This window comes from Neolamprologus multifasciatus, chromosome 15, assembly GCF_963576455.1.
Source record: "Neolamprologus multifasciatus chromosome 15, fNeoMul1.2, whole genome shotgun sequence".
NCBI lineage: Eukaryota > Metazoa > Chordata > Actinopteri > Cichliformes > Cichlidae > Neolamprologus > Neolamprologus multifasciatus.
In genome coordinates, this window is record NC_140453.1 from 26,167,640 (window position 1) to 26,311,257 (window position 143,618).

Sequence of the window (143,618 nt, forward strand, 5' to 3'; positions counted from 1 at the left end):
TAACATGAGATCAATATCTGCTGGTCTCAGGCCCACTCTGCATGATGTAGTAAATAACTGTGAGTTTAATCCACAAGGAAAAACTTGAGACACCTGTAGTCTTTCCAATCTGTCAGGTGATCAAACAGGCTGTTGTTAAGGTGACAGGGTCAGCGATCATGGTACACATCACTGGCCAGTAGCCTTAGTCTTTACTACCTGTTGTAGGTAGGTGGTTAATGCACCTGTTACCAAGATGTATTTGTGCTTGCTCGCCATCCACCTGTGACCAGGTGTCCTTCCTTAATAATACTTGTTAACAATATCTTTACCTTTATCTGGTGACAGGTGATAAACTCATAAGCAACTCAAACTTAACTAACTAAATAACTAACTAGTTATTAATTACTAATAACCAGCAGTTGATACCTCAGATTCCTTATCAGTGGTCAGAGCTGAAGAGCTTCTCTAATCAGCTCCATGAGGTCCTGCACAGGTATCACCTGACACTGTTCATGTTAGCGGTTAGCTTGACTTAACCCCCTTAGCTGTTCTGGAGGTTGAAGTGCTTGTACTCACTGTAAAACCGTCTGTGGTCTGTGGTCCCAGTGTCTTGTCCAGACATTATCTCCAGGATACAAACAAAAAGCTCATAAACTTTATCAAACAGTTGTAGTGTTGAAGGATGAGCCGCAGTATTTCTCATCGTCATCCTACAAAATCCCCTCATGCGTATAAATAACTGTATGAACGAGTAATCAGAGCAGCCCAGGAGGTTATTATTCCACAATTACTCGGTTCACTTTTACTGGTCTGAGGTGTAATAATGATGTTGCTGAGGAGGCAGAGTAAAACAAAGATCAGGAGCACAGTGACTGAACTGAATGGACTCAATGAGAATCATTAACACGTGTAGGGTGCACACGTGTGTCTGAGATAAACTTCAGATCGACTCATGGCAATCGCCAAGCAGTGCAGGTTCAGGTGGAGGCAGAGCGGAGCACTGACGGAGTCAAACACACAACAGTTCAGCATGTCTGCAGAGCAGAAAAAAATGACATCTTCACAGGTTCAACACCAAAACCCGACGGACACACGGGTGACCATGCTCCAAACCAGGGGCGATTCTAGGATCAGAGCTTTGGGGGTGCTGAGCACCCAGAGAGCTGCCCAGCCAGCCAACATACACTTTACTCGTCACAATGAGACTTCTTCCCTGTCTCTGTCAGTCCCTGCATCCTCCCTGTCCTCGTCGTCTGTTGTCTTCGTCTCCGTTATCAGTCATCATAATTTTACCATCTCTGTGCAAGTCTGCAAATTTCTTTATTAAATCATAAGATTCTTAAATTCATCAAGTCTCTCTGTGCCTGGGTCCTCATCACAAAACATAACATCACTGTTTTGTGCATTTTAACACAATTTAATCCGCACATTTGTGAAAGAAAAGCAAAACACTTTTTTGAAAAGTCTGTAACAAAACCATCAAATCTGATAAAGGTTATTTAAATGCTGCTAAAGAAGAATGGATTGGAATAAAAAAAATACATATAGTTCCTTAATTACTGGGGGAAAATTATGAATGATGCTCATAGTGAGTGAAAGGTAAACTGAGTGCATTTTTTGGACAGAGATTCACTTTTAATGTGTATGTATAATATAGATCACATACATAAAAAACCACTCCCAGTTCCATGCTTTCATAGTGGTCCTTAGGAGAGCTTGACATTTTTATCAGGTGGTACACACTGTAAAAAGTTTGAGAAACACTGATAAGTGTATGTGTGCTTTTGGAAAACATTTAAAGCTGCTGTACAAAATCTTTGAAACAAGCTTAAAACATTTTTAGAAACAGAGTATCTGCTTCTCTTTACAGCTCCTCACTCCACCAGGGCTGTTTGGCACTGATAGTGTGCAAATGTGATGTACGTACTGCGGCAGTCATACAGACAACTGGACGGTCCAAAAGTTGGCCTACCTATTACTGGCTGAGGTTTCAGTAGAGTTGTGGCTGAACCACATAAAAATATATCATTAATTTTAATCTCCCCAATCAATGATAATGTTATGTTGGAATGTTGTTAAAGAGGGTCAAAATGTTTCAACCAAGTTTGTTTAGCAGATTCTGTATAGCAGCTTTAATATAGGGAGGGCACAACTTCCAGATTGTTAGAGTAAAATCAGGTTTTTTTCTCTTTGTCAGTTTAACAGTTTCTGTTCTGCCTGTCACTGTTCCCTGTCTGTTTTCTTACCTGGTTCTTCCTGACCTTGTACTTTCTCCTCACGTTCCCCTCTTTGGACTGACAATCATACACAAATAGATTGTATTCAATTAGATGAAAAATTACATTAATATGAAAAAAAATCTATTAAGATCACTAACAAAAAGTCCTCTCAGTGTACTTTCAACCAAAAGGAAAATAACCAAACCACACGAACATCTAATAAAAGATAAATATTGAAACACTCATCCAACATTATTCTTGATTGACGGATCTTTTGATTTTACACTTTTACCTGAATGTGGTTCCTTTTTTTGAAAAAACTTCCTTATATCCATTATGAACCTGGCTGTCTCTCTGTACACAAACACAAACACACACACACACACACACACAACAGGAGTTATAAGGTTAATGGGCATCCAGTCAGTTAGCTAGTTAGTATCCATTTCAAACAGGACAGTGGTAACAACAGTAGGCTGCGGACAATTAAAAGTTTTAGATTTTAAATAGGCTGTATACATTTCAATGGGAGCAACAGGACGGTCAAATGTTGCTGATTTTACTACAGAGCAGGACGGATTGTAGGGTAGCAATGTGTTAAACACGTGTTAAACACGTTTTCAACACTGCAGGTTACCTGGGTGTAATGTTTTCATGGTCTAGCAGCAACGCCGCTAGCAGCAACGCCGCTAGCAGCAACGCCGCTAGCAGCAACGCCGCTAGCAGCAACGCCGCTAGCAGCAACGCCGCTAGCAGCAACGCCGCTAGCAGCAACGCCGCTAGCAGCAGAGTACGGAAGAGGCGAGCTGGAACAAACCATTATGGGAGGGAGGGGTTATCTATATGTAACCAACTTTAAGGTATAAAGGTGAATTACAGCGCAATAATTACTTGGGCTCGTAATAAGACCCTGGCCAGAATCAGAAGACACCAAATTCGTATGGAGCCAAAGTATTGAGCAAAGGTGCTGCTGGTAGAATGACTCAGGAACAGTGGTAACTTGGGAGCCTGAGTCAAGAAGACAGTTGACTTCTTCACTTCTCACTGTCACTTGAGCTGTACTTCTGGCACCAATCAACTGTTTAGGGAGTTGGAAAGATTGTTTCTGCTCCGAATGGTTTAAGCCAGAACATGTTTGTGCTTTGACAATCTTTGCTGGGGTACTTACTTTGTTAACCTCAGCTGTGATTTTGTTGCCACTGTTTACGTCTGAGGGACGTTGTTGACTCTCCTCAGCTCCTGTTTGTCCCACAACAAGAACTGTTAGATGTTTAAAGGTGAAACTGTACAATCTCGTGCTTCCCACTGGCGTTGTTTCTCCTCCAACTGCTTCTTTTTTTCCGCTACTAGGTTGGGGTTAGCAGGGTCAACACAGCATGGAGCGATATGTCCATCTTCACCGCAGTTGAAACAATACCAGGGCTTGGGTCTGCCTGTTTGCCTCTTTGAAGTCTGTCTTTGCATACGTCCATCTACATCATGTGGCTTTGACATCTTACTCTGCGGCTTCCCTGCAGATCCCTTGCTGTTTGCAAACTTTTTTTTTTGTGACATTAATGTAGTTAGTTGACTTTGCAGACTCGCCACCTGCTGTCGCAAATCCTCAATAGCAGCAATGCCACTCTCATGTTTCTCCTCTGGTTCACAAACATGTGCACCCTGGAACTGGAACTGAGTTCTCTGCTTTGTGGTGCCAATGTGTTTTCTCATACGACTAGTTTTTGCTTGCTGTCGATCTTCCTCAGAGCGAATCATTAACAACAGGTCTGAGAATTGGGGTGGGCTGCTCTTCTTTTGTTCAAGTTGCAGAGCGCTGAGTAGGTCATTGTCCCAACATCCCCTGCAGAACTGTTTAAGTAGATGTTTGTCCACTTCTTCACATGCGACTCCCCCCCTCTTTGTGGCTCTGTTTAATGCTAGCTGTAGCCGGTGAAGGTAAGTGGATGATTTCTCACCTGGATCTTGAAGGGTGTTCAGGAATTGAGCGAAAAGTTCCTCGCCATCTTCTACAGTGCCAAAGGCTGAATCTAGAAGCTGCAAATAAGTTGCAGGTGGTGACTCGGGCCGTAAACTCTTAACTATATCAGCTGCTGGTGGGAGTAAGCTCTCATGGATCTTTCTGGATATTTGCAGGGGGGACATGCTGGGATCATTTTGGAGCAGTTCAATTTGTGTGCGCCAAGTGTCATAATCAGTTTCGTTGTTAGGTCTGGGAACCTTACCGGAGAAGGAACGGAGTCTCACCTGGGACTGGATGTGTGGGAACACATCTTGCCTTCGTACGATATGCTCTACCACGACCTTCTGAATGTCAGGTGGGTTCAAGTCACTTACTGAAAGGGACGCTGCTCTCCTTCTATTAGTGAGGGGAATATGATCAGTGGCACCAATATCACTTGGTGTAACATCTGAATGTGAGGTGTGACACTGTCACTCTTTAGGAGCGGGCGGAGATACAACAGTGGTCTCAACATACGTGGGGGAAGGTTCTTCAGGGGTAGGTCGCATGGCTTCAACATCCTCCCCAATCTGACACATCATCTCCTTCAGCACCTCACTGTAGTCTTTGCCACTCAGCTTGGCTAGTTCCTTGAGTTCAGCCAAGTAGGTCTTTGTAACATTACTCCCAACCTTGGTAGTGTACATGCTACTGAGTGTTTTAATTTCATAGACAACGCTGGGATCAACTTGTGCTGTGTACGTGTATGGCAAACGAGGTTCTAAACCTTCTAAGGCTGAACTGCTAGAGTATTCAACGATCAGGTTTTGGTAGAAGTCGGACAGTGAATCATCAACAAAAAGGACTCTTGCGATTTTACCATACTGTTTCAAAAAGTCAATGACCTGTTCATCTTTCTCAGATACCTGTGTTATCCCAGCGACAACAACCGCATTAGGTATTTTGACACCAGACTTTTGTATGAAATCCATGCTGGTCATTGCCTCAATATTGATGCTCAAATCAAATGGCTCCTGGCTGGCTCACCACTTCTGTAACCAACTTTAAGGCATAAAGGTGAATTACAGAGCAATAATTACTTGGGCTCGTAATAAGACCCTGGCCAGAATCAGAAGACACCAAATTCGTATGGAGCCAAAGTATTGAGCAGCAATAATGGCCTGGACACAATGTTAACTTTTGAGTAGCCACTCTTGTATTGTTACAAGGTATAACAGATATTTGTCCAATTTGTACAGATAAAGTAAAAAATAAAATAAATAGTGTGCACACTCAAACAAAATAAAAGTACTCGTTGGGGCCCTTTAAGAATTTAGAGTTAAGCTGGCGATAGCCAACTTCAAAGGTCCTTGTGAGTGTAATTGGAATGTATGAGTGTGTGGTGTGTATCTTCTTTTGGGGTAGCTCGTCCTCAAAGTGGTTGGCTCGCCATCTATCACAACCGGAATGTCGTCCTGGTCCTTGGACTTTTCTGTCCTCTCCAAAAAACCTGACCTATAATCCAGGTCATAAAATGTACATTCTAATCAGTCTGTTTCAGATGCACTGTTTTTAAGGTTAAAATACAAAATCAAAATATTGCATCAACCTCATATTCATTGCATTAACATCTTAAATCTTATCAAATCTCACAGTTCTGCTGTACAACATTCAATTTTCAAGTATATCAAATATGAGAACTAAACATCTAAGTTGCTCATATATGTCTCTATTCATGTAAACATTAATTAAACAATACTTATGGTAAGTAACCATTGACATTCAAAATACAATACACCATAACAAATTCAGAACTATGTGCAAATAAGCAACAAAATATACATGTGAGTTCAGTTCAGAGGTATTAAAGCAGTGTGCTTAATTTCTCCACACTATAGGCCTATTCGTGAGAGAGAAATGCACTAAAAATTACCCTCTAGGTTACTTTAAACTCACAGTGAACTGACAAAAACTAGCTTTAGAGCAGCTAAGAACATGTTGCTCACCGTTGCTCTGTTTCACAAAAGCCCAACACACACTGGTGTTGGAATTGCAGCAGCTCTCCGGATGAAAGGTGAGTGGTTAGCCTGTGAGACACCGAGCTAGCATTAGCATGATCACGACGGTAAGTCTCTACAAGTTTTTTTTTTCTTCGGAATAACACTTGTCTTACCGACGTTGCTTCTCTCCTTCATCCAGCCACTCGACTCCGGATTTCCAGCAGGTAAGTATGCTGGCTTCCTTTCCTCTCAATTCTGAGTTTTTTCCCTCTCTTTTGTCCGTGGATTTCTCAGTTTGAGTATCAGATGCCTCCACTCCTCTTGCTGAGATGAGAAAAAACCCGGGAACTCCATGCACCTTCACCTCACTTCCTGGCTGACAGGGTCAATGCGGCCTGGGTAGGCTCTGATTGGTTGCTGAGCTAGTTGCCCTCACGTGGGGTGAACTGAGAGGTGCATTCAATGGTCATAGGAAATATGACACTTTGTTGGTGGGGACAGTTAAAATAGAGAGAATAAATACTCTTTCTTCTCTATCATTGGTGTAAATGTGTTGTTTTTTTCATCTGGGCTACATATACTTTTGTTGTTAAAATGTTACGTCTCAACCAGGTACTGTATGCTTTTTATATTTTTAGTAGTGTTTCACACAAACAGCAAATATTGTCAAAAAAGTAAGAAATCTTTGGGGGTGCTTTGATTCATTTTGGGGGTGCTGAAGCACCCCCCAAAATGGGCTAAAATCGCCCCTGGTTAAAGGGATAGTTGGCTCAATAGAGCTCTGACTTTGTGTCAGCCTGGCTACAGTGCTGAAGAGAAACCTGGGGTTGTTCTTATTTTCTTCAATCAGTGACGAATAGTAAGATGTTCTGGCTTTGCGGAGGGCTTTCTTATAAAGCAACAAACTATTTCTCCAGGCTAAATGATGATCCTCTAAATTTGTGACACGCCATTTCCTCTCCAGATTACGAGTCATCTGCTTTAGGGTACGTGTTTGAGAATTATACCACGGAGTCAGGTACTTCTGATTAGAGACCTTAGTTTTCACTGGAGCTACAGTACAGAGTCGTACGTAGTGAGGAGGTAAAATTATTAACAAGATGATCGACCTCTGTTGGGGTAGTGTTCAGATAGCTGCTTTGCTCTATGAGCATTGAAGATGATAACAGTGCGTGGATTATATTTTTAGTAGTGTTTCACACAAACAGCAAATATTGTCAAAAAAGTAAGAAATCTTTGGGGGTGCTTTGATTCATTTTGGGGGTGCTGAAGCACCCCCCAAAATGGGCTAAAATCGCCCTTGCTCCAAATTTTAACATGCTCTCAAGCGTCTGAACACGTGTGATGGCAAAACCAAACCACCAAATTGCCACTTCCATAGAGAGTGGTTCCAACTACACCTGCTCCTACAGAAATATGTAAATACATAGCCCAGCCTCCACCCAACACCCATCCATTTACCCATCCAAAAATTCAAAGATTTAGTACCAGTGCTCTCATCTTTGTATAACAGAGGGTGGTGCGGTCGTTAACAAGGATAAGCGGAGAATGGATGGATAGAGCAGCTTGTAAGATATATCCTTCCATCCATCCATTCTAGGCCCTCCACCTCTCCAGCCTCCTCTTGCAGTTCTTCTGAGTTGGACCAAACCAGCCGAGAGACATCATGTCCCCAACGTGTCCTCGGTCTGCTCCGGGATCCTCTCCCCGGTAGTTTTTAATTATAATTGGCATTTATTCTGAGCCGAAATGGGAAATCTTCTTTTACCTGATTACATTTCTTCTTTTTAAACATAAAGTGTGTTCGAGTTTTGTTTCATGAAATGAAATCACACTGGAGGCACTGAAGCTGGATTAAAACACCCAAACTGAAAACTGTTCAAATATACCTGAGGTGCATATCAGGGGGCGCTGTGACGTGTCCGTCACTTACTTTGCGCCAGCACTCCACTCTCACCCAAAAACTGCCACATCCCCCCCCCCCCCCAAAAAGAAAGACTAAAGGGATAAATGTAAAATATGTAAATGAGGAAATCTGTGGAAACGTGAGCGATGTCACCAAAACACCAACTGTAAATAACTGTATATAACTGTAAAATGAAATTAAATGTGGTCATAATGTTGTTTCCTGTGAGCCGCTGCTGAATCGCAGCCTGATGGTCTGAGCTTTGCACTGGAGAGGAACCCCCCTCTCTCTCTCTCCCTGGAACTTTACCATCTGCCACAGCTGTCACTCGCCCCAACCGCCTCTCTAATTGACAATGAACCCACAGGCGTGGCGATAATTACAGCCGGCCGCTTGGCAACTTCTCCGGGTTTCAATTCCTTCTTTTCAGGATTCATCAGGCTCCATCTGCTGGGTCCCAAGTCTGGCATCTGCCACCTCCTCCTCCACCCTCCTCCACTCTCCTCCACCCTCCCCCTCAGCCTGCTGGGGGTTTTGTGTTGGAGCTTATTAGCGAGCTGGCCTGTAACCCTGAGAGGTGCAGTGGCCCGGAGCAGCAAGCCTCACTGTGCCTCGGAAAAAGAAAAGAATCCTTGTGATTTCCTTGTTTGCTCTCTCCCCCCTCCTTTCATGTTTCTGTCACTTTAAAATTAAATGAGAAGAGCTTTATCAGCACACAAAGAGCTCTCAGAAATGAGAGCCATTTAAAGCTGTTAAAAAAAACATCTGTCACATCATTTTCACCTCTGTACAGAAACATCTGGACACTTTAAAGTCTTCAAGAGGTCATCTGATCACCTGATTACATTTCAGGAGCCACCTCAGTCCTGATTCACTTGGTTAAGCTGTCCTGGAATGATCGCAGAGAGGTTGTGAAGGTGTCATCCAATCACAGAGCTTCTCCTGCTCCATGTGTTAGCAGGGAGAGGGTCCCGAGGTTGTTGTTGAAAACAACAGGAAACAGTTATCAGAGGACAAATAGCCTCCCCTTCTTCATACAGATTCTTGGAATCTGTCGGTGGCGCTGTCACTTGGTGTTCGCTCGCTCTGTGGTATAGTATCACTTCCTGTTCCTGCTCAAACACAGTGGTGTTTCTGAGTAGCTTATTTGCTTAGTAGTTTAATTAACAACTTTTAAATACATTCTTTTTTCATAGTATAATCTTCACGTGCTTCATCCGAAGCACACTTTCTGTGTACTCACTACCTAATTTATAGCCAAAGTATTCACTCACTGTCTCTGTACTGTTTCGCTAGCTTAGCTCGTAGCCGACTCGTTAGCACCATGGCTACTTCACCTGTCCCTTCTGCACTTTCTTGCTCATTGTGTCAGATGTTTAGTTACTCCTCGGCCTCCTTTAGCAGTAATGATATCTGTAACAAATGTAGCATATTTGCAGCTCTGGAGGCCAGGATTACTGAACTGGAGACTCGGCTTCGCACCCTTCACTCACCCTTAGCTAGCCAGGCCCCTGTAGCTGGTGCAGCCGAAGATAGCGTAGGCCCCGCTAGCTGTTCCCCGGCAGATCCCAAACAGCTGCGGAAAGAGGGCGGCTGGGTAACGGTGAGGAGGAAGCATAGTCCTAAACAGAAGCCCCAGGTACACCACGTTCATGTGTCTAACCGTTTTTCCCCACTCGGTGACACACCCGCTGGGGGTCAAACTCTGGTAATTGGTGATTCTGTTCTCAGACATGTGAAGCTAGAGACACCGGCAACCATAGTCAATTGTCTTCCAGGGGCCAGAGCAGGCGACATTGAAGGAAATTTAAAACTGCTGGCTAAGGGTAAACGTAAATTCAGTAAAATCATAATTCACGTCGGCAGTAATGACACCCGGTTACGCCAATCGGAGGTCACTAAAATCAATATTGAATCGGTGTGCAACTTTGCCAAAACAATGTCGGACTCTGTAGTTTTCTCTGGTCCCCTCCCCAATCAGACAAGGAGTGACATGTTTAGCCGCATGTTCTCCTTAAATTGCTGGCTGTCTGAGTGGTGTCCCAGAAATGATGTGGGCTTCATAGATAATTGGCAAACCTTCTGGAGGAAACCTGGTCTTGTTAGGAGAGATGGCATCCATCCCACTTTGGATGGAGCAGCTCTCATTTCTAGAAATATCGACAAATTTATTAAACCCCTCAAAATATGACTATCCAGAGTTGGGACCAGGAAGCAGAGTTGCAGTCTTACACGCCTCTCTGCAGCTTCTCTCCTCCTGCTACCCCCCCAAAAACCCATCTCCATAGAGACTGTGTCAGCTTCCAAAAAGACAAAAAACAAACTAAAAACCAGCAACAAACAACTTAAACATTTACAAAGAAAGAACAATACAGTATCCACACCTGAACCAAAGAGTAAAACAGTGAAATGTGGATTATTAAATATTAGGTCTCTCTCCTCCAAGTCTCTGTTAGTACATGACTTAATAATTGATCAACAAATTGATTTACTCTGGCTTACAGAAACCTGGTTGCAGCAGGATGATTATGTTAGTTTAAATGAATCAACACCCCCGAGTCATTCTAACTACCAGAAATCTCGAAGCACAGGTTGAGGGGGCGGTGTGGCAGCAATTTTTCACACCAGTCTATTAATTAATGAAAGACCAAGACAGACTTTTAATTCATTTGAAAGCCTGATGCTTAACATTGTCCACCCCAGCTGTGAAACTCAGAAACCAGTCTTACTTGTTATCATCTATCGTCCACCTGGGCCTTACACAGAGTTTCTGTCTGATTTCTCAGACTTTATATCTAATTTAGTTCTGAGCTCAGATAAAATAATTATTGTGGGTGATTTTAACATCCATGTTGATGCTAAAAATGACAGCCTCAACATGGCATTTAATCTGTTATTAGACTCAATTGGTTTCTCTCAAAATGTAAAAGAACCCACCCACCACTTTAATCACACTCTAGATCTTGTTTTAACATATGGCATAGAAACTGAACATTTAACAGTGTTTCCTGAAAACCCTCTCCTGTCTGATCATTTCTTGATAACATTTACATTTACAATAATTGATTACGCAGCAGTGGAGAGTGGACTTTATCAAAGTAGATGTCTTTCTGAAAGCGCTGTAACTAAGTTTAAGAATATAATCCACCCACTGTTATCATCGTCAATGCCCTGTACCAACACAGAGCAGAGCAGCTATCTGAACGCTACCCCAACAGAGGTCGATTATCTTGTTAATAATTTCACCTCCTCACTACGTACGACTCTGGATACTGTAGCTCCAGTGAAAACTAAGGTCTCTAATCAGAAGTACCTGACCCCGTGGTATAATTCTCAAACACGTACCCTAAAGCAGATGACTCGTAATCTGGAGAGGAAATGGCGTGTCACAAATTTAGAGGATCATCATTTAGCCTGGAGAAATAGTTTGTTGCTTTATAAGAAAGCCCTCCGCAAAGCCAGAACAGCTTACTACTCATCACTGATTGAAGAAAATAAGAACAACCCCAGGTTTCTCTTCATCACTGTAGCCAGGCTGACAAAAAGTCAGAGCTCTTTTGAGCCAACCATCCCTTTAACGTTAACTAGTGATGACTTCATGAACTTCTTCACAAATAAAATTTTTATCATTAGAGAAAAAATTACCAATAATCATCCCACAGATGTAATATTATCTACAGCTACTCTTAGTACCATTGATGTTACGTTAGACTCTTTTTCTCCAATCGATCTTTCTGAGTTAACTTCAATAATTACTTCCTCCAAACCATCAACGTGTCTTTTAGACCCCATTCCTACAAAACTGCTCAAAGAAGTCCTGCCATTGATTAATTCTTCGATCTTATATATGATCAACCTATCTCTAATAATCGGCTATGTACCACAGGCCTTCAAGCTGGCTGCAGTTAAACCTTTACTCAAAAAGCCATCTCTAGACCCAGCAGTCTTAGCTAATTATAGGCCAATCTCCAACCTTCCTTTCATATCAAAAATCCTTGAAAGAGTAGTTGTCAAACAGCTAACAGATCATCTGCAGAGGAATGGTTTATTTGAAGAGTTTCAGTCAGGTTTCAGAGTTCATCACAGCACAGAAACAGCTTTAGTGAAGGTTACAAATGATCTTCTTATGGCCTCTGACAGTGGACTCATCTCTGTGCTTGTCCTGCTAGACCTTAGTGCAGCATTTGATACTGTTGACCATAATATCCTATTAGAGCGATTAGAACATGCTGTAGGTATTACAGGTATTGCACTGCAGTGGTTTGTATCATATCTATCTAATAGACTCCAATTTGTGCATGTAAATGGAGAGTCCTCTTCACACACTGAGGTTAATTATGGAGTTCCACAGGGTTCAGTGCTAGGACCAATTCTGTTTACATTATACATGCTTCCCCTAGGCAGCATCATTAGAAGACATAGCATACATTTTCACTGCTATGCAGATGACACCCAGCTCTATCTGTCCATGAAGCCAGATAACACACACCAATTAGTTAAACTGCAGGAATGTCTTAAAGACATAAAGACTTGGATGGCCACTAACTTTCTGCTTCTTAACTCAGATAAAACTGAGGTCATTGTACTCGGCGCTGAAAAGCTTAGAAATATGGTATCTAAGCAGATTCTTACTCTGGATGGCATTACCTTGGCCTCCAGTAACACTGTGAGGAACCTTGGAGTCATTTTTGACCAGGATATGTCCTTCAACGCACATATTAAACAAATATGTAAGACTGCGTTCTTCCATTTGCGCAGCATCTCTAAAATTAGAAATATCCTGTCTCAGAGTGACGCTGAAAAACTAGTTCATGCATTTATTACTTCCAGGCTGGACTACTGCAATTCATTATTATCAGGATGTCCAAAAAACTCACTGAAAAGCCTTCAGCTAATCCAAAATGCTGCAGCAAGAGTACTGACAGGGACTAGAAAGAGAGAGCATATTTCTCCTGTTTTGGCTTCCCTTCATTGGCTTCCTGTTAAATCCAGAATTGAATTCAAAATCCTGCTCCTCACATACAAGGTCTTAAATAATCAGGCCCCATCTTATCTTAATGACCTTGTAGTACCATATCACCCTATTAGAGCACTTCGCTCCCGCTCTGCAGGCCTACTTGTTGTTCCTAGAGTATTTAAAAGTAGAATGGGAGGGAGAGCCTTCAGTTTTCAGGCCCCTCTTCTGTGGAACCAGCTTCCAGTTTGGATTCGGGAGACAAACACTATCTCTACTTTTAAGATTAGGCTTAAAACTTTCCTTTTTGCTAAAGCATATAGTTAAGGCTGGACCAGGTGACCCTGAATCCTCCCTTAGTTATGCTGCAATAGATGTAGGCTGCCGGGGGATTCCCATGATGCATTGAGTTTTTCCTTTCCAGTCACCTTTCTCGCTCACTATGTATTAACAGACCTCTCTGTATTGAATAATATCTGTTATTAACTTCTGTCTCTCTTCCACAGCATGTCTTTTATCCTGTCTTCCTTCTCTCACCCCAACCGGTCGCAGCAGATGGCCGCCCCTCCCTGAGCCTGGTTCTGCCGGAGGTTTCTTCCTGTTAAAAGGGAGTTTTTCCTTCCCACTGTCGCCAAAGTGCTTGCTCATAGGGGGTCATATGATTGTTGGGTTTTTCTCTGTATCTATGAAGCACCTTGAGGCGACTTTTGTTGTGATTTGGCGCTATATAAATAAAATTGAATTGAATTGAATTGAATTGAATTGAATTGAATTGAATTGAATTGAATTGAATTGAATTGAATTGAATTGAAACTGAATTGAATACCACACTTGGTACATTCCCACAGGAAGTGTCCAGAAAGTTATGGCCTGGTTTGGGAGTTTCTGTGTCCAAATCAGAGGAAGGTCAGGTGTAGCCTAAAGGTCACACGTCCCGTCTCTCTTGTTTGTTTATTGCCCACTTTCCGCCAGAAAGAGGAAACCAGCGGATAAACAACAGCAGTACGTTTAAGCTTGATAAGCTGTTGTTAGAATTTATTTAATATTACTTTCTAAACCAGGATCCTTTTCTACGCAGCTGACAGCTAGTAACTGTGCAGGGGCGGATCTAGCAAAGTTTTGCCAGGGAGGCAGGTAGGGCATTAACAGGGAAAAGGGGGCACAAAGAAATACTTTTCTTTCTTATTGTCATTCAAAATGTCTAGCTTTTAATAAATAATTATCTTAATCTTACAACCAAAGTTTTCATCTGATATAAAATGTATAGAAGTCCATTATTGTATACAGTAACTATTAAGTCTAGTAGAAGTCTAGCTAGAATACTTTTTTATTTGGGAAGGTACCATCTGTGCAGTCTGCAATTCTGTTGAAGAAAGATGTTTAATCTATTTAATTATTGTAGAATAATAATTGATTTCTGTGCATTTGTTTTAATATTTCTGCCAAGTACTCTTTAAAATACTAGAATAGGGAGGATGGTGTAGGTTTAAGCTGATTAGATTGATCAGTATTGCTGAACTATGAAATATTTTGGGTGCAATGTATTTTTTGCATAAAGGTTTAACTTTAGTGTTTTGTTTTTTAAAACTTGAGTATGAACTTATACAAAATGCAGCAAGATATGTAAAAAAAACAGTTTTATTGATTGTAAAATACACTCATTTCAGTGTCAGCAGATATCCAAATTTATGATATCGGTATCGGACATTTAAAAAAGTGGTATTGTGCCATCTCTAGTCACAGCCAGGTACTAAAGTGTCCAATCAGAGAGCTGCTCACTGAGAAACATGAGCTAAGACTAACACCTACTCCACTCTGCTTCAGTACCTGTGTTCTAGCAACGCAGCCTGACAGTCTGTGACATCACCAGTGTGCAACACAAACACAACAATGAATGATTTCAAGGTGTCGGCACGTACCTGCTGCTAAACCCATGTCTGCACCTCATCATTGGACTGCGGCGTTGATTCATGTGTCGCCATTTTCATCGTTGTCCATCAATTCTGATAAAAGAGTCGCTCTCAAAAAGTGACATCACTCCCGGCCAATCAGTGGCATCCAGTCTGTTTACATTACATTTTGGCTCATTCTACCACCTAATGCAGAACCCTGAAAACCGTTGGTACCAGTGGAAAAAAGGCATTAGTGTGCATCACTGCAACTTCTGCTCAGCATGTGTGTGTGTGTGTGTGTGTGTGTGTGTGTGTGTGTGTGTGTGTGTGTAGGCATGTACATGTTTGTGGGGACAGAAAATTGGCATGCCACTATGCTTCTCCTCCATTCTGCTGATTTCAGTAGGCCATATTGTGCACCCCTTTCACTCATGTTGGACCCCCTTAAACTTCATCCGCTTTGTGTTTCAGAACATCTGAAGCTTAGTAGTCATCTGCAGATGTTCCCTCGTGGTCCTCATTTTTTTTGACCATTTCACTTTTCAATGCAAGAGTCCGTCAGAAGGCAGACTGACATAAAGATGGCCTGTCTTCCACCTCAGCGCAGCTCGGACTGCAGAGCGTCCTTTATCCTCGTTTTGTGTGCTGATTGCTGTCACAGAGGCGTCCTTCCTCGGCACTCGCCACTTAATCACAGCAGAATAATGGCACCCTGTACTGCTGCGGGAATGCGTTCAGACAGTTAAATCCATCAGCGGCTCATCTGGAGGCATAGACGCCGCCATGACAATGACAGCTTCTGTTTGGAGCCTGTCAGAGCTCATCGTCCCACCTCAATCAGAGCAACCGCCACCATCCTCGCTCTGATCACTCACACAGACAGGAAGTGAAGGAAAGCCTGGAGTCCTCCACTCTCCTCCAGATGTTCCTGATGGGTGGCTGATCTAACATTTGATACGCGAGTGAGCCAACACGAGCAGGAGGAAAATGTCACATCCACAGATCCTGAGCTCTGAGAACCATGAACACCTTAAAACGTAAACGATCCCCATCAGTGAGACACATCCAGGCTGTAAAGAACCTGCTCTCACCTGTCCCACAGGCTGCTGGAGCCTGAAAGGTTACCCAGAATGCACTTTGTGGAGTTTCCCAGCACTGGTTTCACAGACATGAAGCTGCTAATGAAGGCCTGAGGGTCGTTTTCGTGGTCCTTCGGCTGAGATTGTGTGCATATCATCTTCAATGCATCTGTGCTCTGGATTGGTTATCTTTAGCGTTCTGGTATCTCCTGGTATTCATGGCTCTTTATTTCTTTGTAGCTCACCCTTTGGTATTATTCATGTCTTTAGTTCTGTGCTTGTTATGTTGACCCCCATGGCTGTGTGTTTTTGTATTGTATGACGGTTAGTGCTGCAACACAGACAGCTTCATCTGTAAGCCTCTGACTTTTAAAGAATTAAACCTGCTTCTTTAGCCTGAACATAAATCATATCTGATCCCCGAGGAACATCTTCTTGTCTAGCAAGATGTTAGAGAACAAACTGTTTGAATTCTGCTCTTTATCAATTTTACAGCCTTTGAGCATTAGTGATGAGTTCGTTTTCTATGGGGAAGGGGCTGACTCACTGCTGCCTCTGCTGGACATCAGAGGAACTGCAGGTGTTGGTGGTAGAACCAGTTTGTGCATGTTTCAGTTACAGCCAGAATAAACTCATAGAGATGCTGTCGCTTTATGTTTCGTGTGTTTGGATGTGTTGGAGGATCTCCCAAAAAAATCAGGAAGAGAACACAGGAAAAAAAACAGCTTCCAAAGTAAACAAAGAAGAACAAACAGCATGCCCCAATTTAGCTGGAACACCTGAACAGGTGTGCTGTTTACTTGACAGCTGCATAATTACTCCTAATGAGGCCTGTGGTAATGTGAGATCTAAAGGCATGTCTGGACATGACACTCACCACAGACAGCTGAGGGGTGGACAGAGTTACAGGAACACTCTGAGCCGTGAGCAGTGGAAGGTACAAGTTTGATTTCCACCTGATTTTTGGCACATTTATGAAGGTGACACATGTCCTTGTGAGCTTTTTGAGCAAATGCCAAAACTGAACTGCAGACGGGATAAAACAGGCGATACCTGCAGTTGCAGGGGCACTTCCTGCTGTGTTATGGGAGAAACGATTCATCCAGGTGACGTTTACAGCGATCCGCAGCGCTCTGGGAATGCTGCTGATGACCACTCATTAACTCTCATTATTATAATTTGCATTTGCATTTTAATGACCATGAGACTGAGCATGTGGCCCATTGTTCATCAACAGTGCTGGTTACTGTCATTATGGAAATGTTTCTAAGGGTCAGCTGACACTCAAAGCTGCGTTTCACACTGAGAACACAACATCCAGACAAAGGATCAACTTCCTGGGATTTCCACAGAGAATTTTGCTGATGAGTTTCCATCTCGATAGCATTTCATTGAACACTCTTGAAGTCCAGATCAATAAATCTGGAGTCAAAACTCAAAACTAAAACATGAAACACTAAATGATCAACAAAATTATCTGTAAGTCTCCACCTCCTCCATCTCCTCCACCACCTCCCAGCATCTCACTGGGAGTTCTGGGTTGAAGGTGGGTGGTCTGATGGATGTCATTCCTCCATCAGGAGAGTTTAGAGCTGCCCGGTTTCCATGACTACCAATTACATGTTGAGATAGGAGGGTGGGGGTGTAACCTTGGATTTATGTTGCCATGGAAACAGGGCCCATGGTGCATGATGGCTGGAGTGTCAATGTACATGTATTTGTACATTTGTACATGTACAGGTGTTTGTGTGTGTGTATATGTGTGAATATTGATCAGTCAGTGTTGCATCCAAGCTGATCAATTCGTGTGATCAGTACAGACATGAAACATGCTCACACCTGAAGTGTGCCGCTAAAGCTGCTGTGGACCAGGTGGAATCAAATGTGTATTTCTGGTCATTCTCCAAAGCATCTGCTGTACAGGCTCATGTATTTAAACCTATTTCTTGCATGGGTGGATTATCAGTACTACCAGAACATTTGAAGGTTGCTCTATTCCATGTTGCCACCCTCTTTGAGGTCCAGACCGCCAAACAGGAAATTCCAAGCTTCTATATATTAGGGGGGAAGTGGGATCTTACCAAGTAGTTAGAAACAGAGGGGAGTTTTTCAGTCTTTAGTCTAAATCAGGGGTGTCAAACTCCAGAACTTCTATATATTAGGGGGGAAGTGGGATCTTACCAAGTAGTTAGAAACAGAGGGGAGTTTTTCAGTCTTTAGTCTAAATCAGGGGTGTCAAACTCCAGGCCTCAAGGGCCGGTGTCCTGCAGGTTTTAGATATCACCCTGAGGGTGGAGCTGCTAATCCGAAGGTTAATAGGTTAAGGTTAATAGTGCAGTGCATGATGATGAGATAATAATAATAATAATAATAATAATTATTATTATTATTATTATTATTATAACCACCAGTTTAACCACTACAACCAGTTTATCTCATTATATCATTCATTAATGTTTGATTCATGGTGACTAGAAAGATTTTAAAAGCAGAACCTGCAACATTAGAAAAAACAGAAATTCATCATTGTAAGTATGTGTTTTTAAAACACGATTAAACTTGCAGATATTCTTGTTAAACCCTGAGGGCTGTAAACGTCAGGAACAGCAGCAGGAATAAGGAGCATCATATTGAATCTATAAAACAGGACCAGGTTAGTGATGCAGTGTCACTGAAAGTCTGTGTCTGTCTTTGGGACTTTATATAAGTGCGTTTGATCTTTAATATGTCACGTGGCTTTTATTTGACATATTTTCTGTCTTGTCTTTATGCTCACAGTCCTCTGTACGTTTGGATTTCTTGATTAATTTAATGAGCCATTAACATGCAGGACTGCAGAGGAAAACAAGCCAGTGTGGTTAAACCTGGCTCATGTTCAAGGAACACAAACGTGAAAGACAATTGTGGATGTTTTCTCAGTAACTCATCATCTTTGTTTTTTATCCACATGAATAAAATAAACACGTAGAATCCTTTCTTGCTCCCATCCTGTGTAGATATACATCTTCACTGCAGCTAACAGCCCTCGCATATAACTCAATTCAACTTTATTTATATAGCACTAAATCACAACAACAGTCACCTCAAGGTGTTATACGCTGTAAGGTAAAGGCCCTGCAGTACTACAGAGAACCCCAACAATCAGACGACCCCCGATGAGCAAGCACTTTGGAGACAGTGGGAAGGAAAACTTCTTTTTAACAGGAAGAAACCTCCAGCGGAACCAGGCTCAGGGAGGGGCGGCCATCTGAGAGACCAGGGGTTAGGGAGATTATTTGGTGTTATGCCCATCACAGCATGTGACCAGCAGAACACCAGCTCCTCATTTTAAGACACCAGCAGTGGAAAATATTAGAGCTGTGACTGAAAGCATTATCACCCACCAGCTGATTAACTCTGATCAGATCACTGATCATCTTTCTTTTCAAAAATGATTAAGATTAAAAAGGATTTCATCTGTCTGTTAGATTAGCAGCGCATAATCTCACTGATTACTTTATTTTGTGGTGAGGGGTCATGTGACAGCAGGTCATCAATCACAACAGGCCTGATAGCTCTGAAGCAAAAAGCAGCATCGTCCCTGAAAAAACACAATTAGATCAGATAAAGTTTAAATCGCAGCCTCAGACTCAAAAAGCGTCAACAGCTGGAAGGGTTTCATCCAACAACTAGAAACTTCCTGTTAGACTGACCGATCACACCTGAACCAGAACCGCCTTCAGCAGCTGCACACAGCCTTCAGATGAGGAAACATGGAGCTGCAAGACCTCCCAGCATGCACTGGGCCTGCTGAACAACAGGACCAGCAGACTGAGAGTCGGTCCATCAAAGCACGTTTGTTTCCTCCTGCAGCTGCTCCAGGCTCAGGCAGGCGTTCACTCATTGTCCCGCGTCTCGATCTGTTTCTGCTGCAGACTCGGATCCATCATTCAAATAAAGATACTGAGCTCAAAGTCACCTGACAGGAGGACCTGTCAGGTGACTCTGTCTGTACTGATCACATGAATTGATCAGCTTGGATGCAACACTGACTGATCAATATTCACACATGTGCACACACACAAACACCTGTACATGTACAAATGTACAAATACATGTACATTGACACTCCAGCCATCATGCACCATGGGCCCTGTTTCCATGGCAACATAAATCCAGGGTTACACCCCCACCTGCTGACAGGTTAGAACAGGGCTGCTCAACCTGTAACTCCGGCTGCGATTCCATCCATCCATGTTTAGGGTTATGTTGACATCCACAGGTTTCCAGTTTTAAACCTCAGTTTTATTTTCACAGATCCCACCAATCCACATGATGATGATGATGATCATCATCATCATCATCATCACCACCATTATCCTCATCACCACAGAGAGCTCAGTCCTGATGCATGACCTCACTGCGGGTTGTTGCCTTTGTTTCTCTGTGGTTTAAGAAATCATTGTTGCTGTTGGGTTTCGTGCTGCAGACAAACCTGACCATTTGCCTCACTCATGTTGGTAGGAAAACAACAGGAGATCCATAAGGACGGTTTAGCAAATCTGAATGTGTGACATCATCTCTGTATGAGACAGGAGACGATGAGGATTCTGGCTCATCATCCCTGCTGTGACTTTATGTGTTAAAATGTGTAAAAAGAAAAGAAAAGAAAGAAAGTCTTTGTGATGGAATAAAATATTTTAAAATTGGAGTTATTAAAGTAATTGCTAATTCAGTTTTATCAAATAAAAGCAGAATTTACTCCACACCAGAGAAATATATGTAAATTTAACAAAGTCAACATTTTCTGTTTCAGCAGCCTCGGTGTGAGGCGTGAACACTCAGGTAGCAAGACCAGACGCAGGAGGACGGTTTATTAAATGTTTCAGATCAAACTGGACAAACTGGACCCAGCTGATTTCAGGCCCCCAAAGGTATGGAGGTCTCCCTCTGGCTTCTGCTCCGTGGCTGCTGGGTGACCCCTTGTCTGGGGCTCTCCTCAGCTCTTCCCAGGAGGGTGGCACAGATGCCCCTCCGATGGTCCTCCTTGGGCTCTCAGACTCTGGGGCCTCTGGATGTCTGGGGCCTGGATCTCCTCCATACCTGCTTCATGCCCTGGGGGACAGGGCTAGGTCAGTGCTGACAGGAGCCTGGAGGTGCACCCTGGGGGTGTAAAACTTGAACGTCCATGCAGATTTCTGCTGCACTGATGAACTGCTGACCAAAGATGATCTAAAACACAGGACCTGACCCCTGTGACCTCTCAAAGTGTTCACAGTATGAAGGTTAAACAAATATGCTGAAGTAATTGGATTAAACTAAAAGACATGAAATAAAAGTCAAAATCGTGACTCATTTCTAACAACTATAACAGTTAAAACTAAACATTGTCTTCAAAACCTTAGAAAAGGTTAAAAACTTTAAAGTTCAGATCTTTTCAGTAGAAACTCTGAGCTGCAGACACATACAAACACACAGACAAACACATTGAAACACTCACACACACACACGTGGACCATGTGCTGGTGCAGGATCGGCAGCTCACAGCTGGATTCGGGAATCATTAAATCAGACAGCGCACTAACTGTTTTATCCAGAAGTTCACTTTATTAACATCCACAATCTACCTGCCAACTGTTACAGCAGCTGGCAGGTAGAAGCCCTGACTGTACCTGCATATCAACAAACACCAGGTTAATTATTTCATTCTGAGGGATGAAAGGTCCTAACGGCTCTCTAAAAGCTTTAATTTACATTTTAAAGGGCCTGCATCCCCCAGCAGCAGCTGAGCTGTGCTTACAGAAGCTTCATATGTGCTGCTCCTGGTTTCTTGTCACGTTGTGTGTAAATTCTTTTTTTATTTTATTTTCTGGTTTAGGAACTTTATCCACAGAAGGAGGTTTTTTTATGTGATTTTTCTTTATTGAAATGTAACCTTAAACACATGTTCCCAAGGACTGGACCTGTGTCAGCTGATGTCTGGATGTTTATTTGCTGTACAAGTGGGAATCTCTGCAGGGCGGCCTGGGGGGGGGGGGCGCGTTGTCTACCTGACTGTCCTCACACGCTGCTTACAGATGGAAATTTCCTGTAGGGCAGTTAGAAAGGCTTGGTGCTGGGCGAGGGGGGGCTGAGGGCACTGGGTGAGGACGGTCGTTCAGCTGAGGGGGAGCAGTTTTGGTTTCAGACTTCTTTTACCTGAGAGCATCAAAGCAGTGCAGCAACAACAGTGACCTGTCACCCCTTGAGAGGCAGTGTCTCTGTCGGGCTCCTGTGTGTGTTTGTGGTCGTGCACAGGAAGTCCTTCATACCTGTAGCGTAAGCAAACACGGTTTGCTCAGTTTCTGATGCTGACTGTCTCTCCTGATGAGCTCAATGTTCTCCTGGGGTCCAACTGTGGTTCTGGAGAATATTATCTAAGCAGAATAACTGGAACTCCTTGAAGACTCCAGGAACCTCCCAGCCTTCCTAAAGGATTCCTGGGATGTCCTTAAGGACTCTTCAAGGAGCCTTAGAGGGCTTGCTAACTGAGCACTGAGCTTTTCACTCATTTAATATCAGAAACACATGAGATCCAGCTGTGATTGTTATTAAACAGTGAAATAAACCAGGCTTTATTCAATATGTAAGTGACCACCAGTTTGTTCACACTGAACCGTCTTTCATACACACACACTCACACACACACACAAACACAGTGGGAATATTTCTCTTTTGTCGATAGAGAGCCGCAACCATTGATTACTTTCACTGATTGATCTATTGAGAATGATTTGGAGTAACGTCCTGAGGCGGGTGAGCTAACACGCGGGGGAGGAGCTCTACACTGTGACTCGCTGAGGGCGAAGCGGAGGCGGGAAGGTGTTCTTGCAAAACAACGCTGATTGGTTGAGGGCGGGAACGACTTCTACTTCGGTTAAAAAGACGCCAGTTTGAGAGCTCGCGCACAAAATGCAGTAAGCGTGACTGAGGGGCGCGAGTACAGACAAACTGAGAAACTGAAGGAAACCGCGGGAACATCAGCCGGTCCGGTCCGGTGGCTTTCAGGGATTATTTCGGACGATGGGTCTGCACAAGGAGCCCACTGAGGCGAGGCTCACCGCCGGCTACCGTGAAGCAGCTGCCCCGGAGCGGAGCCGGACGGTGGGGGCCTGTGCCGGCAGCCCCTCGCCGCAGAAACCGGAGCGGTGTAAGACCGCCTCAGGCCACATCAAACGGCCCATGAACGCCTTCATGGTGTGGTCCAAAATCGAGCGGAGGAAGATCATGGAGCAGTCTCCGGACATGCACAACGCCGAGATCTCCAAGCGGCTCGGGAAGCGTTGGAAAATGTTAACCGACACCGAGAAGGTTCCGTTCATCCGGGAGGCGGAGCGCCTCCGGCTGCAGCACATGGCCGACTACCCTGACTACAAGTACCGGCCCAAGAAGAAGCCCCGGACCGAGGGGAGGTCGGCCGGTCAGTACCAGGAGAGAAACGACACACCGTCTCACAAGACCCCTGCTGCGGCGAAGAAGTTCCCCCGAGCCGGCAAGTCGGTGGGCGGGGCCGTCAAAGCGGGCAGTCTCCCCCCGCAAGACCAGAAGACGGACTCCCGCCACCAGCGGAAACCACAGGACCGAGATAACCCGCATCAGCAACTAGACCCCCGGTGCCAGCAACTAAACTCCAGGTACCACCTGAAACACCAGCAGCCGGACCCCCAGTACCAGCAACTGAACCCCCGCTATCAGCTCAGCGCCCGGCAGACCGATCACCGGTTACGGTACGTGCCGAGCACTATTACACCCAGCAAACGGGACTATACGGACAGAGAGGAGGAGGACAATGACGACTCATCCTTATCCTCCTCCTCCTCTGAGGAGGAGGAAGAAGAGCTGCCCTGCTACAGTATCACCAAGCTGCCCCCCCGGGATTCCGCTGTGGAACCTAGCACGCTCCCGTCCTCTGGCCGCCTCTACTTCAGCTTCACACGGCATAGCACGCCGGTCCACCCCGCCTCCCTCTCCCCAGCTTCCCCCTCCCGCTCCGTCTGCACCTCCGCCTCCTCCTGCTGCGGGGAAGACCTGGATGACCTCCCCGTGGAGCCGCTGGATTTCACCTCCAACTTCCTGGGCGGCCTGCAGTCCTGCTCGGACCCGTGGAACTCGTCGTCTAGCTCGGCCTCGGGGAGCCTGAGCCTGTCGCTTGTGGATAAGGACCTGGACACCAGCGGATGCACGGAGGGGGGCAGCCTCGGGTCCCACTTCGAGTTCCCGGACTACTGCACGCCGGAGCTGAGCGAGATGATTGCCGGGGACTGGCTGAAGGCCGACTTCACGGACCTGGTGTTTACCTGCTAGTCTGACCCTTCACCCCCGGTTCGAGCTCCGGTCAGGGAGCGGGGTGTCGCGGCTGCTGCTGCACGGGCTCTGAGCGCTGTGGCCGGCTGCGTTCTGGCGTGGACTTGGTGCTCGTGAGCAGATGAACCAATAGGGTTTTATGGACTCGTTTCTGCCGCTCGGGTCGGACCCGGACGACACTGACTGACTTTTTTTTTTTTTTTCCCGTTCAGGTGTGGATATTTGTGATATTACCGAACCGAGCATACCTCATCTTTTTAAGGAAACCAGATTAATATTTTCAAGCCTATTTTTGTACAGTCAAAGGGAATGTCAGACTCTTCCACTGCTCTCCTATGTGAGGGTTCAAACCCCCGTGGCCTGCCTTGTTTTAATGGTTACACACATTCAGGCCTGTCTGTACCTACCGGTGTGTAAAAAAGGTTTGAGGGAAACAAGAAGTTTGTTGCTTTTTCATGCTGTTGTTTGCTCATTATTTTTGGTGCAATATGAAGGAAAAAAAGGGAAATCCAAAAACCAGTGATTCTGTGCGTTATGATGGAGTGTGTATGTGAAGCTGAATAAATCAGCTGCAAACTGATCAGCGCCTCTGTCTCATTATTGATCCTCCTGGGATCTGATTGGCTCCTTTAAGAGCCCTGCTGCTTTATTAAACCTTCCATCAGTTTGTAATGTTCATGTTTTTGACTGAACATCCACGCTGGGGTAAAAATCTCTTTAAGATTTGTTCAGTTATCCAATCATCCGAAATCTATAATCTATACATTTCTCAGCTGTTTCTAAATATCTATATTTTTATTTATGTGTTAAAGGAAACTGCCAATTAAAATAAGGTATTTTGGAGCTTCTGCTCACCGGACTTGGGCTTCATCGGCACATGAGGTTTGGCTGTTTTTGAAAATGTAATATTTCTATCTGCACCGTTGCACGTGAGCCTTTAGAGGGTTCAGACTGGCCTGTGAGCTCAGGTAGATTTAAACTGATGCTTTCAGTGTCACATGATCTTCATTATGTTATGTAAAGTTCTTTTCACAGATCTTACACATTTTTATCAATTATGTATTTTTTAATTCTGATTTGCCTTTGAAGCAGTTTCCACAGAGTTTTTTGAGTTAAGTCAAAAAGGCTGATGAGCTTTCAGCTGTTCAGCATATTCAAGCGTTCCCAACACAAACGTGAAGTTTGGATCATTTTCTGTGAATTTTTAAAGTAAATAATAAAAATCAAATTCAAGAGAATCAAGTCTTCAGTAACATTTTTGCTCTTCATCGGGTTCCTGATGTTTCCAGATTTTCCACTAAATAATCATTAACTGTTTAACTACCATCCGGTCAACTATATTTTATATCTGTATGGAAGCCTCTTTGTGCCAGTCAGAAAATGCTGATTTTGAAATCGTACTTTTGATTTAAGAGCTCATTTATTTTAGTTTTTATGTAGATTGAGTTTTTTCTTTACTTGGTCTCTTCTGATTTTCAGTCATGTATATGCATCTATATATTACAGTTCAGTCTGTCTGTGAGTGCGATCCTGATTCTGGCACAAACGATCTTCGTATGTTTCAGTCATTGGACAAACTGAGTTATTCAAATTTGGATTTATTCAAATTTGTTCTGGTGTTTTTAGCCAAGAACATAAAAATGTTCATTTTTTTTGCAAATATGGAAGCCTGTTTGTGCCAGAAAAAAAAGACTTAATTTTTGCTTTAAAAATTGGAAAAAGAAACAATCTTTTTTAAGAATTCATGTTTTTGTACTTTTTATTGGCAGTAGTGATTAAAGCTGAAATATATTTGTATCATATTTTTGTCTCTTTATTCCTAAATTTGTGTTTATATTTTTTAGCTTCATTTTTCAGTTTTTTTAAACTGATAGTTTTTAATCTCATTCTGTGTTATTTTGATTGAATAATTTTGAACAGATTTTTATGACAGACTGTTAGGTTGTGCGAAGAAGAATTATTCATTATTTTGAAATGTGGACATTACAGTTGTTTCAGAGCAATCTGTCACGGGTGCTTTTCTCTATGCTAATGTCTGGTGTGTTGGCGAGGTCAGACTCCGTTTTCAGTCCACGTCGGGCAGATTTGTGCAAAATGATCTGCTGCTGTGGACACACGCGAAGTCATCGATGGTTACAGCCTCATACGGTGAACACAATTTGTGTCACAGACACAATGAGAGGCCACAGCAACATTTGGACTTTTTTCTCTAAATGATCAGTAACTTATTTCTAATTCATGCTGTGATCATTTTGAATTTCTTGAGATTTAACTTTTTAATCATATGTTATATATATTTATATATATGATTCTTCCATATGTTTCAGCTGGACAGCATAATTGCACCTGAGACATCTGAAACCTGTCTGTGTAAGTGAAACTCTGGTGTTTCTGAGGCTGTTTGCAGGCATGCATCACATTAAATGAGATTAAGCTTCCACACTTTGATGACCCCGTGATGTCTGACCTCTTCTGGCGTTTCCAGAGTGTGAACTAGTCCTCCCAGTTTATCAGAGCAAGGCAGAGCAGGGCATGATGTTTTCAGTGGTCACATGACTCATGTTAACAATCAGTGGACTTCAAAACTGATCATGAAAGAGTCAAGAAGTTAAGATTGTTAAGGAGTCAGAAAAGAGAAAGTGACATCATCGGAGGCACTGTGAGGGTTTTTCCTCACGCAGCTTTAAAAACAGGACCTTCTCTGACCTACAGTATTCCCAGGACCCTAAAACAGTCCCAAAGATGTTATACAAACATGGCCGCTACAGCACAACTCACTGGCCTGTGGACAGTCTGTTATCAGCCAACTCTTGATTATTGTACAGCCACCTGTATCACCATCCACCTGTCCGTCACAGAGACCACACCCCTAATAACGGAACCTTTAAATTAGCTATAGATACCAAAAGAGTTTTTGTATCAGGTGGAATTATATTTATTTCTACTGACTGACTCACTGCTACCTCTGCTAGACGCTAGAGGAACTGCAGCTTTTGTTCTTTTTCCAACTCCTGTTGATTTTTGGTCTGAACTTTTAAAAAGCTCTGTCTCAAAATGATGACCTTACAGGGACCTTTATCTAACCTTTATTTAAGCAGGAAGTCCCAGAGATCTATATTCAAACCTGTTTTAGAGGACTGGCCTGACCTAAGCAGCAACATGTTCATGCTTTTATTACACACTGTGAAAATGTGTGTTATCAGTAAATATACAGAGGAGGAGGGATGAAGATGGAGTTTGCTTAGATGGCAAATGGAGAGCTCAATACCTGCTAACCAGGTGTGTGTGTCTTGTCACACATTATGGTAATGCCTCTGGACAGTTATTTTAGCTAGTAGCACCCTATAACTTTAAAGCCAACGCTGGAAAGGTCATAAAAACTGCATGCACTGGTCGGTTTGGCCCAGTTTTAAGGTTCTCTGCAGATTACTCTTCCACTCACATCCACAAACACTCAAATGTTAACAGCTTGGTACTTCATTTGTTATATTGTAGAAATTAATAAAGAAAACACTTTTGAGTTTCATACAAATCAAGCCATCGTTTTCTTTTTTCTCCACATCCCAAAACTTGGTCAGCAGTGTTGATCCTGAACCAACATAATGATGATAATGGTGACGACACAAGTATATCAGATACATTATTGTGTAGTGTGCAGTAATGTCTACTCTGAGTGCACACCTCAAACTGTGATTGGCTCACAGGTACAGGGTCAAGAGTACCACAGATTTCAGACACCTTACTGGTGTCTCTTCTGAGAAGGTTGGTTTTGATTGGCTGTTGTTTGCAGAGCATAGTTTGTCTTTGTTCATTTGTTTGTTGGTTGTTAACTCTGACATCAAGGCCTGATAAACAGTCAATCAGAGAGCAGTATACTTTCCTTCAGCTCTAGGTTGTTAGAGAAGATCCTCCTTGGTTTTCACCTGTGCATACATCACAGAGGTCGGGAAACGTCTGGGATTTGGAGTGAGCTGACTTCAGCGCATGTCGCTGCTCATGGTCGAATCAGAGGAAACAGTCAGACTGCTGACCTCTCTATCCCCACTACTCTCTGATCAGACGTTTGGCAGCAGATTAAAGGCAGCCGGATCCCCACTGGCCTGATAAATCAGAAGGTTCTGCTTGGGATAATTGAGGCCAACACAGCGGCATTCTGGGTAATAAGAGGACGAGGTCATTGGGGAAGTAAAAATATATTTAAAAATGTGCTTTTAGCAGCAGAAAGAAGCAAAAGTCAGAGAGGCCGAGCAGTGAATCATATCAATAATAGATCAGTGAAGCAGGTCGGCACCAGAAACACTGTACAGAGAACTCTTCCCAACAAACATGTGAGTAATTAACCACAAAATAAATATTGTATAAGGAGCTTGGAAAGAAAACCCACTGGACTTCTTTATCACCTACGACAACTGAGGAAGTTCAGGGTCTCTCCAAAGATCCTCAGGATTTTCTATACAGGCGCTGTGGAAAGCATCCTCACACAGAACATGACATCGTGGTTTGGGAACAGCTGTGTGAAGGACCAAAAGCTCTCCAGAGAGTGATCCGTATAGCAGAATGCTGCTGCAGGATTGCTCTCCCCCCGCTTCAGGACACCTACACCAGGAGATGCCGGACTAGAGCAGCGCAGATACTGAAGGACCCGTCCCATCCTGGCAACAAACTGTTCCAACTTCTGCAATCTGGTAGAAGGTTCCGCATCATCCGGGCAAGGACAGAGAGACTCAAGAGGAGCTTCTATCCCCAAGCCATCCGGGCCCTAAACACACACACCCGCCCTCTCACATCATCTATAATTGACTGAGACAGGACTCTCTTCCAAACACTCTAAACCCAGACACAATGTACATTCCAAATTCCTTTAATTTTAAATATGTGTATATTGTCTATTCTGTAAAATAGTCAGATGTCTATTCATATTAATGTACAGAATTCACCTGCTTGCTGCTACTACTGCACATTCGCCCAATGTATATACTATATATATAATATAATGTTCTTCCTCTACCCCCCTCCCCCCACCCCCCTCCATTTTTGCACATGTCGAGGAGCGTGTCAGGCTACATTTCACTGTGTGTTATACTTGTATAACTATGCATGTGACAAATAAAGAACCTTGAACCTTGAACCTAGGTTTCTTGAAGACGTGTCGCCTCTCCTGCAAAAATCAGAGCTTCGTAAAATCAAAGGTAAAGCTCGTCTTCCTTGGGCCGACTACACCTCCTCAAAAACTTTAATGAAATTCAGCCTGGAGGTTTTTTATCACTGACGTCTGAAGCAAGAACAGCAGAGACAAACGAAAAGTAACCAGTAAAACATGAAGGGAAACAAACACATAGGAGCCGACGCCGGTACCATCACAGACCACGGTGACTGCAGCGCCCCTGTCAGGCTGGCAGGTGTGGCCCTGTGTTTGGTGAGTTGTGGAGGCGAACATCTGGGCTCTGATCCCGGCTCTGATTGGCTTCCTCTGCTGTGTTTGCATATTTTCACCGGAGCGTGAATCTTATCAACCACTCGCTTTTATCTGAAACATCAGAGCAGCAGATGCATTCACTGACACCCCACAGGGACTGCCATCAAGTTCATCTGCATAGCAATGCATTCACTGACGTGCATTTTTGAGCTTCATGTTTTAAAAGCATCTGGACTTCTTTAAGTTGCTTGAAGACATTTCACCTCTCATCCGAGAAGGTTTTTCAAATAAGAGGTGAAACGTCTTCAAGCAGCTTAAAGAAGTCCAGACACTTTTCTTTCTTCCATCACTGACGACGATGACCTGGATGACTGAGAACCTTCACAGACAAAGTCACCCAGACTTCTTCCTACGTTTCCCATCATGCTTCTCACCTTCTCTGAAGCTGATGGAGGACAGCTAACGGTCAACTGACTGATCAGCTGTGTTTACGTTTGTGATGTTTGATAAATTAACAACAATAACTCAAATAATTAAAAGAATACAAAATAAAACTTAACTAAATAAAACAAATATCTTCAAACAGCTCATCTGTGGCACCTGCTGGACAACAACTCCCATCTTCCACTCTGCTCCTGCAGTTTCAGAAAAGAGCAGCTGAAGAAGAAACTTGACAAGTCGAAAAAATTGTAAATGAAGAAAAAATACATTATTGAACAAAGTCAGCATTTAAAAATAAAAAGTGAAATAAAACTTTATCAAGCAGAGAGAAAATAAATCAGAATGTGGCTCAAAAGCACAGAAATAAAAAGCAAATAATTAATGAACATAATGAATAAACACAACTGCAGTTTACCAGATAAAATACAAAAAGAAAAAATTCAGAAAGAATTCAAATAAAAAACAAGGATATTCACACACACACACACATATATAGGTGTACATATACATATATACATACATACATACACACACACACACACACACACATATATATATATACACACTTACACACACACACATATTAAAAAAATGAATTAAATATGTGAAGAAAATAAAGTCTTTAAAGTCCAACTTTTTAAAATTATCCTAATGGTTTAGATTTGTTTGCCACAAATGTTTGTTTGCTTATTTGTTTGTGAAGTGGACACATCAACAGATTTATTTCCTCACAGGAAGTAATTGATGAACATCAGCAGGCTCATTTGGTTCAGTTCATTCCTACATTTCACATCATACCCTCACTTTTACCTGGTTGGCTCAAACCAGAGTCAATGAAGGGGAGAGTTGTGTCATTCCAGTCACTCCTGTGGACCATTTTTTGCTGTAATGGCAGATCATGGAGCGTCGCCATAGTTACAATAGTTAGCAGTCTATGCTAGTCATGTCCCAGACTCCAGGGCCGTGCAGAGATGTTTGAAAGGGCAGGTGCTCAAAGCTCTTTCACATCCCCCCTCCCCTGCATGTGTCTGACAGACTCTGAGGCATTTATAAAAGGTAAAAACATGTCTGTGTCATCAGCACACAATCCAATGGGCCGCTCAGCACTGTGGGAATTATGTGACGGCAGCAAATTCTGCCCCCTGCTGACACGTCTCTGATTTAACATTTAATCAGCTTCAGACTGTTTGATGAACTGCAGTTTTAAATAAAGCACTGTTAAAAACTTTAATTATCCTTCAGCTCCACAGACAAAGGACGAACAGTCTTCATCATCATCACATCTTCACCATCAACATGTTCACCATGTTTCATTGTTGCTGTTTCCTGCTATAGTCCAGGCGGATCAGAGTCATGTGACTGCAGGAGAGGCAGATGTTTGGCATCTTATCACCGTGATGATCATCCCCATGGTAACAGCATTCCGATCCTGCTGAAACATCCAAACCAGGACACACACACACACACACACACACTCACACTTGTTTTTATATCTTTGTGGGGACATCTAATTGAGATAATACTTCCCCTATGCGCTAACCCTAACAATCAACACAAATGCCCAATTCTAACCCTGAGCTTAAACCTAACCTTAACCTAACTGTAACCCTGACACTAAAACCATATTTTGAGTCTCAGACATGTCTTCAAACTCGTGGGGACAGACATTTTGTCCATTAAGGGCTGAAACTTTTTAAATATTGAAATGTAAATAGTTTATGAAAATATTTTTAAACATTAATTCTAATAAAAATATTTCTCCACTCAAATGAAAAAAGTATAAGAAACCTAGCATAAGTTTTTGGATTTTTCCCTTTAAACTAAGGAAGGCCAAAAGTTAAAAAATCCAAATGAAATACTGAAATAAAAAAATAAACACACAAAAATAAAAAATGTCTTTTAGAAACTGTAAATATTTGTTTTTGCTTCTTTATGTCCAATTTCCTGTAAAAGTTCCTAAAAAAAGTGTTCAGCAGAACAAAATAAAATTTTTAAAATGCTCACTACTGTGTTCACTCGTTCAATAAATGTACTCGGATACTTTCAACATGCAGGTTTTTTATTTTTAGTTCACAGAAACATTTTTTCCATTAACTTCGTCCTGAGACAGGTCACATGATCACTGAGAGCGCGAGACACAAACGACAGCGTTACAGAAACATGCTTTTAGAATCTAACACTAAAAACAGCTATATTATTCATTATTTATTTTGAAGGAAACATTTATTTTTGTTACTTTATTCTGAAATCTTAAGATATCTGGATAATTTTGGTATCTTCATTTTCATTTCCTGTTGTTCATAAACTTCCGACAAAGCTCACGTTCACTGCTGATTGGTCAGAATTTTTTTCCTGATGATTGGAGGACGTTAAACTCATCGATGATTTCAAAGATTTTCAGACCAAACAACATGATCACAGATTCACGTCACTATAAGAGCACCACGTCAGTGTGACACCAAACACAAACAGCCGATTAAATACGCGTTCACAAAGATCATTGCAAAATAGTTAACAAGGTTTTTTCTGATTATAACTGACTGCAGTACACCTCAGCAATGGGTGAATAACCCATTTGTAATGCTGAATATCACCAGGGGCGAAGTGGAAGTCTGCGCTCACCTGTCCAGGTAATTTCTCAGGGTGCTAGTTCACTGTTTGATCAGTTAGAGCAGGTGTTGTTCCAACTCTTTCTCCTGATTGGTCCTTGAAGGATCTTCTACTAAACAATCAGGAAGCTCTGCTGATGTTTCTGGACTCACAGGAAGCTGGTGATTTGTATCACCATGGAAACCTTGCTTTAACTGATGAAACACCAGATCATTCCCATTGGCTGGTTTGACCCTAAATAGGTTAGGTGTCTGTCTCTAATTGGCCAATTAGTTTGTGGTGTTCTGACAGCAGGAAGTCGCCTCTCTCGCTGTTAAACAATTGGATGCGATGTCAGTGGCGATCGGTTTCAGGGGCGTGAACGATAAGCATCAATAATGAACTCTGTCACGATGTAAACAGGCTGGAAGCGCCCAATCACGTCAGAGCGGGACAATAACGACATGCAGCAGCTTCACGTTACGTCTCTACGAAGCTTCATGTTACTTACAGACTACAGGTGAGCATACACAAACATCTACCATTAACACTGAACTTGAGGTCCTCCAGCAGCCACTCTTCTTCTTCAGCTCAGATTTAAAGTCCAAAACTTCTAAACATATTTTTCTTCCTAATTTCAGATTTTTGATAATTTTTCAGTCAAATTGAGCTTTTTTTCTTTTTCACTGATCAAATGGTTTTTTTCTTTGTCAAACTCATCAAACCTTTCTAGGGTCCTGATTGGTTGCAGAAGTTGAAAGGCGACTCTCGGCGGACCCTTGGCGCTCTCCCCCTCCTCGCTGTGAGGTCACAGGATGCTCTCACGCTCCTCGCCGAAGGTGACAGTGTCGGAGGACACAGTGCAGATCTCCGGCGGGTCTCCGGGCTTCAGGCCACGCTTCAGGTGAACTACTCTGACGTTCTCGTTGTTTGGCCCCGGCCGAGTAGAAGTTGAGGTGGTTGTGGTGGTCCCGGAGCTCGGGGGGATGATGACCTCGCTGGTGGAGGAGGTGGAGGAGGAGGGGTTGGAGGAGGTGGAGCCCTCTGGGGGCTGGCGGGTGCGGTTGGCCTGCTGGGCATTGGTGTTGTTGTTGAGGGTGACATTGCTTGGCGTGCGGTTCAGGTTGTAGCTCCTGGACGACGGCCAACTCTCCTCCGGGCTGCTCGCCAGCAGGCTGCATTGATCCTCGGAGCAGATGGACATGCGCGCCACTGCCGGGTCCTGCAGGCCGCTGAGGCTGCTGGGAAGGCCACGCTTCCGGGCTAGGCTCTCTTCATCCAGCTCAATCAGGTTGGCCCTGTCCAGCTGCGACAGGTCCGCCTCCTCGTCCTGCAGCGAGTGGTTGGGCGAGCTCTCATTGGACCTCACGCCAGAGTCAGACGAGTCTTTCTTGTCCAGCATGGCATCAGAGAGGTAGTCCTTCCCTTTCAGCGCCAGTGAACCACCGGGCAATTTGGGGTCCACCACCTTCTTGCCATCTTTCAGCAGGGGGGCGTGATCCGACTCTTCAGACTCCTCGTCATCGCTGGTCAGCTTCTGGTAGCGCAACCCACCACTGGCCTTCAGCTTGAGATCAGCAGCGCCCTGGAACAGCCCGCCTCTTTCAGCTGAGGACTTGCGGGTGAGCACTGACTTGGAAGACCCGTGGTCACCCTTCTCGTCTTCTTCTCTGATGGGATCTAGCGCCTCACCATTGGAAGCAAAGTCAGTGTTGTCCGCTGCCGGTTTGCTGCTGCTCCTCTTGTTGAAGGATTTGCGTCCATCCTGCTCGGTGCCATCCTTGCTCTTATCCTCAGATGATGACGTCATGAACTGTCCCGGTTGTGGTTGGATGGGCTTCTCCCCGGTGATGACGCCCAACTCCAGCTGGGCCATCTGGGCAATGTATTCCTGGTAGGCATCGCGGTACTCTGCCTGCTGCTTGTCCGTCAGCTTGGAGATGTCATTGGAGGACTCCTGCGAGTTCAGACTGGTCATGCTGGCAGTTCTGTGAGCGCCACCCTGAAGACAGACAGAAAACAACATTCTTCAGCATCAGACCCCTCACATCTGACATCACAGATCCCATGTTCTATAGTTACCATCCATGGCATGTTTCCGTGTCGCTGCGGGTCATCCAGTCCCACCGTGCTCAGCTCCTCGAAGCTCAGGTTGAAGCTGTACATTGGTGATGCATCTGTGTTCGGGGCGCCAGCGTGGGGTGGAGCCATCGCTCGCCTTACTGGCTCGATGTGACCGCCAACTACGCTACCTTGCTCGCTGGCAGTTTCCTCATGTAGCACCTGGCTCTCAATGTGACGCATGTCCAAAACCTTCAACAGGAAGGAGGAGGTGGATCTTATTTTAAGTCATTACATCATTAAGCAGTAAACCAAGATGTGTTTTATGTGGAAATGAACCCAAAAGCTGCTGCAGGTCACTGAAAACTGTTTTAATAAACCCAAATTTTTTGGTTTTCCACTGGTACAGGGGTTCTGTTTTAGAAAATTCACCTATATGGAGATAATTTTACGCTATTAGTCAGTAATGCATTCACTGCCTGGACTGACCGTTGCCCTGAAGAGCTGCCAGTCTCCAAAGTTCATGTTCATTTCCTTCTTCAGCTCGTCGATGTTACACTGAGACAGAACTCTGCCGTTAACATTTGCCTGAAAATGAAAAACATTTGTATTTCAGTCTCAGGTCCCAGACTTTCTGCTTTCCTGTGAAGTTGTGTCACTGACCTTCCTGATGGTGGCGGTGTACTGTCCTATCATGCTCTGGTCGATGCCTTCCATATGCCGCACACGCTCACAGACAGCCTCTGTGGTCATGGAGCTTAGGAGGATGGGCGGAGTGGCAGAAGCAACGGAGGCGGAGCCCTGAAGACAGATATATTTCCCAGGGAAAAATATCCAACATTTTTTAGATTTTAATAACAAATGTCATTATTTTCAGATGTGACATCCAGCTGTGAGATGAATGGCTCAACATTTTTCTTCAGTGACTCCACCAGACTAAAAATATAAACGCTAACTCAGGTAAAAGTACACCTGACAGACATGTAAAAGACGGATGTAGCTACTGTGAGATCGCCCACTGATCAGCTTCACCACTGTTAACTTGGTCTTTAGAAATCGGATGTGAGGAAGAGCAGCAGCTCTGAAAATCATCATGCACAATTGGAAAATTTTCTCTCATGCTCAGAATGACCAAAATTTATTGAATAACCTTATTTTGACCCGATATGAGAGACTAAGCAACATAAGGAAGGTATTTTTAAATGTCAGAGGTCATCCCACAGATTTCTATAGAACCAGAAGAAATTTTACAGTGTTGCCTCCTGGGGGCCATAAAAATCCAAAACAGGTTTAAGGCACTTCCGTGACTGCTTTATTTTTTGGACCCAGAAGCTACGTCCATGTTTTGTACTGCCTCCGATGTACAGTTTATCGGAATCTGGATAACCATGTCACGTGACTTAGCACAGCTAGCACAGGACTCATCTGTTTCTTTTAGGCCAATTTTTAATTTTAAGATAACTTTTTGCTGAAACGCGGCCTCAAACACAGAAATGTCCCCAATGACATAAACAACTACTGTCCAACAGATGTTTTAAAGCTTTGTGAGCACCTTTAACTCACAGTCAGGACATTTTTTTCACCGTGCAGAGGTGGGGCTGGGGGAGTTTGGGGTGGTGAGCAGCTGTGTGGGTTAGCAGTGAGGGGTCAAAAGTCAAGTTAAAGTTTCTGAATAGACCAAACAACAAATTTTTGATCTATGCTACTACTACTTTTTGAAGCCACATGCTAGTAGAGGCAAGGTGCATGCTGGGAGGTTGTAGTGGTTGGAACACTTCCTCCTTTGGTCCACAGCATCCGGCTCAAGTCCGGCTGAAGTTCAGATCGGTCACGGCTCAATCACAGGCTCATGTTCATGCTTGGATCTTTTTTTCATTTCGCTGTAACTACAAATCAGAAATTTTGCTCCTTAAATAAAAACAGAGCATGCTCAGTTGTGAAGCGAAATATTTTAATAAAAAGTCACTTGTTATGTTTCAAGTGTTCCTTGTGGGAACCTGTTGTGTCTGAAACATCCTTGAGAACCTCACAGAAACCTTCTGAGGCCGATTTGTCAGCTGGCTGAACGAGAGCAATCAACACCAAAACACGCGGACGTTTGCTGTGGACCCTTCAGGAAGGAAGGAGGGAAAGAGACAAGGAGGGTCATGTTAGGTAAGGTTAAATACCTGCTTCCTTTTCAAAGACGAACTCTTAGACTGCAGACAGACAGACAGTTTGGGGATGAAAACATGAGGAAACACAGATAAATGACAGGACAGCACAATGATTTCTACTGAAGGCACAGTTTTAAGAAACCACCACTGGTTCAGTGTTTCCAGAAATCGAAGAAGAGGAGAATAACAGCAGCAGTAAAAGAGGGGAAAACAGAGGAGCCCTCAAAGACCACAAGCAAAGAAAACTAAAACTCTGACTAAGACTCTTTCTAGATTTCTAGAGGAAAACCTCTGAGCAAACAAACGTCTGGTGGGCGGAGTTTCAAAAAGACTTAAAACCTAAAATATTTTATGTGTTTCTTCTTCACCAGGTAATAAAACGAAACATTTTAAGTTTCAGATTCAAAAACTGAAAACAGACAAGTTTCATTATTTTTTCACATTTTAAGACGAAATATCAGAAAAATAGAAACTTGTTAAAAACGTTCATGTTGAGTCATAGCTTCCAGCTATGGCTGTACTTACAGGAGCGGCGGCAGCAGTGGCATCCCTGCTGGAGGAGCTTTTAGGAGGTGGTCGTGGATGGAGGTGTGGTGGGAAGGAAGCCACGAGTGGGCGTGGCAGCTGGTAAAGGTGGTGGGGAAAATATGGCTGAGGGGGAGGAGGTGAAAAATCAAAATAATGTCGGTGGATGTGATGAAACATAAAAAAAACCCTGTCAAATCAAAGAGCGAATCCCTGCCGCCTGACACCCCGTCAGCGTCAGCCAATGTCAGACAATGACAAGAATAAAACAGGAATGTGAAACTTTGAATTTTTATTTCAATGTGTTTCATGAACATTTATGTGTTTTTTGTCGTTTCTGTTTGTATTTCTGTGCTTTTTTTGTTATGATGTGAAAACTTTTGACGCATTCAAAATAAAAAAATCATCATTAGCTGAAGCTAGCTGAAAGTTGAACTTTATTCAACTCTCTGTGAAGCTTTCTGCCCTGGCTTTCTGTCGACTCCTTTTACTCTACGAAGCTGGATGACAGCCTGTCAGCTGATCGGTGGGCTGTGTGAGACAGCAGGGATTCAGTGAAACAGGAAATGAAATCAAATCAAGCAAAACAACACAAACGATGAAAGGGACTGAGCCGGGACAGTCGTCACGTGAACCGATGACATCGCTACGCTACCTGCCGCTCAGCCACCTACAGGATTCAATGACATCATGAGGTGTGGGCAGGGACGGGGCCTTTACTCACTCTGTTGTAGAAGGGATGTTGTGTGCTGGCCATGCCGCTGTAGTAGCTGCTGTGAGGTGGCGGGGAGACCACGCCCCCCGCCGGTGGGTTGAAAGGCCCGGTGAAGGACGCGGAGGGCGAGCACGTCGACGACACCTGACTGTAGACTGATGTGGGGCGGGGCTGAGCTTCCTGCAGGGGCAGGGGCGGGTACGTGACTCCACCCATGTTCATCTGCTCACGGGCAGCGCGAACATCTGTGGTGAAGAATCTCAAACTGATGATGTCATCAAATCATGCCACGCTCATGAGAGCAACAGGAAGTACAGTCAGCAATACACTGAGCAGTATTTTCAGCAGTACTGAGCAGTACTCGTACCTGCAATGATCTCACGGAGTTTGGGGTCCAGGTTGACGGTGCAAGGCAGGAAGGTGCGAATGTCCCTCGCTGTGAGGACGGGTGTCCGTGATGACAGGAAGACCTCGAAGCTGCGCACATCTCCGTCGATCTCCAGCAGCGGCTCCACGTCCTTTGTGGTTGGGATGTTCTTGGACACTCTGAGGGAGAGAGGACACACTGATCAGCTGACACAGCGTCGTTTTACACCTGTGGAGGGAGGGTGACCTCTGACCTCTCATAGATGGTCTTGAGCGTGGCGTGGTCAGGGACTCCGTCGGTCTCCTCCAGGTACAGGATGAGCCAGGACGTCCTGTAGGGCCACTGCTCCGTCAGGTTGATCCACGACGCCAGGCGGTCCCAGTTAAAGCTGATCTGATTGGCTCGTAGCAGACGGCCTGGACAGGAGCAGGTGGGGTTAAATACTGCATTATTAATATAATAATAATAAAAAAGTTTTTTTAATGTAAAAATACTGGAATGAACCAACAAGATCAGCAGGAAGTGGCAGACGGGCTGACGGCAGTCACACTGTGTCCTGCTAATAATGAAGGTGATGGAGGTCACCTGTGACGGAGACGATGTTCAGCAGCCTCCTCATCGTCTGTGGGCTGATGTCGCTGAACCAATCCTCTGTCACCATCAGCTTCGTCAGGTCGAACGACATCTGACGCGTCACCGAGCGCTGCACCTGGCGGCGCCGGTACGTTTCCTGCAAAGTGCACCACACAGGTCACATGACCACACGCACGAGGGATGGAGTATATTTACACAAGCTGTCAATCAAGAAACAGCAGCTCATTGACACAGCTCTAAGTCAATAAACGGACCTGATCACAACTAATTACACCACACCCTTTTCAAATTAAAATCTGAAAAGCAGCTGGATTTAATTCAATCAGAGGAAACATGAGACCGCCTACAAGTCATTAGATTAACACACACACACACACACACACACACACACACACACACACACACACACTCACCCGGCGGTTGAGCGTCGTCTTGCTACCAAACTTGGTTAATTCTCCCAGACTGTGCTGAGACAGCTTCCTGTCTAGCTCCTCATGCCACCCTGCTGACACACAAACAGATGTAAACATTATGTCGTTCTGTAACCACAGACAGAGGTGAGTATGATGTGTGCAGATATTCTGGGGTTACAGAATAGCCTCTGCACTCCTGCTCCTCTAATTCATACTTTTATCTTAGTAAGAAAAATAAAACCAGTCAATGGTTTATTTTCAGGTCCAGACTGAATCTGAGTGAATCTCTGTGAGACTTCATCGAACATGATTTCAGAGCAGACGCGGTCACGTGACAGCAGAAGGATGTGACAACAGGCTGCTGATGTCACCTGCACGCTTCATTAATCAGCTACGATAAAAAGCGATGTAACTGCAAGTCTCGTATAACGTAGTCATTGTATGTGTGGATACCATCGGCGGTGGTGGCGTCTCCGTTGGTGGGCGCGGCAGTGCACATCTTCCTGGCGCTGGAGAGCCCCCTGCTGTTGAGAAAGACAGGCAGGTGCACGATGTTCCTCATGTAGTCGTGCCCGTTGATGTTGGAGTCGCGCAGAACGCTGTTCAGGTTCTGGTTGATGGCCTTGATGATGATGTGCGGGTCGCTGGCAAAGATGGAGATGAAGGGCCCTTTGGAGAACAGCACACGCACCTGCAGGAGGAACATGCCCACACTGACCATCTGAGGCAACTTCCTGCCCTTTCAAAGTAAATCTGACCCACGTGATGAGAGCTGAGCTGTTCCAACTGATCACATTCATCTAATGAAAACACGAGTCAGCTTGACTAAGTCTGTGATGTCACAGCTAACGTTTGCATTAAAGATGACGATGAGGTCAGACTGTGTCCATGCTTCTGCTCCGCCATCTTTAAAAACACTGACTGAATGAAGCCGTGCGAGCGTCTCACCGTGTCGAGCATCTGCAGCACTTTGTCCTGTTCGCAGGAGTCCAGCCCGTCGATGACCACCGCCAGCCTCGTCTGGTGCTGCGTGAACCCGTCGATCGTCTTCGCCATCCTTGCCATCAGCTCCACCTCGTGCTTCAGGACCTGCAGGAGAAAGTGTGCAGAAGCATCAGAATGCAGCTCAGACAGACACTTCAGTCTCTGAGCTCACACTAACAAACTCAAATGACCACCCCCATGCTCTTATTCTGAAAGTTCACCACAGCACATGAGCTACACATGAAGCTTTTTCCTGTGTGCAGAACCAGCCAATTACGTTCAAGGGCTCATTCAGAACCAGGAAGACTCCTGAGCTACACCCTTGCCCCCACCTCGTTTCCCTCCATCAGAGACGACAGAGGATTAAAAACACTGAAACTAAAGACCCTCAGCTCAAGGAGACCCCCTCGCCGCCCCATAGACTGTGTCCTCTCCTCACCTTCATGAAGCCCTCGCTCTTCAGCTTGTGCATCCTGTTGGCGGCACTGTGGAGCCTCTTCCTCTGCGAGTTCAGCACCGAGTCGGTCACCTGCCACCACGTCCTGCAGTTGAGCAGCAGAGCGAGGCCAACCACGCTGCCGATGGCGATCAGCACCGCGTTCACTGTCCGGTTCTCGCCATCCACCTTGAAGACGGCCAGCAGCGCCATGCCGGTGACGAGGCAGGCCAGCACGACGGTGAAGAGGATGAAGGACGGCACGCAGCATGTCTTCTTCCACTTCCTCTTACCTGAGAGCACCGAAGAAGAAGAGATTGAGCCGAACTGGACTTGGGTCAGGTGAACTCAAGAAGCGCAGGCTGCCAGACAGGACGTGATGCGTTACCTTGCGTCTCCTCGGTCTTAAACACTCTAAAGAGTCGTGTGGCGAGGAAGCCGAACTCTCGCTCGCAGGCGTCCGACAGCGTGGCGATCATCTCGGCCATCGATGTTTCTCCTCCAACGCTGGACAACCGGTTATAGTCTGTGAACAGGAACCTGCAGGAGACAAGTGACATCATCATGACATCAGCGTGACATTACTGTGACATCATGACATCCCTGTGTGGTGGCGTTACCTGACGGGCAGCGCTCGCGTGCTCTGCTCCGGAAGCTCCGGCGGGTTCACGAACATCAGCTTCAACAGCAGCTCCAGGTACCCGATGTGCCGCGCCAGGCGGGTGCTCAGCAGCCACGCCCACGTCCAGTTATCGCCCTCCCTCCGGCCGCCAAAGTACACCACCACTACAGAATGTAAAACGTTATGTGAAGACCAGTGGCAGTACAGGAGGTCATGTGTTAATGTGCGGCATAACATCGAGGCGTTTCTCACCAAAGAAGAGGTAAAGCAGGGCAAGCAGGCTGAGGGAGACCGCCATGGCAAGCTTGGGGTCCACACTGAAGCCGAGGATGATGGCAATGGAGCCACAGAGCAGCAAGGACAAGAAGACGACGAGCCAGGAAAACTGAAACAGCGGCTCAATCTGCTGCCCAGCAAAAGTCTTCATCTCATCTGAAGAGGAAGAGGAGCGTCAGTACGTGTTGGCCAGGTGTACGTACCCTTAGTGTAACGGGCGTGGTGAGCCTGGCGAGCGTGGTGAACACGAACTCACCCTCCAGCTTCTTGAGCAGGAAGGACTTGCCGCTGCCCCACTGAGCGTACAGACCCACACAGATGGGCGGCTGCATGGTGGGCTCGCTCAGGATGTCGGCGAGCGCCGAGCTGTACAGGTCGTAGCCCAGCATGTCGCCGTCTGTCTCCGAAGGCGACAGGTGACCTGCAGGGGGTTGAGACACAGAGTGTCTTTTATTCTTTTGATTTGAGGATCCCTGAGGACAGAACAGATAAAAGTAATCTGCTCTGGCGTTGTAATCAGACTTCTGGAGTCGGAATGATTTTGGCAAGATGAGCTGATCGATTAACACGAGCCTGCGGAGCAGTCCCAGCGTGGCTGATTTCACTCTTTGTATCAATTTACAGCAAACACCAAGTCTGAATGAGCAGAGAGTGCAGAGGGAACTCAAGCCTGCAGCTTCTGAACTTCATTTTCTACTCATGACATTATTTCCTGTGAGTGGGTGTAAATACGTCAATATGCTGATGATACTTTACTGTTCATTCACTCACTCTGCACTCAGTAACCATAAATCAGCTCTTATTGCAGATAAACTACAAGTTTTTCCTTCATCTTTGTTTTTTTTGTTTTTGACTGTCCCGTTTGGTTCTTTAGCCATCAAAATTGTTGTCTGAAGGCCAACAAAGATACCCAACAGATTTACTTTACCAAGTGGATCATCACAGCCTTGCCGTATTGGTCCATTTGATTGACCTTTGGTGTTATTATTTATTTATTTTATTTTATTTTCAGTTGTTACAGATGGGACAGACATGGCTGGGCGATAGGAAAGGGAGAAAGAAAGAGAGGAAAGAAAACAAAAAACAAAAACAAAAAAGAGAACAACATAATAAACACAACACCATCCCATTAATCTAGCTAAGTGTAAATAACAGTAAACACTAAATATTGAATGTTGTGGTGCAGCACGCAGGACAGACAGTGCACAATGTGCTTTGAGGTAGCAGCCAAGAAAGGTGTAGTTTGTGTCAATGAACACTGCACACCGGTGCACATGGGTTAGAAATATGAACATGCTGCAAAAACCCCCCAGAAAATTTAATGAAAATTGTGCTTTTAAGTAAACGCTAAAATAACAACAAATCAAAACAAGGAGGTTTGAGTCAGGCAGCTGTGGCATTGCTTGAGGAATGGAAGGAATAAACTGTGCAGGCCCTTCAGTGTCGTACTTTGCCTTGAATGTCCCAGATTCAGATTGGGATCAGCTCAATCAGATTGCAGCTTAATCAGCTCCATCTGAATCTGCATAGGTGCAGTTTCCATATCAGCTGTAAATGAGTTGCAAAGCAGCTTGAAATTCTCTTTTCGTGTTTCAAAGTCACCAAAGCACAGTGTGCTCAGTTTATCAGCAAAGCGCGCATTTGGGAACACCGTTGCGCCGACTTGGTTCAACATTACTTGGCAACAGAGAAAGTGAGGAAAATTGCACTGGTGCATTTGTGACTCCCATAAGAGCAGCTTCACCTGAAATGCCTTCTGAAATGTCAACTTTTTTCACTGCACTTTGCCGGTGCTCCATTTGTTGTAAGTCCAACAAGTTTGTCTCGGGGAAGTTTCATGTCGGTTACACTTTGACATACGTTTTCAAAAATGTCTTTTCCTGTCATTGTCCCGTGCATCAATTTAATGTCCAATATTTCCTCTGTAATGCGCAAATTGAAGTCCACTCCACGGATGAAGATGGCCAGCTGTGCAATGTCCATTATGTTTTTACTTTCATCCACAGCAAGAGAGTATGCAATAAAGTATTTGCTTCTTTCACTCATCTGTGTTCTTAAATCAGTGGGCATCTCACAAACCCGATCAGCAATCGTATTTCTAATCAGGCTCACGTTTGCCAAAATCTGCGTTTTGTCGGGTGCACAAGATGTTGCACACCTTCATCATGCAGCTCTTCAGAAACTCTCCCCCGGAAGAGATCCGACCGAGCCATGGGCACCAGGCCCCGCCAAGCAGCCACCGGGAGTGAGCTGGTACATACCTGAGCGCCCAGCCCTGGACACCAAGAACCACCAACGCACTGACTGCTGAGGGCATCAGGCAGTGTGGTGAGGGTAGATAGGCCTCCATACCTTGAAGGGCCTGAGATGTTCCCAGAGAGGTGCAGTCTAAGACCCGACCTGACATACAGACACAGACGAACAGGCACACAGAGAAACAAACATGCATTCCCACCCTCATGCACACATATACAAATACTCAGCACTCACCCAACGGGAAGACAGACACAAATGGACACTGTACACACAATCACACTCCCCAAACATACTCTATACCCCGGGTCCAGGTACCTTCGCCCGTAAAAAGCAACTAGACCCAGGAGATGTTATCCTTTCTCCCGGGATGGAGACAAGCATAGCGCCCTCGGCTCCGCAGCAGCAGGGAGGCCCCGCATCCGGGACCCCAATCGGACGGTCAACACCTCCTCCCAGCCCCTCCGCCCTGATGGCTAACAGAGAACAGGGGTGTGTGAAGACCCCATACCTCCCTTCACCTGCTCATGTGTAGTGTTGCTGCATTTAGAACACGGGAGGGCACGGTGCTTCCTGCCAGAGAGCAGCAGGTGTCAGCACGGCCCCTCCCAAGAACCCTCAATGTCTACATGCATTTAAAATTGAGAGGTGGGCACCGGCGCCAGAGGTGACATTGAATACACAGACCATCCTCTGGACGCTGTATAACGTGCCCACTCCCAAGGCCCTATATGTATGTGTTATGAGAGCGTGATAATGTGGATGTCTAAGTTGTGGAATAAAATTGAGGCACAGGTCGCCATAAGGGGACAGAGGGGGAATGCCTCCCCTGCACTGTGGTGGTAACCCAAGCCTCCAAGGTCCAGCCAGGGCCCCAGCCCGGAGGCAGAGCACCCCCAGAACCCCAAGCCCCCACGCCTGCCCCAGACCCACCCAGGGGCAGCCAGGCTACCAGGCCAGTAACCTACGTCTCCCAGCGCAGACCCTCCCCCAGCCCTGCAGCACGCAGCCACGAGGGAAACACCATCTAAGAGCCACCACACCCCCTAACCATTTCATGACCACAACCCCCGGGTTAAGCCCTCCAGGGAAAATGTCCCTAAGTACAGTGCAGCGAGGAATGCCGAGACCTCTACATTGGAGAGACCAAACAGCCACTTCACAAACGCATAGCACAACATAGAAGAGCCGCCTCCACGGGACAAGACTCAGCTGTCCATCTGCATCTAAAGGACAAAGGACACTCTTTCGAGGATGCCAATGTTCACATTTTGGACAGAGAGGACAGATGGTTTGAAAGAGGAGTAAAAGGAGCCATTTATGTCCACTGTGAGCGACCATCTTTGAACAGAGGTGGTGGTTTACGACACCAACTGTCTGCCATCTATAATCCAGTTTTGAGATCCCTTCCCAGACGCCTTAACACCCACTCACATCCCGGGCCATGTGACCTCAGGAAATCACATAATAGGGTGGGGCTAGGTTTCACTATGAGCTCACCCGAAACCTTGGCTGATTGTGACCTACATCCGTTTTCACACATTGGCTCATGTGATTAGGTAGAGGATCATTAGGGGGTCCTTTTGTCCCTCCCGGGGGATACTCCCACAGGGCTTAAATCTGGGACTCTCCACCTTTTGACCCTAGAACTGAAGAAGCTTCTCCGATGAGAGGTGAAATGTCTTCAACCAACTTAAAGAAGTCCAGACGCTTTTCTTTCCAAGCTCCTTAAACTACGATGACCTGGATGACTGAGAACCTTCACAGACATGTCCCTAATGACTCTCCAGATGCCTAAGCCAATCCCTACCTCCACATCAACCACAATAGCGAAGGCAGGACCAAACTACTAGCTGCTGCTAGTGGTTTGATAAAAATTGGGGATATTGTTTAGAATAATCCACATAGTGAAGCAGTCTCACAGCTTTTAAATATGAGAAAAACTAAGAAGTTTGGTTTCAGCCGAGGCTGTTATCACTGTGAGCTGTGCACTGAGGCCAGGCTTTGATTTATTCATAACACTCTGATCTCTGACTGCAGACTGATCCAGTTATGTGTAACAAGCTGAGGATATCCAGTCTGGCTCACTGAGCAGCTGCAGCCTACAAAAACACAAAGCACCATGTAAAGCTGCCTCATTACTTCATACTTTCCAATTGCAGCTTCTTTCAGCTGATTCACTCTTAGGTTTCAGCAATGAGATCGGTCCAGGTTCATTTAAAGGTTGAAGGAGTGACGAAGAGACTCAAAGCTGAGCAAACATCGACCATAACACTGCGTTTGCGTGCAGTTCAGGCTCACTTTGAGGTGAGACAGAAAAAGACGTACGTGCTCCAAAAATCTGCGTCAGGATGCTTTTCTGGTGGCTGCAGTCAACGTTGTACGGCGTCTCGCCAGCCTTGTTGGGGCGGTACAGCAGGCGACCATCTTTGGGGTTCCTGAGGAGGAGCTCGGCCAGGCGCCGGCTCCGCCCCCGGATGGCAATGTGGAGAGGAGTGTCCCCTTTCTGTGAAAACAGGTGTCAGCATCAGGTCCTCTGTAACCTGTTCATTCATTTCACTCTGTGACAAATCTACAGACTAAAAAACAAGCTAAATATTTAAACCTGCTTTTACTTTGAAGGGCAGGTAGATACATGTGATGCTTGTGTCTATGGACTGATTGGTAAATGGTAAATGGACTGATTCTTATATAGCACTTTTCTACTCTCAAAAGAGTACTCAAAGCGCTGTATACAACATGCCTCATTCATTCACCCATTCATACAAGCACTTCTAAACTCAAGTGCAAACTAACCAACATTCACACTCCGATGAACGCATCGGAGGGCAACTTGGGGTTAGTATCTTGCCCAAGGATATTTGGCATGTAGAAAGCCAAGGATTGAACCACCAACCTTCCAATAAGTAGCGCATCTGCTCTATGACCTGAGCCACAGCCACCCCTAGTCTATCTGGCTCTCACCTTGTCCACAGCAGACACCTTTGCTCCTTTGTCAAGTAGTAGCTCCACGATTTCTATGTTCCTCATCTTGGTGGCTTTGATCAGCGGAGTCTCTCCATCCTGAAAGCAAAACTCAGGTTAACCACAGAACCCCACCCCCGACTCTGAGACAGGTGTTCTCAGGTGTGCTGGGCTCTCACCTTGGTGCAGGTCTCCGTGTCGGGGTTACACTGCAGGATGTCTCTCACCATGGTGGCGTTTCCTTTCTCCACGGCCCAGTAAAGAGCCGTCTTATTCTCCTGGAGGCAGAGCAGAGAGATGACATTAGCAACATCACTTTACGCTGCATCTGATTGGCTCTGATCCTCAAGTTCTTCTTTACTGAATGCTCGCAGAGTAACAGCAGTGTGAAGCCCTCAGTCGTCCTTCTCATCAGAATGTTGAAGACACCAGCAAATCAAAACAGAGACAAAACTGCGGAGGGCACGAAGTGCCAAAACAATCAAACCTAAAACTGCAACTGAATTAAGTAATGATGACACATTTATAAAATATCATCTGTGTTAGTCTGACTGCAGCGTGCGTGAAATTAAATGGGAAAGATTTTTCATGTTCATAAACATCTAATGAGCTAAGAAATGAACTCAATGTTTAAATTGTGATAAAGGAAATGTGTCTCCAAAACCTCACCTGCCCTCTGATGTCGATGTCAGCGTATTTGTGCAGCAGAGCTCTGACGATCTCCACGTGTCCGCCCCTCACAGCTCCGATCAGTACCGTGTCGCCGCTCTGGAACACACAGGACGCCGTTTAGTTTCCCTGTTATTGAAACCGCGTGTGTCATGTGACGATGCCTGTTGGTGCCTCACCCGGTCAGGGATGTTTACATAGGTGCCGGCATCCAGCAGATCCTGGACGATCTCAGTGTAGCCCTCCTTGGCGGCAATCATCAGTGCCGTATTCCCGTCCTTGTCGGTCATGTTGACGTTGGGGTTCCTCTTCAGCAGCTCCTTCACCACCTCCGTGTACCCGCCCCTCACCGCCACGATCAGTGCTGTCATCGAGTTCTGGGGGCAGACAGGAAGTAGTTAACAGAGGCGGGCGCGTATTATTCTGGCATGCCGGCAGTGATGGTGATGATGAAGGTGGTGACGGTGAGTAAGGTCGTACCGCCCCCTCCTGGTCAACGTCAGCACCGTTCTCCAGCAGGTGCATCACGCAGTCAAAGTGTCCTTTCCTCGCCGCCCAGATCAGAGGGGTGGTCCCGTACTGGAACACACACACGAAACACACACACCATCTCTGAGCTGCTTTATTGTGAAATATGTCACAGTGTTTGGTGTGTGCTCCTGTGTTGTGTCACTTCCTGTTGTTGTCCATCATGCTACTTATTGTTGTATTGGTGTTATTTTGCAGGACGTTTCCTGTGCAGGTGTTTTTACTTTCTTACTCTCGATTTACTCGAGCCCACAGAGGTTAATTTATTTGATGTCAGTCGGATGTTGTGTTGCACTGTTTCCTGTGGTTTCTTGCTGTTTCAGGTCAGGTCATGCAGGTGTGTGTGCTCTCTGTTGGGCTCTCGCCCCCTCACCTTGTCTGAACAGTTGACTTTGGCTCCATTTTGCAGGAGCAGGTTCACGATGTCAGCATGTCCTCGACCGGCGGCCCAGATGATTGGATACACACTGTACTGCTGCGAGGGACACAGGAGGACGTGTCAGCGCCATCACTGAAACACTGTGGACTGAAACAGTCCAAAACACAACAAAATCTTCCTGCCAAAATCAATTCTCTCGTCCGTGTGTGTTACCTGTGTTGTCTGTGTGTTACCTGTCCTGTCTGTGTGTTACCTGTGTTGTCTGTGTGTTACCTGTCCTGTAGTGTTGGGGTTGGCCCCATGTTCCAGCAGCAGTTTTGCAACCTCCACGCGACCTTTATAAGCAGCCCATGTGAGAGCTGTCCAGCCGCCCTGGGACACACACACACACACACATATGTTAACCCTCGGTTTGGCTACTTCAGTCTCTGCACTAAATTTCCCATGAGGCTTTGCTCCCACCATATCCCTGTGCTCGATGTAGGCACTGTTCTCCAGCAGCTCCTTCACCACCTCCACGTGACCCTCCTTGGCTGCGGAGATCAGAGCCGACCAGCAGTCCTAAAATACACACAGACAAGGTTACCATGGAAACAGGAGCCGGCCACCTTGCCCACCTGTCTCCTAGCAACCACAGCACTGGAGGATGGGGGAGGTTTTTTTTCTCATTGGTGACAGAGCACTCGTTTCGCTCACCACATCATCCAGGTTGACATTGGCTCCTCTCCTGATGAGCTCCTGGACGATCTCCAGACTGCCCTGCTCGGCCGCCAACATCAGAGGAGTCTGACCATTCTGCACACACAGGCAAGTACACAAACAAACAGGTAAACAAACCAGAAAAATAAAACAAGCACTAAAGAATAAAAGTCAAATAAAAAGTGACCAGAAATGAAAATAATATAATACAACAGCATTAATGAACTGAATTCACAGAAAAACTACAGTACAAACAAGGAAACTGAACATGAATGTCATTAAATACAGTTAAAGGAGGAATATCTGTGCTCAAATGCTCTAAAATGTCTTCTGACTGTGAAGCGAGCGCTGCCACCATCACAGCGCGATTACATACATCACTGCGTCCATCCACTTCCTTGAAGCGATCCAGGTGAGCCTTCAGGGCGGACAGGTTCTCCTCCTCCACGTAGCTGAACAGGTTCTGGATGGCCAGCGTGGTCATCTTGATGGACGTGGTAGTGTCCATGTCTGCGGTCTCTCACGGCGCCCCCTGCTGACACAACAAATACGGCAGTGAAATGCTTGGCCTGCTGGGTAAAACTAAGCTGAACTTCTGAGATGAAACTCTTAGATTCACTCAGCTGTCGCTCCTCTAACTGCAGCCAAACAGTGACCTTTGAACCTACTGCAGAAACATGCCGTCCTGTGGTATAAATCAAGCTGCCCCCGTAGCTGCCCCACTCCACCACCACCACATTCCCGCATCATTAGTTTTTATTTGAATTCTGTTTAAAGGACAAAGACGTGTTTCTGCATGTTGTTGTTTGTGTTTATAAGACAAAGAAGATTTTAATTACTGATAAAAACAATTAGCTGTACTTGAGTACTTCCTGTTTGTCAATAATCACACTGAAGTGTCAGTTTTTCTCCTGGTTTTCGGGAGCTGAGCAGCCTGCAGGAGGCGCTGGCAGGTTTAGTGAGAGGCAGCTGCAGCCTGTTTAAATCTCTGTGACATTTCTGTGGTGCAGACATCAGCCAGTGTCTGAAGACAGTTTTCTTTGAAACAAGCTGACCTGAGATCAGCTGGCGGCTCTGCTCTACGCCTGATAAAACAGGAAGTCATCATCTAACGGACAAACCGCCATGAACAGACAGCCTGAGGTCTGTCCACATGAGCGAGCGTTTCCCTCTAATCAGCCACAAACACGCCCACAGCTTTCTGCCAGGAGCCGAGGGATAAAAACAACCCAGCTGAATATGTTCCAGGATTTCTCCAGTCGTGTGTCCTCACTTTTACACCTTGACTCATCCTCTTTTACACTAAAACCCCACTTTCTCCTCATTCGCTGGCTTCTGTAAGCCTACTGAGGGGCACGGCACAGATCTGCTAATCTGTAACATCCAAATAAAATTTTAAAACTGGAGTTTGTTGGACAGTCTGTCTAGAGGCCAGAGGTCACACAGAAGAGTCAGAAAAAGGTCAGAGCTGCTTCAAAGTTCCAGAACAAAGATGGAGATGCCAGCATGAGCAGAGTCACAGATACTGAAATCTTTATGGATTTAAACTGAAAAGCAGACAATAACTGTGTCTGAGGAGCAGCTCCAATATGTCACAGAATTCATTAATGTGCTAACAGTGACGTCTTCGATAATCCGACTGTTTACAGCTCAGGACCAGCAACAAATAAATAATAGATAAATAAATACATGTAGATAAATCAGACAACTTTAATCCAGTCACAATAATAATGATCGATTAACTGCGGAGTTTTTTTTTATCTGTAGTCATATTGATTGATCAGGTTTTATTGTAAGCTGAATAAGCAGGTACCTGATGACGTCATTTAATGATTTATGTTATTATGTTTGTTATTATATTGACTCTCTTGGGTCCAGTGTTAATAATAACCACACTCTAAATGAAGAAACCGCCATGTTTCCGTGCAGTGGTGTATCTGACCGGCCCGGCTGGTCCCGGTGAGGGCAGTGGACTCTCGGACTCATTACCGGTGAAACACCGCCGCCATGTCGCCTTAACAGCGCCGTTATCTCCCGCGGTAACCGGGATAACCTTCACCCAATCACCCCGGAGCCCCCATCCCTCCCACCACCCCCGAACCATATTACACCGGTAGCACTCAGATTTTATGTTTTACCGTCGATACGGGGGCGGAAATCAAACCGAATCACCCTAATCTGATTTTTCTGACCGATCCGGCGACGTGTCAATCAAACAGCGATCGATGGCAGGAAGGATGCTGTAGAGAGAGCGACGGGAGCGGAGCCCCTCTACCTTCAGCGGAGAATCAGAGTGAGTTCGGGCGGTCCGGGTCCGGGGTTTGGCTCCCGTAGATCAGCGGGTCGGTGCGCGTATCCTCGGCCTGTGTTCGGATGTCAGCCTGAGCTCACTCTCCATCCCCGACAACAGCAGCCATCTTGATCTGATCAGAACAACAGCAGGAGGCACGGAGACAAGGCAGCCAATCGCAGTCCGCCGCCCGTCAAGCGTGCCAAAACCAGCTCGCCGCTTCCGCTCTCGGCTGCTACGATAAAAGCACACATGACAGCAGTTTCCTGTTAACTTAAAATTACTTAAAATAAAACACCTACACTCTAAGCCCAGTGTGTTTTTCACTTCCAACGCGTCTTCATCACACATCACCCCCGACCCCCATCTCCACCCAGCCTGCACTCTCTTCTTCACCTCTGCTTAACCTAACTTACACACCTGGTTCCCGTGTTTTCATCACTCTGTACTTCCTTCAGCTCTGCATTTCACCATGTTCTCGAAACTCAGAACTTGTACACGTCTTCTTCATTTTCATCATCCGCTCAATTTCCAGCCTTGTGCTGTACTTTTTAAACAGACTGTTAAAAAGTGCACCACCTTCTCTCCCCGACCTCCCCATACCTGCACAAGTGTCGTCTGGACCAACCTCCTTCAAGTCAAATCAAGTGGCTTTATTGTCATTCCAACCATGTACAGTGGTACAGTACACAGTGAAGCGAGACAGTGTTCCTCCAAGACTTTGGTGCTAAATATAACAGACAATAAAGACAGGACTACATAAAGTGCAAGTGTGCAAAAATTGCAGAACAATTGCAAAAGAATAAAACAAAACAAAAACAGTGCAACACCAGACAAAGCACAGCAATACAGACACAAGACAGTGCAGTAGAAAAGCAAAACAATGACAGTGGGTTGTGCAAAATGACTGAGCATTTTGCAAAAGTAACTCGATGTATGAAGGTATACCTGTGTGTGTCAGTCCAGTCACTGAGTGTTCAGGAGTCTGACGGCTTGGAGGAAGAAACTGTTTCAAAGTCTGGCAGTGAAGGCCCGAATGCTCTGGTACCTCTTGCCAGAAGGCAGCAGGGGGAAGAGTGTGTGTGAGGGGTGTGTAGGTTCCTCCACAATGCTGGTGGTTTTGCTGATGCAGTGGGTGCGATAGGTGTCTGTGATGGAGGAAAGAGAGGCTCCAATGATCTTCTCAGCTGTTCTCATTATCCATTGTAGGATATTGCAATCCAATACGGTGCAGTTACCGTACCAGACAGTGATGTAGCTGCTCAGGATGCTCTTGATAGTCCCTCTGTAGAAAGTGGTAAGAATGGATGGTGGGAGATGGGCTTTTCTCAGTTTCTGCATGAATTAGAGATGCTGCTGGGCCTTCTTAGTTATGGAGCTGGTGTTGAGGGACCAGGAGAGGTTTTCCACCAGGTGAACACCAAGGAATTTGGTGCTCTTGACGACCTCCACAGAGGATCCATCGATGTTCAGTGGATAGTGATCTCTCCGTGCTCTCTTGAAGTCGACGATCATCTCTTTTGTTTTGTCCACGTTCAAAGACAGTTGACTCTACACCAGTCTGTTAACTGTTGCATTTGTGTAGCACTTTTCAAAACACAAAGTTGCAGAGTGCTTCACAGTTTCAGTAAATGCCACACATTAAAGATAAATATACATATTTCAACATACACACATGCATTCATGCAGGGTTGCAAGCTATGGCTGAAAATTAAGTGGAAAAGATTAAGGGACAGCTAACCTATAAAAATGAGTTTTTAGCAGTCGTATAAAGAAAATGAAAAAGAGTTATCCTGACTGCAAAAACCTCAAAAGCACAATCTTCTCTGGTTTTAAAATCAGTTAAGAGACCCTGGTTAGAGGGTCAGAGGCCAGCTGCCGTGACAAGGTTTCAGAGACTGCTGGATAAGCAGGGGCGAGTCCGTGTTGACATTTATATTTTGGTAACAGAATTTTAAAGTAGATTTTAAATTAATATGAATTGTGCAACATGAATTCTGGAATATCTGTAGAAGCTGGTGAAGGCATGCCTTCACCAGCTTCTACAGATATTTTCGATCAAAAATGATGATATTTCGATCAAAAATGATCAAGGTGAGAGAAAAGTGTGAACTACAGGTTCCAGATGATTGAATGACAGTAAAGGTTAATTTTTTTCAATATTTCTGAGGTGAAGGGAAAAAGACTGGATGAGCTCCACTGAGGTGTTAGAGTAAAAGTTAGTCAAAGATGATGCCAAAGTTTTTAGCATATGATTTTATGTTATTGGCAAGGGGGCAAAGCAATGGCTAGCCTCCTTAGAGAAACTGTCTGGGCCGAGCAGTAGAACCTCAGTTTTACTGGAACTGAGATGGAGGAAATTTGAATATATACACTCAGTAATGGCAAAGAAGCATTTGTTGAGTCAGGAGACGCTGTCGAGGTTGCTGGGCTTTACAGAAAAGTATAGCTGTGTGTCATCTGTATAGCTGTGGTAGGAGATTCCATTAAAACCATTAGACAGGTGACCCAGGGGTAATGTATGTAAAGAAAACAGAATTGGTCCAGGGACTGAGCCCTGGGGGACTCTACATACGAGTGATGAGAACTTACACTGCAGCAGAGCTTGGGGAGAGTCTGTGCTGGCGGACGTGGGTTACTGGACTGGTAGTCTGGTTGCCACTGGGTGGCAACCAGGCTTGGGGGCTTGTGGATGCGGGGGTGCTCCTCGTCTGGGCTGGGGCTCTGGCTGGGCCTCAGGGGCTTGGGTCCTGAGGGTGGTGTGTCACTGAGGTTGTGGATGGGTGTGTGCATGGGCCCCAGCCCTGGCATGGGGGGCCTCTGGAGCATTTGCGGAACTGAGGGTCCCTTCAAATGGCAGGGAGGTTGTTACATCCTTGCAGGTCTCTGTTCTTCAGGAGTTCACTCTGCAGGTGAGGGAGAGATATAGGAGAGGTGGAGAATGAACTCAACCTGGGTGTCTACTGTTTTATGTAGTCCGGAAGATAATTGGATGATGGGGTGGGGGTAGAGCCCCGGGCTCTGTGAGGCTTGGTGGTGCTACTGCTGTGGGTCCCGGTCTGGATGGGCCTGGACCCCCTGCCCTTGGTGGATTCTGGGGAATGGGGGCGCCTACTGGGATCAGCAGGGGACCAGATAAGTCGAGCGGGACTAAAATAGAAAGCTCACCTTTATCTGAGTGTATTAGAATATCGTTAGTCAATAAAGCTGGTTCAGTGCTGTGGGTATATCTCTAACCGGACTGGAATTTAAACGATAAACGACTTGACAGACTTTCTCAAGGATTTCAGAAATAAATGTGAGTTTGGAAATTGTCCTGTGAGTATCTGAAACAGTGGGATCTAAGTAGGGTTTTACAGCAGAGTAAAGATGCTGGCTGTAATCTAGAAGGCGGCCAGATAAAAAGGATTGATTCATAGACAGAATCTGAGGGAGATGAGGCATAATGCCTTTGATGAATTTAGGAGGGATAATGTCCACTGGGCGGGATGACAGCGTCCATGTGTGAGACTATATTGAGAAGATCTGTCGAGGAAACCGGTTTAAAGTCAAAGAACAGGACGTGAACAGCAGACTGACGAGTCTGCTGATGGCGTCAAACAATAACCTTGGATGGTGTTTCTTGTTAATCAAATCAGCAAAATAAGATGTTCTCACATCTTTTATAAGCTGGTTGAGGATAGTTAGTAACTCCTTCACATGGGAGGGAGTCACTCTCACCTGCTGCACATCCTTTTCAGCTCAGTCTCTCTGCCTCTACAAGTCCTTCTCTCCTTCCTCAGAGTCCAGCCTCACTATAAACCTTACCTTTGCCTCATAATCACATTTATCTCAGTGTGATTCTCTCAGTGTTTAACATTTTGAGCATGTCAGGCTGTGCAACTCATTATTATGACTGTTTGTCCTTCAGTCATGACTGTACTATGTAAAGCACCCAGATACTTACTGAGGTTATACATACTGTAACAGACTGCACCTCCTGTACAAAAGCCAAAGTTAGTGCAGTGGAACATTTGCTTAACTCAGAATTAAGGAAGAAGCAGGAAAATGCAAGCTCAGGCTGAAAGGCCGGAGTGTGTGAGGATAGCAGAACATCTGGTGTATTTGATAGAAATCCACTGAGTGATAGCTTTAAATAAAGTGTTTGTGTGTGCATGTTTGTGGGTTTAATGCTGTGCTGGTGAAATCTCTGAACCACAAACATCACCCAGCGACTTTATGACCTGATATTTTAGGAATTATTAACAGAGTTGTTCTCTAGTTTGATTCCTATCAGCCTGCCAAAGTTTAAAGTGCAGACTCAAACTTCCAACCATCCCAGCAACAATCACACATGTTCACCTGGTCAGGTGTCAAAAATCAGCTTTATTTCACATTTACAAAACCATGAAGCCCACAGAGAGGTGTCTGTGTCCCAGAACCACCAGGAACAACACTGACACAAATATGGCAACAGGAAACAGAAATGTGTTTTCCTCAGTTTACAAAAACACACAGCAGTAAACGCATAGCACTTCCTGTCGGGACGTCCTCCTAGATCCGAAGACCAGACTACAGAACCACGATGAACCCAACCCGAAGCACTTTCTTTATTTTCTTACATAATATTAGCATGTGTTCATACGAAACATGGCCCAAGGTCAAAGTAATAACACTAGCATGTGAATGTAATCCAGAGTAATCTAAAGTAACCCAACGTAAAGTAATCTAGTCTCAAGCCTGCTCTTAGCACTCAGCTTCAACGCTGTTCTATATTTTTGTCATTACATTAGATTTCTTTATGTGGTCATCTCCTGTGGGCAGCACAGCTCACAGGTACAGAGTGCTGCCCCTCAGTGGGTTTTCAGAAGCTGGCCAATCAGAAGGAAGTAAGATTTTAAAGAAGGATGACTTTAAAGAGAGAGGAGCTAAAAGTGTTTATTGAGCTGAGAAGCAGAAGAAGAAGTTAAAAAAAGTTGGGTTTTTTTAAAATTATTTTTGAATCATAGGAGGGTAAAACAGCTGATTAGAGCTGCAGGTTAGCTCAATGGTTCTCCTTTAACGTGAAAGATGATCACATGACCCTTACTGATCTTTCAGTTCATTTAATCTTCGAGCTAAATCTGCAAACACCTGACTGCTTGGAATGAAATGACATAAATCACTTGATTCAGACATCTGCTAATGTAAACGTGATGCCACCCTCTCCAGGTAACACCTGCAAAAACCCAAACGGGTAAGGCTGCTGAGTGGACCTTTATCGGCCCCTGTGAACACTGTCATGCTGTGGTTTAACCTGCCTGACTTCCATTTGTGCATGCTTCACTCATCCAGCCACTCTTCCCATCCCTCCTTTGTTCTTCTTCCTTGCAGATGAACAGTCAGCAGGTGTTTAACCACAAAGAAACACTACACAGGTGATCATGAGAGTTTGGGGCAGCTCGGTTCCCACACAGCAGCTCCATGTCAACTTACACCGTATGTATTTATACACATGAATCCTCCGTCACCACACATCTGTCTGAATCTGAGCAGTCACGAATCCTTTTGAAGACAACACGGGGCCTGTTTCCATACCCCCCCCCCCTATGACTCCAAGTAATCGTCATCATGTTTCTGTACCCAGCCAGCAGGAAGCTCCGTCTGCCCACTTTCTGTACACGTCCATGTAATGCATGATGTCACATCATTGCTCTCTGTCCTCTGTCTCATGTGGTTTTCTCCTTCTGGCTGCAGGTCCTGTCTGTAGCCTCTAGGTGGCGCTGAAGCGATTCCTGCACTGGGCTCTTCTGCTGGTCTTTGAGAGGGAGATTCCTCCGTTTGACGGGCAGCACAAATGCGACCAGAATGCAGCCGATGTGGAGGCTAAAGTACCAGGAACTGCAGAGAAGATGAAAATTCAGAAATGCTGCTATGAGCAGTCAAAGTTACACATGAATTAAACCTGGGTTAAACAAGGTTTAAACCTGGGCTGCACCAGCAGTAAACCTGAAATATATCTTAGTTAAACCTGGAATAACTTATATTAAACCTTGGAAAAACCTGATATAAACCTGGGTTAAAGCTGTGTTAAACATGCATTAAACCTGGATTGAATCTTGATTAAACTTTGGTCAACCCTTTCTGACTTACTGACCTGTAGAACTTCATGGATGGACCCACAGACAGCAGGACAAAAGGTATCACCGTGTAGCAGATGGCAATCTGAGTGGCTGCCCACGTGATGACATCATAGACCAGTTTGTGTACGGAGGAGTGCAGGAAGTATGGTCGAACGTTGTGTCTGACCTGAGGATGAGAAGTTAACATGGATGACTGCTAAAATGGACACAGGTCTCATTTCAAAGGCTTAGCAGCAACATCAGTTAACAGATAACAGCTAACTGCTAACAGATAATGGCTAACAGCTAGCGGCTAATAGCTAACAGCGGCTCACCGCTCTGGCTGCCAGCGTGATGACGATCCCTGTGAGGAAAGTGAGGTAATATCCTGGATAGGCTCCGTGCCACATGGCTGACAGGATGAAGGTGGCTGCTGTCGGATGGTAGGGACATCGCTCATAACACACCCTGTCAATCAGAGATAAGGGGTCAGAGGTCACAAACAGTCATTTTTACACATGCCAGGTACAGATTCCAGATCAGGTAACTGAGTGTGACCTTTTGAGCCAGTGTGCTGTCTGAATGTTCCAGTTGTCCAGGAAAACTTTGAAGCTGGTGGCAAACTGGAAGCAGACAGAGATCCGTTAGACTGATGTTATCAAACCATTTTAGTGACTCGTAAACTTGTCCAGGTCTGTGATGGTCCTGACCTCGATCTTCAGGATCCTCAGATTGGAGATGAGGTCCCAGCGAGCAGAGCCGTCGCTGTCGTAACCATTGAATCCAAAACCGGCGGCGTTGTTGATGGCGTCAGCTGTAGCACAGATGTGACTGGTCAGAAATTTAGGTATGAACAGTGTGTTTGTGCTAACGGTGAACCCAGCATTTTCATTTCAGCACAAATGATCGGTTAGATTTTGATTTTAATCCAATTTCTCTACAGCAGCACATGAAGGTTTATTTGCACAAAGCAGATTTCAGCCACCCACCAAGCGTCCAGACGAAGTAGTACTTGGGTCTGGTAGTCAGCATGGACAGGTACAGGTAAACCACTTGAGCATAGAAAGGTGTGTTGGCAATGAAGTCGTCGTCGATGTTTCGCTCCACTGGGAAAACCTTACACACTGACAGAAACACCAGCAGGCAGAAGAAGGAGGTGGTGACCTTACGTACGACCTCCATCTGTGGAGAAACAGAGTATTCATTCAGGTTCAGTATGTCTTAAATTCAGTCAGCAATCATGAACAAAAGAAGAAATAGATTACGCTCCTCAGTTTAAACGTCTCAAAGGTAAATGTCTTAAACCTGCTTTCTGTTTAATGTCAAGCAGGGGCGACTGCTCATACTGTAAATACAGGTATACCTTAGTCATGCGACCTACATTTGGGGAGGGCTCACTGTGCCTCAACTTGCTGCTGGACTTCCTTTCATCCTTATAGTCTCTGCAGCGTCGAGGGTCTCCCTCGATGAAGCCGATGTAGTCGTTGTAGGAACAGGTGGGGCCAGCCAGGATCCCCATGAAGTTACAGTTGTAGCTGAAGTACTCCAGCAGACTGGGCATTCTCCTAAATAAATAGAGGGTTAAGACCATTTCACCACAATGCTTTCTATTGGCGACTCCTGTGAATGTTGTATGCTATGGAAACGTGCTCCAAAAGAAGGCATGGAGGACTATTCAATTTTCAATTCAGTTTTATCTATACAGCGCCAAATTACAACTACAGTTGCCTCAAGGTGCTTTTTACAGTAACTTACAAGAATACAAAGAAAACAGAGAAAACCCCAACAATCACACGAGCCCCTATGAGCAAGCACTCTGGTGACAGTGGGAAGGAAAAACTAAATTTTAACAGGAAGAAACCTCCAGCAGAACCAGGCTCAGAGAGGGGCGGCCATCTGCTGTGACCGGTTTGGGTGAGGGGAGGAAGACAGGACAAAAGACACGCTGTGGAAGAGAGCCAGAGATTAATAATAAATGAACCTTAAGTTTGATATAAAAGATCTGTTTTCACACGCCTTAATTTCTATCACTGTTGGGATTCTGTTCTGCTGTGGTGGGCCATCAGAGTACTTGCAAAATGGCTTCATTAAATTCTGTATGTCAATAAATAATGTTCAGTTTCTTGTACTAATCTCTTTTTATTGAACCAATGATTTAATGCGAGAGGTGTATGAACACATGAGTGACGTGAGTTAAGAAGAAACACCCAGTGCATCATGGGAATTCCCCAGCTACCTTCACCTATTGCAGCATAACTAAGGGAGGATTCAGGGTCACCTGATCCAGCCCGAACTATATGCTTTAGCAAAAAGGAAAGTTTGACGGCTAATCCTAAAAGTAGAGATATTGTCTGTCTCCTAAATCCAAACTGGAAGCTGGTTCCACAGAAGAGGGGCCTGAAAACTGAAGGTTCTCCCTCCCATTCTACTTTTAAATACTCTAGGAAAAACAAGTAAGCCTGCAGTGTGAGAGTGAAGTGCTCTAACAATATGATACTATAAGGTTGTTAAGATAAGATGGGGTCTGATTATTCAAGACCTTGAATGTGAGGAGCAGGATTTAAATTCTGGATTTTTAATGGAGCCAATGAAGGGGAGACAGTAAAGGAGAACCAGAACACAGAACAAAGAGCTAATGTGATTGGCATAGTGAGACTTGTAGTAAAAACCTCAGTTAGAAAAGCTCTCTAAAAGTACATATCCATTTATCATGTCTGATATTTAGCTAACATCTGCACAGACAGCATGCTAATGCTAAGCTAGCCAAGAACTTAAGAGTGATGAAAGAGCGGACTATATGTAGACCCCAGCCAGACCCTGAACTACAACAGGTTAACAAAGGCAGTTCTACCTGTTCATGTTTCTAAAGCAGAATCACCATGACGACTGCTCTGAAGTCTGTTTGGCTGGTTTTAACTTTGCTTTTGTTCAAACTTCAAGAGTGTGTGTGTCCTTATTAGCACAGAGATCTGTGTCAGTGTGCGACTGTAGCTTCAGGTGTACACTGTTCATTGATAATTATCAGACTGTGCTTCAGGTTGGAGTGACATGAAGGTAATGTAACAGGTTGTGTAAGAAATTACTTTCTTCAGTGAGTAATTAAGTAACATACAACACTACTTTTAATATAAGTAACAAGTAATGTGCAATAGATTACTTTTTTGAGTAACAACTCTAACACTGTCTTGATGCATGCTAAATCACCCAGGTAAGTAAAAGGTTGATTCTGTTCATCTGGATGTAACGTTTTTAGTGGGGGAAACATTTCGTCATTTATCCAGGCGACTTCTTCAGTCTCAGTTGACTGCAGGTTTCCCTAATCTTATAAACAGTAGATTTGCGCAATAATTGAAACCAGCCCACTGATTGAACAATTTGCTGGGAGGTTGGTTTATGATAATTAATATGCAAATATTCATGACCACTAAGATGGCGAAAGATGTACCCTTAGGCCCCCTTCTTGATTAAGAGATGGTCTTTCCCCTTTCACGTAAATGGCCTCCTTGACTCAACCAGCGCTCCTAACTGTCCAGGATGTTTACATCTTCATCATTGAAAGAGTGTCCACTGGCCTGTAGGTGTGAATAGACTGTGGAGTCCTGGCCTGACAAGTTAGCTCTTGTGTGCTGTGCCATCCACTTAGCCAGAAGTTGTTTAGCTACCCTGATGTATAATGGCAGTCCTTCTGGCACTTAACAGCACACACTACATTACTCTGTTTGTGTCGGGGGACCAGGTTTAACCTGAGTAGCGAAAGACCGTGGGGGGTTTGAAAACGATGTGCCGGGAGTTCGCTGTTCTCGCCGACTCTAGTGAGCCTTGACCTCCCGTTCACCTATCAAGCTAGTGGGAAACTAGTCTCTGAAAATGTCTGAGCATTTTTGCAAATATGCGATGTCTTGATAAATTGAGCAGATATTTGAAGTTCACACAGCTACATTCTCTGAAAATATCTTAAAAGTTTATTTTGTGAACCAGAAGGAGCAATAAGAGTGATATTAAAACTAAGTAGCTGCCGCCATTGTTGGAAACTGGAAATTGGCTGGGCCACGAAGGATACACCTGACCCATCCTTCAAATCTGGGGAAAAGCAGGACGCATTTGTCGACCGCATTTGGAGGAGTCTTTGAATTGGGACAGCCTTTGTCGCGTCACCTTTACGTACTTGGCCTACAAAAGTGCAGCTGTCTATTGTAATTTTTTAGTGTATGCTAAAATAAAAATAAAAGTGTTCCATATCACCTGTTTGTTTTTATTCAAGCATACGTGTATACTATTTTTATTGATAGAGAGATTAAGCTTGTGTTTCAGTCATGTAGTGACTGTGCTTATTATGAGGCTTATTAGACATTATAAAACAGATGATACATAATTTTGCCAAAGTGCTTAAGATCGCATTTGGAGGAGTCTTCAAATTGTGACAGCCTTCGTTGCGTCGCTGTCACGTAATCGGCCTACAAATGCGGCTTCCGAAGATATGGGTCGTGTCCAAATTTATGGGCTGCATCCTCCTGTGGACCCAGCCTTCGCGGTCTACGTGGGCCGGGTCCTCAGAGGGTCGGGTAGGCTGGAAGTAAACGGCTGGGGAAATTGGACGGTCTAGCCTTCTGATTAGCGTCACCGCTGTCTCGGTGGAGTTTAAGAAACTCAGCCGTCTGCTCCTTGCTATCTAAAATATAACAGGACACTGGCGTAAATTCTCGACCATCTTATACTTCTGTTTAATCAGTTTTCTATTTGATGTTTAGTCAGCTGTGTAAAAACCAAGGAGGAACCCACCCGGGGGATTAATAAAGTTTTATTTTATCTAATCTAATCTAATAACTTTAATCTCAGCCAAACCGATTTACTCATGAACAAACAAAACACTGAAAAAAGCCCAACAATAACATTTTTAGGTTGTCTAAGTGACTTATATATTACGTTTAACCCGAGTAGCGAAAGTCCGCGGTAATCTGAAATTGATGTGCCGGGAGTTGTGCCATTCTCGGCCGCATCGAGCTGGTGGGTAGCAGACGTCTCCGAAAACGTCGAAGCACTTTTGAAAATATGCGATATCTTGATAAACCGAGCAGATATTTGATGTGTAAGTTTATTTTGTGACCCAGAAAGATTAGTATGAGTAATTTTTAAAACTTAGTAGCGGCCGCCATTGTTGGAAACTGGAATTGGCTGGGCCGCGCTATGAATTCTGGGATATGGTAGGCCACAAAGGACACACCCGACCCATCCTTCAAATTCGGATTTGTCGGCTGCATTCGGAGGAGTCTACGAATTTGGACAGCCTTCGGCGTGTCGCTGTGACGTAATCGGTCTACAAATGCGGCCTCAGGAGGATGCAGCCCATGAATTTGGACACGACCATGCAGTCCCTGGCTGTATCCCAATTCAGGGTCTGCAGCCTTAAAGGCTGCATTTTAAGGCCGATTACGTCACGGTGGCGCGCCGAAGGCTGTCCCAATTCAAAGGCTGCTCGAAATGCGGCCCTCAAATGCGTCCTTCATTTCCCTGAATTTTAAGGCTGTGGCAGTGTAGACTTCGAGGCCCAACATATCCCACAATTCATAGCGCGGCAGTCGGTGTGGATAATTTTGCCACAGACGGCAGAAGCGGAGCGCCCGAAGAGTAAACTTTAAGTAAGTACTGAATATTATGTCACTTATTTATGTGCAAATGTTTAATAACGAAGAACATTAAAACATTACTGTTGGCCACATGTCGGCAAAGTTATGTGACATTAGTGACGTTTGTACTAACTTGGTTTTAAAGCCTTTACTTTAAAATATACGCCGTTCAATAGCTGACCTTAATCTTTCAGACAATGATCAAAGCTCATGTAGAAACAAACAAACAAATGAACAAAAGATTTTCTCCTTCATTTCTGTCAAACAAAGCTGTATGAAAGGTTTCCAGCTGTTAGTATCATGGTTGCTAGGCAACCTGGGCGGCTAGACCGTCCCATTTTACAAGCCTCGCACTTCCGGCCTTAGCGGTCTTTGAGTACGCGGCCCTCGTGGACCGTTAAGGCTGCAGACCATTGACTGTTTTCTGCAGTCAATGCTGCAGACCCTGAATTGGGATACAGCCCCTGAATCTGGACACAGCTATGATACCGAAGACTGCTCCTTCTTCTTCTTCTTTGGCGTTTAACGGCAGCTGGCATCCTTGTAGATGCATTGCTGCCATCTTCTGTTTCAGTCCGTTATTACACTCTTAAATCCTACTACTTATTCCTGTGTCTTGCAGGATCTTAAAAAGCTTCAAATGATGCATTGACTATTAAATTACTCTGCAACGATTTTGATAGTCGACGTAATCGTGACTAGTCGACTAATCATGGCAGCCCTACCTTCCTTGTGAATTTGATGTGTTGGTCCATCGAGTTAATGTGATCCATGAATTGTGGTACGTCCCGTGCTGAGATTTGATTTTCACCCAGGTGTCATCCACATATCTGAACCAATGACTTGGTGGTGTTCCATAGTTGGATAAAAGAGCCCTCTTTTCCACTTCTTCCATGTACACGTTGGCCACAGTGGGTGAGAATGGGAGAATGGGAAATCCTGGCACACCCATGTTTCTGACTGTAGTACTGACCCTTGTATGTGAAATAGGTGGAATTAAGACACAGTTCCAAAAGTAAACACACTTGGTCAATGCTGAGAGTGGTCCTGTTGCTAAGGTTGGGGTCATCCTGTAATGTCTTACGAACTACCTCCAACGCTTCAGTGACTGGAACACAAGTGAAGAGAGATGTAACATTATATGAGACCATTGTTCATCTGCCTCCATAATGACATCTCTCACCTTCTCAATAAAATCCAAGGTGTTCTGGATGTGCTGTTCAGAGCTGCCTACCATTGATTGATTAATGTTCAAGGAACTGACCTCACAGCCGATTGTTCATTTAGTGGCTAATTTCAGTTATTGTGTAAATGTACTGTTTGTAAGGTTGAGGAAACATGCAGTCAGCTGAGACTGAAGAAGTCACCTGTATGAGTGACGAAACGTCCAGACGAGCAGAATCAACAACTTTGAACTCCAACACTGCCGATAACGTGATGAAAAATGAAGGCCACAGAATGAGGATTGTTCATGCAAAGATCTACTAAGAGCAGGAAGAAGACCATTCAAAGGGTTCCACTATGTCATGAGTTTTGAAGGACTGATCCAGTAAAAGTGACTCCTCCGAGTATTTTTTGTTTTTAGTTTAGGTGAAGCTATTTTTTCATACTAAACCTGTTTTGCATGAACAGAAGTACAGCTGGAAGTTGCATCACTTTTAGGGAGAAATATTAGGGCGGAGATACCTTTGATTGACAAGTGTCTACCATGGAGGCATGGATTTTGTCTTAAGCTCCACCCTCCTGCCTGAACATGGTGATTTCTGCTCCAGTAAATAATGTTTCTACCGTGAACAAACCTTATTGCCAGAATCTTCTGTCCCGCCGTCAAATGTTCCTCCTTCCGAGCCATTCCTGTCAGAAACACAGAGTGGACAGTAAAACCTGCAGGATTTACGGAAAACAGCCCGTCTGAGAGTGCAGCTCACCGTCATGGATCTCAAATGCCAGACTGGTGATCTTCTGAGTGATGACCATCATGGGGCTGCAGAGAGGGCAGAGGCAGAGATTAGAGCCTGGACACGGGGAGGCATTTAGGAGTGAATGGGCCACAGAGCGGAGGCGTTACCCTGTGAAATCGGCGGTGTACATGCCGTAGTCAAAGACGTACACTCGAGTGATCTGACACAGGCTCAGGTATGTGAGCGCCACCACTAGGCAGTACCTGGAAAAACACAGAGAACAGGCTGTCATTCAACTTGGGGTCGGCGGTCCTGACGGCCTCACTGAGGTCTGAGGACCTCTGTGATGATCTGGCTCACTCAGGTTTCTGGCTGTAGCTCATGTGAAGCTCCACGGATTTAAGACCTTCACCAGTCTGAAGTTTGCATCCTTTTGAGGACAGAACACCTGGTGCAGTCATGTTTGTTTGGCTGAAAGGAGCACATTGTTACTTTTACAACATCAGAATCTGTGGAAGTCCTTTTGTGCCAGTATTCATGACCTAATGTTCACAGAGCTGGAAATAACAGAGGTCCGACTGTGAGCTGCTCTCCTGACATCAAAGGTGATAAAAAGTTTCCTCATTAACCCTGAGCTCATTAATGGCTTGTTAGCAGCGTTTTAATGCATGTCGCGTGTGACGCTCACTTGTGCATGTGTTCGACTCCGGTGAGGATCATGATGCCGTAGGTGAGTCCGCTCTGAACCAGGAAGTGGAGAGCATACCTGTAAAACAAGGAGAACACAGAGCATCATCTTAAGACACCAGCTGACCAGAACACGTGATGTGTCTGCTGCTCCTGTGACGGATGCTCACATTAAACATAATGAGCTTGGTGTACAAACAGTAATCTCTGTGAGCCAACGCTCAGGCTGCCCTCAACACTCAGTCAGTCACAGCATTTTTCCCTCTGGGATCTGGATGATGTCATAGAGAGTTTGTTTTAGGGTCATCTGACACACAGAGCGAATCAGAAGAAAGCTTTCTTAAAGGGGGGGAGCTAAAAGTTGTTTCAGATGGCGAGAAAATGAAAGAAGGATTATTATGACTGTGAGTCATGCAAAGCTGCTCTAACAGCGGGTTCTTATTTAGTCCAGTCACATCTGATGTTTTCTGCTCCTGACAAGTCATTATTGTGTAATTTTTCCTTTACAGGTGAGATGAGCGACGCAGGTGTGACCTCTATCAGAGCTCTGATTGGTTCAATTTTAGGATAAGTCAGACTTTGGAGAGCTCAGTTTTATTGATCCTGAGTCGTAGTTGGTCTTACCAGCCGAAGCAGAACATGGCAAAATAGAGTCCCAGCAGCGTGGCCACCACGTGCCGGATGATGGGACTGGTCTTACTGGGATGGAGGAAGAGACGAAACCAGAAGGCGGAGATCAGAGCGCAGAGCTGGCACGCTACGAAGTTCACCTGCAGGTGAAGCAAACAGACAGCACGTCATTGGTGCTTCAGTACATCCAGGTGAGAGAGGGCAGACCCGCCCACCGTTAGACTGCTCTGCCTCCCTCAGGCTGACCCCTCACCTTCTCTAACACCTTCACAGAGGGGTGCTGCATGCTCATTGGCTAATCCTGCCTGCCTCCTGCTGAGGGGACCAAACCTGAGCGCCACCGCCCCCTCCTGGGTGTGAGAGAGGTGTCACATGACTCTTTCAGAACCAACACAAGCACAAAATGGCTGCCTTTTTCTCCAAGCAGCTCCTCCTGCAAGAAGGCGAGGAGGAGGAGGATCTTCATCATCATTAGCACAGTAACAGCCATGTTATTGTCCAGTCACCGTCTACTACAGACTAATACCAGAATACTAAGAAAATAACATCAGAGTACTATCTGACTAATATCTGTAGTAATGTCAGAGTATCAATAGTGCTGTCAGTTTTTGTAGTATTGTGTGTTTGTAAACAGAGCAATGATATCACCACCTGCAGTACTTTGTGTCTCTTTGTACTTGAAAACTCAGAATTAGAACAATCAGAGTTTTTTTACAACACTGTGAAGTCGAAGTACTCATCACTGAGTCACCATCACGAGGTATTTTCTTACAGTCTGAAGTTTTTATCAGAGTGTCCTGAAATATAAGACGTTACAAGACGCCTCGAAGCTACCTAAATGATACTCAGGCAAGTTTTACTGTGCCTGTCCCAAAGTACACATCTGAGTCAGGACGATGGGAATAAGGAGCAGCGAGATCTCTGGCTTTGATCTTTTACAGGTTTGAGATTTTCATGTTTGAATGTGTGAAAAAGGCCTGAAAGTTTGCTGATGCAGCAGTTTTCAAACAGTTCTCTGTAGTACTCTCTGTTGTACTGTTAGAGTATCTACAAACTGTTTAAAGGTTACAGCGGCCGTGTGTTCACACTATGGACCATAAATATTTATGAAAATCAGAGACGGTCGAGCAGAAGATGAAATGTGCTGTTTGAGATGGAGCGACCATGGTGAGGGTCGCACCCCCTGGCCTCCTTCTCGGAGCGCCTCTGGCAGTCCCCACTTCCTGCCTCGGAGGGAAGTGACACCAGAGCCTCCACTCAGAGGCGTGAAACTTGCTGTGTGGTGTAGAAACAGGATTTTTCTCTGAAGACTCACACACAATGACATCAGCCCACAGGAGATACTGGTATCATCAGTACTTCCCTGTAAAACTAGTAAACTGAGGCACCTGGTCACCTGAACCGGTTCCAGAGGCCTGGCTGTCAGCCAGTCAGAGGGTAGGTGTGTGCAGCAGCTCACCAGGATCACCTGGTGAAGGTCCACACAACCACACTCTGATCTACCATCTGCTGAGTGAGCAGCTGCTCCACCCCCTCTGAGCTCTGGACTGAGGAATGACCAATCAGGAGCTGACGTGGAGGTCATGGCTGTGCCTGGTTATCACCTGAGCCACACCTGCGTCAGAGAAGCTCCACACCTGACCCCAACGCAGACGAAACCTAAGAGGAAAGGTGGAGCCTCAGGAGCATCACGGGTGACAGATCACCCCCCCCCTCCCCTCCCCCCACCACCACCGACATGCCTTCCCCCTTCATCATCATCACAATAGTCCGCACAGCTGCACTCGTACATCCCCTTCCTCCTCCTCCTTACGTGAATGAGCAGCATGAAGCCTGTCCTCCATCACAGCTGCAGGAGTCTGCACGAGGCCTCCGCCCTTTACTTTTACGGACAAAGCCCTCCTCCCTTCCCCGTCCTCGCCTCTCTTTGTACCCCCGTCTCGGACCTCCGGAGCGGCGGCCGCCGAGGTCCGGGCTCCGGCGGCTCTTACCTGGTCCAGCGGCAGGTCGGTGAGCTCGCTGAGCGGCTGCAGAAGGCTGGAGCCTGTGCAGGCCGTGGATGGAGCTCCGTCGTCAGCCATAGTTCCGATTTTAGGCCGACCGTACTGCTTCTGATACCGGCTGCAGCTGCGCAGAGGCGGCGGAGGCTCCGTGATCCACCGGAGGTCCGTGCCCGTGCGTCTGCGCGTGCTTCTCTGCTTTCTGCTCCGCCTCTCCCCCTCCGTCTGCCTCCTCCTCCTGCTGCTTTCTCTTCAGATCAGTCTCAGAAACATCTGTTGGCATCTGGCTAAAGAACACACACACACAGCTCACCGCCTCTGAAGGCAAAGTCTTTTTTTTAATCGTTTAAGTCTTTAAAGATAAAACTGGCAAAACAGGAAATCAATAACTAATAAATTAATAAATTAATTCATTAAAAAAAAGTTTGTCGGTCGCACTCAAAACTGATGGACTGAATGTGTTTTACTGTATATGAGAGCCATTCCTGATTTGATCAGAATCAGAATACTTTATTAATTCCTAGGGAAATTATATGGGTTACAGTTGTGTCAGTACAGTAGCATTAACAAAAACAAACTAGACTATTTATCAATACAGTATGTTAAGATATGAGAAATAGCATAATATATACAATACAAGTCACCAAGTAATAAATATTCAGGGTTGACATATGTGATTATAAATAAATATTAACAAATTGACAGAAACATTACAGAGTAAGAAAGACTGTGTGCCAAAAGGATGTAACTATTGTAGTGTTTACATTGTATTAGAAGGAGGAGAGATGGCCACAGGTAGGAATGATTTACTGTGGCGTTCATTGGTGCTTTTTGGTCACTTTTGGTAACCCTTTTGTATGCAGTATTCTGTGCAGTACAGTGCAGTATTTTTACTCACTGGGGATCTTATGAGTCTTCTGTTTTATTTTTTGGCCCCTCTGAAGCTTTTTGTAGCAGACGTGCAACGACTGCAGTTATTAATTTAATGTGAAGACAGACTCCGTTTGGAGATATAATAAATACAAGGTCACAAACTAGCTCAGAAACTTAGAAATCATAAGATAAAATAACCTTTATTAGTCCCACACGTGTGAAATTTGTTTTGTCACAGCAGGAAGTGGACAGTGCAAAGGTTATGTAGCAAAAATTAGAATATAATAAGAATAAATACAGTACACAACTGTACAGAATAGAATAAAATAAAATAGTATATAGAGTAGAATAAAATAGAATAAAATATACAATAGGATAAAAATAGAATACAAATTCTATATACAACTGAGTAAAAATACAACGATGCAAGAAAAGAGAATTGCACTTAGTGTTATTGCACATGTGTGGATGTGTGTGTTTGATCAGTTGGAGTCTTTGTTGTACAGTCTGACAGCAGTGGGGAGGAAAGACCTGCGAAATCTCTCCGTCCCACACCGTGGGTGCCGCAGCCTGCCACTGAAGGCTTAAATGTAAAAAATAATAAAAGTGGAAATAAAATGAAAAACGTGAGGCTGAATCCCTCTCACGGACCGTGAACGCCGTTTGTTAAACAGGTAAATTATCCAGCTGTAGTTCCGACTGCAAGCCAGCAGATGGCATTCAGGCTGAACTAAAGAGCAACAGAAGAAGAAAGGGCGGAAGTTGCGTCACGTTGTTTTGGCGTGTTGTCCTGGCAGCAGCAATTAGCTACGTTAGCACCTTAAGCTTCAGACAGAAAAATGTCAGCAGCCGAGGACGACACGGAACTGCGGGACCTGCTGATCCAGAATCTTGAGAACAGCGGAGCTCTGAACAAGCTGAAGGTGAAAGGTCACGTTTAACGTGAAACGCCCTGACGGCGGGATAGGCTACAGCTACTCGCAGCTAACGACTGCTAGCCGGCTGCTCAGAGACTGTTTCAGGTTTATTTTATTTAACCCAAGAGGAGAGATGAAGTTCTGACTGAGTGTAGAGGTTCAGCAGCTGTGTGAGCTCTGTTGCTGCTGTTGTCGATCAAGCAGGATCTAACCTTTGAAACCGGTTTAAACATCCGCGAGAGTAGATGAGACATTTTATTACTAATAACGTGTAACTGCGGCTCAGCATAGAACCTCAAAGCTCACAGCCAGGAAGAAGAAACCTCACAGAACAAATAAAAATAGTTTTCCTTTTTTATTTCCTTTCACGCCCTGTTTTTGTCATGTGACTCGACAGCGTCAGGTGAATTGAGCTGAGAAAGACTCACCTCCAAACCTGAAACCACTCTTATTGATATCTGATCAGTTTGTGACTGATATCTGATCAGTTTGTGACTTATATCTAAACTAAGCGCTGTGTGGATGGTGCAGGTCTAGTTTCGTGCGTGCTAACTTCAGCACAGTTGGAACCCATCAGCCTAAAATGTGATCCAGGAACCAGGAAGATCCGCGCTCATATAAAAATAATGTGAAATACAGCAAATGAATGAAACGCTGTTAGTCCTGCAACACGCTGGTGACCCGTCCAGGTGTGTCCCGCCTCTGGGAGAGGCTCCACCCCCCCACGACCCTGTATACTATGACTGGAAGAAAACTGATGAATGGAAATGAAATAATATTTAGGAAACCCTTTTAGTTTGAAATATCTGTCATGAATGACATGTATGAATTTACTGATCGGTTTCAATAACTGCCTGTATTGATGACATGTTCCTGCAGGCGGAGATGAGAGCGGCGGTGTTCCTGGCAATGGAGGAGCAGGACAAACTGGAGGTGAGTGATTCACACAGAAGTTGATCAGTCAGTGCTGTCCGTCATAGTCCAAGATCAGGACAATGCCAGACAAAACCTCCCACTCACTCTGTGACATGCTGGCCAGTCACAACGAGAGCATGAGATTATACGTAATGCAGCACTGAACAATTCCTCCATCTAATGCACAGCACACACTAAAATATCTGCACATAACAAGGGCAATGTTAACCATATATATTTAATTTGTGTAGCATACTGGAATATTTATAATAAGAGCTATTTTGCTATATTTTAACTTTAGTCAGTTCCAGGTTTAAGTGTCTCGGAGCGACTATTACTACGTCATTAATAAAGTATTCAAATTCAGGAATACGTGAGACAGCAGGTTCATGGTGTATTTAGATTAAAATCTAAGTTTGTAGCCTGGAAAAGTGAACAATGAGGTGGGAGGAGTCAGGAAGTTGGGAGGGGTCAATGATGGTCTTGCTGTGTGACTGACAGCTTTGACCTGCTCTGAGCTCTCGCCGATGTTTCTCCTCAGAATAAAAGTCCGCTGGTCAACGAGAGCCTGAAAAAATGTCTCAACACCAAAGACGGTGAGTTCCTCAACTTCCTCTTCTTGCCTGCCTGCAGCCGGTTGCACTGAGCAGCAACATTTCACGAGCAGGTTAGCAGTGATGAAGGTCATACTGCTTCATGGCTGTTATTTTACAGTTTTACTAAAATTAGTCCAACAGAAAGACTCATCAGCGAGAGAGTTCATAAAGGTTTAAATAATTTCAAACCTGCTCTAAAGAATCCCTCACTGACCCAGCAGCTTTCACTAAGAGTGAAACCGCCCGTGAGCACCATGGCGGAGCATCCGCAGGTTCATCATGCGTTTCTTTCTTATCCTGATGTCATCGCTCATCAGACTGCAGTATTTGTTACAATGGCAACAAGTAATAATAATCATATTAATAATATATTTTATTTGAGGGCGCCTTTCCAAGGTCACCTTACAAAGAGAAGAAGATATCAATAAAACAGTAGATTAAAATAGATTATAATAAATTAAAATACAAAAAACACAAAATACAACCACAAACAACAAATTTAAAAAAAAAACACGATTTGACAGCAAGTAAAATCTGTATTAAAGCGAGTAAGCCAGTTTAAACAAGTAGGTTTTGAGTTGTGACTTAAATAAGGAAAGGGAATCTATATTTCTTAAGGCTGAAGGAAGTGAGTTCCAGAGCCGAGGAGCAGAGCGACTGAAAGCTCTGTGCCCCATAGTGATAAGGCGAGCAGAAGGAACAACAAGATGAGTGGGGATATGAAGCAGATCACAGAGATAAGGAGGGTAAGATAAGGAGGTTATGAATACACTTAAATGTGAGAACTAAGATTTTAAAGTTTATCCTGGCTTCTATGGGCAACCAGTGAAACTGTTGAAAAATTGGGGTAATATGGTCTCTTAAGGGAGTACAAGTTATCACCAGAGCTGCAGAATTCTGAAGAAGTTGAAGTTTATGGAGGGACTTATTAGGGAGACCAAATAAGAGAGAGTTGCAATAGCACTCAAAACGTGCGGCTATCCTAAATGGGCATTCTTAAAGTCAGCAAAGAGGCACAGAAAAGAAGATCGGACACCAGCGAGGGAGGATAAGAAGGACAGACGCAACAACATTGTCATCCCCTATGTAGCCGGTGTATCAGAGAAACTCAGGAGGGTTTTCTCCAAGCATGACATCCCGGTGTACTTCAGACCCAGCAACACACTCAGACAAAAACTGGTTCACCCGAAAGGCAAAACGCCAAAACACAGACTTAACAATGTGGTGTATGCCGTACAGTGCAGCGAGGAATGCCCAGACCTCTACATTGGAGAGACCAAACAGCCACTTCACAAGCGCATGGCACAACACAGAAGAGCCACCTCCACAGGACAAGATTCAGCTGTCCATCTGCATCTTAAGGATAAAGGACACTCTGTCGAGGATGCCAATGTTCACATTTTGGACAGAGAGGACAGATGGTTTGAAAGAGGAGTGAAAGAAGCCATCTATGTCCACTGTGAGCGACCATCTTTGAACAGAGGCGGTGGTTTACGACACCAACTCTCTGCCATCTATAATCCAGTTTTGAGATCCCTTCCCAGACGCCTTAACGCCCACTCACTCCCTGGGCCATCTGACCTCAGGAATTCGCATGATAAGGTGGGGCCAGGTTTCACAATGAACTCACCCGAAACTCTGGCTGATTGGGACCCACACCCAGTTCCACACCTTGGCTCAGGCGATTAGAGGATCATCAGGGGGTCCTTTTGTCCCTCTGTGGGGGGACACTCCCACCAGGTTTATATCTGGGACTCTCCACCATTTGACCTTAGAACTGAAGAAGCCTCTCGGATGAGAGGTGAAACGTCTTCAAGTAACTTAAAGAAGTCCAGACGCTTTTCTTTGCAAGCTCCTTTGACTACGATGACCTGGATGACTGAGAACCTTCACAGACACGAGAGTTGCAATAATTGATCCAGGAAGTAATAAGACTATGGACAAGGATGGCAGCAGTAGGACTGGGCAATATATTTTATTTTATTTGTTTTTGTCTTATGCTTTTATGATTCTGTAAACTTCTTGCTTTTATGTTACTTTTATTCTACTGTGTACAGCGACCTTGAGTGTTTTAAAAGGCGCTTTCAAATAAAATGTATTATTATATATCGAGTTGGTTTTTTTTGTTGTTTTTTTTAAATATTGATATATTTTTATACGAGATATAAGATGTGACAGCATCGTTTATATCGATATGGTATATGCAATAGCGGTCCTAGCCTGTTTGGCGCCCCGGGCGAACACTCCCTCTGGCCCCCCTCCCCCGCCCACACACACACACACACTAAGGATTGTAAATGAACATAAAACTGTTGTCGGAACCATACTGAATTTCACCAGAGAAACACACACACACACACATATGAAGAGAGAGAGTATGCATTACATGCAAACGGCTACTAAACAGCCATCATAATTCGTCATACAATGAGAGCAGGACAAATTAACAATTGACAATGACTAATTAATATTAAAATCTGTAACCTAATGTATTTTTTGGAGTTTAGTCTGTTACTGTTACTATTTTTACCATTTCTTTTTGGAGCAACTGTAACGCACATAATTTCCTTAGGGATTAATAAAGTATTCTGATTTTGATTGTTTCAGGATGACCTGCCATTATCCAATGACACATCTGCTTACCTGTATCTTTTGCTCGTTTCTCCTCCTCTTCTTTTCTCTTTTTTCTAAACTGAGCACCTGATGGCTTTGAACTTTTCTTGTCCATCTTCCATTGGTTTTAATTTTGCACTCCAGTATGAACACAAATCCCCCAACTCGAGGATCACCACAACATAACCTAATAGACCTACACCTTAGTTCACAGATTCACTTTGTCTAAGGTTTATTTCCGAGATTTCACACAACCCAGGATTCAAATCATGAATACATATGGGCTTATATATTCAACATTATGAATGAAATGTGCTCTATTTGGAAGCAGCCGGCCCCTCCCCTTTCGACGGGTTGTGTGTGTGGCTTTAAATAATCAAACTGTAAATTATAAATTTTAAATTATTATTGATCCTTTTATCCCTAGTCCCCGGTCTCGGTGGGGCGGTGGGGAAGCTGTGGCGGGGGCATGGTTTGCTGGCCTGCTGCAGAGGAGGGGTGACACAGGCTGTATCCCAAATTTAGGGTCTGCAGCCTTAAAGGCCGCATTTTAAGGCCGATTACGTCACAGCAACGTGACGAAGGCTGTTTTTTTTTTTTTTTTAATTTTTTTTTCTTTTTTATTTGCACAGAAATGCACAACAATTATGGCAATCTCTACAAAGATTCTATTTTCCAACATGAAATATTATCAGAACAGGCTGAATTTCAGCATATATATGATAGATAATGAACAGGAAGTACAAACAACAACAAATAAATAAATAAAACCAAACCCAAACAGAATCAAAACAAAAAAACAAACAACAACAACAACAACAACAACAAAAAAACAAATAAACAAAAAAAAAAGGACATTATACGTTAGGGGTTTTCTAGCAGATCTAGTTCAATAATCATATGATTCAGAACCAGAGCTTGTTTTTTGTCCATAAATTTAACAGATGAGAGGAAGAGGCAGAGTTCTTTGTGAAAAGTAAAAAAGGATGGCTTTGTTTTCAGAAAACGACATTTGTGAATGAAGAATTTCCCCATAATAATTATTACATTTAAAACATTGTCAAGCTTCTTTTCTTTTCTTTTCTTTTCTTAGAGAACCAAAAATAATATCATTTTTAGAAAATTCAAGTAAGTTTGGAATCTTTGGAAAGAGCCAGTAGTGCACATCGTTCCATAGGGCTTTACAGAATATACAATCATAAAATAAATGTTCTGTTGATTCAATATCCCTATCACAAAAAGAGCAAGAATTATTATCAATAGCAAAGCGACGTCTGAGAAATTCTTTGGAAGGGTAAATACCAGAGAGTATTTTGTAGTGGACCTCCTTAGCTTTGGGAGGAATGGGAAGTTTTAGGTAATTTTTTCTGATCTCTGTCTTTTGATCACCGGAGAACAGATGTGAGATGGAATTTGGATTGCATCTATAAGGGAAAAAAACATTAGTAAATAATTCCCTAATTTGGGAATTTTTCAGACTGTTAGCTGTAAAGTTATGCCCATTTACCAAGAGTTCAGGGAGGTCAGGGGATCTATAGTCAGGGTTTTGAAAAAGATTATATGCTGTACACAGAATGTTTTGAGGGATAGCCTTAGTAATTTTTTTAAATTCTTTGTTATTTATTTGCAGATTATAATTGGTGGTGAAATCTTCTAATAAAATTTTACCTCTATCATTTAACAAATGCATCACTGACCAGATGCCCTTATCGTACCATTTTTTTATAAAGATTGATTTGTTTCCAATGTTTATGTAGCGACAGTTCCATAAGGGAGTGTTGTGTGGGCTGTAGTTATGTTTGTATATTAATTTCCAGTATAATAAAACTTGCTGGTGAAAGGAAGAGAGCTTTATGGGGAGTTTTTTTTATGTCAAAATCACATCTAAGTAAAAGATTAATTCCGCCTAGATCTGAGAATATTTTGCTTGGAATGTGAAACCAAAGACTATTTTGACTTCTTAAAAATGACCTAAGCCAATTTATTTTTAGGGTGCCATTTAAGCTGTCAAATTCAATAGCTTGCAAACCTCCATCTCCAAATTGTTTGACTAAATTACCTTGCCTGATAAAGTGGGTTTTGCGTTTCCAAATAAAATCAAAGTTTAGCTGGTTAATAGATTTGATTGCTGATTTAGGCACTCCTACCGCATATGCAGGATATACTAGCCTGGAGATACTTTCCATTTTGGTGAGAAAAATTCTACCCAGAATCGATAAGTCTCTCTGAGCCCAGTTATTTAACTGAGTTCTACAAATTTGGATTTTCTCCCAAATATTAAGGTTATCTAAATCAGTCTTATTCCTGGTTATATACATACCCAAATATTTGACAGTGGATTTAACAGGAATATTAAAAGTGTTAGAAATAGTACAATCATTTAAGGGTAAGATCTCACACTTGTTTAAATTTAGATTTAAGCCTGAAGCTTTTGAGAAAGTTTCAATAATCTGCAGAATTTTGGGGATTTCATTCAGGTTATTTAGGAAAATAGTTGTATCATCGGCTAACTGGCTGATAGAGAGCTCTTTACCCAGGATAGACATCTTACCAAACTCAGCATTTTTAATCAATATGGAAAGCATTTCTGTTGCTGCAATAAACAGCAATGGTGAGATTGGACATCCTTGTTTTATTCCTTTGCAAATCCTAAATCTTTGTGAGGTGCCACGTGGAAGACACACTGAACTGTTAGTATCTCTGTACAGTAATTTGATTACATTAATGAAGTTACCTCCAAAACCGAACAAATCAAGGGCTTGAAACATAAATTCATGCTCTATCATGTCGAAGGCTTTGTAAAAATCTAAAAATAGAACAAAACCTTGGTTTTCAATTAGGTAGTTGTAGTCAATCAAGTCCAAAATAAGGCGGATATTATTATGAATTGAGCGGCCTTTTATAAATCCAGACTGAGTGTCAGAAATAATTTGATTTATGCCTGATTTTAACCTGTTTGCAAAAATATGTGTTAAAAGTTTATAATCATTATTTAATAGAGTAATTGGTCTTAAATTATCAAGAAGAGTCGGATCTTTCCCAGGTTTTGGTATGAGTGTAATTACCCCTTGTTTCATAGTGTGTGTGAGAGAACCATTTTCTACTATTTCTGTAAGCATTCCAAACACAAGGGTTCTAATATGAACCCAAAAATGTTTGTAAAAGTTACTGGTCAAACCATCACAACCTGGTGCTTTATCTTTGGGTAAAGCACTTAAGGCTTTATCTAACTCTTCAATGGTAATTTTGCCCTCACAAGTCTTTTGAAAATTTTCATCAATTTTTGGAATCAGGTGTTTGATAGATTGAAAAAAAGCCTCAGCCAATGGTCTAGAGTATGAAGAGGAGTACAAATTACTGTAAAAGGTAAAGATTTCTTTAGCTATTAAATGAGGGTCAGTGCATAGCTGACTATCAATTTGTAGACTATCTATGGCGTTTCTTTCTTGTCTTATCTTTTCTAATCTACAGAAATATGCTGTACTTTTTTCGCCATCCTCGATCCACTTGGCTCGGGATCTCAGATATGCTCCTTTAGCCTTTTTAATATAAATATCGTCTAAAGAAGACTGTAGAATACTTCTACGCTGTTTGTCATAATCATTAAAAAAGGGTTTCGAGCAGATGTGATTAAGTTCTCTGATAACTTCAGTTTCTTTTTGCTTGTTCTGATGAGCTATTATTTTACTGTGTTTAATTGAGATTTGACGTACTTTAAATTTAAAGAATTCCCACTTTTCTGTGTAAGAACTTATGTTTTCATTAGCTGAAATAAGTTCTAGTTGTTGAAGTATTTCGTTATTAAAATTTTCATTGGTAAGCAGGGATGAGTTAAACTTCCAGTAACCTTTATTATGAGAGTTTTTAAGTTGAGGAGTGACACTGAGATTTATCACACAGTGGTCGGTTAAAGGTGCAGCTGAGACACCCACATCTATACTATTCTGCATTAAACTGTCTGAGATTAGCCAGAAATCGATACGTGATTTCGCCGAACCATCAGGCTTGAACCACGAAAAGGACTGAACAAGTGGGTTTGCTAATCTCCAAGGATCTATTAGGTTAAGATTTAGACAGAAGTTGTGTAAAAATGAATTTATATGATGGGAATGGAATTTAGAGGGTGATCTATCAAGCCATTCATCATAAACCATATTGAAATCTCCACCTAATGGTAAATGGACTGGTTCTTATGTAGCGCTTTTCTACTCTTCTGAGCACTCAAAGCGCTTTATACAACTTGTGCATTCACCCATTCAGACCCATTCGCACAAGCACATTTTTCCTAGGTGCTTTCTAACTGACATTCACACACATTCATACTCCGATGGATGCATCGGAGAGCAATATGGGGTTAGTATCTTGCCCAAGGATATTTGGCATGCAGACTAGGGGAAGCCAGGAATCGAACCACCAACCTTCCGATCAGTAGATGACCTGCTCTACCACCTGAGCTACAGCCACCCCACTAATATAAGATTGTTTGTGGAGTATTTGTGAGATAGTTCTTTTAGGTGACTGGTAATCTCAGTTAATAAAAGTTTGTTCTGAGCTACATTGTTGTAACCATAAATATTACATAAGATCAAAAAGCTATTATCCACTTTGAGTACACAAATTAGCCAATGGCCCAGACTGTCTTTCCTATGAGTTTCAATTTTATTACCAAAGTTTTTAAATAGTAAGGCCACCCCAGCTGATTTGTTAGTACCATGACAAAGAATTATTCTTTCCCCCCACTGACTAGACCAAAAATTTTCATCTGCCTCCACAGAGTGTGTTTCTTGTAGCAGTATACAGTTCGCCTTTACATTTTTACAGAACAAAAATATTGATTTTCTTTTAACACTGTCTCTTAAGCCCCTAGTATTTAAAGACACACAGTTAACATTGGAACTAAGGAATGACATAAAAGGGAAACGAGAAAGCAAAATAAAAAGAGGTTGACTGTACTTCAAGTACCCAGATAGAAGTAGAACTCTATAAAATTGGGAGCACTTAATCCCTTAAAACTGAATTCACAAAGTGCAAACGACCTCTATGAAAAATCCTTACAGTAACGTACCAAATAGGTAATATAAACAGTAAGTATTGAACCTGCCTATTTAAAACTTTTGGCATTCTTAGAATTGAACGTGACCTAAATAGAATTGTTAGCAAAACGCATTGTACTCAAAGAGTAATATGCTGACTGGTTATTTGGAATAGTTCGACAGTCACCCAGGGAACACCCGAACTCCGTTGATGTAACCGGCATGCCCTCGGTAGTAGACGTTCTTCCCTTCAGCTCTGGCTCGCTCCATTTTGGGCCAAACTGCAGCTCTTGCTTCTCGGTCTAGTTTGCAGAAATCTTGCTTGAAGTAGACGCCTAGCTCCTTGCACACCTGGGAATCCTTAGTCAGTTTCCAGAAAGCGTCTCGGTAGTGCCTCATAGTGAACTGAACTATTATTTGTCGATGTCTACCCGCTTCTTTTTTCCCTAGACGATGGACGGTGTCCACAGCGTTGCCCAGTGAAGAAGCCCAATGTGGCGCGATCTTAGCCAAGATGTCAATAACTTCTTTGCGAGTATCTTCGTCATTTTTTTCTTTCCAGCCCTGGATTTTCAAGTTCCAGCGACGCATGTATCGTTCTAGTTCTAACATTCTCTCTTTCAGCTCAGCGTTTTCTTTGTTTAGAGCAGGAATGTCTTTTTCCAAACCAGACAGTTTAGCCTTACAGTCTTTTATATCTGCTGCGTTCATTTCAGCCAACATGGCAATGTTAGCCACCATTATCATGTTGTTACTTAGCTGCACGCCGAAGTCATCGATCTTGTTTGTTAGCTTGTTAATGGCTTCTATTATGGAGTTGTTGGTTTCCACACTTTGGGACACAGTACCCTGGCTAGGGGGTGTGGGTGCTTTGGTGGGCGTAGGTGGAGTTTTTCTTTTGGCTGACGGTGTTGAAATCTCCATTGCATATTCGTGCTCTTGGAAGCTACCGCTGGCTTAGCTGAAGCTTCTGCTTTTTCCCGCGTCATCTTATTCTCCATTTAACGGCAGATTGGGTCTGTTCAATAGGTTTCAAGAGGTGAATCTAGTCCTTAAAAACTATAGGCAAAAACAGCAACCTACTTGGTATTCAAAAGTAGAGGTCTAAACAGGTCCACCGGGATTAGTGCACGACGGCTTAAAAGAAGTTGCCTGCCCCGACGGCCATCTTGCCGGACCACCGGCTGTTCCAATTCAAAGGCTGCTCAAAATGCGGCCTGTTGCTACCCGATCCGTACCGGAAACCCGATCGGTACTCCGCATGCGCAAATCTTACGTCACTTCCTCTCTTTGCCAAAATTGCAACATTCAATATATTTGAATGACACGGTTAGCGCCCAGTTAGCTCTTAGCATTTCTCAACAGCTCTGCCTCCTTTTCGACTACCGGGACATTTAAACAATGGATGATCCGTATCCGCAACAAATTTTTGCTTTTCTCCTCAACAGAGAGCGTCCCCCGATTGAACAACAGTGCCGTAAAATAAGAAGAATGGTGCCTAATGACACTATATACTGGACTGTATGTAGCGTAGATGACAATAAAGTTTTACTTTGACTTCAGCAGCAAGCAGGCGCACCGAGGGCTCTCGCGCTCACTTTTCACGTTTCGAAAAAACATTGGTGCAAATTATAAATCTGTATCATAATGTCTGGTGTTTTCGTGTTTGTTGTTTTGCTTTTATTTTGTTTTATTTTGCGAGCTGGTTATTAGATGCTACTCCAGCCAGAGAATCCTCCGCCGCCCCGCCCTGTCCTCCCTGTGCCGCAAGGAGCAGGCGCACCTCGCTAACGGAGGGCGCCCTTACTCCCAGCAAATGGGCGATAGAAAACCGATCGGTGCCTATGCCATTCCCAGTACGCGCTGGCTGATGCCGGGGCAGCATGAGTACGAGCAATGATTTTTATCTGCCCCCCACCACGATGCCGCCCCGGGCAACCGCCCGTGTCGCCCGTATCAAAAACCGCTGCTGGGTATATGTTGCGTTATAATTATACTTGTGGAGCCTCAAGTTTGCCTCTCTTTTGTCTCTACTCGGCCTCGCCTCTCCTTCACTGAGCACAAGTCCCCCTCCCCCATCGCTTCACCTGCAGGCAACAACAAGCAGTGTTGCCAACTTAGCGACTTTGTCGCTATATTTAGCGAGTTTTCAGACCCCCTAGCGACTTTTTTTTTCTAAAAAAAAGTCGCAAAAAAAAGACGTGAAAGCGCATATCGCTTTTACTCTCAACAAGCAGCGGGTGAACTGTAACGCAGTCAGTTCTTCTTTTACTCTTTTACTCTTATGCTGTTTTGTGGATCACAAGGTTTAAAACTACTTATAAACACACACACACAAAGTAACTCCACCAGAGTGCCTATTTCGGGTCACTTTTGCCGGTCCAAGCCCGGGTAAAGGAGCAGGGTTGGAATTGTGACATTAAAAAAAACAATAATTGCTCAAATAAATTTAATTTGTAGTTCTAAATAAATTCTAAATGCATTTAGGACGTTTTTTACTCACTTTATGTCTCTTCCACGATGTTATTTCTCTCTCCAACAACATAGATTACAATAACATTAGCATGACCGATTATGCAAATTAGGTGATGACGTCATTTAGCGACTTCTAGCGACTTTTAGGACAGCCAATAGCGATTTTCCTTACTGAGGAGTTGGCAACACTGACAACAAGACGGACACAGCAAATCTCCGTTACCGCGGATCGCCCCGTGCGTGGGGCTGGACGGCATCAACGTGTTAACGAGCTAACAGCTTTCTCAAAAGTTGACAATGCACCTTATGTATGAATTCTGGATGTTCTTACTGACCATGAACCGATTTTATGTGGTACACGGCGCTCAGCAATCTGTCAAAAATGTTTTAGTACGACTTTGGTAAGCTACGAAGCCGCACCGCTTGATGGATGATGTTGGAGCATTACGGCTACCGTAGTCTGGAGCCTCGCGGAGCCGCCCGGAGATGACAATATAAAGAGACAAGACGATGAGGCTCCAGTTACAGCAGTGCAAGTAAACAAACAATATATATAAGAAGAGTAAGAAAATAAATATACACTTTAGGACCAGGGGTAAAGGGATCAATAACAATTTTAAATTTACAGTTTGATGATTTAAAGTCTCACACACAACCCATCGAAAGGGGAGGGGGCCCTGCTGCTTCCAAATAGAGCACATTTCATTTATAATTTTGTAAATCCAAGCCCATTATGTATTCATAATTTGAATCCTGGGTTGTGTGAAATCTCAGAAATGCACCCTAGACAAAGTGAATCTGTGAACTAAGGCAGCGGTCCCCAACCCCCGGGCCAAGTCGTTTGGTACCGGTCCGCGAGAGTTGAGGCTCGGGTGTGAAATGTATGGTTTTCTGGGTTTTTATCGGTTTTTAGCGCTATTTAGTTATTATTTTTTATTGTTAACTCGGTTTTCCTGGGTCTTTTCACATGTGTTATGAATAAATCTTCTTTTTTTCGGTACCGGTACTAGTTTTATGTTGTTGTATTCATCCGCGACACCTTAAAGGCCGGTGTTGTGCCAAAAAGTGATTGTCTGCCAAAAACTGATTTCCAATGTTTCTGTGTATTTTTTCTGTGTAATATCTTTACGTATGTTCGTAAATACACTTCGGTGAACAGGGTTTACAAAGGGGTTATATAGAGAATTAAAAAAATTATCAGTTTTTCAAGTATCTTTACAACTCTGTGTTATTGTACTTACATTATAACCAATCCGGTCCTTTATCCCCACTTAAAATATTTTTACAGAACTATTGTAATATTTGCTGCCATTTCTGCTGTCCTCTTGGCCCACTTACTCTTACAAAAGACATTTTTAATGTTAATGAGATTTTTTTTAACTGCATAAATAAAGGTTATATAAAAGTCGCTGCCAAAAACTGATTGCGGCTTCTACCTTGTTACACGAATGTTGTTTGTGGCTCAAGATGACTTTATGTCATCCATAAGCGATGCATTTGACATATGTTTCATATATTATAGCCCAACAAGTTACTTATAGCAGTTTAAATACAAGCAATCAGTTTTTGGCAAATACCGGAAATCAGTTTTTGGCAGACAATCACTTTTTGGCACAACACCGGTCCGTGAAAATATTGTCGGGCATAAACTGGTCCGTGGCGCAAAAAAGGTTGGGGAACGCTGAACTAAGTTGTAGGTGTGTTAGATTATGTTGTGGTGATCCTCGGGTTGAGGGATGGGTGTTCATACTGGAGTGCAAAATTAAAACCAATGGAAGATGGACAAGAAAAGTGGGGAGTGTTCGCCCAGCCCAGGGCGCCAAACACTGTCGCGGAGTAATACGTACTGTGCTTCAACGTAATGTTACCGTATTTTGTGCGTATAAGGACCTTAAATGGCTCCTGTTAAGAGACACGGTTACACAGAGGATTTCAAGCTCCAGGCTGTCTGTCACGCAGTAGAACTTGGGAACAGAGCAGCTGTAAGATATGTCTCTTTGTTATTATACTCAGCGTCTGTTAGTTTACATTTTGACTGTACAATTGTGAGCTTTTTGTTATGCACAAAAACAACATTGTTTTCTTTTATTTATGGAGCAATATTAATAAATGCTGATAATTTATTTTTGAGTAATTTTTTCATGTATGTTAATAAAAGTGCCTGTGTTACATCTGGGACACAGCTTTGACTAAGGATGGGATGAAGTTGGTTAATGTTACGTAAGTGAAAAGTATGCAGACCGGGTTATGAAATGAGAGAGTACTGTCAAGTATGACACCCAAACTCTTTACCTGCGGGGAAGGAAGGATCGGGGAATTTTCAATATTAAGAGAAACTGTTAGATTTGGTTAAGATAGAGGCTGTGCCAGTGAGTAAAACTGTTTTATTACTGTTAAGTTTGAGAAAATCGGAGGAGAACCATGATCTGATCTCCATAAGACAGTTCAAGCGGGAGGTAGGTGGAAGGGATGAATTAGGTTTGGAGGAAATGTAGAGCTGGGTGTCATCAGCATAACAATGAAAATTTATATTATATTTTCGGAATATTTGGCCAAGAGGGAGCATGTAGATAATGAATAAAAGAGGCCCTAATACTGAACCCTGGGGCACGCCAGCAGAAACAGGATAGAGACTTGAAGAGTGTGATTTAAATTGGATAAACTGAGTGAGGTCTGAGAGCTATGAGGTGAACCAGGCAATGGGGGTGTGACTAATGCCAATAGATGCTAATCTGCTCAGGAGGATATTATGAGAAATTGTGTCAGATGCTGCACTAAGATCGAGAAGGATGAGGATGATTAAAAGACCAGAATCAGCTGCCATCAGAAGGTCATTAGTAATCCTTAACAAAGCAGTTTCTGTACTATGATTGGGGCGGAAACCAGACTGAAATTGTTGGTAGAGATTATGGTCATTCAGGTATGAGTGAAGCTGGGAGGCAACAACTTTCTCAAGGAGTTTCAAAATAAAGGGGAGGTTTGATACAGGGCAGAGATTATCAAAATTATTGGGATCTGCACCAGGCTTTTTGAGAATTATAGTGACAGAAGCAGTTTTCAGGGATGGAGGAATAATTCCAGTGTTAAGGGAAGAGTGGATAATACTAGTTATAGGAGGAGCCAATGAAGGGAGACAAGCTTTAACTAACACAGTGGGAAGAGGGTCGAGCTGACAAGTGGTTGATTTTGATTTTTGAGTAAGATTTGGTACATCAGCTATGGAGGGAAGAGGAAAACGGAAAGTCTACTTCACAGCTAGAAGCTCCTACAGAGTTAAGTTGTTGGTGGATATCAGCGATTTTATGAGTGAAAAAAGATATAAGAGAGTTGCAAAAGTCAGCAGAGTCCATATGAGAGGGGAATGAGTCCGGAGGTTTTGTAATTTTACTAAACAATGAAATGAGAGACCTGGAGTTACCTTCACTAGAACTGATTAAACCAGAATAGTATGTAGATTTGGCTGAAGCAATGCAGTCCTTATACAACAAGATATGATTGACACATACATGCACACAGACATACACTCGTTTAAACCACTGAGGTCAAACTGGAGGCCTGCAGCTGAGTCCTGGTTGGTCTGTGGCATGAGTAGTGACCACGTTCAGTGGTGTGAAAGCCGAGCAGAGAGTTGGAGGTCAGGACGTGTTCGTCTGACCAAAAACGGTTGGTTGATACTGGTTTCCTAGTGACATCACAGTGCTCATCACAGTGTTCCCTGCTTCAGAGGCATGTGAAGAGTTTGGACATCTCCAGCAGGATGTTTTTCACCTTTTGGGATTACATTGTGTGAATAAGCGATGAGACGCCGATGCTTCGTGTGGCCTTCAGGAATTAAATGATGTTAAACAATGAGAAGAAAAAAGCTTCATGAAAATTAGTGTCAGGACCATTGGAGCAAAGTCACATCAATCAGATTTTAGTGTTTGATCAGTCTTACAGATCATGAGTAGTGAAATGCCAGGTAATCAATCAATACGTGAAGTGATTGATGAGTGATAAGGATTGGTAGATTGTCTCTGAACACAGCATCAGATGATCTCAGCTGCTGAGAGAGAAGTTTTCCCTCTGATGCATCTTGATGATGGTGATAGTGTTGATGTCATGCCCTTGCAGGTCGTCTGGTGGCGAGTCTGATCGTGGACTTCCTGCAGGTCTTTAACCTGGACTTCAGCCTCGCCGTCTTCCAGCCAGAGATCAACTCTGTGAGTACCAGAAGCTTCTCCTCCACCTCTTCCTCCTCTTCCTCCTCGTCATTGCCTCTGACTCCTCATGCTGCTTTCAGGTGTCATGAAGCTGTGAAGAAAGTGCAGCTGTATTTGCTGTTTGAGTGTTTGAGCTATGAGAGCTGTGGTATCAGTAGAGGATCCATAATAATACATATTAATAAATCAATAAATTAGAGGCGTGATGATGGCGGCCTGTGACTGGAAAGAAAATGTGAGCGATGATGTCTAAATAACAAAGGACCGAAGCAGCTCCTGAACGCCGTGTTCGACACTTGAAGCTCAGCGCCACACAGCGTGCGGTTTCCTCCTCCTGTAGCCGAGGACTCGCTGAGGCGCGCTCGCGACCACAAACTGACTCAATTTTCCTTCTCGTGGTTTGTGGGTTTGAAGCTTAGATCACTGGTTGGCTTCCCCTTGGTTGTGTGACGGTTTCTGTTCTCTGTTTAGTTACAAACTCTGGAAAGCTCACAAACCCTCGAGGACGATGCGATTCTCCCACGTTAGAACAAACTGCTCGGCCCGAGCAGAAAAGCATCCAGCTGCACCTCCACCTCTGCACCCCCTCATACAACCTTACAGCAGAGGTGTTTCAAGGACCAGCACAGATGGAGCTAGACGTGCAAAGAGCCATCGGTAACAGTAATGACTGTCAGATCAGCTGATGATGATGATTTTACTGGTATGCTGAGATTAAACTCTGTTAGGCCTGACTTTACTCAGCAGGAGCTTCCTGCTGTCGTTTTCAGAACACTTGATCTCTGACCTCTGAGGACACTAAGATTTAAGCTCCTCTGAGATTTTTAGTAGATACACTGATGGAGTCAATTTCAGGCTCCTGTGTCGTGTTGTTTTCAAGTTCTCACAGTTGAAAACTAGCGTGTTCATGCCGCCCTCACTGCATGGTGACAACAGTAAGAACTTTGTTTCTGTTTTAGATGAAGGGTTCACTGAGAAACTGCAGGGCAATGGAGGCCTGCTGACAGGTGTGCAGACAGCGCAAGTGTTGTTGGCAAGCTCAGGGGTGATACGTTCAGCCCACTCGCGAGTTCAGATTTCAACCTGTACGCTGTCAGCGAGTAAGGGTGCCGATGGCTCACTGATGAGGGTGAACGGACTGCAATAATGCAAACATTATTGCTGACAAATGCAACACGACCTTTAAGTGTCCGCTCCATGTCTGCTCAACGTTTAAATAAAGTTTTGTCTGTGTGTTTTTGGGTTTTTTCTAAACAAAGAAGCCAGTATCAGCCAATTAAGGATGTTTATGCTGTTGCTGAGCGTGAGGCCTGTGCCGGCTGGACGAGTTCTTGTTTAGTTTTTTTGATAAAGCTTTATTTGTTTCCTGCTGCTGTATTTGTCCAGGCGAGCTGTCTGGATGGGCGGGATCAGATCTCCAGGGAGCTCGGCCTCTCCGACTTGGACCTGAACAGGAAGTCTCCGCTGCTGCTGGAGCTTGTCAGGAGGGGGCGCCACCGGGACAAAGCGGCCTCCTTGGCTGAGGTGAGACAAACCTCCTGAGGATGATGATGTCAGTGAAGTGATGAAGAGTTATTGATGGAATGTGTGCGTGTGAGAGCAGGGAGACCAAGGAGGGAGCATTCCCAAGATGAGCGGACTTCTCCTTCACTGTGTGTGTGTGTTTGTGTGTCGGTGCGTGTGTCTGTGTGGGTTATTCTGGGTCATGATGTCAGTAGATGGAGGGTTTTGGTTTCCTGTTGATCTCAGGGTGTCCTAGTTTCTGCTCCGAACTCTGCAGCACATGCAACCAGCCCACAGTACTGGTATTACAGTACTGCTACTGACACTAGTACTGATAGTAACGTGCATGAAGTCTTCTGTTCAGTTCCTGGACTCTGCCACGGCAGCTTTGCATGATCCACATCAAGTTTGTTTAATTTTTGTGTAGTTTGAAGACATTTGGACTTTTATTCGTTTAAATACTAAAAAGGTCTGTGGATGACAGAAGCTAACCAATCACATTGGCGGTTACATGCAAGTAAACAATGAGGTGATCAGTAAGGATTATTTGAAGCAGCAGGTGGGCAGGGCTTCACCCCTGACAGTCAGGTGGAGCTAACATGAAAAACAATACAGACATGAAGAACAATACAGAAGATCAGAGCGACTATGAGAACTGAAATGGACCAAAATGTAAAATTAGGCTGCACACGTTTGATCCCTCTGAAAGAAACAGCTCAGCTGACACAAACATGAGAATCTGACTTAAAATGATTCATTTAACTCACTTCCTGCTGAACACTGACGCCATAGATGGATGAGTCAGAAGGAGCGTGGAGAGGAGGGGGGACTCCATGCTATTTCTGGAGCTCGATTGGTCAGTTTGTCAACCCATCCTCCTGTTAGGGGCATTTATGGGTTAGTGTGGGCATGGTCTCTGAACGTTTTTCCATCCGTGGCATCACTCAGAGGCCAATTTGAGTGTGAGATTAAATAATCCAGAGTTATCCCTTAACCCCCCAAGGTTTCTGTTCAATGTGGTTTAAATGTGTGTGTGTGTATATATAAGGCGTGTGTTTTGTGTGTGTGTTTGCTTGCACCGGTTTGGTTTAATCTGTGGTTTGTTTTCTGTGAGCTGCAATCTAATCTCAGCCAATATCTTGCTGAGAGAGGTTTAGCGTGAGGTCACAGGTTCACACGTGTCACATCTGATCCTTATCAGTAAATAAACTACTTCCTTCCCCTCGTTGTAGGAGCTGACTCAGAAACAGATCACAAATGCCAATAAGAAGTTTGACTTTTACGACAAGGTGAGCCCCAAACTGTACCTGTGTGTGATGTCATCAGCCATTATCCAACTACAGGCTGCAAGTATTGATCTTTTGTCTTTGACCCCCGGCAGGACCACAGCGGCTCAGTGCTGAGAGAAAATCTGAAAAACATCTTTACTGATTTGTTCCCCGCTGTGAACAAGTAAGTTTTACTTCCTGTTTCAGACAGTGCAGAGGGACACGGAAAGAGTCTGAGGATGATGACGATGATGATGAAGGTTAATCTGTTTGTGTGATCTACAGGAACTTGTTGGAGAGGTTCGTCACTGATGAGCTCAGAGCCTCAGAAAAAGACTTCTCTACAAGTAAGAAAACGATTTTAAACCAATCACACTGATCAGAAACTCTGATGGCGCTCTGACTGATCTGTGTCTGATTGATCTGGTTGATTTGATCAATACGTCTACAGCTATAGACTTCCAGCAGTTCCTCGGGATGTACCGACGGCTCTTCTCTCAGTGCAGGAGTGTGGTGAGACTCAATTTATGGTTTCTGATCACATTTTATGAGTTAATGTGAAACATTTAGAGTATAAATCTGAGAAAATGCTCTTCAGAGACTCCGAGTCTCACAAGGCCTCAAATTTGTTCAGGTGCTTCAGGACTCTGATATGGGTGTGGCTCATAGCCAGTTACCTGAGCAGAAAGTCAGCCCTCCACCTCACAGTAAGGTACGTTTGCTCTGTCATCTGACCGGTCAAAGGTCATTCCGCTTTACTTCATCTCCCTGTATTTAAAGCTGGTGACATCACAGAGATTCTGGGTTTGTATTTTTGTTTTTTTCCCAAACGCAACCGCCTTGAGGTAACAGCTGTTGTAATTTGGTGCTAGCTAAATAAAATAAAGAATATTTAAAACACATACAGAAACAAACATAAAAGTAAACAGTTCACTAAAGGTCAGGTTGCAGCAGACTTTAGCACATGTGTACATGATAGAATGAAAACCGTGGGATAAATAGTTTACAAAATAGAATTATAACAGTTTAATTTGTGTTCTAACACAGTTACAGCTGCTGGCACCAAGATGAAGATGCTGATGTTAGCCTGTTAGCTCTGAAGATGCTAATGTTAGCCTGTTAGTTCTGCTGGTAGCTGCATTGAGTTAATTCTAGCACTGATTTCAGCTTGTTAACTGCCATGTAGTGAAGATGATGGCCTGTTAGCTATGCTGATAACCATTTAGCTGTAATGTTAACCCGTTACCTGATAGCCATGTAAGAGCTGATATTAGCACTGATGTTAGCCTTTTAGCTGATAGCTGTGTAGCGTTGATATTAGCCTGATAGCTCTGCTGATAACCATTTAGCTGTAATACTATCCTGATTGCCATGTAGAGCTGATATAACCTGTTAGCTGATAGCCGTGTAGCACTGATGTTAGCCTGTTAGCTGATAGCTGCTATCCTGTCCTGCACAGATCCCCAGGTATAAAGGCCTCAGAGGACAAAGTCAGACAGCAGCCCAGGTAACACAATGAGGAGCAGATGAGAGACTCACCTTGTGCTATTGCTAACCATCACCATAAACAGCAGCACTTCTGACTAACGCTCCTCTCTGGCCTCCTCTGTCACAGCTCAGAAACAGGAAGCTATTCATGTTATGACTTATGTTCATCTTATAAGACATCAGCTATAATGATCACAGCTCTTCTGGTTAGGAAATAAAATGAAAGGCTCTAACTTTAAATCTTTTAATATTCAAACATCCCCAACTTTCCAGAGTACTTTTGCATCAGTCGTAGTTCAGAATAATCAGTTATCCGATTATGGGAAAATACGTTTTACCTCCTTCCCCTCACTGCTGTATTTCTCCTGATTGGTGGACTTCAGGAAGCCTGCTGAGGGGCAGTACACTAAGCCTGTGAGCGACAGCATCTGAATTCACCAGACACTATCACTGCCACCATAAACCTAGTTTATTCTGTGTTTGTGTGATAAAATGGCTTCTTCCTGTTCGCATCTTTAAGAATAAAAGCTGCAAAAGAGTACACATCTTTAGTTTTACTGATTAAATAGATTTGTTTATTTCTGAATGAAGACGTGAACATTTTTCTAACTTGTGGTGATGCCTCTTTAAAAGCTTGTATTGTGAAACATACAGGAAGTTCCCGGCTGCTGAACATCAGCTTTAGTTTGAGACCTGCAGCTGATTATGATCAAATCTAACTTTTCTGCTCTGAAACACTGTGACCTCGTTACTGCAGCTTTAATCAGCCTCCACATCTTCCTCTTCAACGCGTCTTCATCACCTGCTCACCTCCAGTCTGGTGTGCACGGTGTGATCTGAACTTGTCATGTCGCTGCTTAGGACTCAGAACGCTCTCTGAGTAAAGGAGATTTCCAGCAGGAGGAGATCTCTGCCGACAAGAAGGAGCGCCTGGACCTGGACCTGGAGGAGGAGGAAGACCTCGATGAAGGAGATTCTTTCTTTGACGACCCGTTGCCCAAACCGCAGAAGACTTATGGCTGGTGAGCTTGGCTGACCTTCGACCTCTGAGTCAGTGTGAATTTGTGGGTCAAACGTACTTCCTTTCAGCTTCAAACCACAGCAGTTATCCTTCCCCCTCACATTTACCCTCCCCTCCAAAATAAAAGGAAAATTTCCAGAAAATATTTGCTGAATCCAAAAAAGAAAAATAATTTTAAGATTTTCTTTCCTAAAAATTGTTTCAATAAAATAAATGTTGCAAACAATCTGAACATTTTGATACATGCAAACATGTTGTAATAGAAAACTGAATTTTCTGCATTTAAAAGAAATTGTTCCAGCTTTCTCTCTTTCATCTCACACCTGAATTTTATGGGGTTATATTTGTGCCACTATTTTGAGCGCATGTAAAACAAATTTGCATGTACAAGTGTTGCATTTTGAGGAGAAATTTATTTTGAGCAAAGAAAAGCTAAATTTGAGCGAACAAAATTCATTGGTGCGTGCAAAAAATGTATTTCAGGGTTTGCTATTACCCGTATACACATACAATAACAGCCCCTCTTGCTCAGTTTTTGCATTTGCTCTTGCTCAGATCTCTGCGGACCCGCTCGCAAAAGTGCTGATCTAACGTTTTCGGGGATGCCTGTTACCCACCAGCTGACCGCACAGCTGGTGGGTAACAGGCATCTCCGAAAACGTTTTTGCAAATATGTGATGACTTTATAAATTGAGCAGATATTTGACGTTTACGCAACAACATTCTAGCCTGAAAATATCTTAAAATTTTATTTTGTGATCAAACCCTGCCACTCTGCGTTCCTCTGCAACTGCCTCGTTTGAGTTTTTGACTAAATGCATTCTAGGATATTTGCCTGGGTTTGGCTACAGTAGCTAGTGAGCTGATTGGAGACCAAAACAGCCAATCAGAATTTTTGCATCCAAGTCTTTGATTGGTTGGTTTTGTGGCACAAATATAACACTGTACAGAAAGAGTTGAACACGCAGGGGCAGAGATGTGGAGAGCGCAAGCGACAAATTGCGAGTAGGTCCGCAGAGATAGTGGCAAATAGTTGCACAAAAATAACATCATAGAACTTTACCTGTCTGTGCTGTTCACACCTGTGCTGTGTCTGAACGTGCTCCCTGTCCTTCCTCTCCTCTTTCTCCTCCTTCTCCTCCTACTCCTCCTGTGGTAGTGCCGTCCCCGTGTTGGAGGAGAGTCTCTCTGGCTCCATCGTGTCCTCCATGAGACGAGGCAAAAGTCTGAGCGAGTGAGTGTGCACGTCCCGTCACGCCCAATCAGAGGAGCTGTACGTTCTTTATTTAAAGAACTTTATTGAAACAGATGCGCGGAGACCAACACAGACACATTTCACTTCACTACAGACTGCGTAAAGAATCATTGTTGTTGTTTTTATTATTATTATTATTATTATTTATAATTTATTTGTATTTGTTCTTAATGAGCAGATTTTCACTGAAGTGTCTCTGTGCTCTGGGCTGTTTCACTGACCAGCTGATGAATGCAAACATTCAGATTTATCCAGGATGATGATGATGATGATGATGATGATTGGCTGCAGAGTTTCCTCCATGGTAGGAGCGATCCTGTGTTTCTAACAGCTTGTCAGGCGGCGTTCAGAGCTGTGAGCTGGGGTTTGAATGTGGAGCAGGATCACGGTGTTGGTGTTCCCTAGATGGACTGGGTGTGGACTGAGCCCTCTGTGGGTGTGACTGTGCCCTCTGTGGGTGTGACTGAGCCCTCTGTGGCTGTGACTGAGCCCTCTGTGGCTGTGACCGAGCTGTCTTTGTGTGGGTGGCCAAGCTCTATGTGGGTGTGGCCAAGCTCTATGTGGGTGACCTCCTGTAGAGCGTGACGCAGGTCTCAGCTCAGCGTTCGTGATGAAAGTGGAGCAGCCGGAGTCTGGGCGGCACCTGAAACCATGTCAGTCTGATCGAACAGTTTTTAGATCAGTGATCGATCAGCAATGAGCAGATGTTATTGATCTCCCTGCTCCCTGTCTGCGTGATGGGCTCTGCACACTGCTGCCCATTAATAGCAGGGGGCGTCACACCCACAGATGGACACAGAGATACAGGAATGACACTCGTGTAAGCACCGCCTGACGGAGCGACCACATAAACATTTGCCGAAGATCTCCCAGCATGCCCTGCTCTTACCTGTGCCCGCCCTGCTGTGCCCCGTGTCACATGTTGGGGAAGGTAAACTCGGAGCTGCTCGCCTGTCCGCCTTATTACGCATGAGTTAAATCAGCATCCCTGTTAACGCCAGTCCCGTGGGCTAAGCTGTACTCGGCTCAGATTACAGTTTGATAGTGGCGATGTGAAACTTTAATGACGTTTGTGGAGAAAGTTGGTCACGGGGGAGCTCCAAGCTTCTCCTCCTCCTCTGCTCATGACTCCGAGGGCGTTTAACAGTTTTCATGGCTGATTACATCCTCCACACTGGAAGCTCAGACTTTGATGTTCACTGACTCCTTTCTTTCCTTCTTTTCTCCTCTTCCTCTCTCTCCTGGCTTTAGCCTGTCTGTGCTGGCTGCTGACTCAGAGGGCGAGCGAGACGAGCCTCTCTCTGATCCCTCTGAGCTCAGGTGAGCTGCAGGTGCACCTCTCTTCATGTGATTGGCCACTGATGAATCCTTCCAGGTGAAGCAGGTCAGCATCAAACCTCTAGGCTTTCCTCTCTGCTCTGACATTTTGGTTGCTCTCGTGAACACGAAAGTGTTTTGATAAACCGTTTTTATATTCCTGGAACTGTCTGATGTCAGAGAAAGGGGATCTCCTTACATAGTCAAATGATTTATAGGCTTCATTAAAAGGTCAGCTTTTGAGTTTCAGGGATGACTTTAGGAATCATAAAGACAGGATAAACTGATTAAACACCACGTTTTCTGTATTTATTTTTGCCTTGAAGCTGTTGCTGGCTTCTCTTTGTCATAAATCAAGTGCACCCCTTTCGGTTTTCAGTCAGACTCTTGCTGACTTAACAGGAGTGGTTGATCTGTGCAGAAAATGTAAAATCTACGAAAAGTTTCTGAGTGTTCGTATTACGACCACTAAGGTTTATCTCCTGACCTGGTGAAGGCCCATGCCCCACAGCATGGGAACCAGCAGTCTGAACTGTGCAGCTGTAGGCGGAGCTGATAGACCAGCCGCTTTACAACACTCCTCTTCTCACGCTGTTTCTGGTCCATGTTGAATCTGCTGTTTGATGCTGTCTGCTCTGGTTAGATGGAAGAGGGGATGTCTAATCTGGGGTGAAGTGGGGGGTGTCTGATCAATTTGACTTGCTGGACTGTCTGTCAGGGTCTTCAGTCTTTGCTGTCTCCTCTCCACAGGAAGGGGGAGGTGTCCGGATCCAGGGGGAGTCAAGGAGGGTCGCTGTCCGAGGCTCAGAGACCGGCATCAGGAGGAGGAGGAAAAGGACAAAGCAGCATGTCGGAGCCAAACCTCAGCAGGAACGGTCAGTTTGATTTCTCTCTGAGCGAGTTTGGGTCGAGTGTGTTTCTGTGAGGTCACCTGATCTTTAACAAACTGATTGTGATCCTTAACATGGCCGTTCTCTGTGAACTCCAACTGGTATAGTTGTGTGGTTGGATGTTTGTGTGGTTGGATGGTTGTGTGGTCTGGTGATGTGGAACTTCCTGTTTGATCTGGAGCAGTCTCAGTCACGCTGTTGGTGCTGACAGATAAAATGGGACTCGTGATTTCTCTGCAGGAGCATCTCAGGACAAAGACAGAGGCTTCAAGGCTCCAAGTGACAGAAGTGGATCTCTGCACTTAGGTAGGATTCAACGCTGACACGCACCAGGTTCAGATCACATAACACAGAGTACATGAAACATATATAAAACACGTTAACAATATATGACTGGACAACACCCGAACAAGGTCAAAACTCCTTTTTATAAAATGGTTTTCTAACCCGATTGGTTCTCTTCTAATATTGTCCCAATCTTTATGTTTTGTAATGTAGTCTGTTAACTACAAATATCTATAATGGTCCCCTGGGGATAAAGCATATTTAGCAAACTTGGGCAAAACTTTTAAAGAGTATTCTTTTCAAACAGCTGATTGACTGTAATCAGTCCTTTCTCCACCCACCTCTCAAAACTCCGATCTGACAATGATGGAAGGAACTCAACATTTCCATTTATGGGAACAGCTCGAGACATATGGAACGCCAGGACTGCCATAATGAATTAATTAAATACACCATTAAATAATTAATTAAATGTGTCAATAATTAATTAAAATGGGAAATAATTAATTAAATAAATAGTTATGACACATGTAATTAATTAATTATAGACACATTTAATTAATTATTTATGTATTTCACATTTTAATTAATTATTGACACATTTAATTAATTATTGACACATTTAATTAATTATTTATTGACACATTTAATTAATTATTTATGTATTTCACATTTTAATTAATTATTGACACATTTAATTAATTATTTAATGATATATTTATTTATTTCATTTTGGCAGTCCTGGCGCCTGGCTCTCATCATGAAATAATTTTATCTGTCAACCTCACCCATCAAACTCAGGGGGCGGGGTTAACGCTGATCGACTCAAAACCATTGCTTTGGCCTGGTGGCCATTGTTTTTAGAACACAACAACCAGCATGTGGAAACTAACAGAACTAAACTTTGAAAAACCCTGTTTGTGTGTGTCACCAAATACAGTTTTAATATTTTTTTAGCCGAGAATGTAGTGGTTTAATCTTCATGTGTCTGGTCGGTTTCTCAAGATACAGCCTCTTTGCAAAAGTGCTTCGATGATTTCGGAGATGTCTGCCCAGTCTCACGGCAAAGCGTGGATAGACCCGCTCGCCTCGCAAGCAATTGAGCTGTTATTACCACCGAAAAGGCTCAGGCCCCGGTACACAGCTGTAATAACCCCCGCTGACACGGACTTCTTTTACTGAGGTTATATTTATCAGGGTTTTATTTCCTGATGTTCTTATGTGTCCTACGTGTTTCAGTCGCCAATTCTGAATTATAACTAACATTAAAAACATGTTTAAGGAGGAGAGAGAGCAAATAAATTCGATTAACAGCTGATCTTTGGGTTTTTGTTCAGTAATCAGCGTGACCTGCGTATAAACGCATAAAAGAGATAACGTTGGTGTTTCCTCATGTAGTAACTGCTGGCTTTAACTGTACAAAGGTTGTTCGAAACTATGACACACATACAGACTTCATGATGTTCGGCTAATATTTTTATTGTGAATATTAATCATGAGGGTAAACGGACCTGTACACCACAGAGCGAGGTCAGCATATCCACGATATCTTCAGCTCTCTGAGGTAACACAGAGTTTCCCAGCTGACTAATCTAACTGTCATCTACGAATAATTCACGGGTCATATCAATATGATTTTACAGAAAAGCATCCTTAATACTGCCAACTATTCCAGAGACGTGAAAATCTACAGCATAAAGAACACAAAAATATAGCAGTCTAACGCAACACTGTAGATGAACCGTCAGTTTGTCAAAGTGGAATGAAAGCGATTGGTTGAACAGGTGTTCGTGATCTGTGTTTTCTGCATTTTCATCAGCGTAAGAGACTCAGCAGCAGATTAGAATAACAGTTATACATTTAATAAATTACCAAATGAACGCAAGAAACGAGCAACCCTGTTCCGACAATTTGAGTTTGTGTTCCCTCAGCTGCAGACTGTTTAAATGTTTGAGAGGAAGATTAGATATAAAGCAATCGTCAAACATAGACTCAGTCTGCGTTCACATTTGATATGAGGCCAGGACGGATAATGGCTGTGTCCTGTTTTAAGATCATACATGTAAAATTGTTGTCTGACCTCCGTCGATCCAGCCGCTCAGAGTTAACTGAAGTTAACCTGGATAAATTATAGTTAAGGAGTATCACAGATAACACCCACGTGAGCTGTGTGACTGTTCACTACTACACTGAAATCAGTAGGCTATTACTGAAATACACGTGCTATTTCATAAACTATGATGTAAAGTCCTACTAACATGTTTAGTTTTAAAGGACACCTTCCTGCCTTATTAGCAGTATTAGTTTTCTTCTAACATCCAGAAGTCTGCACCATGTGTTTCATAGTTTGTAACAAACCTTTGACAGTTAAACATAACATGACCGAAAAAGCAAAAAAATGAATAAAAAGAGAGAGAGAGAGAAAAAAATCACACAAATTATATGTTAACCTCATTTATTTTTAGTTAAGTAAACTCTAAAAATTCTAACAGATCGCTGGTGCTTAGAAAACCTATTAAAAAACAGATGATATAATATTTCTGTCCAGGTTGCAGTCTGCATTATGAACATGTAGTTGGAAACTCTGCTCCTCTCGGTGGAAATGCGCCTTCTCTTTCCTCTTTGTATAAAAACATTTTAAAAGTCAGTTTAATCTCAAAATATACTGTTAAATCCAAAACACACCAGATAAAGAAAAGCGAATGGTTCAGTCTAACACAGTGAACCATTAAACGTCTGTAAAACTGTGCAGTTCTGAAACGTAACTTTAACCTCAGCCAAACCGATTTGCTCAGTTGTAAATAAAACAGCGAAGTAAACGTGACCCGACAGACAAAACCTGAGTGAATTAAGTCCAGCGTTTAACACTGAGAGCTAAAACTCAGCTCAGGTTTCAAAGCTGTGTGCCGGTGATTGGACATCAGCCGCTGATAAAGTGGGTTCGTGCTCTGTTGGGAAACAAGCTCCAGCAGCTCTGCGCTCGGGAAAAACTATATTTACTTATCTTGTGCAGAAAAATGTGCTGAGGTTGCGTAATATCGAGCACCGGCTGCCCAGTTAAACTGTGACTATCACCAGGTAACGTGGGCGTGTTTCTTGAATTAGCAGCAGGTGTTAAACAGCTGACAGGTGAGGAGGAGGATGCATGCAGGTAAACTGAGGGCCTGTTGAGCTGATCGCTGGTTTCGTGAGAAAAATGTCAGCTCGTCCTTTATGTTACAGAAGCACAGAGACACAAGACCAGGTGGAAAGAGACGATCGTTCGGTGAAAATGAGAATCTGCGAATGCAACACATGGAACACGGAGAGTGGAATATGTAAACAAACCGGTTAACGTAACCCCCTCGGTGCACTCTGCATGCTGACTGTTAGCAGAGCTACTGAAATCTCTGAAAACATCTGAGCACCTTTGCAAACATGTTCTATGTTGACAACCTGACCCATGTGAAGATTACAGCGCGACATTCGCAGCTAAAACACAGTTAAAAGTGTAGTTGGTGACAGAAAAACGGGGTATTTTAAAACTACACCACCAACATTGCTGCCTGTGATTTGAAATGCATTCTGGGATACCTGGCTGCCCCAAGTCTACACAAGCAATCGATTATCTAGGATCGACCTGTTTTGACTTACTTTGCACGGCAACCAATCAAATGTTAGAGAAGCTGCATGGGCAGCGTTAATCCCGCCCCCTGCGTTTGATGGGTGAGGTTGACAGATAAAATTATTTCATGATGAGAGCCAGGCGCCAGGACTGCCAAAATGAAATAAATAAATATATCATTAAATAATTAATTAAATGTGTCAATAATTAATTAAAATGTGAAATACATAAATAATTAATTAAATGTGTCAATAAATAATTAATTAAATGTGTCAATAATTAATTAAATGTGTCAATAATTAATTAAAATGTGAAATACATAAATAATTAATTAAATGTGTCAATAATTAATTAATTACATGTGTCATAACTATTTATTTAATTAATTATTTCCCATTTTAATTAATTATTGACACATTTAATTAATTATTTAATGGTGTATTTAATTAATTCATTATGGCAGTCCTGGCGTTCCATAGAGACATGGTCAAATTCCCTTTTAGCATTTTTAACACTTGGTTCCAAATCTTTACAGTATGCTTGACCCATGGATTAGTTATTAAATTTTTTTTCCGTGATTGATGGTTGAGAAATGGGAGACTCCGAAGGGAGATACCTGGTAATTAATACTCTTCCATAGATACCCACTGCATTTCTGAATCATGAATAATCCAGGCAGCCATTGATTTTAATTGAGCTCCCCAGTACATTGTGAAGTTAGGCAATTTGAGGCCCCCTTTTTCTTTTCCATTAACATTTTGAGTCTGACCCTTGTTCGTTTATTCTGCATGATAAATTTAGATGTGATGTTTTCTAATAATTTGAATGCAGACTGTGGGATCAAAATGGGTTGGTTCTGAAATAGGAATAATAGGCGTGGAAGCGCCTTGTGGCGACTGTAAGCACCTTGAAGCGATTTAGCACTGTTTAAATAAAATTGAATTGAATTGAATTAAAGAATATTCATCCTTATACATTCAATCCCCCCCATAAGAGTGAGTGGAAGTAGGTTCCATCTGTCCAAGTCCCCCTTAATCTCCTTGAATAACCGAATCATAATTGTGTGTAAGCAACTGATTAGTTTTAGGAGTAATAATTACCCCCAAGTATCTGAAACCATGTTTAGAGTGTCTAAAAGATACAAGATGATCTGGCTGTGTCGCCCAGTTCTGACAATTATTAACACCTCAGATTTGTTTGTATTTGTTTTATAAACTGACACTGTACCATAATCTTAAAGGGCTGGGACAGAGGTGTCTGGATTCCCTAAAAATAGCAAAATGTCTTCTGTGAAAAGTGACAGCTTATGTTGTGTATTGGTTTCATCTCTAATTCCTTGTATGAGAGGGTTGGATCTGATCAGTTCAGCTAAAGGTTCAATACTGAGAGCAAATAAGGACGGCGATAACAATTCACCCTTCTAGTGCCGCGGCCCAGAGAGAAGTCAGAACAGTGGCCATTAACCCTTACCCGAGACTTGGGATTTTTATATAAAGTTTGGACCCATGAAATAAAAGTCTCATTGAAGCCCATGTGCCTGAGAGTCTGTTGCAGGAAGTCCCTATCTACCCGGTCAAAGGCCTTTTCCGCATCCAGGCTCAAGAACATTGATGAAGTGTCCCTTTCCTGTGCCATAATTTGAAGATTGAGTGCCCTTCTAAGATTATCTAAACCTTGCCTGTGGGAAATAAACCCTATTTGGTCAGGTTTCACTAGTTTTTTCGTATGTTTTTGGATTCGATTTGCAATAATGGCTGTAAGAATTTTAAAATCAACACAAAGCAGGCTGATAGGGCGATAAGACATGCATAATGTCGGGACCTTGTTTTCCTTATGGATGACACTAATAATAGCTTCAGACTAGGGCAGGGCGATATGGCCAAAAATATATATCACGATATATATTTGAAAATTTGCGATAACGATATAACTGACGATATAATTTCTGCAAGACAAAATACAACTCCACAACTTTACTAGCGCAAAAAAACCCCCATCCATTTATTTTACTTAAACAAGCAGCTGTTTTTTTATGTGTATTAAAGCTATATAAACATTTAACTGTGCAAATGCAAATTCTTTGCTGAAAGTTTTACCAAAAGGCATTTCCAGTAGAAATGGGCTGACATATCCTGAGCATAACCATGTATAATAACCACTGAAGTTAAAAAGAGGTGCTTTGCTACATTAAACTGCAGTGTGCCAAATAAAAAAGTCAAATATGTATTTTTCGGACCATAAGGTGCACGGGTTTATAAGACACATTAAGCGAAACAAAGCAGTCAGATGAGGTCAGATAAATCAAACTTTATTCAACTCATTCTTCTTTCTTCCTCCACTACTGTACCATTGATTCGTTAATGCTGTATTCTATCACAGCTGCTCTATTCCCATGTTGTTGCAGTATATTAATGACTAACCTCGTATTGTGGATGGATTATCTCAGTTGTTCTCCTGACTGAAGTTTGGTCCATTTACAGCATCCTGCCATGCAATTGCATTTGTCTCTAACCATCAGGAACCTTCACGTTAACTTTTATCGAGTGGAAAAGTGTTAGCATTCATCCTCCAGCTTCACTGTTCATGTTATGCTAACATAGCTGTGTCGCTAGCGATCACGTAGCACATCATTAAATACCAGTGTTACGGATTCAAATATTGGGGATGGATACAAGAGGAAAACCAAAATAACAACACCGGTCAAGTCAAACGATGATTTAATGAACACACGCGTGGGAGATGGACACCATACAGCAGACATCATCAGATCTCAAAATGGTGGAGCCTTGATCAAACTCTTATAGCCTCTAGTGGCCCCCACCTAATCATAAAAGCCTAAACATTCACATTCTTTCTCTCACACAGCGCCTAAGCTACGACCTTGGCTCCCTGTTTATCTGCTCCTGGTGAGATGGGGCAGAATGCTCTGTTCTCTTCTAACCAGACAAATAAGGCGATGACTTTCTGTGAACAGTATTTTCTTATAACTCAGCAGTATAATGCATCATAAAACAATATCATTCATTCACAATAAATCAACAGTCTAATGTAATGCAAATCAGTTTAACAAATGTAATAGTTATCACCTTCTTCTAATTCAGGAGAATAATGCAAACTAAAACTACCTAATAATTCACAATCTTTAATTAGGGGTCTAACATGGCATAAAATAATATTATAATCCAACACCAGCTAGCCCAACTTCAGTAACCTTACAAATGTCAGTGCTGTGTAGCTTCCTGTCTTCATTTATGTTGGAAGTGATAGCAGAGCTGTACGTTAGATTTTTTTTCAGAAATCTCTCAGTCTGAACTAGCGAGCTAACTTCCGCTAACTTCCTGCTAACTTCTAACTCCGTTAAATGTAATGAATTCTTTTTTCATGGATGCCTGGATGTTAAACATCATAGTTACACCTGGCAAAGCAGCAACGCTGATCGGTTTATTAAAAATGGAAGAATTTAGACAGTTTTTAACTCTCAGTGATGTTCGTTTGACTTTGGGACCCTAAAGGACAGAGTATAGGACCCAGATTACTCCCAGATTTACGAGCACCTTAGTCCGACAAATACAGCAATAACTATGGCCCGCTTGCATGTTCTACAAAAAAATGTGCTTTGTTGTGTATCTGACGGACAAACACCAAACCAGTTAAGTTGCATCATTTTTACAAACTAATTCTGGTTCCTCCGTTTCACTCAACAATCTGCTTTCCCCATTCTCATTCTCCGTTACCGCCGTGCTTTTTCGGCACTGCACATGCGCGTTTTACCCACATTCTATCGCGATATTTCATTTTCTTATCGTTGCCTAGCATAGTACCGGTATTACCGTGAACGCTATAATATGGCCCAGCCCTACTTCAGACCATGACTGTGGGTGATCACCTAAACGCATAGTTATAAACTTTGCATAACAATGGTGTTAGCTCTTTTTCAAAAAAATTTTAATACTCCCCAGGCAGGCCATCCACTTCGGGAAACTTGTTGTTTTTCAGTTTTCCAATACTATTTTTTTATATCTTCTTTTTTTTTTTTCTTTCTTTTTTTTTTCTTTTTTTCTTTCTTCTTTTCTCTTTTTCTTCTTTTTTTTTTGTTCTTATTTTTCTATCTTTTTTTCTTTCTCTCCTCAGAATCAACTGTCTAAGGGTGAGCATACTTGTACACAAGCTTGTACTGTTCCCAATACGCCAGCATACACTCTTGTAGATGGCACAGAAGCAGTCTGGTGACCCCAGCTCACCTTTCACCTTAATAGAGATTTTGGAACAAATCCCCCATGTGGTACTGTCTGAGCCAGTGAATTGCGTGAGTCCTAGCACATCCCTGCCCAACATCACTGCACATTGTGTCAGTTCACCGTAATGTTATTATCGTATGTGACGAAGGAATGGGGAGGAATTACAGTGACATCCAGGCGATTAACGGATAGTAGGTCCAAGGGATCAAGGTTTAATGGTTCCTTTATCCAACAGTTGTCAGATACAGAACGCAAACATTCCTTGACCATATTGAAAATGTCATGCAGCCACGATGGATTGGAAGAAATGTGGTGCATGTTCAACAGCCGAACCACAGAAACTCAACTAAAACTCGGAGTATTTTAGGCAACAGCAGATGGTAGAAAGACAAAAGGCTTTTTTTTCCTCGATGAGGCATAAATCTTTTTTTGTGAAAGGACCCTACAGTATTAATGGGTAATGTAGTCTTTGTAGGAGAGACTTTTCCCCTTTAGCAGTTTGTAAAAGATAAAGTATTTCAATCTCAACATTGTGAATTGTGTTTGTATTTACATTTGGCAGTGAACTTCCTTCCTTACTTCTCTGTGTCCTAGAATATCCTTGCCCCGGTCTGACAAGGTTGTGTCAGGCGATGTCCTCAGAGGAGCTATTGATTTCCCCTCCAACCTTTCATCTTTCCTGCTTGTTTGCAACACGGCCAGGCGATCACACGCAAGCTTTTTGCTGGGCAAAAAAAGAGCAATGATGCTCTTTTAGCACTCAGATTTTTGTGCACTTATCAAAAAGTAGTATTCTGTTCAAATGTCATCTGTTTGGCTTTTAAAACAATTTGTGCCAAATGAAAGAGAAATTGGAAATGGTAAATTTTGATTTTCAATTATTAGAAAAAGCTTCACACGTTGTACAAGTGGAATAAACCCATTTGTTTCAAAGGTAGTGACATTTGTGTGGTAAATATCTCTTTACTAAATCTTCACAGATTTCTAGATGCTTTCTTGTAAATACTAGTTAAAAATTTGCTTTTTTCAAATTTTTCTTGAGACTGCATCAACAATGACAACAAAGCTCACAATTAACACACAACGAGGGAGGAATAAGCTTTTTAGATGTCACAATCTTGCCTATTTGTTGCAGATATTTATGAAAATGAAAAACTGAAAGTCAAAATCTGAGTATTTTAGATATTGCCTTTTAGAATACCTTGATAAGCAGTCCACAATCAGACCTTGTTTCATTTGACAAACTGACCCTGATTAATCAACTGCAGACTAACAGCGAATGTCTTTTTATCTTTGGATATCAAGGTTTAGAATATATTTGATGGCAAAAAGGGAGTCGTTTCTTGTAGTCAGCTTGCCAGATGTCAAAGAAATTTACAGTTGTAAAGACCCAAATGTGACAATTTAGTGAAAACAAAACCCCAAAAGAAAGAAATGGTTTATTGTAGCACTGATGCTGTTAAAAGTATATACTGGCACAAATTCTTCCCTGTAGGCAGCTACATTCTAACATATTACAGCCTTTAAAAGCTCATACCGACAAAAACTGGGAACAATATATTTCTGTTTTGGTGATTGAGCGCTACCCCATATTTTACCCTGCTCCATAAACTTGGCCTGTTTTCATAAGAAAGGGTTTTGCTAATGTGATTGCTGTGGTCATGGGCAGCACTGATCTTCTTTTTATGAGGGAAAATGAGGTCTGATTGTTGGAAGCGTGTCTTGTGTCGAGGTCCCACAGCTAGATAGACAGACATACCGACTGGCCGACAGTAGTGAATGAGTGGCAGTGTGCCAAAGCCAATAAGAGGCAGCAGTGGGAGCCAGGGGGAGGGGAAACACTCATGTATTATTCATAATTATTAGAATAATCCCCAGACAGTTTAGTGTGATGGTCTGTGTGAGTACTCAAGTGTGTGACAGTGATTTTAGGTAACAAATAATAAATTGCCCGTCTTCTTCTTTTCAGAGGTAGCTGTTAGAACAATCTCGTAATTTATGATCAGTTATTTTCATCAACCGCAACAACATTTTGCACAAAATATAATTCTTTCTCTTTTCCATTGTGGTGTTCCTAACAGGTGAAAATTAAAATTATATATAAGGAAGCTGACATTAATGTAAACCAAACCCTCCCAGGTCATAGGTCACCCAGTATAGATCTCCTTTATATTTTATACTTTTAGGGAAAAACCTGCATAGACTTGACCTCACTAGTTTAAACAGTTCAAGTGCAACCAATAACAGAAGCATTGAAATCCAGCAGTCGCTGGGTAAAACAATGATCTTGGTAGATGATACTAAGAATTAGCATTTATTTTCTGACTCATCGAGCCCACTGTCTATAACTATGCTGCACGTTAGCCTAAAACTACTCAGAAAATTACCAGCTCTGAAATATCAATGTATTTTGTAGACATATTAACACACACAAGCTCTTTATTGATCAACCCAGTATTAGGTTTATTTTTTTATATCTTCAATGGTGATTGGATTTGGTATTAGTCCAGCCTCTTCCTGAGACAGTTTACTAAGATTGAACAATTTCTTAACCCAATCAATCTTTTCAATTTTATTTGGGGCATTTTCTTCTTTATATAATTAAAAATGCTTTTGCAACTTCCTTAGATTGGCACACAATTTTTCTGGAGTTTGGACATTTGATTTTATGAACAACCCTACTTGATTGCTCCTTACGCAGCCGAAATGCCAGCAGTCGGCTTGCCCAAATACCATGTTGGTAGTACTTCTGATTAGCAAAACGTAGTTGTCCCTCTGCCTTAAATGTTAGTAAATCATCCAACTTTTGCCTCTGCTCTTTCAATGAGTTCAAAGTCCCAGTTTCTTTAGTTAGCTGATAGACTTTTTTCTAATTTCTTAATTTTGTTTTCTAGTTCTATTTGTTCTGCTAATCCCTCATTTTTCAGTCTTGATGAGACTGCTATAATATTACCTCTCAAATAACGTTTTGCAATCTCCCGCAAGATTAAAGGGGGCACCTCATTATTATCACTGAACTGAATATATTCAGTCAGACTCTTTTGAAGTTCTTGTCGAGTTGTTTCATTATTCAATATAGATATGTTGGCTCTCCAATATTTAAAATGATTCTTTGGATTGATTCTTAATTTCAGACAAACCGGGGCGTGATCAGACATAGTGATTGCCTCTATGCCACACTGACTAGCCTTATAAAGGTCCTAGGCATTAAAACATATCTATCCTTGAATGGCTGCGATGTACATGTGAATAAAAAGTGAAATATTTTTCTTGGGGTCGCAACTGACGCTACACATCCACTAGGCCCAGTTCCTTAATTATTGTATTTAAACTATGAGATTTTTTGGATTTGGGGCCATTGTGTAACGGGAGTCTGTCAACAGCTGCTTTCAGAATACAAATGAAATCACCTCCCACCAAGATCATTCCTTCAGATTTTTCTGCTATTAATGATGGAGTATTCTTGAAAAAAATTGGACACTCCTCATTTGGTGCATATAAATTTAGTTAAGTAATTTTAGACCCGCCCTACAGAGCCAGTCACCATCAAATAGCGCTCCTCCCTATCCGCAAATATTTTTTCATGGTGGAAATATGTTGACTGGTTAACAAGAATTGTAACTCCTCTTTTTTCCCATCCTGATAAGTAGATCTATATTATTGTTCAACCCACTCTCTCCTCAACTTCCTGTGTTCCTTTTCAGAGAGATGAGTCTCCTGGAGCATTGCTATGGCGCACTTAAGGTTTTTTAGTTGGTTCAACACCTTTTTTCTTTTAATTGGACTATTCAAGCCCTTCACGTTATACGAGACACAGATTATATCCTTCATATCTTAGGCTCAGATCCTGTACAGACAAAACTAAATGATTATACTCAATGAAATAGTGGTCCACAATTGGTCTCAGGCCAAGATAAACAAAAACATTCAGAAGTAAACAAATAAAGAACATTAAAAAAACGATTTATTGATAAAGTTCAGATGAGCCTGAGCTCGCACACCTTTAGCTGGTACTGACAAACTTCCTGTTTACACAAGTGTCCACTGCAGGAACAGGAAGTGAGCAGCAGCAGAACATACAGCTAGCTGTATGTTCTTACTACTCGATGACAGAAACATAAATAAAACGCAAACAAACAAATAGGTCCTCAAACACCCTGACTCTGAGCTGGATGAAGGCAGATGATTAACGAGGTTTTCACTTTTTTCCCTCAGATGACGAGGTCGAGTACGACGACGACTTCAACAGGTACGTACCAGTGTGTGAGTTTCTCTCTCTCACACTCACGCACACACACTTGTTTTTATTCACATCCTGTTTTAACCTCGAGGATTCAGAGGATCTGATGTTCCTGTGATATCTGTGAGCCGAGCACTCACACTTCGAAGGTGCTGCTGGATCTGCTCCACGCATCGCTATCATCATCATCATCATCATCATTATTATTAGTATTATTATTATTGTTATTATTACATCAGAGCGTGTTTTCTACGGCACCGTGTTTGTACTTTATTACTTTAGTACTTTATTTGATCTTTCACTGGGAAATCCAGCCTGCTCCAGATGTCTGATGAAAGTCCAACCCCGAACACAGCTAACGTCAGTCATAGCACCATCTAGTGGCAAAACGAAGTTATGTTTCGTAAAAGCGTGTTAGACCAGAGTTTAGACATTGACAGGAAAAGTAGTTTGTGGTTTTTCTTGCGTCGTAATCACTGATGTGGATGATGGATTAAATCAGTGTTTAACGTCACAGCTGTGATTTTAACGCTTCAACGTTTTTGCTGCTCTCAGATTTCAGGGATTTTTAAATGTTTCTGCACAAAGCAAGCTCACATCCAAACAGGTTTTAACTGACTCTTATTCAAGTTTTGAACTAATGTGGTTTGAAGTGGGGCATCCTCGACTGACACTTGTCACAGCAGTCTACAGACCTCCAAAATACCATAAAGATTTTATCCAAGACTTTTCAAATTTTTTAGGAGGAATTGTTCCCGAGCTATGACCATATCGCTTCACTGGCTCCATGTACGTTTTAGAATCAATTAAAAAAAACCTTATTGGTGAATTATGAAGCACTGAATGGACAGGCTCCAGGGTATCTGTCAGACCTACTGCAGCCTTATACGCCCCCTAGAGCTCTTAAAGCAGGTGATCTTTTGCTCTTGGGCACACCAAGGTTCAGACTAGTTCTTAGAGGTGATCGTACATTTGCAGTCGTGGCATCTAAATTGTGGAATGATTTGCCTCTCCACATTAGACAGGCTCCTACCCTCAACCTTTTTAAATCCTATCTTAAAACACATTTCTACTCACTGGCTTCTAATTCTGCATGAGAGTTATTTACTTATTTATTTGTTATTAGCTATTTGGTATTAATGTTAATTGATATTGCTATTTTATTGTGTGTTAATTTATTGTGTAATTTGTCTGTTTGTACAGCACTTTGGTCAACACCACTGTTGTAATTAAAAGTGCTATATAAATAAAAAAATAAAAATAGAAGTAGTTGAAACCTTCCACACCTTTACAGCAGCTGTTCAGATTCAGCTTGAAGGAACAGAGGACAGATGTGTTGCTGACCGCAGTGCCACAGAGCCACTGTCATGTTTTGCATTAAAGTGATATCTGTCCTGCGGTCAGGCTGGGCAGGTGGAGGATCGTCTCACTTTTCTTCTTCTATTTGTTTAGTCACCGCTCTGAGTTCTCCAAGAGCGAGCTGAGCATCAGCGAGGAGATCGAGGAGGTTTCCATTGAGGGCCCCGACCACAGTGACAAGGTGAGACCATGCCCCTGCAGCTCCACTTGTAGCTCCACTTGCAGCCTCAGGCTCATTTCTGTCTCTGTCCACAGGTGGATGAATCCACTCAGGACGTCAGCATCTCTCAGCTCAGTCAGAGTCATGGAGCCGACTACATGGAGGACGTCGGCTGAGCCTCCCATCATGCACCTCTTCTTTGTATCCTGATATTTAAGCTTGTACAGTCTCAGTGAAGAATAAAGCTCTGTGTTCATAAATCAATACATCCTCCCTGGGTTTTACTGTGTGTGTGTGTGTGTTTGTGTGTGTGTGTGTGTGTGTTTATGGGGGAATAAAACAGAGATAAGTAAAAAGCAGAAACAGAGACTGTTTCTCATTACTCAGTGAAAATGTAGCAGGGTGAGAGGTTGTCGGTGCTCAGGGCTGATTTTATTGTTCAGAGGCATCGCGGCCTTTACAACTCTGGTTTACTCAGGGGCGGTCCTAGCCTATTTGGTGCCCTGGTCGAACACTCCCTCTGCCACCCTCCATTCCCCCCGACACACACACACATAAAACATATTAAGGATTGTACATTAACATACGTTATTATGGAAAACTGTTGTCGGAACCAAACTGAATTTAATCAGATAAATATTTTATATATATATATAGAGAGACTATGCAAATGGCTATAACATGGCCATTATATTTTATCACGCATTGAGAATAGCAGACAAATCAGCAATACACCTCTTCCAATTAATGGGTAATTAATATTGTGCTGAACACAGTCCAAAAGATTCAATAAGCCACATCAGTGTCTACTGTCTGTCTAGTTTTTACTATCATAGCCAAGTGGCTAACAAAGGTAAACAAAAGTTTTCCCAATCCCTACTAATGAATGTTATCTTGTTTCATGTTACATAATACCTTCCAAAGACACATCTGCTTACCTGTATCTTTTGCTTGTTTCTCCTTTTCTGTTTTGTTTCTAAACCGAGGACCTGATTGCTTTGACCTTTTCTTGTACATCTTCGATCAGTAATTTTGCTCTCCAGTATGAACACCCACAACATAAACTAATAGACCTACACACTGTATAGGTTTTTTTTTTCTTCCTAGAAATTCACATAACGCAGGAAAAATAATTAATGCATAATGGGCTTGGATTGACAATATTTTTGAATGAAATGTGCACTATTTGGAAGCAGCCCGCCCCCTCCCCTTTCGACAAGTTGCCTGTGAGACTTCAGCACAGCATCAGAAGCAAGCAGGCACACCGAGGGCCCTCGTGCTCACTTTTCGTGTATGTGTGGGATAGATTTTAGAAAACACATCACTGCAAATTATACGTTTATATCATAATGTCTTCAGTTTTTGTGTGTGTTGTAAGGCTGTCGTAACGCGTTAACGCCGTCATCACGATTAACGCGATTAGAATTTTTAGCGCAATTAATCAATTTGGAGCACTGAATGACTGAAAATCCCTGAAATGTCTCTGTCAACGTATTTCGGACCATTTGTCATTCTGCGCTCCACATGGGTTGATTGCGTTTAAAATTCTAATCGCTTTAATCGTGATGACGGCGTTAACATTGACAGCCCTATGTCTGTGAAGGTTCTCAGTCATCCAGGTCATTGTAGTCTAAGGAGCTTAGAAAGAAAAGCCTCTGGACTTGTTTAAGTTGCTTGAAGACGTTTCACCTCTCATCCGAGAAGCTTCTTCAGTTCTAAGGGTCAAATGGTGAAGAGTCCCAGATTTAAACCCAGTGGGAGTTACCCCCCAAACAGGGACAAAGGACCCCCTGATGATCCTCTACCTAATCACATGAGCCCAGGTGTGAAAGCGGGTGTGGGTCCCAATCAGCCAGGGTTTTGGGTGAGCTCATTGTAAAACCTGGCCCCACCCTATCATGTGATTTCCTGAGGTCAGATGGCCAAGGATGTGAGTGGGCGTTAAGGCGTCTGGGAAGGGATCTCAAAACTGGATTATAGATGGCAGACAGTTGGTGTCGTAAACCAGCGGTTTTCAACCTTTTTTGCACCACGGACTGGTTTATGCCCGACAATATTTTCACGGACCGGCCTTTAATGTGTCGCGGACAAATACAACAAAATAAAACTAGTACCGGTACCGAAAAAAAGAAGATTTATTCATAACACACGTGAAAAGACCCAGGAAAACTGAGTTAACGATCAAAACGATAACAAAATAACGCTGAAAACCGATAAAAACCCTGAAAACCATACATTTCACACCTGAGCCTCAACTCTCGCGGCCCAGTACCAAACGACTCACAGACCGGTACCAGTCCGAGGCCCGGGGGTTGGGGACCGCTGTTGTAAACCACCGCCTCTGTTCAAAGATGGTCGCTCGATGTAAATGGCTTCTTTCATTCCTCTTTCAAACCATCTGTCTTCTCTGTCCAAAATGTGAACATTGGCATCCTCGAAAGAGTGACCTTTATCCTTTAGATGCAGATGGACTGCTGTGTCTTGGGAGGTGGCTCTTCTATGTTGTGCCATGTGCTTGTGAAGTGGCTGTTTGGTCTCTCCAATGTAGAGGTCTGGGCATTTCTCACTGCACTGTACAGCATACACCACGTTGTTAAGTTTGTGTTTAGGAGTTTTGTCTTTCGGGTGAACCAGTTTTTGTCTTGAGTGTGTTGCTGGGTCACTGGTAGGTAGGGGCGGCCATTTGCCACGAACAATTGGGGTGAGAGATGGAAGACAAGATAAAAGACACGCTGTGGAAGAGAGAAGTGTGATTCAGTGCAGAGAGGTCTATTAACACATAGTGCATCATGGGAATCCCACACCTATTGCAACATAACTAAGCGAGGATTCATGGTCACCTGATCCAGCCCTAACTATATGCTTTAGCAAAAAGGAAAGTATGAAGCCTGACCTTAAAAGCAGAGATGGTGTCTGTATCCTAAATCCAAACTGGAATCTGGTTCCACAGAAGAGAGGCCTGAAAACTGAAGGCTCTCCCTCCCATTCTACTTTTAAATACTCTAGGAACAACAAGTATCCTAAAAGTAATAAATGCATGAACTAGTTTTTCAGCGTCACTCTAAGACAGGATATTTCTAATTTTTGAGGTATTGCACAAATGGAAGAAAGCAGTCCTATATATTTGTTTAATATGTTCATTGAAGGACATATCCTGGTCAAAAATGACTCCAAGGTCCCTCACAGTGTTATTGGAGGCCAAGGTAATGTCATCAAGAGTAAGAATCCGGTTAGATACCATATTTCTAACATTTTCAGGGCCAAGAACAATAACCTCAGTTTTATTTGAATTAAGAAGCAGAAAGTTAGAGGCCATCAAGGTCTTTTTGTCTTTAAGACATTTCTGCAGTTTAACTAATTGCTATGTGCTATCTGGCTTCATGGATAGATAAAGTTGGGTGTCATCTGCATAGCAGTGAAAATGTATGCTATGCCTTCTGATGATACTGCCTCTAAATTAAAGACTCTAAATGAATATCAATGGTACTGAAAGTAGTTGTAGGTAATGTTACATCTTAAATGATTATGAGTCATTTTTTTTTCACTCTGACTTTTTGTCAGCTTGGCTACAGTACTGAAGAAACCTCGGGTTGTTCTTATTTTCTTCAATCAGTGATGAATAGTAAGATGTTCTGGCTTTTAGGAGGGCTTTCTTATAAAGCAACAAACTATTTCTCCAGGCTCTGCAGGTTTGTCCTCAGGGTGTCCGCCGTGTCACGGAGGGAATCTTCCTTTTTACATCTCTATTGAATATTCACTCTGGTGCTGTGCATGATGGATGTCCTTTTATTCAGCTTTTCTTTTACAGATATGAATGTGGTAATGACTGTTCTCCCTCCCAATAAAGAATAAACCTGCAGGCCTATGCGAGCTTATAATGATGTTCTTAGTTTTTACACGGGCAAAGCTTACTTACAGCATGTGTTTGTATTTAAATATAATTACACTGTAATTTTACAGAAAATTGTAATGTAATTGTAATTGTAATTGTAATGATGCCATAGACCGTGTTACTACATGTTACTGACACGTCTGTAATTCTGAGCGGTCCATGCAGACCTATATTAAAGCTGAGAGTCTGAACGTCACTGATGGTCTGAGAGTCATCTGAGGTGAAGCAAAACTATAAACAATAAATCATGTGTAATGCTGCTATGACACTTTTAACCCCCGATAGCATGAGAGGAACCACAACAGGAAACCGACACAACAGATAATACAAAAAAGATTTTTTTCAGCAAACACACACACAGACACACACTCACACAGCCTTTAATCTTACAGCAGCAACCCCCAAATGTTATAAAGCTCTGTCTCCAAAGGAGGTATAAATAAGGTTCAGTGTGAATAAAGGGGACGTGACGGGGTCTTCAGCAGAAAAATGGAAAAATTCAGCTTTTCATTTTTTAATCACAGTGTGATAAAAGAAGGAAGCTGAGACGAAGAGCGGACGTCACACACACACACACACACACACACACAGACACACACACACAGAGGGCAGGGTAAAGAGGAAGGCTCGCACTGGGGTTTCTCACTGCTTCATATTTCTCTTTAATCGCAGCGTTTAGTGTTTGTTGGATCATCGCCCTCGTTATCCTCGTCCTCACCTGTGCAGCCTCAGCAGCTGGCTTCATCATCCACCGCCACACCTGTGAGTCTTCTGATCGGAGCTTTTGCTGTAGCGCTGACTTGGACAGTCAGAAGACGCTGACTCTGAAGACTGTTTCAACGTTTCAGGCTGGAAACAGAGGCTGAAGCTCAGAGGTGGCACTTTGAACCTTCAGGTGTGTTTTTCCTGCTTTTCAGCAAGTTTGGGGTTAAACTCTGTCAGATGATGTAATGTGTGATATTTTTTAGATAAGATCAGGAGTGCTGTGAAGAGGCGTTTTCTGTTGATTTATCTTGAAAAGATTGAACCGATAAGACGGCGTTTCCCTGCAAACGGCACGTTCCGTCAGCTGCTCGCATGAGCACAGAAACCACACATTTACAAAACTCATCACCACCTCAGGAACAAAGTTTAATCAAAGAGTAACTGAGTCTCTCAGCTGTGCAGCGTCTCTGCAGCTCAGAAACACAGTTGATAAATCTGATAAAGTTTGTGTGCGCTGAAAGGAGAGGTCGTGACCACATTCGCCATCACCTGCAGGTTAAAAAAAACTTGTTTACAGTTTTTACAAAATAAATCTGTTTTTTAAACTCTGACAAAAAATAAATAAAAACTGTTATAATCAGTTCAACATGTTTTCTGCAGCCTGAACTTTTCCAAGCAACGAGAAATTGACCTTTGACCTGCCTGAGTATAGTTGGGGGGCTGCTCTCAGAAGGACTGAGTATAAAAGTGCCAGCCGAGGCCGAGGCGAGCTCCAAGCTGTCCTGAACCACTGGCTCCCATTTCTGCACAAGCAGAAGAGAAATTTCCCAGAAATTTACCTGCCGCAGGACAGCGATGTGGCGTCTGTGTCGTGCCTCATAAACTCATTTTAAAGGAGAAATAAACAGTTCCTCAAATGCCTCAGGTTCCTGCTCTGCACTTCTGCTCCCAGCGGCCCTCGGCTGTAATTTCTCCCCTCAGACTTCCCGTATTTCAAATGTCACCTGCGGGGAAGCGAAAGGTCCAGAAGACCTCAGATGATTTCGTCTGCCGCGCTGCCCCGAAGGACGCACACAGCAGAATGTCCGATGTGCAAGCGGCGGGAAATGGCCCCTTCCTGTTTGTGTCCTGTCACCTGCTCAGGTGTTTGTGTAATTAACTTCCTGAAAACCAGCAGCTGATCTCAGGTCAGCATTTAGTACACCTGCCCACATACTGCAAGTAATCTATTACATTTCCAGCCTTATGATTACTGCCCTGACTGAACTTTATTTAAAACACGAACGCGCAATAAAATCAGAAATCAATTAAAAACACAATAAAGATATAAAAATAAGACAGTCAAATATAAAATGGCAGACTACATTATTCAGTTTAATTTTATTTATATTTTTTATTTATACCAAATCACAACAAAAGCTTAAAAAGGTAATAAATAAATGCATTAATTTAACCATAGAAAATAATAAAGACAGAAGAAAATACAAAAAAATTTAAACTAAATCAGACTATAAAACAAAATGTAAAAAATGAAGTTTTTAAAAAACTAAAGGTATAAAAATCATGTTGTAAAATAAAATAAAGCAGACTGCAGAATAAATAAGAATAAATTACACAAAGGTAAAAAGATCATAGAGACATAAAAATGAAAATAAATCAAATCTAAATGAAAAATGAAATTATATTAAAAAGATGATGAATAAAAGCTGCTCCCTTACTCACATGGGGTCAAATAAAATAAAATAAAGTTAAATTCAATTAAATTGAATTACATGAAATTAAAATAAGTTACACTGAATTAAGTTAAATGGACCTGTGCCTTTTTTCTGCACATGGTGTTTTGTGACATTTGGACATTTATTGACATCTAACTGCTGCTGATGGTTAGGAAGAAGTTTTCTTATCTTCTAAATCCCTTGATAAACAAACACACTTGAGCCTGTCAGGTAGACCAACACCTGGCTCTTTCTGCTCGATTTTAATCTTTGATATGAAGATAAAAAGGTGAATATGTGAGGAAGAAGGAAGATGAAGAGGGGGAGGTGTTCATTCTGCTGCAGAGCGTCTTGTGATTTGGGGGAAATAACTGAGGGGGAAGCCATGCATGCATGAAGTGGGTCACTCGCTGTTTCTGACCTCATTTCTGCAAACCTCCTGCAAATGCTCAAACACCTGAAACGGTGTGGCATGCGCACCATTGGCACCGCAATGAGGACGTCTGCATCGGAATTTACCAGCAGCAGCAGCTCAAGGGAGCCGGCCTCTGCACCACTTTCACATGTTTAACATGACAAAGTCCTGTTCAGGTTTCAGGACTCGCTGCTTAGCGGGGACGAGTCAGAGCATGAGTGAGCGCTGGAATCTGGAGGCTGTAAAGTGTGTCACTCATTAATCTCAAAGAGTTTTGTGACTGACACTGTCTGATGTGAAGGTTTACTCTTTAAAAATCATTCCAGACTTTCCTCAGAAGCTGTTTCCATCTCACTCTAGAGTAAAAACTCACTGACAAACACCGACTCTTACTGTCACATCGAGCTCACAACCCAAACGAGAGCCAGGAGCCTCGCGGGCTTCTTGCCTAGTTTATGATGGCATAAAAATTATCCAATTATGTTACAGCGCAGGAACATGAGCGTGACACATGCAGAGAACAGCAGCAGAAACATGAAAATGAGATATAACCTCTGACAAGGTGAAAACTTATGATTCCTCAGAGGGAGACAATGGAAAAAAGGGAACATTTAGAGTATTTGAGTGGACAACGGGACGTTTCCAAGAAACAAACTGTGGAGCTTACAACCATTGTGAGGCTTCCTCACTGTGTTTGCATCAAAGTCACAAAAACAGTGTTTAAATTAATGAATAACAACAGTCACTGTGGTATTTTGAAATGCTGTTTCATCAGCCTGAAACACGCCTGCTTCAGGTTAAAGTTATGGTAATGGTGTGACACTTAGTTCTTAGAGTTTGGGTGGTTTAGGACGACAGGTCTGTGGATGTCCAGCTCAGGCTACTTTCTGCTGTCTCGTGGCCTTGGACAGTGAACTCATTTTAGTGCTCACCCTGCCAGCGTTTCACTGCAACAAAAAGGTGTCAAAAGAAACATTGCGCTGGTTTGAGTCGTTTCTCTGTAATAGTCTCCAAAAAACAGAGTCGTCCTCACACACAGCATTAGACATGGAGTCCCACAGGGTTCTGTGCTGGGATCAATACTTCTTCACAGGCGGCAGCCTCGCCTCTGTCAGTGCGCCCCAGAGCAGCTGTGGCTACAATGTAGCTTGCCATTGCCAGTGTGTGAATGTGTGTGTGAATGGGTGAATGACTGAATGTAGTGTAAAGCGCTTTGGGGTCCTTAGGGACTGAGTAAAGCGCTATACAAATGCAGGCCATTTACCATTTCACATTATAGATGTACAAAAGAGAGGAAGTAGGAAGAACAGGCAAGAGTGAAATGGAGGGTTTGAAAACGTGCAGAGGAGGGAGAGTGGATATAGTGGACAAAAGATGATGAAGATGGAGCTGCCAGGCAGAAGGAGAAGAGGAAGACCTCAGAGGAGGTCCGTGAAGTAGGACATGCAGAGGGTTGGTGTGACAGAGGAGGATGCTGGGATAGGAGAAGATGGAGGAAATGATGGAGTGGCTAGAGAAAGGGGCTGAGAAAGGACGAAGAAGAAAATTCTCTTGGGCAACACCATTAAAAACATTGTGTCTCAGAGGGATGATGAAATACTAGTTCATGCAGTTTTCAGGCCCCTCTTCTATGGAACCAGCTTCCAGTTTGGATTCAGGAGACAGACACTTAAGATTTTTAAGATTAGATTTCAAACTTTCCTTTGTGCTAAAGTATATAGTTAGTGCAGGTTCAGGTGCACGGTCACCTGAACCTGCCCTTAGTTATGCTGCTAATTGTTTGAAGAGATGCAAATGAAAAAATATGGCTCTCACATTTTTTCTGTATCTTCTTAATTATTATGAAGATACAGAGCTGTTTAATGTGCCAACTGAAGATGCTATAGCATCCACACAGCTTTTTCATCGTGTGCCCTCAGGTCTTCCTCTTGCCATCACCTTTGTTTCACTGTGAGTTCATCAGACACCTTTGCTGTAGTTTGATGTTTTATCTCTGCTTCCTTTATAGTGAACGAAAATGATCTACTCTGCAAAGAATTTGATGTCATACACCACGGAGATATTCAACCAATCATACACCACGGAGATGTTCAACCAGTCATACAACCAAACCAAAGATGAAGAAGAAAACTACGATTATGATGGGTTTTGTCAGTTTCAAAAAAACCAGAGTATGGCGAAGGTGATTGGCCCATATGTCCACTCCATCATCTGCATCCTAGGCTTTGTGGGGAACAGCCTGGTCATTGTCACCTACACCTTCTACAAGAGGACCAAGTCCATGACTGACATCTACTTGTTCAACGTGGCCATCGCCGACCTGCTGTTTGTGCTGGCACTACCATTCATTGTCTACAACGAGCTGTGGTCATGGCCAATGGGGCAGGTGGCCTGCAAGCTGCTGCGCGGCTCCTACAGTGTGAACCTGTACAGTGGCATGCTGCTGCTTGCTTGCATCAGCACCGACCGCTACATTGCCATCGTCCAGGCTCGGCGCAGCTTCAGACTGCGCTCGCTGTCATACAGCCGCATTATCTCCGCCATTGTCTGGATCTTTGCTATACTCGTGTCAGTCCCCACCTTCTACTTCTACGACTGGTACAAGCCATCACACATGACTGGAATCATATTCAACGATGATATCTCAATGCAGATGCTGAACTCAACCTCTGAGTACGTCTGCGAGTTCAAGTTTGAAGACCCAAAAACAGCCAAAGAGGTGAAGGTAGCCGTCCCCAGCACCCAGATCAGCGTGGGTTTCTTTCTGCCACTCTTCATCATGATCTTCTGCTACAGTGCCATTATCGTCACCCTCCTGAAGGCCAAAAACTTCCAGCGGCACAGAGCGGTGCGGGTGGTGCTGGTGGTTGTGGCCGTTTTCATCATCTGCCACCTGCCCTACAACATAGTGCTGCTGTACGACACGGTCACCTTGTTTCAAGAACGCTCGTGTGATGATGCAGAAACATTGGAGATGGCCCTGAAGGTGTTGCAGACCATTGCTTACATGCACTGCTGCCTGAACCCGGTGTTGTACGCCTTCGTGGGAGTGAACTTCAGGAACCACTTCAGGAGGATCTTCAGGGACCTGTGGTGTCTTGGAAAGAAGTACATGGCCCCACGCCGCTTCTCCAGAGTCACCTCCGACTTCTACATGTCCTCCACTCGGCGCTCAGTGGACGGGTCCAGCAACAGTGGTGCTTCTTTCACCATGTGAAGACATTTGTGGGTTGATCTCTGAAGCTCCAGGTCTCTAACACCGAAACTGACTCACTTCTGTCACACCGATAAGATTCTTAAAATCCAGAGAAAAATATTTAGAAGATAAAGAGTTCTAACCCCATGCTGCACCTCTTGTTCTACTTCATTATTTTAATCATGAAATATTCCAACTCCTGCATTTTCTTTTTGTGTGTGATTATTTTGTGAGTGATGACTGAAGATGAGTCTCCCACAGAGCCTCCTGCTGTCTTTACTACACAAATGAAGCCCAGAGCTCATCATTTCCTGCACCTGCAGATTATGAGCTCTAAGCGAGGATAAAAAAATGACCTTGGAAGAGCTGACTGATGTGTTCCTGAAAAGACTGATGGTGACTCGAAACTTCGTGTCCTCTGAAGGTCTCAGAAAGGATACTGAAACAGGCTCTGATGTTCAGTCCTGCACAGCTGAAATATTCCTGTCCCTCCTCCCACAACTTTCATGCCCGCTGGTCCTGGTTCTGCTCATGATCCAGTTCTTCACCTGCTGCACCATTTGGTTAGAAAGACCCTCCAGAACAGAACCAGAACTAAAGCCACCCCAATCGCACCATCAGTACCAAGAACCCCGACACAAGCACATGAATTTTCAAATTAAGAGCGAGGGGGATTGTCCAATCCCCAACACACCTGATCAGCTCATTGTAGTAAACTCGCCGTCAGACCAGCACCTTCAAGCTCCATTTGGTCTCCTAAACATCATCAGAGTCGAAACCAACATGTTTGGTGACAATATCTGTGATTGCTTTGTGAAAGCTTTTAAAGAGCTGTTTTTACTGGAATCATTGCCAGCTGCCACCCATGGATGTAGATTCATAAATGATGGCTGGCATGGCCTGAAATACTTGTCATCAGCGTCAGGGCTTAGGCCAGCGTCAGGGCTCAGGCTCGTCCCATAAAAGGGACGAGCCTACCCTGAACCTTGACCCGTTAGAAGGTTACTCACCAGACTAACTGGACATTGACCATTAAAACCTACCAACAAACAACAGCTGATAGGTTCCACCATCCACATGAGACTGCAGGCATGTTTCGAATCCTTTTTTTTAACATTTTGTACTTAAGAATGTATTTTTTATGTTTATTTGCCGTTTGTCATTTCATTCATTCAGCTGTGCTAGTAGTCTGCATTGATGTGAATGTGTAATCCTAATCTGCTCATGGGTGATTTCCAGGATTAAGAATTGAAACTTTTCAGAGGTTTTCACATCCTCATTTAAACCCTGATGAAATTCAGTTTTTCAGTTTTAATTTTGTCTCAAGGCACATACATTTAGAAAACTCGGCTTTTCTTCATATCCAACTCTTATTTGTTGTGATTCTTCTCATCCTTTTTTTAAAAATTCCTGTTCATACCTGTGTTTATTATTGTGACAGTGAATGTATCCTTTGAATGTAATATTACAGCTGAGCTGTCAGATTTGTGCCTTTCAAAATAAATGCAGTTTATTTCATCTATAGTTACGGGTCCGAGTTTTTGTTTTAATGTCTCTGTCATTCTATGGCTAAACACTAGGTGGCGCCTTTTCCAGAACTTTAATGGGATTTAAACCTCTGGAGTGTAAAGGACATTTACTGATTTCCTTTTAAAGGAGTATTTTCTTTGTTGTACACAGCTGAGTTATGGCATGTCTTCGATGTTCAGACTCTTTGCAGAGTTAGACTCCCCAAAAACAAGACAATGGCACAGAACAGGACAAATCTGCAAAATTGCACTACTTTAAACAGAATTACGATCAAATAAACAAATCTATTGTGTAAACATCTATAGTCCGCCTGCTGTTAGACAGTGGGGTCTGGTAAAAGCATGCTGCTGCAGTTTCCTGCAGAGATGATTTGTGCACAGAGAAAAGTCATTTGGACGCAGAGAGAGGAACTGCAGGAGGTTAGAAACAGGCGGAACCATGAAAACACGTCTGATTTAAACTCGTCTGATCTTTCTTTCATGGCGGCTTCTCCGTGCACACTTGATCTCTTTCAGCACTGCTTCTGTTTTAAGGACACCCTGGCGCCATGTACAGCTTTGCTTACAGCTCTGCTGAGAGTGTAACACTGGGCAGTCAATTCACTGTGTTTAATGCATGTTTTAGCATTTATGTGAAGAGATCAGAGTGTCTCTAAACACTAACTGGACCTCTGGACTCTATATACCGAAGTCTCAGAGACAATGTTCTGTCACCTTACCGGCCCTCTGGTAAATAATGAGACCATGTCTGTGTCTTGAGTTCATGTGCATGAATCAGAAGGGGGCACATGAATGATGATTGAATTATGAATGACATGACCACACTGAGGACAAACTGTGGCTACATTAGTGTATGAAAGCAGACACAAGTGCACGAGTGGAAAACAGAAACTGTCCAACACAGGAGTGTGAAAGTCACAACCTTCGTGTACTGATTTATTCTGAGCATAAATTTTTATCAGTCCACTGTCACACTGCAATGATACAAATGGGTATGGTATATTTAAAGTGATCATTCTTTTTACAACTACATGAATGTACTATTTCTGTATGATTTATTACTATTACTGAAGGTTACTTGCCATACCAATACCAACTAGATTTTTAGATCTTAATCTAAAATGAGTAACAGAAGGGTGGGTAAGGCTGCACTTTTTGCAGCGATCTCGTGTAGAAAACTATTCCGTGCGAATATAAAACAAGTCTGCGGCTGGATGGTCTGAGCTGTAGTAAAGGGACCTCTGGCTAATAAGCCAGGTTCTGTGTCGGCTCGTAGCTGAAAACTAGCTTTACTTTGTTGTCTGGGTCAACTTTGCTAGAGAGAGACAGAGAGAGGTGTTAACAGCCTGCTCCAACATAACTTATTATATTATAATATATTATAACTTATTTCTGAGGAAAACATGAACACAGTATATAGTTGAGTCTTGACAGTTTACTTACAACTGGGCTCGTCACGCACTCTTTTTGGCTGCAGTGGTAATTATTATATTTACATGCTTCCATCTCCGTTTCTGGTGAGTAACTTGTACTTTTCGACTCTCTTTTTTCTCCCTCCCTCGCATTCAGATACATAAAAAGTATGCAGTGTTGGGAAGGTTACTTTTAAAATGTATTCCACTACAGATTACAGAATACATGCCCCAAAATGTATTTTGTAACATATTGCGTTAAGTTACTCAATCAGTAACGTATTCTGAATACTTTGGATTACTTACCGTATTTTCTGCACTATAAGGCGTACTTAAACTTCTCAAAAATTGGACTTCCGGTTGAGCTTTGATGGAGTAGGACGTGAGTCTGGGAGCTCCCGCTGACTTCGATTAAATTGGATGTAAAAATATTAGTTGGCATAAATTTGAAGAGTGTGGCATTTTGCACACAGCCTGTAAATGTCAACAACAAAAGGAGTGTGTAAAACATGTATATTGTAGTGATGGCAGTATACTGTGTATATTTATACTGGAAGTATGGAAAATGATTGTTTGGAAATGCATAAAATGGAAATGATCATTTACTGTGAGGTGAGTTGTGGTTGGGGTATGGACAGTGGTTGTGCTTTTGTAACATTGAGGTATGGACAGTGATTAGTGTTTAGGGGACACATCATTGGTTTCTATTTAAAAACAACAGTTTCTCCACTGTGGCAGGTTGTAGGCGATTTCTTTTTTTGGACAATATTTCCCTTGCTTTTGAAAACACTCGCTCACAGGGCACAGATGAGGCAGGGGTACACAGGTATGTCAGTGCTAACTTATATAAGTGAGGGTAGACATATTTTTGTCTCTCCCAGTATTTAAGGGGGTCCTCCAGCCTTCCAATATTTGGCTCCATCATGTACCGTTGGACCTCAATATTCGCGTCTGCTGTCACATTTTGTGTCTGTGTCTGCCTAACACTTTCATCCAGGCGACGCCACAGGTTGTTACCTAAACAATAAGGAGAGTTTTATGTGATACTAATAATTCAATTTTCAATTCATTGTTATTTATATAGCACCAAATCACAACAATAGTTGCCTCAAGGCGTTTTATATTGTACAGTAGATTGTTGGGTTTTCCTCTGTATCTATTATTGTACAATCAGGTTATATAAATGCAACTCAAATGCAATAACAATAGTACTGTGGGAAACAGCCTCAACAGTTTGTGACGTTGATGGCTGTGGTGGTAGTGCGGAGGAAGAGGAGGTGGTGGAGGCCCTCATTACGGAAGCACATTCTGCTTTCTGCTAGCTCTTGCAGGGCTGAGAAACCTGGGTTTTCTGAACCTTGGGTCCAGCAGTGTCGCAAGGCACATAATGCTCATGGTTTGTATTTTATCCAGCTTCTCTCTCAATAGCATCCTCAGCTTCTGAGCCAGAGAAGACCCAATGGAGGGTGATTTTTCCATTTGTTCATTGAGGCAATGATCCAGCATCCTTTGACCCAGACACTCTTTTTTCCTGAGAGAGCTCAGTGGTTGCATCGTTAAATGGTGCTAGGACAACCAGACATGCGTTTCCGCAGGTCCTTCCTCCCTGCAGCTCTCAGACTGTACAATCAGAACTGCTCCCAACAAACATAGATGTTTACATCAGCGCTGTATCTTGCACTATTTTATCAACCGATTCACACTATAACTAGGGTTGCCTCTTATCTGTATTTAATTTTATTTAATTTAACAACAGTATGCTACTCAGTTTTTGATAACCATTGTCCTTCATGTAAATATGTAAAAATTGTGTGTGTTTCTGTTCTGTGTCTTGTGTACTGTTTGTTTGTATATGTGTTTTCTTGCTGCTGTTACACCCAAATCTCCCCTTGTGGGACAATTAAAGGACTATTCTATTCTATTCTATTCTATTCTATTCTATTCTATTCAATTCAATTCAATTCTATTCTATTCTAATCTATTCTATTCACTCTGAAATTATACCAAATTCCTCAGATGAAATAGGTGGGATGTCTGTTGTGAGACTTGCCAAAGCAGCACCCACTGGCTCCCTTTGCTCGAACAGTCTTTGCAGCATATTATAAGTGCTGTTCCAGCGGGTTTCCACCTCTTGTATTAGTTTGAGTTGAGGCTTCCTTAGTTGTTCCTGCACCACTAAAAGCCTCTCCTTACAAAATACAATTTAAAAAAGCATACATTAGATTGTCAAAGGAGCAGAACTATACACTTAAGTAGCATTAAATAAACTGTAATTAAGCCACTTAAGAACTTACCTTTGCAGTGGTACTGCTCCTGAAATATTCCACGATCTTCCTGGACTTGGCTCGGATATCAGAGAGCTCCGGGGTCTGGATTCGGGAGACAGACACTATCTCTACTTTTAAGATTAGGCTTAAAACTTTCCTTTTTGCTAAAGCATATAGTTAGGGCTGGACCAGGTGACCCTGAATCCTCCCTTAGTTATGCTGCAATAGATGTAGGCTGCCGGGGGATTCCCATGATGCATTGAGTTTTTCCTTTCCAGTCACCTTTCTCACTCACTATGTGTTAATAGACCTCTCTGCATTGAATCATATCTGTTATTAATCTCTGTCTCTCTTCCACAGCATGTCTTTTATCCTGTCTTCCTTCTCTCACCCCAACCGGTCGCAGCAGATGGCCGCCCCTCCCTGAGCCTGGTTCTGCCGGAGGTTTCTTCCTGTTAAAAGGGAGTTTTTCCTTCCCACTGTCGCCAAAGTGCTTGCTCATAGGGGGTCATATGATTGTTGGGCTTTTCTCTGTATCTATGAAGCGCCTTGAGGCGACATTTGTTGTGATTTGGCGCTATATAAATAAAATTGAATTGAATTGAATTGGTCAAGGGCCTTCTTCACCACTAAGTTCAGGGTGTGAGCTATGCATATGGCATGTTTGAGTCGTAGCTCCCTTGCACGAGCCCCCATATTGGCAGTTCCATCTGTTACTAGGCATGTGACTTTGTTCAGTAATTGTCCACTGTCATGAGTGAGCCTTTCACTTGTGCAATATTTTCTGCAGTGTGTGCATTAGGAAAATATTGCACTCCTAAAACAACGGTGTTTAATGTGCTGGACTCATCAACAAAATGGCAGGTGACTGCAAGATAGGCCTCTGTGTTGATGGAGGTCCACATATCTGATGTCAGACTCACAGCTGCTGCCTTCTCAATGCTGGCCTTAGCTTTCTCCTTCATCTCCTGGTACCTGGCCTCCACCATGACTTTCAGGGCCTACAGGAAAGAAAAAAACATTTTGTTTAAAAGTACGACGTGGCTGTGAAGCAGTGTGTAGTGTAGCTACACAGTCCTGCCTGTTCACATTTTATTCAGTAAATATCACACACGTAACTTATTACAGTTGTATAATATTGTTATATCATTTAGTAACATTACGGCATGCTATATTATCATGGCATTTGATGGCTCACCTGGTCTTGCTCCACAATCGGTGTTCCCCTTATTCTCATGCAAAGGTCTGTAGTGTCTAAGCATGGATGAGGTGTTGTTGTTATATCCCAGCTCCCTGGCACATAGCAAACACTTCACCTTGTACAAAAGTAAAGACAGCTTAACATAAATTGTATTGCACCATCAGTATTATGAAAATACATCTTCTGTAGAAATTTACATACCTTGTTGGGAGGAATAAGATCAAAAATTTCCCACACAGGGGAGCACATCCTCCTCTTCTTAGCTGGCTCCATTCTCTCCTGACTTTCTCTCCTCACTCTCCTAAACCTTCAAACTCTCTCTAACTCTCACTAACCGCAACTCTCCATCAAATATCGCTGTCATAGCTCGCAGTCATCATTTTCAGCTCCTCCCATAAATGAAGCAAGCCTTGTTACGCGCATCATGGAAACACCCCCTCCATTACTCGACACAAGCTTTGAAGCCTCGATACAGAACGTCACATCACTAGTTTTAATTGTCTTCTACACAAACGGTTGTTTTAAACCTCTACAGCAGAGGTTCGAGGTACAGGCTGTTTTTCTTTTAGTGCTTTTTTAAAAATTTGTTGAAATGTATTTGATGTTTATTGTATTTTAGGTTTCTAGTAGTGATTTTAGAAGACAAGCCAGGTGTGCAGCAAACACATTTGTCTGCTGGAGGTATGTTAACTTAATATATTTGACATGGAAAAAAAAGTATATTTATGCACTACAATCTAATTTATATTGTATTGCCTCCAGCAGGACAGGCTGCACATGTGAATTTTTCACTGTCTTTTCCTCCTCTTTTTTTGTTGCGTTTTTCTCCCAAGTTGGTTTGAGAGTAGGGTCACCTTTTAAAACTATTTGCTTTTTTATGCTGGGTTTGTTTTTATTTCCAATGGGCTGGTGCAATATTAGTCGGGCAATGTGCAATCCCTGAACTGGGCTCTTACCTTAGGGGAATTAGGTCTTTTAGAGGTCCTCTGTGTGGATTTGCGGTGAATACGTTTTATTAAGAGTGATTTTAGTGCCACCAATTATTGCCTGAACTAAAACACTTAGTGCATGCGATAAGTGTTCTGTTGGGCTCGTATTTGTTTGGGGTTGTTAAGAGATATATTCTAAAACACTTCTTCAGCAGAGAATCAGAGAGGAGAAACACACAGATTTTCTTGCTAGCAAGGGCAGCCTAGAGTGAGACTTAGAGACCTGCCCTGAGGACTTGCCCTGGTCCTTTATTTATACACTTCAGTTGGTGCTTGTGTGGTGTGTGTGTGGTGTGTGTGTGTGAGGGGGGGTCAGAGTGTGACCCCATAAAGACTTCCCTAAAACTGCTGGTCTGGAAAGTCCAGCAGTTCATCAAACCAAAACCACTTAGACTGGAAACAGATATAACTACGTTAATCCTACCGTAAAACAATAAAACAAGGTACGAACTTTCCCATGCTCCTAGGATGTGGGGGTGAAAGCCAGAACACCCTGGAATGTTACAGACTTCCTAGGATGAGACATCCTTTCAATAAACACAAATGGTTACATGTAGTATTCTACCATATACAAACTTATATCATTAAAAGATTATACTGACTACTAAGTACAATTTTCCATTGACATTCCCTCCTGTTGTCAGTATAAATTAAAATGAGATATCAGTATGTAACATCTTGTTGTACATTTTCTGTCACATCGTCATTGGTCACACAAAGTCTTCATGTTCCAACAGGTCGGAGTCATTATCATCACTTGTCACGGCTATGTATGCAGCAACAGTGGAAAATATTATGCGGTTAATCAAGAGTTTTAAACATGGCAGTACACATATAGTATATGTTACAAAGACACAAAATAAAAGTAGAAATATCCCATCTCTGATGAGTAGTCTTTTTAGCACCTGTAACCAGGAGCCAGTGTAAAGCCAAGAAAACCAGTCACTTGTATCGCTTACATAGTCCTGATTTTGGGCCTGCTGGATTTGTCTCAAAGGCGTGCTGGGCATATGAGAGCAGACATAATAGTCTGTATTTGCCGATTCTGTCTTTGTCCTGTAAAGGTGAGCGTCGTAGTCAAGGTAACCAGGAGGGTCCACCTTCCCATGGCTACGTACAGGTCCGTCACACCCTACTACTTGGTTACTCTAGAGTTGGCCAATGGCTGGAGGTTGAAGTGCGAGCAATTCCCTACGGGCGCCCAATCAGCACTTCCCCCTCGCCACTGAAGCAACCAAGTGAGGGTGAAACTTTCTTCTACTAGTTGATTTCTGTGGAGGAAGTGGAATCCTCTGGGACCTCAACCTTTTTGCAGTGGCTCTGATGTAACCAGGAGGGTCTCTCCGTTATTTTGCAGGCAGTTGGAGTGGTCAGAAGCACTTGAAATGGCCTCTATCAACCCCCATCACCTCGCTTTAGGCCTTCGTCCTGCGATAGGAATACTTATGACTCTTCTACTGTCCATCCTCTGCAGAAAAACCCCTCTGTGGAAAGGGTGCTGGGTCCAGTTATCTTACTGTTGTTATGATCCCAGCAGTCTTGAGAGTGTCATCGTATGCACAGTACAGTGGCACAGCATTAGGTGATGTTCATAGGAAACTGCTGTCATCACCACCATAGCTTCTGGTTCCTGTGCTTTTCACAGAATCATGATGTCATCCTCGGACTCCCCCTGCGCTGTCGATGGAGCTTGGCACGCTCCCCTCATCCTTCAGGTGCCCGTCTGTTGTCCACAATCTCCTCTGTTGGCCTCTGGAAATCCCCCTTGGCACAGCTCTCATTCCAACGCAGTTTCGTGGTCCTTGCTGTGGCTCCAAAGTCTGATCTCATGATGGGCCCCAACCAGCTCGACCTTTGACCTCAACCACTGCCTGGGCTGTCAGCTATGCCTGGAATGGTTCTTGCTTCTCACTGGGCCTCTGAAGATTTCTCAGGAGATGACTGCTGCACCTATATTTCCTTGCTAGGAGGAAAAACTTCTATTTGGAGAGCATGTCAACAATCATCAAACCATGTTCTTTAGTTCAGTGAACTTCACTTATAGGCCATCAAAGCCTCATCTGAACATGGATGCACCACTTTGCATAGGTTTAATACCCGTTGAATGAACTGTTAATCACACAAATCGCTGCAAAAATCATATAAAACATAGTTTAATGTTAATTCATTGTTTCATATTAATCCTGGACCCCTCCTCTTCACACATGGACACTCCCATGAGTCAACTCATCAAAACCAGATTCCTGTCTTAAAGAAAAAGGTTAGCTAGATCATGTCCCAGGCAACATCAGGGCGTCTCCTCCTCTGGAGCAGCACCACCTCGGACCTATAATCCTGCAATAAAAGATGTTAGTGTGTTTTGCATATTAAGTTTGCTTAAAAACTGGCTCCACCAGGAGCCTGCATACACACCATCATGGCCTGAAAAACAAGATCTGGAAGTGAAATCAAACTTCACACTTATAAACAATTATATCATAAGAGTAATAAAGCATTCAACATCAGCAAGACAAGTATCATGTGCAGGTTTTTTCAAATCAGTAAACTACAATTAGTTCCATAATTTGCCTCAGACATGGATCATCCCATGTACTCAGTCAACATTAATGTAATCGGTGACTTCTCTTAAGCAAAGTCACTCCACTCATCAATCACTATGAGCTCAATGGTGGTCAGCTAATGAGCCCCATATTAAATTATTCCATAAACACTGCATCTCTTATTTGTTTTTCTCATGTCACTTGTCCGCTTCTGCTGAATTCTCTACATGTACTCTTAGAAAAACAAACATTAGCAATACACATTGACCATCCCGATGGTCAGACACAGGTCGACAGTTTCCAGAGGTGCCATAAAAAGACCATAAAGTTAGCCATCCATAGCTGTGGAAAGAAGTGACACTAGTTTTCAACACAGGAAACACAGTATAACAGCATCACCAACTCATAACCTATAAACACAGTTTCTTCACACATAAACCCAGAAATCCTGTAGTAGAAAAGCATTAACTAGTTGTTCTGGTATAAATCACATGATCAAGTCACATGAAGAACTGTAATGCTGTAGAAAAGAAATGTAAATATTAGCGCTGCGCGGGTGTATACACTCTTTCTCACAGTAATCTCTGTGAGCAACACAAACCCATGAATAACACACCCCTGGTAGATTCACAAACACAGAAAGTGGAACTTAAAAGGTTAAATCGGTATGCAACCTCGGATATTGCTGTCATCTTTCTGCTCCTGTAAAAAGAAACACATAAATTCATCCACCCTTTTGGCCTGTCTAGGTGGAGGTTAACTTTGAGTCGTGGTCAAGTCTTGTCAGGTTTTACCAGTCAGTCAGTTTGTTTTTATTTCCATTTATTCATTCATTCATTCATCCATTCTTTCTTTCTTTGCTGATAGTGGAAACTATCGCCGCATTTGATTTCCACCCTCAGCAAAATGACGTCATTTCAAAAGAAAAAAGAAGAATTTTAGATCGGATTACCTCGCTGAATCCTTTTTGGGCAGGGACTCTCATTTTCTAATTGTCCCAAATAAGTGGCTTTCTCCTGAGCCCATTTTAATGTGGAGAAACTCACTTGTAACAATTTTCTTGACGACGTATCGTATAGCGCTTCTAATCGTGCAGATCTGCTCAAACAGAGATTAGCGAACAAAACTTTCAGTGCACTGTGAAAGTATCAAAATAAAAAGGCCTTGTTAAGTCATGACACTAGCTCCTCATCTCAGGAGAGTAAATCATACCATTAGCATGGTTTATCATACCATCATACTAATTGGCAGGCTCAACTTCACAACAAAAGAAAAATCATCAGCTAGATTAACTCCAAACCAACCATCAGCTGCACAACACACAACATAAGCCTAATATGTTATGAGTTTAATCCCCAGATCTGTGCTTTTCACTCATTTGGGCCACAGATCCATATTATCCAGTTTTTCTTTTTACCCGTCATCATAAAACGTGAGACATGTCATCAGCTATTTCACAAAAGACGTTTGTTCTTATGTATTCAGAGTTGTGTATCTAGGTACAGGATTCACTCGCACATCAAAACAGGAAACTCAGTGTTTTAGAGTCTCCACTCTAACAAACTCCAACACATCTCATTCACTCGTGCTAGAATTCAGTCACCTTTCATTAATCTAAGAGAGATCAACTAATTTGCATATCAGCTATTAACCCACTAAGATGACAGGACAACAGAAATGCATGTTCAAAATGTTATCACAAAAATAGAATTTCCCTCATACAGTAAATTACTTGTGCTGCATCAATCAAGCAGGAAGCATCTCCCAATTTACTATATTAACAACTAAATTTATTGTCTGATCACTGGTTGGTCAAACCAGAATCTTTTTTCCCCACAAAAGTTAAACTGTTGTCCTGCAACCTAGAGAGTCAATTTTTTGCATTGGATAAATTCAGCATTTGATAACAAGTGTCTGTTAAATTAACACTATTTTAACACCGATGAGAGATAACAAGCTAATTTTCATTGCATGTGTGTTTGTGTTATTAGGCAGGTTTAATGCATGTCTGTGGAGCTGCATATCCAGCAGAGCATGTTCTTAAAGCTGCCTTTCCTACACATGTCTCTGCTATTATTTAATCATTTTGTAACTGATGTGCTATGAGTCCACTGATCTTTGCTTCACTTCTCATCACACTAAGTGACTTGGACAAGATGGTAAACAGATTCACATGGCAAGGCAAGGCAAGGCAAGTTTATTTGTATAGCACAATTCAACAACAAGGTGATTCAAAGTGCTTTACAGAGACATTAGAAACAAAAACAAATAAAAAGCATGATTTAAAATTGATTAAAACAAGCAAACAAACTAACTAATTAACAAACAAACAAACAAACAAAACAGTATATAAAATCAAAACAGATAAAATCAGAACAGTAGATAAAATCAGTAATTAAAATGTGAGTTTTGAAATTTAAGCCTAAGTGTGGATTTGGTGCTTTATTCAAATGCAGCTGAGAACAGGTGAGTCTTCAACCTGGATTTAAATAAACTGAGTGTTTCAGCTGATCGGAGGCTTTCTGGGAGTTTGTTCCAGATATAAGGAGCATAAAAGCTGAATGCGGCTTCTCCGTGTCTGGTTCTGACTCTGGGAACTGATAAAAGACCGGATCCAGATGACCTGAGGGATCTGGAGGGTTCATACTGGGTCAGGAGGTCACTGATGTATTTTGGTCCTAAACCATTCAGAGCTTTATAGACCAGCATCAGAACTTTAAAGTCTATCCTCTGACGGACAGGCAGCCAGTGTAAAGACCTCAGAGCTGGACTGATGTGGTCCACTTTTTTGGTCTTAGTGAGGACTCGAGCAGCAGAGTTCTGAATGAGCTGTAGTTGTCTGACTGATTTTTTAGGTAGACCTGTAAAGATGCTGTTACAGTAATCAAGCCTACTAAAGATGAATGCATGGACTAGTTTTTCCAGGTCCTGTTGAGACATCAGATCTTTTATCCTTGATATATTCTTGAGGTGATAATAAGCTGATTTTGTTATTGTCTTGATGTGTTTTTCTAAGTTTAGGTCTGCATCCATCACTACACCCAAATTTCTCGCCTGGTTTGTGGTTTTTAGGTGTATAGACTGAAGTTCTCTGGTGACCTGTAATCGTTTTTCTTTGGCACCAAAGACTATTACCTCAGTTTTGTTTTTGTTTAGCTGGAGAAAATTGTGGCACAACCAGTCATTAATTTCCTCAATGCATTTACCAAGAGCCTGTACAGGGCCTCGGTCTCCTGGTGACATTGTGATATATATTTGTGTGTCATCTGCATAGCTATGGTAGTTTATTTTGTTGTTCTTTATAATCTGTGCCAGTGGGAGCATGTAAATGTTAAACAGAAGGGGTCCCAGGATGGAACCTTGGGGAACTCCACATGTGATACTTGTCTGCTCAGATGTGAAGTTACCTATTGATACAAAGTATTTCCTGTTTTCTAAGTATGTTTTGAACCAGTTTAGTACAGTTCCTGAAAGACCTGTCCAGTTCTCCAGTCGTTTGAGTAATATGTTGTGGTCAACTGTATCAAATGCTGTACTGAGATCCAGTAAAACTAAGACTGACATTTTTCCACTGTCTGTATTCAGACATATGTCATTAAACACTTTGGTCAGAGCGGTTTCAGTGCTGTGGTTCTGTCTAAAACCTGACTGGAAGGCATCATAGCAGTTATTCTGTTTTAAGAAGTAATTGAGCTGTTGAGAAACTGCTTTTTCAATGATCTTACTTAAAAATGGAAGATTTGAGATCGGCCTGTAGTTGTTCATTTGTGTCTTGTCAAGATTGTCCTTTTTTAGTATAGGTTTTATTACAGCAGTTTTTAGTGATTCTGGAAACACACCTGATAATAAAGAAAAATTGACGATCTGTAACAGGTCTGACTCTAAAGTCTTTGAGACCTTTTTGAAAAAACTTGTTGGCAGGACATCTAAACAGCAAGAGGAGCAGTTCAGTTGACCTAAGATGTCCTCCAGGTCTTTGCTGTTAATCGGGTGAAACTGTTTCATGGTGTTTAAACAGTTTTTCGGTGGACACAGTACATATTCTGGATCTGCTGTTGATGTACCAATTGCTTGTCTAATCTTTTGGATTTTTTCTGTGAAGAATTTGGCAAAGTCATTGCAGGCCATGGTCGAATGAAGTTCAGCTGCCACTGACACAGGAGGGTTTGTTAGCCTGTCAACTGTAGAAAATAAGACCCAAGCATTATGACTGTTTTTGGTGATGATGTCAGAGAGGTAGGACCTCCTTGCACTCCTCAGTTGTAAATTATAATTGTGAAGTTTCTCTTTATAGATGTCATAATGAACCTGGAGGTTTGTTTTTCTCCATCTGCGCTCAGCTTTCCTACACTCTCTTTTTTCATTTTTCACTAGTGTGGAGTTTCTCCATGGAGACTTCTTCCTTCCAGAGATAACCTTCACCTTAATGGGAGCAATTGTATCCATTACATTTAACATTTTAGCATTGAAGCTATTGACGAGCTCATTGATTGAACCTCTGGACAGGTCAGGTGTTAATGGGAAGACCTGGTTAAATATCTCACTACTGTATTCAGTTATACACCGTTTTGTGATCACTGCTGTTGATATATTTGTGTGGGCTGAGATTTTACTTTCAAAGAAAACACAGTAATGATCAGACAGGCCCACATCAGACACAGTAACCTTTGAAATGCTCAGGCCCTTGGAGATCAGTAGGTCAAGAGTGTGTCCTCTATTATGTGTGGGCTCTGTTACATGCTGAGTCAGCCCAAAGTTGCCCAGAGTGTTACTCAGGTCTTTAGTCCCTTTGTCCTGAGGGTTGTCCACATGGATGTTAAAGTCCCCAACAATAATTACACAGTCGAAATCAACACAGATCACAGACAGCAGTTCACTGAGATCATTAAAAAAGTCTGTGCAGTATTTGGGAGGCCTGTAAACATTAAGAAACACAACTTTGGATGGGGCCTTCAGCTCTAAAGCCACATATTCAAAAGACTGAAAACTTCCAGGAGATAGCTGCTTACATTGAAATGATTCATTAAATAAGACAGCAACCCCTCCTCCTCTCCTGCTCACCCTGGCCTCACTGATAAAACTGTAGTTAGGAGGGGTCGTCTCGATGAGAACAGCTCCACTGTTACTTTGGTCCAACCAAGTTTCAGTTAAAAACATAAAATCAAGGCTGTGCTCAGTGATTAAATCATTAATTAAAAATGTTTTCCCAGCTAAAGATCTAACATTTAATAAAGCCAACTTAAGTGTTTTAGAGGCATTACTTGTCCCCTCGTGTTTGGGAGCAGTCTGTGGCACACAAGGTATGTTTACTATATTTAAAGATCTTTTAGGGTGCAGCTCTCTGTGTTTTGACCAGGCCACATGTCTCCTTCTGTCACCTAAAAGTACGGAAATTTTAAAACCTTCTAGTAAACAGGGTCCCAGCTTCTCCTGGGAAAAGTCACCACTGCCATAATCCTCGCAGCCCGGACCCTCCACACATCACACATCAGACTGCGGAGACAGGGCATGAAGGTGGTAAGGAGGAACTAAGGGGGGCGAGGCTGGGCAATGTGACTTCGATTGCTCTGTTGAGGGCGGGGCTCGATGGCGAACCTTTGGCTGCTCTGGTGGGGGGTTTATGGGGGACAAAAAGGGATTGGGCTGGGGGGTAGATCTGAGCCCAGCATTGACCCGCTCCATCACCTCCTCAGTGAATTTCAGGTGTGGGGAGGAGGGAGAAAGGGAGGGGGGGGGGAGGGTGATGGCCTGTCATGGGTTTGGGGGACTGGGGAAGATCGTGGTCCCTGGTCCTGGTCGTTGGTGTTGTTGAGAGAGTTGGAGACAAATAGGGACCCCTCTTCTTGCCTCAGATGTCTCTCCTTTCTGAGGCTCTTCCCGGGTGGGGGCAGATGGAGCTCCTCCTCAAGGTTTCTGCTGGGCTTTGTCTGTTCTTGGAGTACTGTTTGTTCCTTTTTATGAGATAACTCCTCGTTTATCTCAGCCTTGGCACCAAGCACAGATGGATGACGTATGGAATAAAACAAGTTGGAGGTGAACAGTTTCACCCCCGACTTGTTAAAATTAAATCCATTTGCTTTAAACAGATGCCTGCGTTCCCAAAAAATATTAAAGTTGTTGATAAAATGCACTGAGTGGTCGGTACATGCTGATATGAGCCATTTATTCAGTGCAAACAACCTGCTGAATCTCTCGTCTCCTCTTCTGACAGGCGGTACAGGTCCACTGATGAATACAGCTGCATTCAGAGAGTTTACAGTATTTAATAATCCAGTAAAGTCCCGCTTCAGAACCTCCGACTGTTGTTTGGACACATCGTTTGACCCTGTATGCAGAACAATGTTTGTCACAGTTGGATATTCATCTGCAATTTGAAGAATTCTCTCCTTCAGGTTGTTGACCATATCCTTAGGAAAGCAGAGGACTTTAGTGTTCTTACCGCACATCCTTTGTACATCCTTTACGGCAGAGTCACCCACAATCAGAGTTTCAGGCCTAGCCTTTAGCTTTCCCTGTGGCCTTTTGCTTTTCAATAGATTTTCAGACCTTACTTCGCTACTTTTAGATGGATGGTTGTCCGATATAGATCCAGGGTCCTTTGATAGTGGAGCAAATCTGTTCTGTAGTTTCACATTCAGTTGTTTTGGAGGTTTGTTGTTAACCTTCCTATTCACGGTTGTCCAGTCTTGTTTCCTCTCGTATACAGGGGTAGAAGAGCTTCTCTGTCTCGTAGGAAGTGAAGGCCAGTCGGTTTCAGAGATTTCAGCTCGCTGTGCTCTGCCTGTGATACGTCCTCCCCCTTCCAGGAGACATGATTTATGTCTTGGTATTGCACCAAGACAGTCCAAGGGGGGATTATCGCTTGAGGATTTATAATAGTGCACAAAGTCTACTTTCTTGGTCATGTTATCTGTGCTCCTTAGCTGTGTACTAGCTTGCTCATCGCCATTGTTTTGAATCAAAGGCAAGGTTGTTTCATTTCCACACAGTCCATTTACCTCCACGTTTACTTCTAAGCGATGAATTTTTGTCTCCAGTACTGCAATCTTCTGCAGGAGGCTGTGGTAGTCATCTGTGGAGAGGGAAGGCATCTTGTTGCTAGTTAGCCTAGCGGTTAGCACCTTTCCAGGCTATTGAGGCTGTTCGGTGCCCAGACGCTGTAATCAGGCTTCAGCTGTGTCTAGGCCACAGACACATGGAGCACTGAGGATAAGGTAACTGTAAAAATGTTGCTGTTTCTGTTAAGAACACTTTAGTCCTAATGATCTATAAGTGTCCAGAAGCTATCGCAGGTAAGCTCATACAGAAAAAAGGGAAAAATCAGCGTAAAAATCAATAAGAATCAATAAAAGAAGCAAAGCATTTAAAGAGCAAAGAGATGAAGCGTCCACACTCACAAAAAGGGGAGGAGTTATTATATTATACATGCTTAAGATGTTGTCTAATCTTCAGGAGCTCTCTTGTGTTTGGAAGTGTTAGTAGGGTTAATGCATGTTCTCCTTGTGTGTGTGATTTTGTATGTTTCTTTTTGCAGTGTTTCAGACTCTTTCACAATTTTCCCACTTAAGCAGTCAGTTTTCTTTTCCCCAGGTTTGCTAACCCAAATTTTGATTTCCCAGATTAAACAACAAAATTCCTATGTGTTCTCACCACTCCTCTCACTCTGTTGTCCTCTCCCACTTCAACAGTCCAATAGCAGGCAGTTCTCTTTCAGCTGTGTCCTGTGTTTCACTGTCTCTTCTTGCCATTTTCTCCAAAGGTGGCAAATGTCAAACTCCAACAGTCTCCTCAGTTCTCCTCAAACGTTCTTTTCACATGCACAGTGAATTTGCAGCTTGTTGGGAACACAGTGCCATTCATCCAATCAGGCAGGATGATGGGTTTGCTCTTCTTCTCTGATGCTGTTTGTCCACACTGCTGCTGCTTGCTGGGACTCTTTTCTCAGGACTTTGCTGCTGTCTCTTTATCTGCCATGTTATTGCTCTTTGGAGCTGCATTCCTTGTCTTCAGGGAGGAGTGAGAGCTCACTTGTGAGTTTGAGAGACACATGGTGCTGTAAATAAGTTAGCCAGAAACCTGGCCTGAATGTTTCCAATGATGTTAAACTATAACTTTCTTTCGACCGATGCATGTGGAAAATTGATTCAGGTCTGCTTTTCACCTGAAAGTGACAAACTAAGACATTTTCATTATTATTATCACTGCTTAACCAACACACATCTCTCTCTGTTTTTGTGAACAGTCCTTTAAACAGAACATGAGATTGTAGTTGTTCTTGGCTGATCAACACAAAACATTTTTCCTATGATTATTTTTTATCTACAATGTAAATTTTGTCTCTTTTTCACTCTTTTTTTTTTTCTTTTCTCTTTACAATAGCTGGTGACCTGCAGAATCACCGCTCTCACAATCAGAGGCAATCACTTTTACACAGCGCACAAAAACACTGTGACGTCAGACACATTCACACTCACTTTTTTCATCTGCGTAAATAAATCATTTGGCCAATGGCATGTGCCATCGTGATCCATAAATATGATCACAAGTTTATTTAACTATTTTTCAACCCACCAAAACAAATAAACAAAAACATGATGCTGATGCTATGAACACTCCACACACATGAGTCAAGATGCAGGAAAACTGCTCACGGAAACTCTGCACATTCCAGTTATCACAGTTATCATAGTTCTGTTTCCCTCTCTTTTATGAGTTCTTAGCCAGATCTCAATCTGATAATGTGTAGCTTGCTCATCAGCTCAGAAGAGACCGCAACACAACCTCACAGTGGTTTCATATTCAAGTCAGCTTCTCCATCATGTAGTTTTCAGCTGTGTCATACAGGGTTCAGCATATTAGTTGTTTTCATAGGTGTGCTCTATATCTCAACAATGGCTCATATTAGGATGACAGTTTTTCAAACAGGTCAAGTGCCTCTATGCACATCATTAGTTTAAATATTTACCTATTTTACTTCATATGTCATTGTACTGAATTTGAGCAACCCTAAGCTTAATGCAGATTGCTTTCAACAATTATCCACCTCACATCATAACTGACTGAAGTGCCTCTTCATATTAATATTATTTCATCATTAATACCAGTTTACAGGTTGTTATCCTTGCTATTATTAGTATGAATACACTAAAGATAAGTTGTAATTTAGCCTTTTGTTTATGTTTATTTTACTTTATTCCTCTTGTATTTATATCTATTCAGTCGGGTCTGTTTCCAACCCTTTTTAAACTACTTTAAACTACTTTGATCTCTAATTTTCACTTGGTGAGGGATTATTACATTCTTCCTAGTCTGAACTGCTCTCTTCACCTGAGCTGCTATCCTATTCTGAGTTACTGTCTTCTTTGTTTCTTATAGTCACGTACAAAATGTCCCTCTTTTCCACACCTCCAGCATGTAGTGCTAAAGCCACTGTTTGGTGTGTGTGTAGCTCTGCCTCTACCTCTTGCTCTTCCACTATGCATTCCTCTCCCTTTCTTTTGCATTAGTCCTGCTCCAGCTTGTTGTTTTTCTAAACATTTCTCATCAGGTGTTAATTTCGCTTGTTTATTCTCCATTTTCAAAGATTTTGCTGGGCCGTCGCTGGCACGCTTGACTTCAGAGTGGTTTACTGGGACCGCCAAGGGAGAGCGAGCCCTCAGGTGATAGTTGCATTGCTGGTAGGTTGCACCAATAAGACTATATTGTGGTCGTTAGTGACCTTTTCCATTTTGATGTTTTAGGCCTTTTGCAAACCCTTTGTGTTTTCTTTTAAAATAATAAATTTTAACGTATCTGACTGATATTGACCCTCTTGTCCCATTTATTCTGGGCTCATTCCTGTAAGAGCTTTGGCCCTGAAAGTTTGCACGAGTTGTATAGAGGCCCTTAGCGGTTACTCGGTGGCTTTTATTCGCTTATACACTTATCAGGGCTTCCTGGAGTTCACCTGGTGTCAGTGGCGAATCCAGTGCCATTGCTTGAGTGTCTAATAATTTTGGAAGAGTAATGTTGTCCAAAAACTGATCAATTTTCTTTTTAGATGGGTTTATTTGTGGTGAATACAGCGTTTTATAGAAATCTCTGAAAATGTTGTTTATTTGTTTCGGGTCATATATTGTGTTCCCAGATGAATCTTGAACAGCACATATAGTTGTTTTTCTTTATTTATTTTTAGCTGGTTTGCTAGAAATTGATCGGATTTATTACCATGTTCATAATTTTGTAAGCGTAGTCTTTGTACTAAGATTTTTTTTTTTTATCAATTATCTCATTTAGTTCTAGTTTTGTTTTGCGCATTTTGTTCAATGTTTCCTAATCTTGGTGAGACACTTAGGCTTCTTCTAGGGATTTGATGCTTTTTTCTATTTCCTGAATATTTTTGTTTTCTTCTTTCTTTTTATGTGATGAGAAAGAAATTATTTTACCTCTCATCACAGCTTTCCCTGCCTCCCATAGAACAGATGCTGAAGTTCTGGGAGTGTCATTATAGTCTAAATATAGAGTCCATTCTTTTTTAAAATATTTAATAAAGTCTTCATCTTTAAGCAGTGATGTATTAAATCTCCAGTTTTTACTTGGCATAGTATTATTCTTGTGCATTAGTGTTAGAGATACAGGAGCATGATCGCTGACAGCTATAGGGTGAATCTCAGTGTCTGAAATGTCGCTCAGCAGTGAGCTGCTGACCAAAAAATAATCCAGACGAGAGGAGTGATGAACATGTGAGAAAAAAGCCTTTGCATGGCGCAAAGGCGATGCATGGCCTTTGCGCCATGCATCGCAAAGGCCAAAGTCGCTCATATACTGTTTGATTATATTTGTGGATTGCCAATTACGCTGAGTTCCTGCTGTATTGAGCCTATCCATTTCTTCATTTAGTCCAAGGTTGAGGTCGCCTCCAAGAACAAGTGTGCGATCTAAGTGTTCAGAGAGTGCACTGAAAAAGCCATGAAAGAATGAGGGATCATCAACATTTGGACCATATACACTTACAATACATAGCTTTTTATCAAGTATAGATAGTTTTATGATTAAGAATCTGCCCTCTGGATCTATAACTGTATCGAGTACTGTGAAATTAATATTTTTATTCCTATTTAGCATCTGATTTCCTCTTGCTGTCATGGTCGGACGGTCCTCCCCAGAAGACCTGCCTATGTGTATGTGTGTGTGTCTCTCTCCTCCTCCCCACCCTTGTTGTCTCCACCCAGCGGCCGACACGCCTGCACCTAATTTGCCACCCAGCTGTCACTAATCATTCTTCGTTTTGGGCTGAGGTATTTAACTGTGTCCTGATGGCAGTCGACACTGGATTGTACTTGAAGCTCGGTAGTAAAGAGTGCTTGTTACTCGTAACATAGCTCTAGCCGGCTAGCCTTCTCACCTGTTGTTGTCGCTTGTTTGTAGGAGGAAGAGATATGGAGCAGAAGGTTGGAGAGAAGGAGCCCGCTGGATTAAGCTCTCGGAGGAGAAACACACTCAGATAATCACTTGGGAGACTCACCTGCACACCACTGGGAATTTGGAGAAGATCACCGTTGGAGTTTTGCACTTCGCTTTGTGTTTTGAGACTGTTTTTAAGCACTGTAAATAAACGCACTGTTTGCTTCGCATCCAGAGCTCCGCGACTGAGTCCGTATTTTCCCATTACCCGTGACAGAACAATCCAGCCAGCAATGGACTCAGCGGACTCAACTCCCGTCCAGCGCGAACCCGCGCTTCAAGCTGAACGGTTGGAATGACATGAAAAAAATGTTGCCGAGGAGCAGTCCGTGCTACCACGGGTGGTATCTGAACTGAAAGGTATGTTGCTTGCTACACCCAGAGCACCTGTTCAACCACCAGAGCCCTATGTACAACACATGGATCTGGGATGGACTAAATTCACCCAGAGGAGAAGACAACTGGTGGGTGATTGTTTTGTGTGCGGGAAGAAGGGGCATTTCGCGGACGCCTGTCCCTCACGGTTAAAAGACTCAGCCCGTCAGTAAAGGTGGGGATACTGATGGGTGTGCCGGTTAATAATTCCTCCACCTCAGCTGCCTAGCTAAATTACTGTTTCTTTCCCGCACCCATTCTTGTGACGCACTAATAGACTCGGGAGCTGAACAAAGTTTTTTGGATGAGGCTTTGGCCCACAAAATGGGTTTGCCTGTTGTTCCTCTCCCTGAAGCGCTCCAAGTGTCAGCACTTAATGGCAGTCCTTTAGCTGCTGTCACTCACCGCACCCAAGAAATCACACTCACTCTCTCCGGCAATCACACTGAGCAGATGTCCCTTTTTCTCTTCAAGGCACCTGACACACCCTTAGTTTTGGGATTCCCCTGGCTCCAGCGAAACAATCCACAGATTGATTGGGCCAAGGGATGTATCGTTGGGTGGAGTACCCGTTGCCATGAGCAGTGTTTACGCTCTGTGGTGCCAGGTTGTATGTCTGACAATCCTGTGGGGCTGCCCACTCTCCCCGACTTGTCAACCGTGCCCGCCGAATATTACAACCTAGGTCAAGTCTTTAGCAAAGACGGGGCCCAATCGCTGCCTCCCCATCATCCGTACGACTGCGGGATTGATTTGCTCCCAGGTGCCCCCTTGCCCACTAGCCGACTCTATAGTATCTCAAAACCCGAGTGCAAGTCTATGGAGCGCTACATTACGGACTCCCTGGCAGCTGCCATCATCCGTCCCTTCATGGCATGTTTTTCGCCTTCACGGCATTCCTCTGGACATTGTTTCTGACCTTGGCCACAAGTTCACCTCTCAGGTGTGGAAGATGTTTTGTGCCGAGCTGGGGGTCCAGGTCAGCCTGTCTTCTGGTTTCCACCCGCAGACTAATGGGCAAACAGAGCGAGCGAACCAGGAGTTGGAGGCCATGCTGCCCTGCGTCGTTTCCTCCAACCAGTCGTCATTGAGTGAGCAGTTGGCGCGGGCCGAATATGCCCATAACTCCAGCACATCGGCCGCTACAGGTGTCTCTCCCTTCGAAGCATCCCTGGGGTATCAACCCCCACTCCTCTCCATCATGGAGGGAGAGGTGGCTGTACCCTCCGTCCAACATCACATGAGGCGCTGTCGACGGATCTGGCGGGCGACTTGAGTGGCCCTACTGTGTACGAGCACACAAAATAAGAGACTGGCTGACTGCCGCCGTGTCCCTACGCGGGTGGGCCAGCAGGTATGGCTTTCCTCTAGGAACATCACTCTGCAGACCGAGTCCAAGAAGCTGGCTCCCAGGTTCCTTGGACCCTTTTCTGTGCAAGCTGTCCTGAATCCAGTCACTGTCCGGCTGGCCCTCCCGCGCAACATGAAGGTACACAACATGTTTCATGTTTCTCAAATTAGGCCGGTCCGGACCAGACTGTTGTTAAAAGTATGAATGTCAGTCAGAAGGAGCCCGCTGGATTAAGCTCTCGGAGGAGAAACACACTCGGATAATCACTTGGGAGACTCACCTGCACATTACTTGGAATTTGAGAAGATCGTTGGATTTTTGCACTTCGCTTTGTGTTTTGAGACTGTTTTTGAGCACTGTAAATAAACGCACTAATTGCTTCGCATCCAGAGCTCCGCGACTGAGTCCGTATTTTCCCATTACCCGTGACAGAACAATCCAGCCAGCAATGGACTCAGCGGACTCAACTCCCGTCCAGCGTTTTTGAGCACTGTAAAAAAACGCACGTATTTTGCCATTACCCGTGACACTTGCCCCAAAAAAGGAAAAGAGGCCGCCCGCCGGTAGGTCAGGGGATATGGGTGGGCGGAACCAGTGTTAACACTAAGCCCCGCTTTTTACTTTCGGTCACACTTTTACTCGGTCAGGGAACCTACGCCTCACAAGCACTGATTGATTCGGGGGCCGAGAAGAGTTTAATTGATAGGGGATTTGCTGAACAACTTCAGATCCCTCTTTTTGAGTTAAACCCATCCATCCCAGTTAAAGCATTAAACAATCGAGTCTTTTCTTACATAACCCATCGCACCACACCAGTTACTTTGATTACTTCCGGCAACCATAGAGAAACACTGATCTTTTAGTCCTCTCAATCCCGTGACACACCCATAATTTTAGGTTTTTTAGGTATGTCCCAAAACCCTTCTGGATTTCTGGAATTTCAGAGACAAAATTTTGCAGAGAGCTAGGGATGCCCTCTTCTTGCCAGGCATGGGCAACGACATTGCTGCCACAGTAGAGGACTGTTCTATATGTCAGGAGAGGCATGCAGCGAACCCTAAAGAACCTCTCATCTCACACCAGATTCCTGAGAGACCATGGCAGGCTGTGGCCTCAACCTCTTCACATGGTGTGGACGAGACTACATCATAGTTGTGGACTATAGAGATTGACAGACCACGTGACTTTTGCGCATTGCATGCTGGGAACTCGTGGTAAAACAATCCAAGTACCGCATCAAACGCAAGCATTTGCAGCACCGCAAAACGTTCATTCTCTGGTTCCAATACCTTCTTGCTTTTTCTTTGCCCCCCCAAAAAGTTATGTACAAAACGAAGGAGAACAATGCCGGTCCGTACAAAGACAGACTTGATGAAAAGTCAAAGAAAAGATACAAGGAAAAAATCAAAGGAGTGAAAGGGTTAGACCCTTACGAGCACACAGAGTGGACAAAAGACGTTAGCGTGCTGCCCAACTTTCACCACGCTCATATTTATAATTATACGGTTCTTGGAGTGAGTGCATACACTCATGAAGTTTTTAGTAACTTCAGGTCACTGCAACAAGCCCAGGTACAGTTTACTGACGGATGGGTACAGGACCTTGAAATGCACCGTGTAGAACGAAAGACCATCGTACCTATCATAAGTTTACCAGTCTCACAAATAGTCTTCATAAATACACAGTTTTTAACCGTTTATTAATAGGATCTTTGAGCTCAACGGTAATTAATTAGTAGTGGAAAT

At 43.2% G+C, this 143,618-nt stretch overlaps 5 protein-coding genes and 1 long non-coding RNA gene across 18 annotated transcripts; 3 read left to right on the forward strand and 3 right to left on the reverse strand.

Annotated features, from left to right (window-relative positions):
* Nucleotides 1–5,333: 5,333 nt before the first annotated feature.
* LOC146502239 (uncharacterized) lies at nt 5,334–6,726 on the reverse strand. Its single transcript, XR_014869574.1, has 2 exons — nt 6,314–6,726; nt 5,334–6,227 (listed from the first exon to the last, which is right to left on the reverse strand). It is a non-coding gene; the product is annotated as an uncharacterized LOC146502239 (long non-coding RNA).
* Nucleotides 6,727–22,842: 16,116 nt separating this feature from the next.
* Nucleotides 22,843–24,873, forward strand: sox11b (SRY-box transcription factor 11b). Its single transcript, XM_085133984.1, has one exon. It carries the CDS (start codon nt 23,013–23,015, stop codon nt 24,291–24,293), a length of 1,281 nt encoding a protein of 426 aa, XP_084990110.1. The 5' UTR covers nt 22,843–23,012; the 3' UTR covers nt 24,294–24,873.
* Nucleotides 24,874–33,426: 8,553 nt separating this feature from the next.
* kidins220b (kinase D-interacting substrate 220b) lies at nt 33,427–51,866 on the reverse strand. 7 transcript variants are annotated; one of them, XM_085133968.1, is made up of 30 exons: nt 51,656–51,866; nt 49,757–49,912; nt 49,378–49,476; nt 49,144–49,242; nt 48,955–49,053; nt 48,676–48,777; nt 48,255–48,353; nt 47,954–48,151; nt 47,775–47,873; nt 47,285–47,383; nt 47,106–47,204; nt 46,470–46,647; nt 42,145–42,309; nt 41,865–42,044; nt 41,611–41,776; nt 41,379–41,530; nt 40,994–41,283; nt 40,519–40,659; nt 40,024–40,261; nt 39,571–39,662; nt 39,149–39,293; nt 38,817–38,979; nt 38,564–38,742; nt 38,206–38,441; nt 37,482–37,607; nt 36,969–36,998; nt 35,464–35,601; nt 35,290–35,388; nt 34,822–35,052; nt 33,427–34,741 (listed from the first exon to the last, which is right to left on the reverse strand). In XM_085133968.1, the coding sequence occupies exons 2-30, from the start codon at nt 49,886–49,888 to the stop codon at nt 33,548–33,550; spliced, it is 5,268 nt and encodes a 1,755-aa protein (XP_084990094.1). In that variant the 5' UTR covers nt 49,889–49,912; nt 51,656–51,866; the 3' UTR covers nt 33,427–33,547. The 7 variants fall into 7 exon arrangements, with proteins under 7 accessions (XP_084990094.1, XP_084990095.1, XP_084990093.1 ...); XM_085133969.1 differs by having other exon boundaries at nt 39,571–39,659; nt 49,757–49,915; XM_085133967.1 differs by having other exon boundaries at nt 49,757–49,915.
* A 4,149-nt stretch (nt 51,867–56,015) lies between these two features.
* Nucleotides 56,016–68,859, reverse strand: mboat2b (membrane bound O-acyltransferase domain containing 2b). Of its 2 annotated transcripts, none has more exons than XM_085133975.1 (13): nt 68,584–68,859; nt 66,587–66,732; nt 65,964–66,041; nt 65,443–65,538; nt 65,303–65,358; nt 65,174–65,228; nt 59,132–59,315; nt 58,740–58,932; nt 58,461–58,564; nt 58,309–58,373; nt 58,086–58,218; nt 57,786–57,937; nt 56,016–57,529 (listed from the first exon to the last, which is right to left on the reverse strand). In XM_085133975.1, the coding sequence occupies exons 1-13, from the start codon at nt 68,671–68,673 to the stop codon at nt 57,358–57,360; spliced, it is 1,524 nt and encodes a 507-aa protein (XP_084990101.1). In that variant the 5' UTR covers nt 68,674–68,859; the 3' UTR covers nt 56,016–57,357. The 2 variants fall into 2 exon arrangements, with proteins under 2 accessions (XP_084990101.1, XP_084990102.1); XM_085133976.1 differs by lacking the exon at nt 68,584–68,859 and adding an exon at nt 68,406–68,575.
* A 1,338-nt stretch (nt 68,860–70,197) lies between these two features.
* On the forward strand, nt 70,198–110,054 carry cep43 (centrosomal protein 43). 6 transcript variants are annotated; one of them, XM_085133978.1, is made up of 19 exons: nt 70,198–70,388; nt 71,262–71,315; nt 71,839–71,893; nt 86,128–86,216; nt 87,603–87,740; nt 88,955–89,008; nt 89,101–89,171; nt 89,273–89,334; nt 89,439–89,500; nt 89,622–89,699; nt 90,447–90,494; nt 91,337–91,497; nt 92,656–92,730; nt 94,003–94,071; nt 94,819–94,943; nt 95,199–95,264; nt 107,301–107,334; nt 108,778–108,865; nt 108,940–110,054. In XM_085133978.1, the coding sequence occupies exons 1-19, from the start codon at nt 70,305–70,307 to the stop codon at nt 109,018–109,020; spliced, it is 1,494 nt and encodes a 497-aa protein (XP_084990104.1). In that variant the 5' UTR covers nt 70,198–70,304; the 3' UTR covers nt 109,021–110,054. The 6 variants fall into 6 exon arrangements, with proteins under 6 accessions (XP_084990104.1, XP_084990103.1, XP_084990106.1 ...); XM_085133977.1 differs by having other exon boundaries at nt 70,200–70,388; nt 88,952–89,008; XM_085133980.1 differs by lacking the exon at nt 94,003–94,071 and having other exon boundaries at nt 70,200–70,388; nt 88,952–89,008.
* A 2,784-nt stretch (nt 110,055–112,838) lies between these two features.
* Nucleotides 112,839–120,291, forward strand: ccr6a (chemokine (C-C motif) receptor 6a). Its single transcript, XM_085133221.1, has 2 exons — nt 112,839–113,631; nt 117,580–120,291. The coding sequence occupies exon 2, from the start codon at nt 117,589–117,591 to the stop codon at nt 118,786–118,788; it is 1,200 nt and encodes a 399-aa protein (XP_084989347.1). The 5' UTR covers nt 112,839–113,631; nt 117,580–117,588; the 3' UTR covers nt 118,789–120,291.
* The last annotated feature ends 23,327 nt before the right edge of the window (nt 120,292–143,618 follow it).

Bases quoted from the DNA above. Each gene is read 5' to 3' on its own strand.
- sox11b (XM_085133984.1), top strand. From the start codon at position 23,013: ATGGGTCTGCACAAGGAGCCCACTGAGGCGAGGCTCACCGCCGGCTAC.
- kidins220b (XM_085133968.1), bottom strand. From the start codon at position 49,888: ATGGACACTACCACGTCCATCAAGATGACCACGCTGGCCATCCAGAAC. The intron at 49,243-49,377 runs GTGAGCGAAACG...TGTGTATTTTAG, and splicing joins ATGTCAACCTGGATGATGTG to GACTGCTGGTCGGCTCTGAT. The intron at 42,045-42,144 runs GTGAGTTCGTGT...CTTCCTCTTCAG, and splicing joins CCTGCTCAAGAAGCTGGAGG to ATGAGATGAAGACTTTTGCT.
- mboat2b (XM_085133975.1), bottom strand. From the start codon at position 68,673: ATGGCTGACGACGGAGCTCCATCCACGGCCTGCACAGGCTCCAGCCTT. The intron at 65,539-65,963 runs GTGAGCGTCACA...GTGTTTTTCCAG, and splicing joins GGAGTCGAACACATGCACAA to GTACTGCCTAGTGGTGGCGC. The intron at 57,530-57,785 runs GTCAGTAAGTCA...TCTTCTCTGCAG, and splicing joins CCATCCATGAAGTTCTACAG to TTCCTGGTACTTTAGCCTCC.
- cep43 (XM_085133977.1), top strand. From the start codon at position 70,305: ATGTCAGCAGCCGAGGACGACACGGAACTGCGGGACCTGCTGATCCAG. The intron at 71,894-86,127 runs GTGAGTTCCTCA...ATGCCCTTGCAG, and splicing joins ATGTCTCAACACCAAAGACG to GTCGTCTGGTGGCGAGTCTG. The intron at 108,866-108,939 runs GTGAGACCATGC...CTCTGTCCACAG, and splicing joins GCCCCGACCACAGTGACAAG to GTGGATGAATCCACTCAGGA.
- ccr6a (XM_085133221.1), top strand. From the start codon at position 117,589: ATGATCTACTCTGCAAAGAATTTGATGTCATACACCACGGAGATATTC.